At 37.8% G+C, this 123,004-nt stretch overlaps 8 protein-coding genes across 24 annotated transcripts; 4 read left to right on the plus strand and 4 right to left on the minus strand.

Moving 5' to 3' along the window:
- The first annotated feature begins 4,910 nt into the window (after window positions 1-4,910).
- Window positions 4,911-19,076, plus strand: LOC105320102 (uncharacterized). Of its 2 annotated transcripts, none has more exons than XM_066080849.1 (7): window positions 4,911-4,959; window positions 9,084-9,191; window positions 10,269-10,412; window positions 11,278-11,376; window positions 11,540-11,618; window positions 11,887-15,980; window positions 17,484-19,076. In XM_066080849.1, exons 1-6 carry the CDS (start codon window positions 4,930-4,932, stop codon window positions 14,058-14,060), a joined length of 2,634 nt encoding a protein of 877 aa, XP_065936921.1. In that variant the 5' UTR covers window positions 4,911-4,929; the 3' UTR covers window positions 14,061-15,980; window positions 17,484-19,076. The 2 variants fall into 2 exon arrangements, with proteins under 2 accessions (XP_065936921.1, XP_065936922.1); XM_066080850.1 differs by lacking the exon at window positions 4,911-4,959 and adding an exon at window positions 6,446-6,728.
- A 1,241-nt stretch (window positions 19,077-20,317) lies between these two features.
- Window positions 20,318-64,024, minus strand: LOC105320055 (SLIT-ROBO Rho GTPase-activating protein 1). 9 transcript variants are annotated; one of them, XM_011417863.4, is made up of 20 exons: window positions 63,837-64,024; window positions 44,613-44,796; window positions 44,173-44,338; window positions 39,395-39,457; window positions 36,545-36,703; window positions 35,832-35,960; window positions 34,091-34,312; window positions 33,577-33,609; window positions 33,121-33,390; window positions 32,699-32,799; window positions 31,996-32,101; window positions 31,765-31,825; window positions 31,566-31,643; window positions 31,184-31,315; window positions 30,290-30,392; window positions 29,050-29,262; window positions 28,676-28,755; window positions 27,666-27,677; window positions 25,252-25,432; window positions 20,318-22,984 (listed from the first exon to the last, which is right to left on the minus strand). In XM_011417863.4, the coding sequence occupies exons 1-20, from the start codon at window positions 63,901-63,903 to the stop codon at window positions 21,970-21,972; spliced, it is 3,375 nt and encodes a 1,124-aa protein (XP_011416165.3). In that variant the 5' UTR covers window positions 63,904-64,024; the 3' UTR covers window positions 20,318-21,969. The 9 variants fall into 9 exon arrangements, with proteins under 9 accessions (XP_011416165.3, XP_011416126.3, XP_011416131.3 ...); XM_011417824.3 differs by lacking the exon at window positions 63,837-64,024 and adding an exon at window positions 55,494-55,910; XM_011417829.3 differs by lacking the exon at window positions 63,837-64,024 and adding an exon at window positions 55,494-55,909 and having other exon boundaries at window positions 31,996-32,098.
- An 83-nt stretch (window positions 64,025-64,107) lies between these two features.
- On the plus strand, window positions 64,108-66,433 carry LOC105320047 (protein FAM72A). The gene is made up of 4 exons (XM_011417815.4): window positions 64,108-64,414; window positions 64,643-64,720; window positions 65,169-65,293; window positions 65,753-66,433. Exons 1-4 carry the CDS (start codon window positions 64,254-64,256, stop codon window positions 65,836-65,838), a joined length of 450 nt encoding a protein of 149 aa, XP_011416117.2. The 5' UTR covers window positions 64,108-64,253; the 3' UTR covers window positions 65,839-66,433.
- Window positions 66,434-66,656: 223 nt separating this feature from the next.
- On the minus strand, window positions 66,657-105,919 carry LOC105320377 (cilia- and flagella-associated protein 54). 6 transcript variants are annotated; one of them, XM_066080854.1, is made up of 67 exons: window positions 105,608-105,919; window positions 105,047-105,152; window positions 104,599-104,742; window positions 104,112-104,283; window positions 103,889-103,947; window positions 103,527-103,670; window positions 103,074-103,187; window positions 102,495-102,596; window positions 102,168-102,369; window positions 101,878-101,985; window positions 101,414-101,526; window positions 100,690-100,864; window positions 100,368-100,453; window positions 99,917-100,054; window positions 99,549-99,681; window positions 96,622-96,863; window positions 96,168-96,260; window positions 95,251-95,532; window positions 94,778-94,939; window positions 94,270-94,452; window positions 93,224-93,316; window positions 92,838-93,020; window positions 89,625-89,767; window positions 89,297-89,444; window positions 89,014-89,169; window positions 88,702-88,824; window positions 88,102-88,426; window positions 87,700-87,792; window positions 87,404-87,530; window positions 86,953-87,073; window positions 86,541-86,627; window positions 85,933-86,103; window positions 85,565-85,656; window positions 85,093-85,334; window positions 84,527-84,649; window positions 83,457-83,647; window positions 82,888-83,112; window positions 82,238-82,467; window positions 81,693-81,943; window positions 81,156-81,308; window positions 80,590-80,775; window positions 80,342-80,429; window positions 79,862-80,035; window positions 79,555-79,621; window positions 79,196-79,396; window positions 78,808-79,071; window positions 78,283-78,434; window positions 77,890-78,044; window positions 77,301-77,471; window positions 76,852-77,032; window positions 76,302-76,328; window positions 75,247-75,443; window positions 74,841-75,016; window positions 74,297-74,476; window positions 73,448-73,623; window positions 72,813-72,937; window positions 72,542-72,650; window positions 71,873-72,035; window positions 71,411-71,431; window positions 70,308-70,575; window positions 69,870-69,995; window positions 69,361-69,679; window positions 68,924-69,116; window positions 68,522-68,679; window positions 68,116-68,275; window positions 67,794-67,880; window positions 66,657-67,388 (listed from the first exon to the last, which is right to left on the minus strand). In XM_066080854.1, the coding sequence occupies exons 1-67, from the start codon at window positions 105,796-105,798 to the stop codon at window positions 67,263-67,265; spliced, it is 10,476 nt and encodes a 3,491-aa protein (XP_065936926.1). In that variant the 5' UTR covers window positions 105,799-105,919; the 3' UTR covers window positions 66,657-67,262. The 6 variants fall into 6 exon arrangements, with proteins under 6 accessions (XP_065936926.1, XP_065936929.1, XP_065936930.1 ...); XM_066080857.1 differs by lacking the exon at window positions 96,168-96,260; XM_066080858.1 differs by lacking the exon at window positions 84,527-84,649.
- LOC105320037 (uncharacterized) lies at window positions 90,379-92,407 on the plus strand. Its single transcript, XM_011417802.4, has 2 exons — window positions 90,379-90,680; window positions 90,901-92,407. The coding sequence occupies exons 1-2, from the start codon at window positions 90,670-90,672 to the stop codon at window positions 92,318-92,320; spliced, it is 1,431 nt and encodes a 476-aa protein (XP_011416104.3). The 5' UTR covers window positions 90,379-90,669; the 3' UTR covers window positions 92,321-92,407.
- A 197-nt stretch (window positions 105,920-106,116) lies between the features above and the next one.
- On the plus strand, window positions 106,117-111,880 carry LOC105320032 (ATP-binding cassette sub-family F member 1). Of its 2 annotated transcripts, none has more exons than XM_034450502.2 (4): window positions 106,117-106,236; window positions 107,613-107,822; window positions 108,787-109,424; window positions 109,792-111,880. In XM_034450502.2, the coding sequence occupies exons 2-4, from the start codon at window positions 107,618-107,620 to the stop codon at window positions 111,106-111,108; spliced, it is 2,160 nt and encodes a 719-aa protein (XP_034306393.2). In that variant the 5' UTR covers window positions 106,117-106,236; window positions 107,613-107,617; the 3' UTR covers window positions 111,109-111,880. The 2 variants fall into 2 exon arrangements, with proteins under 2 accessions (XP_034306393.2, XP_065936932.1); XM_066080860.1 differs by having other exon boundaries at window positions 106,205-106,351.
- A 1,164-nt stretch (window positions 111,881-113,044) lies between these two features.
- Window positions 113,045-115,268, minus strand: LOC105320015 (piercer of microtubule wall 1 protein). Of its 2 annotated transcripts, none has more exons than XM_011417778.4 (4): window positions 115,136-115,268; window positions 114,680-114,767; window positions 114,036-114,169; window positions 113,045-113,539 (listed from the first exon to the last, which is right to left on the minus strand). In XM_011417778.4, the coding sequence occupies exons 1-4, from the start codon at window positions 115,151-115,153 to the stop codon at window positions 113,471-113,473; spliced, it is 309 nt and encodes a 102-aa protein (XP_011416080.3). In that variant the 5' UTR covers window positions 115,154-115,268; the 3' UTR covers window positions 113,045-113,470. The 2 variants fall into 2 exon arrangements, with proteins under 2 accessions (XP_011416080.3, XP_011416074.3); XM_011417772.4 differs by having other exon boundaries at window positions 114,680-114,770; window positions 115,136-115,242.
- A 3,378-nt stretch (window positions 115,269-118,646) lies between these two features.
- LOC105320367 (E3 SUMO-protein ligase ZBED1) lies at window positions 118,647-120,644 on the minus strand. Its single transcript, XM_066082182.1, has one exon. It carries the CDS (start codon window positions 120,642-120,644, stop codon window positions 118,647-118,649), a length of 1,998 nt encoding a protein of 665 aa, XP_065938254.1.
- Window positions 120,645-123,004: the final 2,360 nt, after the last annotated feature.

Here is a 123,004-nt window from a genome sequence, read left to right on the forward strand (position 1 = left end):
ATAAAAATTTTGAGATATGGTGTACCAAAAATATTTCGGTGAAAAACAAAATCTGAAAATTTTAGTCCGAATTTCCTTTGTCTTGCTAAAAGTCCAACTTTGTTTGAGCCTTATTCCATAATATAGTAAAAATATCGAATGGTTTATCAATAATAATTCATTTCATAAATAATTTTAGTGTTTAGAACAAATATTACTCATGACATTGAACTTTATAACAATCCGAATTTGAGTCCTGAAGGATGACGTTTACTCAGAATGAAAAAAAATTCCACTTATGATAATAAAAAGACATTTATTGTATGTTATAGATCTTTGATTGTAGTGTTATTTTTCTCTTTCAAAAAAGTAGGTCAATCAAAAATGAAATACAGTTTATGAATGGTATTGGCACTAAATGAATACAAAGCATTAAAATTTCAGCTACAATTTTTCAAAATATTCCAGTCCGAATTTCCTCTAGCAGTTTTCAAATCCCTACCTATTTTTTATCCAATTTTACAAAAAATTGAATGACGATTATACGAAAACATTTATAGTATTAAACTGCTTATATTGGCCTTAATCTGTTGGCATAAAATTAAATTTATGAGATCAATGATCAAAATTTTGAGATAAGGTGTCTTTTATCGTTTTTAAACATTTTTCAATAGGCCTATTTTTGCAATTCGTGCCATACGATTATTTTAATGAATAGGTGATGTAAAACCAACAGAAAATATGCAAAATTAAAAATGTTATAGCGGAAAACAACATTTGAAAAATTTAGTCCGAATTTCCTCTGTTTAGCTAAAAGTCTATTTTTGTTGCAGCCTAATTCCATAATATAGTCGAAATATCGAATTTTATGTCAATAATAATTCATTTCATAAATATTTTTTGTGTTAAGAACAAATTTTACTCATGACATTAAACTTTATAACAATCCGAATTTGAGAACTCAAACCCTGAGTAAACAACACCTTTAAGTAAACCACATCACCGTGTTTGTCATGATCATTATGTTTGTGATTGATGAAGGAGAAGTTACCAGCACAATACCAATAAGGCAACCGCAACCTCTAGGTCTTTCCGGCAGAGTTCGGAAAAACACCCGAGAATTTGTGATTGACCAATTCATGCATTTGGCACACCTTGCCGGCAGGTTCGGTCTTCACCGCCGTGAAATAAAGGTTACGGAATCGGTCGAGGTTTGCCGAATGGCACAATATATCTCACCTCGTCTTTTTCCGTCATTTGTTACGGTAATTGACCGAGCTAAATGTTACATTTCCCATCATTCCGCTCGTAATGGAATTGTGGGAAATTCAAACGGATCAAACCACCATTCTATGATTTATTCATGTACATCTATTTATGTACATAAGCACTCAGTTCAAAGATTTCACAGCTTTTGAGTTTATTTTAATAAAACCACCAGTGCGTTATAACTTACTAATATGCTTAAAAAATATTTTTAACCACAATGAAAAATACCATATTTATTTATTTTATTTTTTTGTGGAAACGCACCCTCTATATCGTCAGATTAATTGATGCGACCCCAAAAATTCGAATAAAAAAGTCCATTCTATTTCCAATGACGTGTAATAAAAGTACCCGGATGAAAACGTTGAAAAATTGTGTAAGGCATATTGGCCTTGGAACCGGGGGGGGGGGGGGTGGGGGGGTGGGGTGGGGGGGGCTTAGTCCATCCACTTTTTTGCAGAGCTATACCTAACCATAACCAAGGACCTTTGTTTGCTTGTCAAGAGTTTTTGATAAGTCTAGCGACCCCCCCCCCCCCCCCTCCACAATTTTCCTTGTATAGGCCTATTAATTTTTGTTAAAAACATATTATCATTTCTGTAAATATCTCCGTTCAAAAAGAAATGAGGTCTTTAAGAAGAAATGTGGGATTTTAACAGTAGGAAAAATCCGGTTATCGAAATGATGAAAATTTAGTTACTCCTATTGTATGGATAAGTTCTCCTACAGTTTTCAAGATAGGAAGTTGTTGCTTTACAGATCAATTGTACATATATATCAGAAATATGCATGATTACGTGGATTTTGATTGTTGCTTATTTATGCCAAAATATAAGATATACATTGAATTTTATTCATTTTTCTCACTTTCACGTGGATTCTCATTTTTGATAATTTATCTTTTATACTCTGTCCCGAGTTTTTGCTTTCACCACTTTTTGATTGATATTTCGAATTGACGATAATCATAAATACATTTGTGCTCGAATTACTTTCATCCACTAATATGAAAAATATCCAGATTATCTGCTTTGAAACGCCCCCTCTACCGCTTCAGGTTTCAATACGCATCCAAAAATAGAAAGTCTACGAGGATTTTGCATTGCATCAGCCATTAATAAGCCCGGATGATAACGTTGAAAAACTGCGCGAGGTATCCCGAGTACTTCCGAATGGCGAAAAGATCTAAACATTTCCCATTATACATCTCCGTCGTTTATAATTGTTCAAGGAAGATATCTTGGATATATTCCCCTTTATCGATTTCAACTGTATTTCTTTCACAGGTGTGTGTATTTTTCAAATCATCAAAAAGTGATGGAAGCAATAACTTGGGACAGACTATAAATTAAAAGTAAGGATGGTTAGACCTTGTCATTTTCTTGCAAAATATTGCAGATTTATACAGAGTATCCCATTTCTAGTGTTTGGTAGTGTTTAGCAATTTAGGGTCGACAAAATTGATCATGAATTCTGTTAAAACAGAACTCTGTTTGCTGTCACGTTGACATCTTTTCCCTTGTATAGATTTCAATTGTACTTCTTTGACAGGTAAGTATATTTTGTGAAAAACCGTAATGTCCGAGCACTTTGTTCCTCATATACTGTATAGATGGGATGAGGGACATCCCCAACCCGCATGGGATAATCCACATTACACAAATCTACACGATAAAGTTTCCGGAAAAAAAAGCTTATACCTCCCCGAAACAAAATCGTCTCACGGACCTACCCCCTCTCTCCGGAAATTACACGCCTATCTTATATATAAATCTTCCAAAGGACATGGGTCTGCTGAATATCTTGTGCGCACGCGCTGTTTCACATTACACACTGACAGTAGAAACGGTTTTCATCTTAAAACATGGACATCTGGTTTATCCTAGGTAGAATATATAGAGAGTGATTATCGTGCAAGGGCTTTCGATACGGGCCAGTGAAAACGTAATATGCTATAAATTTTGAATTTACATGGTGGGTGGAAATACGAACTTTAAAAAATAACAACTTGAATGTGGCATTTTTGCTTGTCTACCCATATATCGTGTTAGTAGTATACCTAAACTAATTTAATAACTGTTGATAATGGAATTCATCTGTAGCGTGTATAAACGACTTGTCTTCTTTTGACTAAGGGCAGATCTAGATCCGGTAAAGAGATAGCACTTGTCCGTATGGGTTGTTTTGGTCTGGTTGTTTTACAATACCTGTATACTCTTTGCCGTCTGTATGTAGCGTAAACTGTCAAACCCAGTTTATACTGAGCAGCTGGCACGTAGCATCGTGAAAAGTTTTTAACATTTCAACATTTCAATTTGTTCATTTTGACCTTCATGTAGGGGGAAGACTAAAACAGGCCTTGTCTGCTGCCTCATCATATTCAATGTATAATATATCAAATAACAAACAGAGCAAAACAAAACCCCATTCCCCAATCTTTAATTGAAATCCGTAGGTCCTAATTCGGATTGGGGGAGGGGGGTGTCAATTTTGATTAAAAGTCCTTAATATCATTTCAATTTTTTTATTGCCGCCCCAAAAAAGTTAATCTGTAGATGTTAAATGTATTCCTTATAATAAAAAAAAATACGAGAGAGAGAGAGAGAAAGAGAAAGAGAGAGAGAAAAAGAGAGAAAGAAAGAGAGACGTTATTACACAAAACATGACATAATGATTTATCAAGTCGTTTGTTAAATTGACAAGGTTATCGCAATTAAAGCCTTTTAGTACTTTGATTATTTATATTGACACGACGATTTATATTTTGAACACTACACCCCCCCCCCTTTTTTGGGGGGGGGGGGGGGGGTGAGCTCGAGGGGATACAAGATGTGCTATGAAATTGTGTATGTAGCCTCAGAGTTTGTGTTAAATATAAAACAAAAACCAGAATGGATTTATGCACAATATAATTCATGGCAAGCCAATTCATAGCTATCTTGACAACAATCCTAGAATATAACATGTAATCATTGTAGTCGTTTCTATATAAATATAAGGCCATATAAATAAATGAAGTTTTTGTCGCCAAAAAATATGTTTAACAGTTAAATTCACAGAACATCTTTTTTAGTTAGGTAGTAAAAATTAATAACAAGTTAACAATAAATAAATAGTAAAAAATTACTACAAACAATCGCCGAAAAAAAAAACCGCATTTTGAAAGAAAGATGCATGTTTTTATAAGAATTTTGATTTTTTAAATCTAAATTTATAATTCAAATTCAATTAGCAACTTAGTTTAAATTATGTTCTGACTATTTTATATCATATATTAGAACTTAACCTGCAGTGCGTATTTTTCATTATCATAGTACTATAATGTAAATTTTAGGAATATTTTTTTTTTTGTAAATCGCAGATCTAAAGTCAATTGCGTTACAATAATATTGTGTTCTTAATTATTTATTTCCGACCATGAAAGAAAAAACAACCGCTTAGACTACATGTATTCTAGTACCTTTAGCATGTGTATATAGTATTTGCGTGATAGCATGACGGTCCCTGTGGAAAATACTGTGTATTGTGTATGCTGATGCCACATTTTCTAACCTGGTCATAAATTTGATATTTTAATTATAGGACAGAATGCAATAAGCAATCGATTCACGGGCCACGTCGGGTTACCGGATATTTGACGTGAGAGCTGTGTAATGATGTCCAGCATCCGGGTCCTTGTGGATGTACGTCATGTCCAGCCACACGATCCAGGTAGGTCAGGGAGCAAACAGTAGCCGTCAGTGACGGGGGATATATAGAGTGATCAGAAGTTTATGTCATTTTAAATTAAAAAATAATTAAGAGCAGCCTGAATTGCAGCTATATACAGAGTATCTCAGTATCTCATCACAATGATCATTCTAGATTATTATATATAAAAAAAATTACAAATTCTTTTTTATGTCAGAATTTACAATACTATTTAAGCTGTTTATCTCTTTGGTCAAAGTAAAAAAATTAAATGATAAGATAAAAATGTCTACTGGCAACTAATACGTCGGTTCATATGTCGCTACTAACTCGTAGATACACTGGTATAGACCTCTGTACTTTGTTATATAAAACGAAATGAATGTTATTCAATTGATTTGAGAGAAAAGGTCCGTGTTGTGTTTTAAAAAATGAGTTCATGCAGGTTTCATTAGATATAAGTTTCAACGACCTAAATATTTTTTAAAACATCGATTGTGTTGATTGAGAGTTATTCTCTCATTGTCATATCGTGATCGAGCTGTTGTTTTACGAAAGGTCCTAGAATAACAATTCATGAAATTTGTTTACATGTACATGTATTGCATTTCGTTGACTAAAATAACAATAGCGAAAATAAAATGGAAACGACAATTTTTAACTCACTTTTTCTCAAAGTTGCATGCTTAAAATCACTATTTATGTTATTATTAAATATAAATTTGTTTATAAATATTAACATGCACTGCAAGTTTCAGTTCCATAGATACATGTACTATATATATACTTAATATTATATAATAATATATGTGAATAGAAGCAATTATATAATATATATTACATGGTGTATATAATTATGAAATTAATTAATAAAACATTAATTAACATCCTTATTCACAAACGTCAAATTCCGTTCCCATACTACAGCCGTAAAAGTTTTAGGGGGATACGATTATCTTTTTTCTCCCAGTGTCATACAAAACATAAGGAACGTGTGTTAAAAATCAAATTTATAGAAAAAAATGTATAAATGATTACATTGGCACAAACAAACTTTTATACAAAATCTGGCAAAGGTCTAATTGCATGACCATCATCTTAAATATTGTTTACATATAATGCAATTAGAAATGTTAACACAATAATGTAAATAAAGGCTATTATAGTTTTTCACTTTTTATGAGAAGAAATAATATTTAAATATCTCAATAGAATGTAAAATCTAAATACACTAAAGTCATATTTTGCACTACATTCACAATGACCCGGGTTTAGAAAATTAATATTAGATAAATAATTTTTATCAAGAATCAATAAAATTTTAATTATTTGGATTCAATAATTTTCTCGCAGAGATAAAAATTCGTTTTGTTTAAAAAAGACCGCGAATCACGTGAACAGCAAAACCCGCTCAAATTTTTGGCAAGGTAAATTGTATATTTATAAGATAATTTCTATTTTTGCATCAGATATCCGCATTCAGACATGGCCGCCATTGTTTTCTTCGTCACACGCACCCATTGATTTGGGTTAAAATGTTGTTGTTTTTGCATATTTTGCCGATTCGTACATTTGGTCTAAGTTCCAACCTTCTCATCCAGCAGAACACCGAGTCTCTTCGCAATAGTCATTGGACAGCGAAAAAAGCCCGGATGTACAGTAACAGCACATAATATTTAGACGCCATTTTGCCTGTACAAAAATAACGATAGCAATGCCTGATTGATTATTCGACAAGCGCTTGGATCGGGAAATATTTCTGCGAGCTGAATGTTTATAGGACAAAGATGGTAAGTTGATGTAAACACCAGCAGATGGTCGATCGATCGGAGTGGAAATTTAAAAATAATCGCGATTGTTTAAAGTAGGTCGCCGCTGTTTGCGAGGTCAGCAGCGGCAGCGCCGGGGATGTCGCGTTAAATTATCGAATTTCTTTACGGCGCGTTTTGACGCCAAAAGTAGACTCACATGATTTCGTTGCATGTTAGTGATTAACAGGGTGTATTGAGTTATAATTAATTGCTATTGATTAAAGTAATTAACTTTATAAACAACTTATATGTTTGCTTAATTAACGAACTTTCATCAACATTTAGGCCTATACGCATTTATAAGTTGTAAACTGTAGCAAAATGTTTTAGACGTTTTTACACAACTGACAAAGATCGTATGTGGTTCTGCAAATAAAAAACAATAATTGTAAAATGTTGGACTATTTATGTATACAGAATATCAGGAAATTTTAAGCAAAAGAAAAAAAAAGTAGATCTTAGTTTTTATATTACAGGTAACAGTTTGTCATTTATTTTATGTTAATAATATACTCTTGACCATTATAATAGACTATTGGTTTATAATCTGACACAGGTCAATATTATAGTAAAAAAAGAAAAAGGCAATGATAAGAAAAAACAGTTCCCTTCAATTTTAAATATTAAAATAAAGTATTGAAGGAGGATAACATTAACTCAATTGAAGATGTGTATTACAGAAGTAGGTAAAAGTTTGGGATAGGTTCCATATAGCATTTGGCAATTTATAATCACTGGCGTTACCTTGGACTCTATAGAGTAAATATTCTACCGAGAGAATTCCAAGATAAGTCCAGCTAGAAGACATGCTACATGCTTTATTATTTTAATAGCTTCTTAATAGGTTTATTTTGAATTTGACGTTGTTACACCAGTGAGCAGAATTTGTGGAATTTTTGTTTTAAAACTTGTTTGTTGACTCAGCAAAAGCAGCATAAGTTGATTTATATATCATATTAACTATTCTGGACAATATGAAAATTAGCTGTCATATTAAATCAGTAATATTGGTATCATAGTGGAAACAATCATGGCAAAATAATTCCAAAATACGCACCTATAATGATTGTCACTCAATATTTTTTTTTTTCAAGAGTTCATGTGTCATGATAAAGGAAATTAATAATTTAAATTTTAAGCAGCTTAGATATAGTTCATGTATGAAAATGAATTCATAAGATATAAAAAATAATGTAGGTTGAACTTGGTCACTTTTCCCCTATATGTGGAAGACTGTCAGGTTATGAGTAAAGGGGAGTTACTCCTACACATAAAAACAAATTAGACCAAAAAAATAGATAGTTTACCAAGCATAAATTTGTAGATTAATTTTGTTATAATAAATATGTGAAAAAATGTCCATGTCAATCAAAGCTGTCTTGTCCTTAAAATGGAGAGATAAATTTTTTTAAGGGGGGGGGGGGTTGGTGAAAAGACATGGTATTACTTGAAAAGGAACTAAAATATTTTCTTATAAAGCACATGCAACAAACACTTTTGTGGTGGGGATAAAGAGAAACTTTTGTTTGAGTGGACGGACGGGCCATAGAGACAGGGATGGTAAAGGTGTGTAAAGTCTACAGGAGTTGTAGACTATTAATGATTTAAGGTGTAACAAATCCCCAGGGTCGGTGGTGAGGTAATGGTCAGCCACAAAGCTGTTCTGTGTGATTTTAGGGGGCGTAAGAACATTGTGATTTTAGGGGGGGTGTAAGAACGACCATCTGGTCGAAATCAACAGGGGATCACTGCTCTCAGTAAATTGTTTCTCAGGCACACAGAGATAGTTTGGAGGGAAATGACACCTGAGTCATAAACACTAAATTAAGTAAGATAAGTGCATGAATCTCAGTGGATTGGTATACCACTAGTACTTATTGTTGGATATGTTAGAGGACAGAATTCTTTACATATGTCGCTGGTACTTCTTGTTTGACTTGAGAGATTTTTAAAGAGCACTGCTTGGCCATGAACTGATGGTGTACGTGGTATGTATGTCTTTGTGGAAGCAGGAAGGTGACTTGATTCAAATTGTAACTGCTCACTTCACAATTTCAGGAATTTCTGTCTGTTCTTCCCTGTTTCTTTAGATTTGACTGTAACTATAATTCACATTGTCCAGTATATTGCCTTTTCTACAGGTCTATAGTTATACTGGAACCCCTGTGATGAAATTACTTAACAGATCTCACAACATTTAACAAAGATGTAAATTTTATATTTCAGCAAATCTAGTATATTGCATAAGTTAGTGGTTAAGGTAATTATTTGTATATCATAAGATTATCAAGTTAGCATAATCTTAAGAGTAGTTCTTTTTTTGATATTTTTCAGAAGAAGGCCAAGATGCCAGAGGACACCAAACTACAGCATATCCCACAACCGTCCGAGGCGGCCAAATTACCCCAGTTACCTCCCCTGTCCATCGACACCATGACACAGGTCAGAAATCCCCCCCCCCCCCTCCCACACACACACACAAACACACACACCCCCACATCTCTCCCACACCTCCTCTCACATCCCCTCCCACACCCAAACCAATCCCCTCAAACATCTTCCCTAACCAAAGAGACCTTGACACAGGTCAGAAATCCCCCCCCCCCCTTCCCCCCAACACACACACACAAAATGCTTATTTGGCCATTTATCCTAATTGGTTAAATTCTCCAGGGAATTATTGGCATTTTTGGATTCCATGTGTCCTCAATTCTTCCCGTAACAGAGATAATAATTTGATTATATATGATAGGGCTATTTGTGGACAAAGGATTTCATTCTTTATCTTGATTTAAATCTTGTAATTATCATATCCTATTTTTGTATTGTAAACCATTGATCATGGATTAAGTCATCTGTAACATTTGGTTGGTTTAATAAAAAAAACAACAAAAACCCCCATAATACTACATGTACACATGTTGTTAGATTTCCTGATGATAACCCCATCTCTTCAGGTTTTGGGAAAAAAAACAAAATCATTTCATAACGTAATCACATTTTGATGGGGATTTTTTGCAACCAATTTAATTCTCCAAGTGTCTTCCTGCATGCATGTGTAAAAGAGTGATGAGATTGGAAGAGAGTTTCCTGCACATTCAAGAACTTCATAGATCTGACAAAAGATAAGATAGGACCAGGGATAATGGATTTTTCCCAGAGATATGTATGGTATATATAATAAATAGATGGTACTTGTCATTCTCTTTGTTCTACACACAAGGACCGTAGTACAACAGTTGGATCGCGGTAGTTGTAGGACCTGTATTCCACATAGGAAGTAGTTGGCTTTGAAATGCAGGTGCCCTGTTATAACTTTTATGGTTTTTTGGGGCTTTTGAACTAACAACTTTATTGTTGATATCATTGCAAACAGTTTAATGAAATATTGAAGAAAATGAGGAGGAGATAAATTTGTAAAATTTTGATCCTTTGTGTTTTTTGGTTTGTTTGATTTGGAGTTGGTCTGATTGACTAGTGTTTACCTGTGGACTGTGACGGTTCTCTCACCTGTTGTAGGTAGAGCTACAGGACTTTATCCCTCAGCTGGTCAGCATCATGATGTCCAATAAGGCCGGCCTCCACAGGAAGAACTCGCGGCCTGACTGGTGGCCACTACACCTTCCCTGGACGGGTACCAAGTCAGACCTACTGTATCAACAGGTATGAACTGATGGTACTTCATAATGTATCAACAGGTATGTACTGATGGTACTTTATAATGTATCAACAGGTATGTACTGATGGTACTTCATAATGTATCAACAGGTATGTACTAATGGTACTACATAATGTATCAACAGGTATGTACTGATGGTACTTCATAATGTATTAACAGGTATGCAGGGTTGTCTCTAAAAATTGAAGTAGAAGGGAGAAATAAATAAGTAGAAGGGGTTCTGGGGGTCTAGCTTATAGCTAGATTGTGTTTGAAATGCAATAATAGCACGGTAATTACGCCACTTTAGGCGGGGAAATTCCCCGCCTCCCGGGTCTTAGAGACAACCCTGGGTATGTACTGATGGTACTTCATAATGTATCAACAGGTATGTAATAATGGTACTTCATAATGTATTAACAGGTATGTACTGATGGTACTTTATAATGTATCAACAGGTATGTACTGATGGTACTACATAATGTATTAACAGGTATGTACTGATGGTACTTCATAATGTATCAACAGGTATGTACTGATGGTATTCATAATGTATTAACAGGTAAGTACTGATGGTACTTCATTAACAGGTAAGTACTAGACTATCTAGACATGATCTCTCCTGAACAGGCGCCAAGACAGGCCTATTGTATCAACAGGTATTATTTACTAATGCTACTATGTACTTTACTGTTTCAACAGGGAAGTACTTGCAGTATATACTTGCCGCTAAGTATGTGTCACTTATGAGTCAGACATACTTTCTGAGCTGACATTTCCAGGATTTTTTGAAGTCTGTAGAAATATAGCCATTTTGTCTAGTCTTGTGAGATTTGCTCCTCTATTTTTGTTGTTTTTGGTATTTTTCAGAGTAATTGGTCTGAACCATTGAGAGACGCAATAAAGAAGTGCTACCGCCACATGGGACAAGAAAAGTTGTTACAGGTCAACAGGTGTGACAGCAAACAGGTGAGAGAAAACGTTAGGATAACTATGTCACCCCAATAATTACAGCTGTATCTGTAAACAAAGGAAATACTCCAACACCTCCAAACTTTATGTGTGTAGACCTACTATGAAATGAATGCTTGTTAGCCATTGTCTTTACATTTCCCAAACTTTGTGTTTGTAGACATCCCTCCACGGTAAACCTGTGGACCGTTTGGACCCCTCCCCCAGCTACTACACTGGACCCTCCCCCCACAACCACAGTAAGATCTCTGTCTGCAGGCATTGGTCCTATACAATCAGTTCTCTTTCATATAGATGATAAGAATTTAGTTTTGATTTTTGTTCATAGCTAATTGACTATTTAAGAATCTAATGAAGTTCTCTAACTTTATGATAATATGATATTTTAGAGTGTAGCAAAAATATGCCAAGACATTGTGGATTTGCAATGTAATGTTTAAAGCTTCCCACACACCTTTCCTCTCTGTACTGATGAACTGATAATGTACCATTATGTCATTGTTTCAGATAAGAGGCCGTGTCAGTATGCAGAGATCTACATCTGTTACTTCTGTGAGCACGAGTTCTCGGACAGGACTCAAATGAGGGAGCACCAAGCCCTGTGTCAGGAGCGACCTCCCCAACTCCAGGAGGCCATGAAGATACCACCCCAGCCCTCTGACTCCACCCAGGGGCCCCCTCAAATGAGCCCCATCAAACTGTCCCTCAGTTATAAGACCCCCAGGGGCCCCAAAGACGGCTTCATCAAGATGTTTAATCTGGTGCCCAAACAGAAGGCGGACAAGATTCTAGCGCGACACAGGAACAGCCTGGACGTTGAGTGTGAGGAGTTGGATTACTCTGTACCGGACACGCCCATCTCCCCCACAACCCCACGGACACCCAAGTCCCTGATATCGCAGCTCAGTCGAGAGGAAGGCCCTGCCTCCCGAAAGAGGCTCAGTTACTCGCAGCCTGGGGATAACGAGGACCGGGAAAGCGTGATCAGTGGATGCAGTGAAGACGCAGAGGAGAAGGCAACCCAGAAAGGAAAGTCTCTGTTAGCCATCGATATCTCCTCCCTGCTCGGACAGAGGATTCAAAAACACGTCAAAGCAGACTCATTTATTCAGGTGATTGGGGACTCGGAATCATTTTGCAAAACGCCAGTCAAAAACTCTTTCTATGAAAAGCTACGCAACAGAACTATAACCTTCCCACTATCATATAAACCGCGGCGAAAACACGATGGGAAATTTGTGCATAAGTATGGTTTCAACAGCAAACAGAAAAAGGAGATAAAGAAGAGGCTGAAGTCAGGACTCAGCAAAGAGAGTAGAGAGCTTTTGAGAAGTTTACCCAAGTGTTCAGTGGATGTGGCCAGGCTTACAAACTGGGAACTCAGACGATACCTGTCTAAACACTCCTATAGAAAACTTATGAACATAAAACCCACAGCCAGTGTGTCTGATTCAGAATTCCCAAAGGAACCCCTTCTTATGTCTAAAAATGTGGATAAACTTCTTGGTCTGAAGAAAAGGTCTGAGTTGAATGAAACGAAGCTGAATCAGTTGGCTCCAGTGAATGTAGTGTCAGAGGACGCCAATGCAGAGATCACAAAGCATAAGTTGACCCTGTACCGCTGTCTGTTGTCTGATCTAGCTGCTGTGCAGTCCAATCTGAAGAAAAACAAGACAACCAAGGCAATCCAGCAGTCTCTGACACTCAAACTAAAGCAGACGCCAACAGATGGGCACATCTCAGTGAAGAAAGAGAAGATTGCGATTCCTCCAGTAAAATCCTCCACACCACTCATACAACCCTCATGGGCACCTCATGGAAACAAATTGAAGAAGAGACAATCAGGGAATCGGTCAGTCGACAACATCTCCATCATCTCAATTTCTTCTGATGAGGAATCGGTCAACTCCCGTTGCTGCGCGGCTTGTAGGAAGAAGAAGCTTGGCCTTTGTTCAGCGGACTTGTCTCTGATGCATTGCTCCTCCTCCACTACGCCGCCCTTGAGTGTGTCCCCCACAAGTTCGGTGTCCGTCACCCCTCAGGTCTCCCCCTGCAGTTGTATTTCTTCCCCAGAGTCTGAAAAATCTCTCGGTTTAAATCTGTCCCCCACACCTGACCTAGTCCAGTGGCACGTTAAGTCTCGTACATTTCAGACTTCCAAAGGCAAACCCAGCTCTAAACCCTTACTCAAAACGGCTATAGAAACGCCAGTGTCGGCCTCGGTCTTTCAGAAAACAAGACAAAGAGAGATGAACTCTCAAAGTAAGCAGAATGTTTCAGTCTCCCAGAAGACTCCAGTGAAGAAATCTCTCAGTGTGTCCAAACTAAGAACCTCTCCTAGAAAATCATCTCAACAGCAGCCATCAGAGGGGAGTGGGCAGAGTCAAACCAAAGAAAAGAACAGAAGTATTGAAAAAGAAGTAGCTCCACAGGAAAATAGGCTTGGTGCCAAAGCAACTGTTTCCACTAAAACTTCAGCTGAAAAGTCGACTCCAGTTACAAAACAAACCATGTCACAAAAAACCTCACCCAGAAAATCTCCCATGAAAAAGTTGGACACCGGGAATAATCTGATAATCAAGACGAGATCAAAGGCCGGACTTCCACTGAAGAGGTCAAAGAGAATCATGTCTTCAGCTGCTCAGAGCAGTCCCAAAAAGCCTAGAATGGATTCCAAGTAGATTTCAGGGTCGATCAAATGTACAGTGGTATAGGTCTGTGCAAAAACCGACAGGAACAAAATAAGCTTTGCATTACATTCCTTTTGAATGTGTTTGATGAAGTTTGATAAAGTAAATATGTGTTCATCATGAATGGAAGAAAAGGACTGCCACTTTCAGACTTGTGTATGTTACAGTTGGGTATACTGTATTAATGACAGATGCAATAAGAACCAATAATTCCTCTGCTTTGATCTCGGTGTGGAAATCTCAAAGGATGAAATAAGTGTGGATCTTAAACTGATCTTTATTCAAAGCCAAAGTCTGTTACATTTTACTGATTTTTAAACTGTATCTGAGATATAGGATGTCTGTTATTTTTTAACTGTGAGAGCTCTGTAAATGAGAATCAATTGTCATGATTGTTCCTTGCTAGATAGATAGAATGACTTTTTGTCAATGAGAGATAGAATTGACCTTTGTATTTGATAGCTTTTGGCAGCGAGATATTTGTTCAGAGAGCTACATGATCTGCTGCTGGAGAGTCTGTGTGTCTGTTAGAACTGTGTATGGAACTCAGTCACTGTTAACAAAAGTGTGTTCATTAGTTAGATGTAGTCATTGTACACCACCATTAGTGAAATAGCTCTTTTTTTGTGTGCAAGATCAAATTTGTTTCTCCACTTGTTGTATACCATATCCATTTTCTTTCCATGAAAGGTCCTTGTTTTGTGGATACATTTTTAAAATAGTGCTTTTATGATGGTGCTCCATTAAGAGAGAGAGAGAGAGAGAGAGATTGTCATGGAAACTGAGTCTGATTAGGAAAAACTGGGAAAGAAGACTAATTGTGTCTGTGAACAATTTTTTTCCTGCTGTTTTCAGTGTGTATATGTAAATGTAAACTGTGGAAGGATCTCTCTTCAGCAGATTGTTTTGTTTTTCTGCGTTCTCTTGACGTTGTTATACAGTACATTTGAACAAATTGAATTCTTCCACTAATTTCATAACGTTAAAGTGAATGAATAACAAAATGTTGCCAAAATCACTCAGAGAGTAGATATTTAGTTACCAATTTTAAATTGGGTCATTTGTTGCTTTTAAGAATCCTTTTTATGTTAGATTACTCTCTTTTTTCTGAATTTAAACTGCAATGCCAAAGTAGGGTCCTCAAAGGGGGAGTTTTTCCCTGGTTGGGTCTGGTATACTGTAAAGCAACATCTATTCTCTTGCGAGAAAGTTTCATGAGGTTCTTGAGAGCCTCGTTGTCATGAATATTTCTTGGCCCGAACCACTCTTTGTCGCATGGTTGTTACAACAACAAGACTGTGAATAAGGCTTGGTCGGGAAAATTAGTTGTCACAAACCACCTTATCCCGAGTAAATCATGAAATTTAGTCGCAGCGAATAATAGTTGGTTTACAGTATTGTGTCAAATCTGAAGAAAAATTGATTGATAAGCATTAATTGATCTGTTTTAATGAAGAATATACACTCATGCTTCCCCACCCTCAACAATCAAAGTTGATCGACTTCAGTGTGATAGACTGTGATGAATGTTTGTTGAAGTTATGTTCCATTGTGTGTTATTTTATTGAGATTATCCGTTGTAGAGGTTGTAAGATGATTGTACACATGTAGCTGGATATCTGTTCTTATGTTGGGCATTACTGGTACTAGTTGTCTGTTTCTGTAGTCACGAGTGATTCATGCGCTTGTTAGATTTTTTTTGTGTATTTCCCCTGTATTCCCCCCCCCCCCCCATTATCCCTTACAAAGCTCCACTTTTTCTGTGGACATAAAGCTGACATTTTGTTTCATTTATTGCACACAAAGTGTACCATTCCTCCATGATCCTCTCATGTACCATTAAATGTTACAGTCATATATCATCATGTACCATTAAATGTTACAGTCATATATCATCAAAAGTTCCATAAGGCCTAACAAAAAAAATTGTGTGTTTAGGGTAACATTGATGAAAAAATTAGGTTAGGTAGGTAGGGATTTTTTTTTATTTTATCATATATTTTTTTGTATGAATCCTAAGAATGTTTGTTTGTTTCATATTTAAAAACGTATTTTTTATTGGAAATAAGATAAAATCACAATCGGATAAAATCAGACATCTATTACACTGTAATAGACTGTAATACAGTGTTTTCCCCAGAAAATTTTTGAAGCATGGAGGGGGGAAGTTTGTCAGAGTAAGTGCGAGGTGCGGCATTAAAGCGCCTAAGCCGGCGAAATCACTGTGTGTAATAGTATAACCATTTGATAAAACGTACTACATGATATGTACTATAACTGATGCATTTTCATGAAATCTACATCAACAAGTATCATTTCAATTCATAATTATATTTTAATATCTGTGTATATTTAATATACAATTTCTCTGGTTTTTTTCTGGCAAAACTAATAACATTTTTTTTCAAAATCAGTTTTTTAAAAGGTTGGTCCTCACAAGTTTTCACAAAAAACAAGAAATATAGATTCACATGGCAGTTCAATATCAGCTTCTGTCCCACTCCTTAATTCTTCTACATATTAAGAGATTTTTTTAGGGGGTGTTGAACAAGAAATAGGCAGAACAAGTCCATACAATTACAGCAAACTTGATTCAACTTATTCTGGGCAGTTAATATTTCTTGTTTAAATTGGGGGTCCATATGAAAGTTTCTGTGATATCTTGACACCAGTCCCCTTCCCCGTTTATGTGTATGTACACAGTCAATCATTTTCATAGGCATACAATATACGATGTTTCTAGTCATGTGACATCGCTTCCGTGCATTTCTGCAAATAACTGTAGTTTTTTCTTTCTTTATTATGTACATTTTTTCAAGTTTCCAATATCCTTGCGGCAAATAAAGAGTTCAAGCATATCGAATCCAAGCTAACTCCATCGAGTGAACATTGTGCTATTTTTAGATTTTGGAAAATCCACAACATTCGATAATGGCGGAGATGTCGAAAAAAGCACATTATATTAAAACAAGAAGTAATCACGTCTCTATTTATGCATTAATCACCAATTAATAAACTCAGTTTTAATATATCTTAATCATAAGCTAAGTCCTTAAACCGTAAACAACGTGTGCCCCCTTGCTGAGATCGATGTCGAAATTAACTGCGCTCACTGCGGGTGCAAGTGTTTTTCCTGAAGTTTGAGCGGAGAAACGACAACTTTATATCTACTAATTACAGTTAAGATGTGTAATAATTGGAAAAAGAATTTTGCTTTGAAATAAACATGCATAGCGGGAAGCATGGCGGCATTGTGTGATGCATGGCGGGGGATCTTCAATGCATGGCGGTACCGCCATGCAAAATCGGCCTGGGGAAATTTTTAAAACACTGTCTAAAAATGGTAGGATCGGGCCATTTTTGTAGGTTAGGTCGGGTTACCCGAAACACAAAATTTTTTTTGTTAGGCCTAAGAGTAGACGAGGACTCTGAGGAGTGAATGGGTGTGTAAGTCCTTCCATTATCAACTCTGTACATCCTGTCGAGTGTACAACTCGCTATGTGATAACGCATCCTCTTGGTGCTCTGTATATACTAGGCAGAATCATGACAGCCAGGTCCATGAGATATGTCCACCCCTAGCCATTAGCTGCCGACATCTTATCTTCAAGAACTCTAACATTTCTGAGTGGTAGAAAATATTATTTTTTGCATAAGCTTGTCAATATGGTTATATATCATATGATTATATTGAGTAAGTATCTGCCATTAGAAGGTGGTTAAGATATAGAAAAGTTCCAGGGTGTTGTTTTTGTACAAGTTGTGTACAAGAAAACTAACTTGAATTGTAAGTTTATACTGCATCAGTAGTTGCCAGTAATTCTGTAATATTTTGTACACCCACCATCCATCATTTGTAAATACCATTGTTTGAACATTTGCATGCATTTTTTCATAGAACAAAGCCATGTGTTGATAGGTTTAAAATATTTGTGAAAAAAGCTTATTTTTCTATTTCCTGTATATAAGTGTACAGTGAATGTGTCTGAGTTTCTGAGAGGCTTCAAGTATAAATACTCCCGTGCCATAGGGTTGTAACCAAAACAGAGGACAGCTGTGCTTTCATAGAACATCAAATCATTTCTAATCATTCACTTCAGTATTTATATCTCCAATTTCCTTTCATGGACTTGTGTTTATCATTTTTACCAGAATAATGTTCCTCAAAATAGAAGGAGGTTTGTCACAAATTTCATGAATCGTGATTTGTGATTAGAAAAAGAGGTTTGGAGTGGGGGGTGGAGGGCTTATGGTATAGTTTTTGGACATGGGGAGGTGACCTAAAAGTCAACATCCAACCACGGGATAGAGGAGTCATTATTTGTTTCATTTGCCATTCAACAGAGTAGCCATAGTTTCATTTTGTTTGATGAACAACAGGGAAGATTGATGCATGGGTTTTGGTTTATAATTAATTTGGAGTACTTGGCAATTTGGAGAGAGTGTGGTTGTTATGTTCTGTAATTGCATGTACAATCTGTTTTTCATGTTTTAAAAAAAAGTTATATGATGCAGCATTTAATCTTGGGCCATAACAGACATAATATCGTAATCGTGATTAATCAACTTCCCGCATTCTTGTGTTGGTCATCATAGGTGTCTGGGTGCAATAAAATCTTCTTCCGAGATCTCCATGACTATGCTAGAAAACATTCAGTCCTGATGTATTCAACCATTGTTCACTGGTTTCTGCTCCATTTTAATTATTTTCTGTTTTACTGATTTTATATCTAAAGGAATTTTTAGTTTTGAATTAAACTTTTGTTTTACAAATGTATGAAACATTAACATGTTATATGAAATTTTAGTTTTGTCATCAAATACAGGTAGATTGTGTTTTTAACCATTGGAATATATTGACTTATCAACCTGATGTTATACTGTAGAAGAGTGATTGCTTCATCAAGAATATATTTTTAATTATGAACTCTCAACAAATTTGCCTGTTATCAATTTTAACTGCTTGACAATGTCTGCTCAGAATAAAGCAGCTGTCGTCCACTCTAACTGTCTGTGTTTGTCTTTATTCAACAGCTTCATATTTTGGGGTTTTTTTTAACATCTTTTACATTTTAAGCGAATCTTTAAAGAAACACCGCTTGTGGCTTAACTCTTGATACATGCTCGGAATATTTTGTGATTTAATTAATACATATATAACAGTAACTTGTTTCAAGGGGTCGGATCAGGTCGAGTTGCAAGGTGCAGATCATCAGATCAAACGAGACACTCTTTGGATCAAGTTACTGTCTTAATGATAAATTTATTATACACCCTTGTCTATTATTCGATCTTTTTAAAATGAACTGAATGACGTTTATTTATATAACAAAACTATTTTGAAACAAATTCTTTTAAAACATGCTAAAATACAGATGGTACTTAATGCTTACTACATCATCATTTTCAGAGAGAGGTGATACGGAATTGGAAAACCACAATGTGGTGATCCGAAAAATCAGATCACCCTGTAAAATTGACAGTATGAAGAAGGGAAAATTGATGGGTGTATAATAAATCTCTTTTATATGAGCATAGTCTCTAATCTATGGTTGAATCCCTGACCATGAATTTCAATACTTCGGTGGAGGGTTTCATGGAATTCATAAACACTTGTATCTGAGAGGAGGAAATTTTGCAATTTGAATTTCATAATTTACATTCTGCTTGAACCTTTACATCAAAATGATAATATATGTAATTGTACAGGTAGGTTTAGGAATTTAAAAAGTAATACAAGTATTGTTGATGCCCAGCCACAAACAAAAACTAACTCTAATACCGATCTTTCATAACTGGGGGAAACAAAGCTCTAAACTTTAGTTTTCAAGGTCAGCCGTCATGGTAAAACCCAGCACTGATAACTTAGTTGTGGTTTTAGTCTTGAAATGGAATCCTTGTGTTCGTCTGATTCAAATTGATGGCTTACATACAGAAATTTAAATGCATATATTAATGTAAGTCCTGGGGATATAAAAAGTTCTTTTTTATAAAAATTGAAAAGTTTTTAGTCACTTGAGTTGCCATATGAAAAATGGAAAATGAGATTTAACATCCTTTCAATGGAAAAGTCAATCTTACATAACCAGTTTTCATGTAGTACTTTTAAAGAACATTTCAAAAATTTCACATCAGGCATGAGGAAAATAAGGTTTTAAAACAAAACAATGCTGTGACCTTGAGGTTGAGTGACCTTGGTCTGTGATGGAACACTGAACCCCACTACAGAACAAACACAACACAGGGGGTTGCTGTTTAAAGTATTTAATGATTTTTTTTGTACTTACAATATGAAGCCTCATATAAATGGAAGTTTTTCGATTGTTTTGAAAATCAGATCTGCATAAATAATGAGTAAACAACTCCTGACCAGACAGATGAATCCCATGACTCATTCTGCTGGACCGGAGGGCAACACTCTCACTCTCTCTCTCTGATTAGTTGAACACATGGAAATGATACACCTCTTGCTGTTCAGAGAACACATACTAAAGAATAAGTACTTAGTACTAAGTACATCAACCCATAAAACAAAACTACTAACAAACATTGAGCCCTCTCTACCTGTTCCGGAGATGTGAGAACGGAGTTAGCACCTTAGTCAATAATGCACAATGTTAAGTCAATGTGTGGATGACTTAATCTACCAGTCAATGTGTGGATGAATTAATCTACCAGTCAATGTGTGTATGAATTAATCGTCCTCTCTCTCTCTCTCAATGTGATCAGCAATACTGTTTTATTGTTTCTACAGACATGTACAAAAATAATCTCTTGAAGGGTTTCCAGATACACTACTCCATCCTTGTGTTTTGGCAATATTTGCAAACGACCTTAGTTTTTGTCCAAGGTCATCTATCAAGAAATTGTTGAGTTCCTGTTTAAATACATAACCTTTATAGTACATAAGAATGTGTACATGAATTATTATATAGCGTTCAATCTATCATGAAAAAATTTTGGTTCACATTTATCCAAGTAAGAGGACTATCAGTAACCTTTTGAGGTTGAATGCAGAACTAAGAAATTCACATTTAGACAATTCCTAACTCAACTAACAATCATGGATATGTCATTGCACCTTCAAACTGATTTAGGAATGACAATATTGCGGAATAAGTGGTTGTTTTGTATCCAGCCGATCAACTTTTGTACAACCCTGTAGTTGTGTATGGGGGGAAGCGCGGAGACAGCTTATCACAGACATTTTCTGTATTATGCCAGAGTGCCTTAAATACGTAAAATCATCTTTATGTTAACATAGCGGAAAAAGCACATGAAATAATCATCAAAAGCTGAAAGTTTAAAGAATGAAGAGATCAAATGCATGAGAAAAATAAAAAGGGAGGAGGGGTCACTCAATAAAGAATAATTACTTGTAAATTGATGAGAAATGTCTGACGTGCCGTCAGATTATACAAAATTGTTCACTAGCATAATACTATGATTAACTTGGCTAAAATATCATATGACAAATGTTTATCAAGGAATGCTATAAAAATTGGATGAATTGAGATATCTTACAGTTTTGAGCATGAAGTTTTAAAACTATAACATTTCTCTTTGACATTAGAGGATACCGGTTCTGTCTAAGTTAGACAGACAATGATTCAGCTCAATAAAAACAGCAGCAACAGTTGCACAATAAAATAACATTAACTTTTCTATCAAGTTCTAACAAAGTTTTCCCAGACACATGAAGTATAATATTGCACTGAAGAATCACACGACCGTAATGTTAACTATTGTAAAACTTTTTGTACAATTGCACCTGTGTGTTTACATAAGGAAATAAAAATCCCTTCACTTCTGAATTCTGAATAAAAATATTCCTTAGTACACAAATAGACATACATTTTACACGTCTACTTTCAGTTTAACACTGTCTGACTTTCACTTATCACCGTTTGGAATCTAAAGTGGAAGCTGGTTGTGGGGCGTGTCGCCTCTGTACCTCTGGAGACCTCGAGGGTTTCTTCATGACCTGGGGTTTGACCTTGGGAGGAAGCTTTGGTTTTTCGGCTACTGGGGGTGGTTGTTTATATCCTGTCACACCACCAGGGGGAACCACAGGTGGGACAGAGATTGACGATGTCATTGATGATGTCATCGATGAGGTCATAGATGATGTCTTTTCTGATGAGGTCAGTGATGATGTCATAGATGATGACATAAGGGGGTACTCCTTGTTGGAGCCTTCTCTTGCACTCCCTCCCCTCTTCCTTCCAATGAACGACCCCACCATCCCCTGTCCTGTGTAGAAAGCTGAGCCACCTTGGTCTGCCTCCAAAAACTGACCCGAAATATTCCTTGGCATGGAGTTAGCCTTCTTCATTGTGCCCTGATTAGACTGAGCAAACGTGTCCGCTGTGGTGGTTGGACTGTCTGGCTCACTGAGTTCCTGTGGGGACACATTAGCACCTTCTGTGGGGAGATCCAGAACTAGGTCTGGGGTATGTTTGGGGGTGTGTTTGATGGTCGGTAGACTCATACGTTTGTCTGATCTCTGCTGCATCTCCAGAGAATGGAGATCAGAAGCTACTTTAGCCAGAGCAGTGTCAATGTCAGCACTGATCTCGTCGTGGTCCGTCGCTCGTAGCTTTACTTCCTCTTCCTCTACGATTTTTAATGGGTCCTTCTGTCTTTTCACCTCTAGTTTAGGAGAACTCATTTGTCTGGCTGCAGGAAGAATAGGGGTCTCTAGGGATCCCACTGAGGACCGGGGGGTTCCTGAGGGGGTCACGCGGGGGGAGGGTTTCTCGGGTAAACTGTCCTTGGAAGAAGACTCTGGGGGTGGTTGTTCGGGTTGGTCAGTCTCAGCAAGGATGGTGGGGAGCTGCGAGGCACTGACCTTGTTCAAGGTCGAGGAGCGGCTGACACTGTCCTCGTCTGTTACACTCCTCCGCTCCTCAGGACTATAAAGACCAGAAAAATATTTGTCATCCATATACTCTTAATCTTGTTATAAACGTAAATTATAGCAGTGTTTAATCAAATTATCACTTATTACATTAACTAACTTGAAAAGGAAATCAAAATTGTTTCTCAAACTTCTATCATGATAGTGTTTATCTTTATTAAATCTATCACTTGTTGCAGGGTGTAATTTATAGAAAAACTCAAATCTTCTCTTAAACTTTGGTATCATAATATCAATTTTATTATTAAATATAAGAAAAACAGAATATTTGTAACTTCATAAAGAATCTGAATTATCTGTCAAAACAGTGAATATGTATGAATTTGTTAACTGTGCTATAAAAAACCCTGCTACATTCCAAACCAAGTGATACCTCCAAATTAATGCAAACTTCATATTTCATATTAATATATACATATGTCCCAAAATCAAATCAACACGGTGTACTGGGTTAGACTCCAGAGTGCACTCAAATCAATTGCTGGGATGGAATGAAATCATTTAAGTTGGGCTCAAACAAAAGAGAGGTTTGGCTAGAGTGCTCTGAAATCATGGGGGATTTGAGCAGGGCGTCGAAGTAATTAAAAACAGCCAGACTCCACACAAGCACCTGTCGAGGAGTTTTTTACCTGTCCGTTCAGGGCTATAGGTAAGTCCTCCCACCTGGAGAGACACCACGACCCACTGTTATAACAGAAACTGAGCCGACATAACTTAGCAATCACAAATGCAATGAACACCAAAACTGAATCACCCTAACTTCTTAATTTTGTATTTGTGATAAAATTTACTGAATCATTTTAATTTAAAAAGAATAGCTTTTAATTGTATGACTTAAGTACATGTAACTCCACTAAAATATTAAAATGCATCAACTTAACTTAAAAAAGTGTTGCACTATTTCCTTCCCCAGATATCATATTATCTGATACATGAAACATTTACCTAAACATGCAGCATCCCCCTCAATTCCCCCTCTTTATTCAGTACATAGTTTTAGTGTACATTTTATTGCTCCATGCATACATTATAAATGCCCCTTCCTCCATCTCTACCTTAGCAATCAAGACAAGTAAGAGTTAACTCCCTTATCAACTTGTTCGGACGGAGGCACTTGTTTGGTTGTCACCTGTAATCAGTAAGCTTAATCCAGTTATCATTTGTTTTTATGATTCATTTTATAGGTCTTCATAAGATCCTTTTTCATTGATCTTTTAAAAAAAATGCAATCTTGCAATTTGTTCAATTTTTTCTTAACTTCCAAAAGAAAACAAAATTGAGAGACGAAAGATCTATTTTTAGTTGATATAAATAGTCAAAGAAACAACAGCTGGCTGTTTTTGACTAAATTAAATTTATTTCATTATTATCATTCACTGCATGTGTTTAATGAAAATGATAGTACTTGCAGGAATTCCTAAATTTTCCAATTTTTTTTATTTTCAAAAAATATCAATATTTCCTATTGAAAGATGTATTTCCTTTTGAGTTGAAAATTTTCATCACATAAAGGAACTTCCAGTAATCAATTAATTTTAGGGAAATCGTTTAAATTTTTCATCCTTATCATACCCAGAATCTGATTGCCAATAAAGAACTAACATTACAGAACATTATCTGTAGAACAACTATCGATTTAACTACATTTGTAACTTAAGGAAATTACCAAAATAAAGATGAGACATATACTCTACAGTTCAAATATCTCAAGCAACGGTATACGACCAGATATTTTTAGACAGCATAAAAATTTTCCTTTATCTCCAGAGACAGCATAAATGATATCTCAAAAGACAGCATACAAAATTTGTTCAGATATCTCCAGAGACAGCATATATACTTTATTCACATATCTCAAAAGACAGCATATAAAATTTGTTCAGATATCTCCAGAGACAGCATATAAAATTTGTTCAGATATCTCCAGAAACAGCATATATACACTTTGTTCAGATATCTCAAAAGACAGCATACAAAATTTGTTTAGATATCTCCAGGGACAGCATACAAAATTTGTTTAGATATCTCCAGAGACAGAATACAAAATTTGTTTAGATATCTCTAGAGACGGCATACAAAATTTGTTTAGATATCTCCAGAGACAGAGTACAAAATTTGTTCAGATATCTCAGGAGATAGCATAAAAACTTCGTAAAATTGAAATAATCATACACTGTGTACACCAGAAATGTTCCCAGACACACAACAAGATCAATTTGTATGGTCACAGTGAGTGACGTGAACCTGCTGCGCGATACTTACGGGTGTTTGAGGCAGATGTAGCGGTCGGGAATCAGCCCCTCCCTCCCCTGGTACAGCCCCTCCCACCAGTCCTGAGACACGCGGTGGTACACTAGCAGGGTGTCGTGTTTCTTGAAGGACAGCTCCCTCCCTGTCCGGCCCTCAAAGTCGTACAGCGCTACAGCCTCAAAGATTTGAGCATCTGTTCAAAACAAAATGCCAGGCACACACTGAATTGTAATGTACATTCTACAATAACTAAGAAGGCTTCTTTTGTGTACATAAGGCAAACATTCTTGTGAAGTTCTAACATTTTGATTTCATATAAATTTTATCAATGTATTATCATGATGGTAAAAAACAAATATTAGTAAGTTAAAATTTACATATCTTGGTTTCACCATTTTTTTGCTTTTAATTAGAGTAAATCTAATGTTTTTGAATTAATCAACATCCAGGATGCATCAGGAACTAAATTATATCAAAATAAAATGCATTTCAGGAAGAACTTCATGCTTCATCATCAGAACTACTTGTAATTTCTAATTACTCAACAGGTTTATCTGTCCAGCATGTACTTGTTAATTTGGATTCATGCTTTTTCTACTTGAAGTTTGCAGTTTTTTGTTTCAGCTGACAATTAAAAAACCAAATTCTCCAAGCCTCCTCATCTTGAGTGGAGAACCCTTTGATGAGGTAGTTCTAGGACCCAGTGTCACATTTACCGGTATACACACAGCTAAGATATGATCCCTGCCCAGCGTTAATTATACACAGTAGTAGTTGATCCCTGTTTTACAATACGCCGGCTATATTGGTGTGCAGTGTTATTGTATATATATTGTACGAAGGCGTGCGGAGTTAGCTGGTGTGTACACAATCTGATTAACAGGGGGTCATGCAGTATAATCTGGAGACCCTATCAGATCTATAAAACCTCACAGATTTAGATTTCTATACAACCTCTCTATAAGACAATCTGTCAGATTTAATCTCAACCCCTCAAATCCAAATCTACCTTTAACCTCAGATCCAGATATCAAACAATTCTCAAAGTCAGATCTCTATAGTAAGAAAATCTCTCAGATTCAAATCTATATACAATATCTATGCAATCTCTTCATTATCTCTTAAGATCCAAATCTGCACTAAACCTCTCAAACGCTGGTATCTTTACAACTTTATGATCCAGTTATCTATTATACATTTCAGATCTGGACCTGTACTCAACCTAACAAATCTGAATCTCTATACAACTGAACAGAACCAGATCCCTGAATCTCTATACAACTGAACAGATCCAGATGCCTGAATCTCTATACAACTGAACAGATCCAGATCCCAGAATCTCTATACAACTGAACACATCCAGATCCCTGAATCTCTATACAACTGAACAGATCCAGATCTCTGAATCTCTATACAACTGAACAGATCCAGATCCCTGAATCTCTATACAACTGAACAGACCCAGATCCCTGAATCTCTATACAACTGAACAGATCCAGATCCCTGAATCTCTATACAACTGAACAGATCCAGATCCCTGAATCTCTATACAACTGAACAGATCCAGATCTCTGAATCTCTATACACATGAACAGATCCAGATCCCTGAATCTCTATACAACTGAACAGATCCAGATCCCTGCATTTCCAGATAGATCTCTGGAATCCCTATCAGATTAGAATTTCTATATCAGGATATAACAAACTATAAAAATATCAACCACTAAAAATCAGATTTTCCCTAGAAATTATCATTAAACAGATAAAGAAATAATAAACATTCCATGAAATTTAAGAAAAATGTAAGGAAATCACCAATCATTTTACTAAAGTCTGGACAAACAGTAACCATGGACACCAGACTTTACAATCACAAAAATGAAACAAGACTCAAAGATTACTCAAATAAAGGCAAAGGGAAAACTGGACCATGGTAACCAACAACAGCCAAAACAAAAATGTCCAATGGAAGATTGTAACCATGGTAACTAACAACAAGACAAGACAACAATGCAGTACTCGTGACAGACAGAAGGTGTGTGACGAGAACTTGATCACAGAACCAACAGGGCCAGGGTTTGTTTAGAACTAAAGTGGGCAAGGTAGTTATGGAACCAAAATGGCTCAGATTAAGGTTAAAAACTGAAAGAGACGCAAATTAAAATTCCACTGAGCTTTTGATCAATGTCTAAATATGTGTTCTGCCAATGAATGAAAGTAAAAAGAATATTGGTCACATTTATCAAAAAGTTAATTAGGAAGACAACTTTTGTCTTTGTTAGGAATTAAGATTTTATGACCTATCTTTCATTCATTGATAGGAACACAGCAAACTGATACAGACAAGGCAAGCTCTGTATGATAAAATAAACAAAAATGTGACGTGAGAACTGAAATATAAAAAGAGGTAGCTCTTACATCCTTACCTAGGGAACAGCCTGGAAAATCACTCAACTGTGTCATTACCATGACAACAACATACATATCACATGGTTAGTGAATGTGAATATACATATAAAAGGAGATAACTCAGTGTGTGATTTCAGGCCATTGTTCAAGTATTCAATGTATGAATAATATCTTTTAAGGTCAGACGACACATTCCTCGAGAATCTTTTTTCTATCTCCTCGTAATAAAGAGTTCTAATAAAAAATATTAATTTTATAATTACTTTAAAAATGTTCAAAATTTACTTGAATTTAGTTACGTGTCTAGATGCTCGAGTGGTTAGAACCGCGGCCGCACACTGTCAGAAGTGTATAGGTTCTAGGGGTCGTGAGTTCAAAGCCTCGCCCTGGCAGAGATATATTTCTAATATAGTGAATTTCGCTGTGCTGAAGATGTATTTATATTTATATCAGCAATTCAAGTGTATTTTCAAGAAGATTATATAGGAAATTGCATACTCTAGTATTTTGCAGAAATGCCTGGTAAGGTACCCTAATTTTTTGCAAGAAAGCTTGTCAAAGTAGTAGTAAACCATTAACAAATTCCTGGAAAAAGTTAACTAAAATTGATGAACGTGTCGTCTGACCTTAATATGTTTCCAAGTAACAGAGTATCAAAGTGTCACTAATTCTTAATATATACAATATTGTAGGTTATATTTGTAACTGCACAGTGGGTGGATACACAGAGTAACAATCATTGTCATATAGCTAACTGGATCTTCTGGCTATAAGGTCTGTTTGATTTTTAGCTACAGTGTATATCTGTATCGATAATATGCTCCTGTCATAGTGTAATTCAGTGGAAAAGTGGATAACTCCATGATGGTTATACAAGTATACACTTCTTATAAATGACCATGATGCAAGAAAATGTGTGCTTCATGAAGTCTAGCTCTGAGGTGGTAACTTGTGTTCCTAGCATCAGGATAAGTTATGTGAAGAAGTTCAACCAAAGGAAGAGATAGACAGAAGGAGGAGTACGTACCATCCTCGTCTTCATCCTCGTCGCTGGCCACAGAGCTGGGGTCGGCCTCCGTGTCCGTGATATCGTTATAACTCTCTCCACTACAACAAAAAACAACCTTACAGCCCTCGTTAAAAAATCACAGACATTACGGGTAAACAAGTGACTGTGTGCTTTTGTGGTTTTATTCATAAACCTCCGAATCAGTTTTTCTGGATTTTGTAAAACGCACAGTTTTGAGAATTTGTAAATTCATGGAGGTTCCCCCTCAATACAATATATAAATTGCTGTCTTATTTCTTTGTTCCTTGGATATTTGGTTTTGTGGATCTGCTTAACATGGAAATCCACATTATGTAAAACAAAAACAAAGTCAGTCTGCGATTATAACTTACTCTGGATCGCCTATGATACATTTCTCATAGACCTCTCCCCCCTCAAACGTGAAGATCTCCTCGTGGTGCACGATGATGGTTTTGATGACCTCGTGGACATTTCCTTGGTACGAGACTTGGTCGCGGTCCGATGGAATCGGCAGAAGCGTTGGTCCAAAACAGATGGCGAGGTTGTATGGGTCCATCATGTTTTCGTCAGAGTACTCAGACAAACTGTCACAAAGACGGCAGGGGGTCAGTCATTTATCATATACTTACAGAGACTGTCACAAAGATGGCAGGGGGTCAGTGATTTATCATATACTTATAGAGACAGTCACAAAGACGGCAGGGGGTCAGTCATTTATCATATACTTATAGAGACTGTCACAAAGACGGCAGGGGGTCAGTCATTTATCATATACTTATAGAGACTGTCACAAAGATGGCAGGGGGTCAGTGATTTATCATATACTTACAGAGACTGTCACAAAGACATTAGGGGGTCAGTCATTTATCATATACATTGTACTTACAGAGACTGTCACAAAGATGGGAGAGGGTCAGTGATTTATCATATACTTATAGAGACCACAAAGACGACAGGGGGTCAGTCATTTATCATATACTGTGGTTTCATTAATATTCAAGGGTATCAATTTTCGTGGATAAAGTTAAAATCACAGTTTCAAGGATATGTAAAATTGTGGCCAATTACCCTATCAATACAAAATGTTAATAGAAATTGCACTTCAATGAACATTTAATTTCGTGGATCAACTTTACAACGAAATCCACGAAAATTGGTATTCAATGAATATTGATGAAACCACAGTACTTACAAAAGACATTACCTATTACAACTCAAGAACGTTGAACTATCATGCCATAATCTCCATAATGCCATGGCGATAAATAATATCTTAAAGTACCGGTATGTACATACCGGTATGTATATATGAGTACATGCATAAGTAAGTCTATGTATAGGCATTTTGATATTTATGAATTTGTGTAAATGTTAGTGTCTGTTTTCTTTTAAATCATTTAACTCTTTCTCACTTTTGTTTGTCTGTTGTATAACATGTGTATGGCATGATTTAAGTGTTAACATTTACAATGTACATGTGCCATCTTATTACCCCTTGAAGGCCATTAATTGATAAATTTATTTGAAATTGAGTTGAATTTTAAATTTTTCATCTTCATCTACTTTTGATCACAATTATTTCAATACTTACAAAGCCATATTGATACTTACTGATTCAGGAAGGCAAACAGGTACCGCATCGCCACCAGTACACATCGCGGCAGTGGCGCCAGTAGATCCTTTATCTTCTCCACTCGCTGTGTGTCATCTAATTCTGAAAGTTGAAGGCACCGCGCCTTGAACTCCAAAACCCACCATACGCGCCCAACACATTCGGATGGACAGACAGACTGACGGGGTCAGAATGTCCGCCAACGAACACATTGAACATGTATGGTGGGCTTTGGACAGCTAAAACAGGGCCAGGCACACTCGGGTTGGGGGTGGGGGAGGCAAGCACCGACAGGACAACCCTCTTTCCTTGAAGGTCAGAGGTCAAGGTCATCAAGGATAATCACACATTTATTCATGCTAATTTTTCAAACTATATTCATAATAAATCAATTAGCAATAAAATTTTGCATTGTTTTTTTGCCAGGTTGCATTTTAAGAAATAAAATGAATATTAACAAAAATAATGCTTTTGTGTTATATAGCTTAGATATCTATGCAGGTAATTCTAAGTTATTCTATGAATGCAATTTAAAAATCAACAAGTGTTAAAGTATAGGACTGTATAGAAAGGCAGTAACAGGTTAGTGAACTCGTATTTACATCAATATCTTGTACAGTAGTAGTAAACAAATGTTAATAAAGCAAGCCCCCAACATGCATGTTCAATTATGTTCTAGTCAGGCTCCAAGTGAAAAGGTTAACTCTATCGTCATATTAACTTATAGAAGAAAAATATTGGTTTATACATGTACTCTAAACTGACATGATACAGCTTTAAACAGTTCATCAAAACTATTAAAGTACATCAAGATACAGAAAGTTATTTTGGTGCTGTACAGAAGTTAGTAGCAGATAATTTAAAAGACTATTCCCTGAGAATCAAACACTTACTACTCCCTGATATAAGCTCATCAAAGAGAGGCAGAGGAAAGAGAGGCTCGCGGAGTTCCCTGAAGTAAAGCTTGAGGACGCCGGCTACTGAGTTGATGTCGCTCGGGTCCATGTCAACCAGCGGGTCGTCCCCTGTAATCAGTCAATGTGTTGTCAATGACATTATTAGAGACAATTCTAATTTCAGGCGTTCTAATTCTGAAGAACTTGTGTTAACAACTACACATTGAAATATATTCAAAGCCAACACTTTGGGCTGTAGTTTCAATATACAAATGTCACTGCTATAATTCATCGGCAATTGCATGATTCAAACTATGTCTACCGATATCTTGATATTGATATAGCTAGAGATTTCTATTATTAGTTACAACCGTCAAACCTTTCTCAAACTCTGCTTTGAACTCGTTAATTTCTACTTGAGCTCCAGGAATTCGGAAAATCCCCTGGTGATGCATTCCTGAAAACAAAGTTGAGATATATAATATATGTACTTACAAGATCAGTCATTAAATAAAACAGAGAACTCTATAAGGCTAGCTGATACATTGGCTGACCTTGAGCTTTACTGCCCTACTTACCATACAAGTTTATGGCACGTATACAACTTTTGACCACTAATGGAATTTCTTGTCCAGTCGCCTTAAGAGAAAAACAAGTTAAATCACTTATTTTATGTGAATGCTTTATTTTTAAATAATTTTGAATCAGACACAATAATTTCAATTCACAGGGAATTTCTTCTTTCCTCAGTCTTAGAAATTTCCCTATAACTATATGGAAGGATCTTCTTATCTATAAATAGAACTCACCTCACAGTACTCCTCCAGACTTCCCCCAAACAGTTTCGGCTGTCCCACAATCTGACTACGTCCGATCCGCCTCTTTTTGGGTTTGGGGGGAAGAGATGGGGGTCTGCTGAAAATCGGAAAGTCTTAGATTACGCAATAAGGTCGTGATGCATGCAACAGAGGATGGCAGACAGTGGCACATGCTCCAAACAAAGACACAGGTGTACAGGTAAAGGTCAAACAATTACACAGGTAAGTAGGTCAAGGGGAAACATTGATACAGGTGAAGGTCCAACACCATCAGATTGAGAGGTACCAGTAGAAGCTATAAATGGACAGAGCTTTACAGATACGGTATTTAGTTAAACACCAACTCAGGTAGAAAAGGTATACAGGTAGAGATCAGGAAACAGGAATTTCTTGCACCATTAAGCTTGTTAATATACAATAAGAAAACTATTTTATGGATAGTGGAATACAATTTTCATCTTTTGCAAACATGCTTTCAAGAACATGGTAAAATGAATGTTTTAATGTTCTCTTATTAAATCACTGTCTACAATGGTTTACAATTACAAATTTACAAATTTAATTAATTGAAAATATAGTCTTTGCAAACACACATGACAATGTATTATGGCATGTATTCAAAGGGACCAATAGTATTTCCTGTTAAATCAAGCTTTGGGGTAGAGTTGACAGTGTCCTTGACCCTTGACCTTACCCTGAGGTAGAGATGTTGTCCCCTAGTGCCCTCTGGATGGCTCCATACTTTCCCTGAAGTCTGGCTATTTGGTTACAGCTCTGAGTGTACCTTCTGAATTTCTACAAAACAAAAAAACACAAACTTCTTGTTTCATTTTATCTTATTTTTTTACCACCCCGTTCTTGTTATGATTTCAATAAACAACAACATAAAATATTCTAAACGAATCATCTTAACATTTTTGATGTGCAGGATCATTTGCTATTTCAGAGGGGGTCATTTTAAACTTATTGTGGAACTGATGTTTAAATCTATTTAGCAAACTGATTTGAATACACTGTAGTTCAATTGAACTCAGAAGTCCTCCATAATTTTGATTTTTATTCTACTACTCAGTATGCACATACAATTTCTGATCTATATAATGATGACAGACTTACAGCTAGATAGTAGGCTTCCATCTCCAGCCACTCGCCGCGTTGTTTCGCCGCCTCGTGCGGAGATTTGGGGGGCGGGTTCTCCTCCTGGAAGAACGTGGTCACGTCGTAGTTGCGGATGGTAATCATGTCGTTCAGGGCTTTCTCCGTCGCCTCCATCGTCTTCCACGTCTCGTCGTTCTCCAGTCGGAGTTCCACCAGTCGGTTCCCGATCGCCTTGTATCGCTGGAGAATGTCGTCCTGTACCGGCTTCTGGGCGGAGATTTGTTGTACCTAGGGATCGATATCAAACATTACCTAAGTCCTCGGATCAACACAATACACCCAAAGATGGCAGGTTAACAAAGAGGTCTTAATTAAGATGTAATATGCAATATGATGATCAGGACATGCTGACGTCATGCTCGAGACAAAGAACAAGACTGAGAGGAGATCGGAATTATGGAATCGTGAACTCACACTCGACTTCTCACAGAATATCACTGCCGTCGGCTGATAATGATAAAATACAGTCACGTTACTTGCTGCTATTCAAAAAGCTTAAAAAATTCAATTCCTATAATCAAAGCGAGTTATAATCACTGGTAACTAGAAACATGACAGTGCATCTGTATATACAAAAGTTTAGCTTCATACACGTATATACAGCTGTAGGCTTATATTTACAGCAGGAGTCTTATTTGTCTTTACAATCAGCCTATTCAACATAAGCCAAAGCTTTATCTTATTCATACATAATAAAATACTTCAACGGAATATCTCTATAATGAGCTCCCATCCTTTAGGTTTGTAATGTGATTATGGATGAATTGACATGTTATAGGAAGGTAATCAAGGGAACTTCATATTATTCCATATTAACCCATTGCTTGTTTAATGAGGTGTCATATTACAGTTTATACTTGTATGATTTGTTGCATAAAAGTCATTATAATTTCTAGATGACAGAAATTAGAGTCATTAAGATGCTTACCTCGTCCCCTTTAGAGGACTGGAAGTCAAACTTCTTGGGGAGCATGAAGGCTGAGTTGTAAAGCTCAATGAAGCGTTGTTTGTCTGACTGAGCATCAAGGTCGCCGACACACTTCTGTATGACCTCTATCGCATTCTGATGCGTCTTACTGATGTTCTTGTGACACGACTGGTACATCATCATTGTACAACGCACCGAGTTGTGGTAACCAAAGTCCATACACTGTAATACACAAACAAAATAAGGAAAAGTCCATTTACTATCAACCCTTACAAAATACACAACAAAATTAAATTCCATACATGGTAAATGGTCATGAAATAGGTATAAAACTAAAATAAGTGATATACATTGTCAATGGTAAAAATATAGGTACAACATGAAAATACATGTAGGTAATAACCAACATGAAAATAGGTAATAACCAACATTAAAATAGGTATAACCAAAGTCCATACATTGTCAAATAGGGATTGGACGATCCACCGATGCACCAGTGCATCACGCTATTTATTTTGACGATATTTGGATCGATACATTTACCATTAATACAACAATTTCAAAAATATCCGACCCTCATAAATCGGCTATTTTTAGTCCGCGCGCCTATTATGCGGGTACAAATATAGCCGAAAACCTTGTAAAGTTGTCAAAACTGTTTGGAAGCTAAATCTGCAGTGTTGAAAACTTTTGGATTACTTGTTTATGAAAAAGTATTGTATACGAGACTAAATTCATTTGTTAATTGTGCAACGCTTATTTTAAATATAATAAAATAACTTTGGACATGTGGTTATACATCGACAGATTGAATAGATTTTAAACCCTTATTCATGTTTTCATTTAGTTGCAATGTATCGTGATATGTATCGTATCGTGATATGTACCGAATCAGCTAAGTACAGTATCGTCCCAGCCCTATTGTCAAACAAACTACACAGCCTTTATATTTCACATGTACAGTACATGAGGGATAAAGTATCACACATATTCAACAAACAGAGAAAGTTACAAAACAAAGAGATGACTCAATGAGGGACTAATCTGTAAATACTGGCATGTATAACAGTGCTAACTCTATAAAGAAAATATCTCAATGACAATAGAATAAGGAATACTTACTGCAATCAGCTTAACACATTAATGTGTTTATACTGATCACTGACCAATCTCTTTTTGAGTTAAAAGTACTAAGGTATAACTTGTCTTGTCTTGATATTTACTATGCATATCATAACTAATATCATTATAATATCACAGCCTGGATGATCAAATTTTATATAAATATTTGGATGTAAGATATCAAAGGGTATATTGAGTTTACGTAATGTGGAAATGTGACTAAAAAAATGTTAAGTTTCTTAACAAAATTAACACCTGTTGAAAGACAGTGAAGATTTCCTTGAGGTCCTTCTCCTGATAAAGACAATACAGGTACACAACATGTGAAACAACACACAGGAACCAAACAGGTGTTAACAAATAGGTACACAACAGGTGTACACAATAAAAAAATCAGGAAGACAACAGGTGATAAATTACAGGTCAAAAATAAATTAGGTTAGTTGAATCAATGAGATATCTATTATAATTTCCTTATTAATAGAAAAAATTGTTGAGAGTGACGGGGTGTAATCCAGAAAGTAAAAGTAATCTAACAGACTTATCATCTCTCATGTCATTCTATTTTGCTATCAGTATACTAATGCCTCAGTTGTTTAACTAGAGTTATGGCCCTTACATCAATGAGATCGGAGATGTCGTCAGAGAAGTACTTCCCGACTGCAGCGTTGGCCGATTCCACACACAGCAGATAGTCATTTCTCGCCTTCAGTGCCTTCAGTTTGTTCTCAGAGTATTTGTTCTGCTTCTGTAAAACAATGAATCACAAACATACAGTCCCCAGTAGTTGTAATCATTAAACTAATACTTTGGTTCATCTGTGTTCAGTAGAACTTGTTTACCCATCCATAGTTCAATCTGTATTTAATTCAAAGAATGGTGAACATTTACATAGAGTTCTATATCTCCATCAATAAGAAAATGATTTGGGACCATTTAAAATTTAACAGGCCTAGTTCTGTTGTGAATATATAGGAGAATGAGATTTGTGACCATTGTGAGATTTATTATGATCTAAGAGTGATGAGTTCTTTGTTAGGAGGCCGAGCTCTACATGAAGTTGATCATGCATACGTATGTGTTGGTCAAGTCTGTTAGTCAGTCGAGTCTATATATGAGCTCTCAGTGAGTGAGACAGTCGAGTCTATATATGAGCTCTCAGTGAGTGAGACAGTCGAGTCTATATATGAGCTCTCAGTGAGTGAGACAGTCGAGTCTATATATGAGCTCTCAGTGAGTGAAACAGTCGAGTCTATATATGAGCTTTCAGTGAGTGAGACAGTCGAGTCTATATATGAGCTCTCAGTGAGTGAGACAGTCGAGTTTTCCTACCTTCTCTGTCTGCCTGGTAAAGGTTTTGAGTTTTCGGTTTGTGGCGATGTTTTTGCCGGCGAGTTGCTGCTCCAGCTTGTTTTTCTGACTCTCCATGGCGCGTAGCTTGCTCTCCGCCTGCATGCTCTCCGCCTGATACGTGTGGTACGTCTTCATCGCCTGAAAAAGTCAACCTTTACCATAGTAACTCTCTATCAAACTCTGACTAACATATACACTGTAAAAAATAATTATACTTCGTATTAATCTATTCAATTATTACAAGCTATTAACTAAGTAAGGAAAATAGTTATCACGTCTTTAATCTTTATAGTTTACTAAGCTCTCCCAAAAACAGGATCAGGCCAAGGGGCCATCAAACTTAGACGAGCTTACTTGTGATCTAAGTCTCACTTTTACAAAGGAAACATATAGTGGAAAAGTGAGACTGAGATCAAAAGTGAGCTCGTCTAAGTTTTATGGCCCTGGGCCTGATGTATCAGTTCTATGAAGCTGGAAATATCCAATATATAATTTTTGTGGTCAGCTTTTTATTTCTAGAACCATTCAGAGCTAATTTGGTTATATCTTATCTGCGATACCTTGATATATACATTATATATGTGTTCATAAGTACATGTATATATGTCTATTACTTCTACAAAACTTCTAATTGGGTCTGAGATTTTGAAACATCTTCCAGTAAACAAACATTTTTGTGTAGTATTCCTTGGAATAATTATTGCCGTTTTTATTACCCCACACAGAGTAATTTGCTCAGAATGGTAATGATCTTCATCACTATCATGTATACTGATAATTCAGTGCTGCATAACATTTTTTACTAAGAACCAGCTTAATGCTTTAAAATTTGGGAAGAAATGTTTTTTATAATGTCAAGTTCATGATTTAACTTTTGATGAGTTTGACCCATCAGAATATCCTGGTACCCCCCCCCCCCCTCTCAAAGGACTACGATCTGCTACAACAGAATTCCCCTGGGGTGCCTGACTCTCCCTATACCTCCTGCTTCCTTTACAAATTGCTCCCATTATCATCTATCTAGCAATGCCTTGTTACATAATGGCCACTGTAATGTGGCATTCACACAGATTAGGAACCCAAACTCATTATCAGGGGGGAGATTGAAGGAGATTGCATTTCCAGCACATCAGCTTTATTACAGCATGTTTTCAAATTGTCTTTGTAAGTTTAGTCTGTAGATACCATGTATTCTCATGAAATAGAACAGATGTCTGAGGAATAACAGCATCTGATGCAATGGAAGCTTCTCTTTCCTTTTCTTCCTTACTTTCTCTCTCTCCTCTCTTTTTTCTGCAGTCTGTAGCTAACTTTTCCTCTCGCTTTTTCCATTTTATGGTTGACCGATCACAATACCTGATCAATCAGATCCAGACATTGCACCCTCTTTTTCTGGGTCACTGACCCTAAACAAAGAACCCTACCTCCCCCAGGGGGACAAAACCTCTTTGTGTTAGTTGTCCCAGGATGTCCCAGATTGAACTTGTGGGGGAAGCATACCAAGCTGTTCATATTTTCATAAGGAAATGTTTATTTATGAATAGACCAAGCCTGGCATGTAAAATTAGTGTTGTGTGGATTTTTTATATGATTGTGAACATGAAACTGCAATATTTAGCCTCTATGATCAAAGTCAAGAAGCAGCTGTCTAATCGACAGCCTGAGAAAACGGAGGGAGCACTGAGCGAGCACCTGCTGCCTCCACAGCTCTCTCTACAGTGCCTGATCAGAATCACAAGCCATTACACAATTATCTCCATACACCAATAAAACGACATGTTTTACCAAATCAAATCTTTCATCTCCAAGGTTTTTTTCAATATTAATAAATGTTAAATAACTTGTCATTGATTCCGTGAATATCTTCTGATTTACTTGGATTGGTAAGTTCGTTCCTTGTAGTTTCTGGCAGACTCAGCATCATGGCTGCTCACACAGAGCCATGAATCACAATCCATGATACAACAAAGGAAAATCCTAACCATTATTCCTCATTATCTCAAATTTCTTCTCTCTTTTTTTTTTTTAACCCAGACTAAAAACATCTGGAAGAAAAATCTGAGATTTGTGGGTTGTAATGCATATGCTGGATTTCCCCCTTCATGCAGGTTATTAGGTTATTTATTTCTCTGTTCTATTTTGACATTTGACAGTTTCTCTGCAGGAGCTGATTGTAGCAGCCATTCTCTAAACAAAAGGCATGCCTACACATTGGTAAAATTCCCGGGAGATGGGTGTCATTTGAACCATGACAAGGATCTGGGAGGTACCCCCCACCCCCCTCAAGATGTCCGTTTACATTAGGGTCCCTCCATAGACCCTGACAAGAAGGTCTCCCCCAGACACAAATGTCTGCCCCCAGGTGTGGGGTAATCCATCTATTGTAGACATTTATTGTTCCTTGTACAACATTCTGTGGCTCTCATTGCAGCCTCATCTCTGAGTTTTTGTAAATAATGTGAGTAATTGAAATTCTTTGTATACACTGCTTCCTCATGTTATAACTCAAGAGAAATACAAATTTCAGGCATTTATTGAGGTTTTATACAGTAAAACACGGTTATAACGAACACGCTTATAATGAATTGACGCTTACAGCGAAGTGTTTTTCATTCCCCGTGACTTTATTACATGTTGTAAACTTGACGGATATAACGAAATACGCATATAACGAAGTAAAATTGAACGTCCCTGGGACTTCGTTATAAGCGTGTTTTACTGTATTGTACTATAGTGCATTGTGACTTAAAGACTAATTCATCAAACTTTTAAGTGTCTGAAGATTCCTTTTCCTTGTGTGGACTATGAATAGAATTGAAGCGTACTTACATTTTGTAATTCTGTTAATGTCTTCATAATGTCCTCATGGCACTCCATCCCAATCTCATGGCACTGTCAACATAAAGGAAAGCTTTATTACTTATAGATAATAGTTATACAGGAGAGCTTACTTTTAACTAATACATGTAGTTATACAGGAGGACTTACTTGTAAACATAAAGGAGGGCTTTATTACTTATAGATAATAGTTATACAGGAGAGCTTACTTTTAACTAATAGTTATACAGGAGGGCTTACTTTTAACTAATAGTTATACAGGAGGGCTTACTTGTAAACATAAAGGAGGGCTTTATTACTTATAGATAATAGTTATACAGGGGGGCTTACTTAAAACTAATAGTTATACAGGAGAGCTTACTTGTAAACATAAAGGAGGGCTTTATTACTTATAACTGATGGTAATACAGAGGAAACAGACTCATATACAGTCCAAACCTTATCCCAATCTCATGACACTGTCAACATAAAGGACAGCTTTATTACTTATAGATAATAGTTATACAGGAGGGCTTTATTACTCATAAGTAATATAAAATAGGAGAGCTTTATTACTTATAACTAATAGAACAATTATACAGGAGAAACATACACATATACAGTCAAACCTTATTATCTGAAAGGGACCAAGACAAATTTCAGTATCCAAGGATTAGACATACAGAGTATATAGAGTTTAAGTTCAGCAGGTAACAGGGTTTGGAACTTCAAACTCCATTCTTGATATTAGGCAATATTTGAGATATCAAAAATTAAGTGTATATATATATACATGTATGTAAAATCATGCCACTGATGCCAGACACATGCCCAAATACCTCTAGTCCAATGAGCTACCCTTGAGTAAAATATCTTCGGTTTAAAAACACCCAATATACCACATTTATAAAGTTCAGTGATAACGAATAATAAAGACTCCAAGAAAGGCCATACAAGAACCGTACTAGCAATAGATATATTGCAGGCATACCAAATGTTGTTAAGGTTGAGCGTGGTGTTTATATCAGGTTAACACATAAGCCAGATACAGCAATAAAAGCTCACTGCACTCGAACCCAATACTCAGAGACTGAGCGCATCAGAAAGTGATTATCATGAATTTAAACTGTCCCCTTTTTTGCCTATCAAATAAAGTAGAAGACATTTATTAGTTTACTGTCAACGAAGTCTTTATTTCATTTTGAATAAGAACTCTCCTTCCAGCTGATGAAGAGAATAAATCAATAAATCTAATATATTATTCCCCCACATCACAGCTGACATCTCCAGCTCCCAATGCTTATAAAGTCTTAAGTTGTTTATTTCTCATTTTTCATTATTTTTCACTTCTGACTTTCATATCAGCTGTTGATATGAATGAATCTAGTATCTTATTTTGTCTCAATCAGCTGTCATCTCCAGGCTCCAATACTACTAGCCTCCGATTGACAGATCTTAATCAAGGTCTTAGCCTGATGCCTGGCAGTGATGGCCGCTGGGTTTCCTCTGTTGGTCTCAAAGTCTTACCAAACTCTCACACCAAGGCCCTGTCACTAAGTCTTCACACAGTCTATGATTAGTATCTCATAAGTCCATTTGTTTTGTATCAAATTGATTTTCCCTTATATTCACCCTAATTCTCTGTCACCATCAACAGATTCCCTGAGGAATTCCACAGAGAAAATAAAGAGAGAGGAGGTTTAAGCAGGTGCCATTATAATACAGCATTAACAGGTTCTTCTAAAACTTCTCTCTCTCTCTCTCTCTCTCTCTCTCTCTCTCTCTCTCTCTCTCTCTCTCTCTCTCTCTCTCTCTCTCTCTCTCTCTCTCAGCTAACCTCAGCTTCTTGTTTTGTTTCACAGGAAGAACCCAGCTGAACCGAGGGAAGCTGGAGGTGTTAAGGAGATTATGCAGTGAATGACCAGTCAGCCTTGTTTTCTGTTTGCAAATGAAGCAAGTCTCTGACAGGAGGGTGATCATAAACAACCACAAATTGGTATTACAGGCAACACTTGGAGAGGCTGTCTTCTCCAGATCTAGCATTATGTGTGGGTCTCTCTCTCTCTCTCTCTCTCTCTCTCTCTCTCCTCCCTCTCTCTCTCTCTCTCTATCATTTCAAAAATGTAGTAGGTGTTTGATTAAGGTAGGCCAACTTTTTCAGTGACACCTTTCTACTGTCGGCCCTACAATATTAAGAAGACACCTGTGTCATAAAACTTCATGTTTCCATCGAGACACACAGAGCAATGAGACAGTTGAAGCAGACTTCCCCTTCTCTCTCACTGCACAACTTCATGTTAGCTAATGCACACTAATTAGTTCACACCGTTTCAAGTCTTTCCATTCAGAGACTCTCAGGAATCTGCCTCTGGATAGACAATAATGCCTTCTGAACCAATAGACTTCACACACACTCACTGACATGAGGGGCCCTGGGACTGACTTTTATACCCCTAGGGAGAGCAATTGTCAGGTTCCACAACATCTGTCTAATGTTTCTAAAACTGGAGGATGCTCTCCATACAATTTTTTTTTTGTGCAGTCTGAATACAAAGATAAGAACATGCGTAATCAGAATAAGATAAGAAACAGTTTTTGCTGTTTATATGTTTGTGAATTTTTTTTCATAACACAACACAGATCATGCCACATAACGGATTCAACTAACGTCAGAAAATGTTTGCCAGCCATGACTAACAAAAACGGTCTCTATATGAAAATTTTTTTCATATTGCTTACAAAATATTGAGTAAAAACTGATGTGAACTTGTAATATTAGAGATATAATTCATTAAGTTTAATTCCAGATTTCACTGGACCTGGGTATACAAACTATGGTGAGACAGGGCCAGTAAAGTTGTGGATGGACCACACATTGTGAGGGATTGGACAGATGTGTTCAGTCCTGATTTAATTTCAATGACCACCCCAGGGCTATCAGTAATAGGGTCAGAATGCCTTTCTCCATGGCCAATTATAAGTTCTCTTTATGACAGAAGGGCCAGAAAAACAGTTGTATTGGAGGGTTTGGTCAGCTCCACAGCCAAAAAACAAGATGACTCAGGCTCATTATTGCTCTAATTCCATTCCCCTATTTACCTACCCCAGACCCAGTTCTCATGATCAGTAAGCTGACTGCTACAGAGGTCTATGGTCAGGCCCACAGCCAGGAAACAAGATGACTCAGGTCATGTCCATTCCATCCCTTCACCCCCCCCCCCCCCCCAACCCCATACACACATGTACAGTACACATCTATGTCGTGTGGTCAGTGAGCAGACTATTACACATAGGGAACATGCTGGCACTGTCATCGGTTTATCACCCACTGATAGGAAATGATGAAGCAGATTCTCATCCCTCAGGATTTAGTCATGAGATATTCCACACAGCTGTGTACCAGGACACGAGTTTGGTGATTCAGAAAGTTTGACCCATCCAAACTAGGTGAGCTTAACCTCCTTTTCTGAGGGTCAAGTTTGGATCAACTTAATGTTATAAAATATCAGTCTCTAAAGCATACATATGTAGGCATCCATGTGAGAAATAGGTGAAGCTAACCAGAGGATTCATCAGAAGAACTAGTATTACCCACTTAATGAGATCAAGTACATGTAATTCTAAGATATCCATGAAATAGTGAAACAGCAAGGAAAACATTAAACAATTTTTATACTCTACTACATGTATACACCAGGAGCAACCACTGGCCACAGTGACCCCCATCAAGGGATTCCCAATGTACGAAGACTGTTCAGTTCTCTGTTTGAAAGCCTCCTAATTACTCAATCCCAATAAATTCAGGCAGGCTTCGAGTTCATTGAGTCTGAATGGAGGTTTGTTACTTCCCAGAAATTGGACTGATTTGAGGTGAACTTCCCCTGAACCCCCAGTTATTGATGCCCCTCCGTATCCACACATATCACTCTGATTTACGATGCCAAGATCGTGATATCAAATCTATGGCTTTTTTAAAGATAAAAAAAAACTTTGAATTAAGACTCTTTTTACTTCAAGAAAAAATAATGAACTGAGTTGGCATATCTTGTGGTTAAATGCAAGGGCGGCCATGTTTTCTGTCTGTACTGGCTGCACTAATTAGCAGTGGGCAGAGTGTCTCACGTTTTTGTGAATGCACTGCAAATTGACAATCAAACTAAAAGGCAGTGGGTACAGTCTTGAGTTTTGGTCAAATTGATGCAATGCGAATTGTCCAGTATTGAACTAGATGGCATTAAAGGCAGCGAGTCTTATGTTTTTGTGAATGCGCTGCGAGTTAAGTTAGAATTGGACAGCGAGTCTGATGTTTTTGTGAATGTGCTGCGAGTTAAGTTAGAACTGGACAGCGAGTCTTATGTTTTTGTGAATGTGCTGCTAGTTAAGTTAGAATTGGACAGCGAGTCTTATGTTTTTGTGAATGTGCTGCTAGTTAAGTTAGAATTGGACAGCGAGTCTTATGTTTTTGTGAATGTGCTGCGAGTTAGGTTAGAACTGGACAGCGAACTCTTATGTTTTTGTGAATGTGCTGCGAGTTAAGTTAGAATTGGACAGCGAGTCTTATGTTTTTGTGAATGCGCTGCGAGTTAAGTTAGAATTGGACAGCGAGTCTTATGTTTTTGTGAATGCGCTGCGAGTTAAGTTAGAATTGGACAGCGAGTCTTATGTTTTTGTGAATGTGTTGCTAGATGTCCATAATGAACTAGTTGGCTGTGGACATAGCAGCTTATGTTTTTGTGGACATTGAGTGTTGTCTATGATTGAAAAACTTAGAATTGGGCAGCGAGTCTTACGTTTTTGTGGATGCGCTGCGAGTTGTCCATGATAGAGTTGAAGCGCTGCACCATCTGGTTGCCATAGATCTCGCTGAGCGTCTGATGGTCCCGTGACTCTTTCTTTGTGATGTCCAGAACCTGCTGCCATGTGGTGAAGGTTGAAAATAGCGCCCAGTGTTCTCGTCTACAGAGGTAAAGGTTAAATAAGGTCAATTTATAACTTGAAATCGCATTGTAATATACCATGTCAGTACTGTACATGGTCTTTTATACTTTTCCTAAATATACACATCTCTAAAAAAACCTAGAGAGTGCAAGATCACCAAAAGTTGTCCAACAAAACAGTATTTAACCTTTTAGTTTTAACCTCAAAATGTAAAAAGATTCTGATTCTCCTATCAACCTAACACGTTTTACTTCAATGTCAGTTTTGAATCTGCTGACAACAGAGGACCTACTTTTGTTTTTCCTGTCGATGTTTTAACTTTGTGTTTTTGACTAATTTTTCTAGACTCCTGGAGTACTCCATTTCCACCTCGGATAACCGGCGGAAAAAGTCCTGTAGTTCTGTCACCATGGCAACCTGGACCTCCAGTCGGCTCTCCAGACATTTTAGTTGTTCGTTGAGCTGGCTCCTCACATCTGAAAAAGAAGAACCAATAATTTAATAGAAGAATAAAATGTAAACTGGGAAAGGTATTACTTCTCTTATATTTTATCATGTTGTGTTATAATCTGTAAAATATGCAATGTTGACAAACATTTTGATTTGATTTGTTTTTATTTGATTGAATCCATATCTATAAGCAAAGATATGGAAAAAAAATATCTTTTACAGTTAACTCTCCATTCATGCAGCTTCCTACGAAACCAGACTTTTGCAAACTTATTGAAAATATCTGATATTTATCAGGGAATGGTTCTGAGTTTGTAATGTACAGAAGTGTAGTCTGATTGACAAGTAGAAATCTGAGTGGATTCCCTGATAGGAGTAATGGCTCCAGGTGCCAGTTCCTTCTGAATCAATGGAGAGACAAGATTAGAACTGCACCATGGCCACAGCATTATAAGTCTCCTACAGAGTTCTTACTATGACAGCCTTGACAACAGAGGCCGCACCCTGATGACAGATACCACCGGTCAATGCTTCGGCCGATCAGTAGGAATCAGTCATCAAACTGTCACAGTACTATTATCTATATCCACTGAGAGCACTGTATTTATATAAGTACTGTACTTGTACTCACTTCATACACACAATCTAAGAGAGATCTTGAGACAGAAATATACCGGTAAATACTGATAGTCAAGTGCTTTATTTGTGGTTCGTACTGGCTTTGAAAGTAGTAAATATTGCAAAATATTTTTACATATAAACTGCAAAGCACCACAATCTGATAAGGTCTTTCTGCATTGCTCCCTTCCTTCATACCCCTATGAAATACCATGGAAAGCATTGTTAAAATATAACTGAGCATTACTGGATTTTTCATGTACCTTTAGTACACAAATCAACAAAGAAGTAAACATTTGAGGACAGTCAAACTTGTTGAAGGTTCTATATATATAGGTAAGTAAATACAGCATAGACAGATACTGTAAATCTTGTCATAATGATATAATGATACAGGGTTAGTGTCAACATTGCTACTCTTACACAGTCTAATGTAAATACTGGTAGTATTCCCTGTTTATTATTATGGTAACAGTTCAAGATTTGATGATAGTGCAATTTTAATATCTTGTACTATTAATATACCAAGTGAAAGACAATCTCCCCTCTCTCTCTATCTCTCATTCTCCCCATCTCTCTGTCAGTCTCCACATTTTCTCTCTCTCTCTGACTGACCCCCTTTAGGTGTGGCTGATACAGATGTTATTGTTTTCTGTTAAGTACTATAAAATACTCAATGGTCAGTTAACCGTGATTGACTTAGTCTCGAGTTACACAGTACACCAGTAAGATATCTATCCACACAGAAGCGGATCTTTGTAGTGGGGGTCTACCTACACTCAGTCACACACACACAGCTGTTGATGTGTTAGGTGTCCCAGACTCACCCCCTCACTGAGTCACATTCTACAAATACCTCCTCCATCTCCACCACTCACATACTACTCTAACATATTAACGATGCTGACCAACAATTACTAAGGGCACTTGGGATACACATAACAGCTGTTTTCCCCTTTCACCCATCCCCATATTTTTTTTTTCCTTTTCAGAAATATAGGACACAAACTGTTTCCTGAGGCAGGCCATTAATCTGCTACAATAAGGCAATTACAAAAGGGAAACATTTCTATATTACATTCATCCTAAATTCAGCTCAACAATGATAATCTTACCAATGATCTTAATTTTTCCAGGAACAAAATCAACGTCCATTGGCCGTGTGCACGCGAAAATAGAAGTCCTCTGTCGGGCAGGCATGTTTTGTGGTTACAGAGATCCCTTTTTTATTTAATATCAAAAAGTGAGCAGACAGATAAATCCTGCCCACTTTGCAAATACACGGGAATCAATAAGATAGGAGGCCCTTAATTCACACGTACATTGATGCAGTCATTCATACTGCTAACAATCCACTCATGAATGAGAGATACTCTGGCAATGTAAACACAGCGATGTGTACGTGAAGACTGACCCCCTAACTCTGTATCTACACACAGCAGCCAGACACTTCCTCAAGTCCTGACTCTAGGCAGCAAGTTCTGAATCCTCCTTCAATTTACAGGAAGAAAACACAAAATTGTATTTCCTTTACCAACGCACGCCCAATACACAAAGGGTGAATTCCAAATGTAATTTATCCTCAATATCGCACATCTCCCTGAAATCGATCATCACGGAAGCCCTCACTAGAAAATCCTTTTTGTGTATTGTATGAGGGCTTTGATATAAAATGTCACCTTTGAACATGGAGGACCAGGACTACAGTACAGGCTTTGGCACACTCACTCTACCCCTCTCTCTCCCTGAAAGTCAGACACACAGAGAGAATTCCCGCCTGATTGGAGATTTCAATATTTTCAGAACTGCATCACAGATGCAGCTGAAGTTCTTTATCAAGAATTTTGATCAGTATGACTTTTTACTTCCCCCCACAAATCGCGTGTTATCAGGGCTACGCTCCAAGCCAAGGCTTTCTATCACCTTTCTAGGAAACAGCTTGAGAATTTCTTCACCAAGTTTCAATACATCCAAGATGATGAAATATCACTCAAACCTCCACAACAACACAGTCAGCAAACTCAAAACCACAAGGAACTCTGATGAAAGGTGACTCTTCCCCCCTCATGTATGTTGAAATTCACAGCTACTGGGTTTCTCGTGGTGATTAATTCAGCGTAAGACATGATGCACAATATATCCAGGGCACTTAGTGAGGCTGCGAGATGTTAACCAGCACGAAGTCTGGACATGCACCAGTTTACACCTCAATCACACACTGAATCCTGGGGTACCTGTCTTTACTGAGGGGAGGCAGTTAGTCAGAACAACTACAAACGTCAGGGGTTGTAATCACAGGAACAACAGTTCAGTGACTGTTAACAACAGTGACTGACAACAAGAGGAATCTGACAACATGGAGACTCTGACAACACAGAGAATCTGACAATACACAACACTCTTCAGCCTCAGATTGAGAGAGTTGGCCTTATTTCACAACACTGTAACCATGTCACAGTTCTCCCCTCACAAAAACAATGAGTCTGTTTGACTTCCCAATGACTCCAGGATCACAATCAATACCCAGACAATCTACTGCCCATTGTACTCATCGACCCAAACACTTACAATAAATTCACTCCAATAAATATTTCCCTATAATCAGTTAAGCAGGGCCGGCCTTGTTACGGTTTTCCTGTTGTGTGTGTTTTGGTGGTAGACGGATGTAGCCCCTCTCTAGCCTGGGGTCATAGGTTTACGAGAAATTTCACCGCCCCTTGTAAGTGTAGTCTATGTTATCACACAAACATCAACCTGGGGACATGTATTATAAGTGGTCATTATCGGAGTGTGTGTACATGCATGATGTGTATTATTACACACAGTCACTTGTACATCAATCAAACACTCTCACACCAGTAAGACACAAGACCCCCACCCATCCTCCATTTAAATCCACAGTTATTGTCACTGAAGCTTATTGTCCACCCCCTACCTCACTCCTGTACTAATAATATTCTTTTATTGTCACTTACATGTAACTATTCTTCTACTATGACTATTCACTTAGTCAGTCAGTCATCATTCAGGGTTGATATAGCCATTGGTTTACAAAACAAAATGTAATTTCAAGTTCCAAAACATAGAAAGCAGAAGCATTTAGAATGTCAGTCATTGATAGCAAGTATTTCCAACATGCATGAATGTAAAAGGTTACATTTTAATGTATTGGTTTTGTAATATATTATCAATTAACAATATTTTGATGGGATGTGAAATGTCATCTAGCTTCAGAATCTATCCCAGTGACCAAATGCATTGTGCCTTGTTAGTCTAAACTGTCCAAGGACCCACATTTATATAATGACCCCACAGAATCCCCCCCCCCCCTCCAACTGACTGTTTTTTTCAGTGGCCCGCCCTCCCAATAGTAAGTTTCTGCCAAGTCATTATGAGTTAATAACAACGCAAGAGAGTTGGATTACCCAAATTCTGCTTTTTACAAACACTTTAACACATAATCAATATCTCGGTGATAAATCAGATATGTTATTGGCCTCAATAACTTAATTTTGAACGCAAGTTAGAACAACAATGGCATCCCAAACAGTCAAATCAATCTTTATAGCCTGGTTGTGCACTAACTCCATCATCTCATTGCTAACAGTGTGTAATGTGTGCTGCTGTAGTAGAGATATCCCTGTGGTATATATTGTGTGCACGGGCATATATACTTAAGTCATTATTAGACAAAGTTGAGCAACTCGTGTGGTTTATGAATGCAATGACCTAGATTTTCTGGTCCGTGTTACCCTGGGGGGCAACATACAATCCCAGCAGTACACTGTCTCCCCCAAAGACTTATACAGGAGATTGACAATCACAGGTAAATCTCATTAACAGGTAGTTGTAAACACATGTCAACACATAACCCCTGTGTGGGGTTACGGCTCTTAATTCACACCATCTACAGCCTGGGTAAACACTAAACAGACAGTCCAATCAGCAATCTGCACTCCTAAACCATTTATCAATGGAATGATGTACTACCTGGTATATTGTGGGTAAAAATATACCGGGTACATCCCAGGTAAGGTTAAAAAGAATACGAGATCATTGTTTACCAAGCTCAATGACTGAGGTTTGCAGAAGGTGTCCATTACCCGGGTTCATACCATTCAGTATAATCATTACTATTTTGACTCTGTTATAGTCTGGGTTTTGGTCAAATTCATTACTGAGGAGACACACATTCTTGCTCTGCCAGATTATTACACATCCATCAGTGTGGTTTATTGTATAATGATCTTAGGGCATCTAATACAGCTCCATCAACTAAAGCTGCAGAATTCTGAGTCTTCCAAATGAGTAGTTGGTCACTCACTGACAGATTATCAACGGTGATTGTTGTGTGTATTGCAGGATCGACCTGCAGACAGTGAGGTGAATACTCTAAGTCTCCCACCCTCTGTTCTCTATAGAATACATGTACTTTTGCCTTAGTATACCTATACTGGCTATAGCACAATCTTTCCTCAAGGTGACCTGCCTGTAAGGTCTTATACCTACCCCTTCTTAAATATCAATTCTGTAGCCAGGTTTGCTCTAGTACAGACACTGTGATGCCTATTCTCTCTACTGATACATACATTACACCAATTTTCCCTTGAGCTGAAGGAAGAAAAATCAGAGAGTCCCCAGTAATCAATTGCCTCCATCAGGGTCAAAGAAAGACCATTCTATAATTAATTCCTTAGGCAGTCATTCCTGTCATTAGCCTCCCTAAAGAACTGCCTGGCTGCTAAAGGGTCAAAAGGTCATCGGAACACTAGCTTCAATCCACATTCATTTTGGTGTCCCAATTATATTTTCAGTCTCAAATTGATTTAATGTGAATGCTGGTCAGTTACCAGTGATTTCTTTATAACTGCATGGTTATCCTTGTTACAAACACCTTTTCTCACATTTACATGCTACTGATAATTGGATGAAACCATTTTATAAACACAACATCTGAAGATTTTTGTTGTACACCACTTAACGGTAGAAGTTAAATAACAATAAAATTTTATGCCAATAAGGCTCTAAAACGTTGAATACCAGTCCCCATTTGACACCAACACATTTGATTTTCAAAGAGAGGAGGGATGTTTAGTGTGTAATGAGACATATGCATCTTAACAGCATGTAGTGTAATTAAAGCACCAGAGTTAACGAGTGACATCTGTCTTGACTTGTGTAGGATTATATCACTTCACTTTATTTAATAAACACAGAGTTTTATGTAACGCTGTACAGTCAGAGCTGTAAATCTGCTGGTTTAACACTATGTTTGTTTGGAGCACCTTCAACACAATTTATTTCCTGAAAATACTTCTAAATACCCATATACGAGACAATCAATTGATAATACTGTAAATGGTACATAAATGTAATGTTCCAGTCTTCCTTCAGTATGACAGATACTGATTGAACTGTCTGATAGACTTCCTTGATGTTAATTCCTCTCAGTAACAATAATCTGAATTCCCAGCCTACTTGATATGATCAAGAGTAGATAACCCTGATCACTAAACAATCCTTGCTGTGAGAGCTTTAATTTCAATAATTGTATATGAATGATGAACTTTGACCTCGATCACTGTATACTTTTTTATTATTCTCTACATTGTGTGAGGGCTACCTTACAGGTGTGTGTGTGGTTCACAACTAAATATTTTGACAGGTGTTAAGTGGGCCAAAGATGAAGCATTAAATGAGTGATATTCAGGCACTGCCTTTATGTTTATTTACTTATGATGTATGTATATCGTATATACAATAAATCAACGCTCAGCTGCCTGGTAACCATCAGAATGATCGGCAGAGATCTTGACAAGCAGAATCCATTCCTCCATTTTTGAGAGTGGAGGATTCTCACCAAAAGATTGTGGGAAAAAAGTGAGAGAGCATTCATTATTCCGGGTCAAAACCAGGAGTAAGTGTACAGATAACCAAATCAATGTAATTATCACACGGCGAGGGGGAGAATCCCATTGTAACAGCTCACTTAGGCAGTTTACAGTCCTACACAAAACTATTAAAACCTACTCAATCCAATCAACATTCCTTCCACCCAACCCTAGTCCCAGAACCGAACCTCAAAATATCGAAATATTTACCACAAAAAAAACTATTCCATCATATGAAAAATTTCTTTAACTTTGTGCAATATCAGTCAACACGTTGTAAACAAATTCCAAGTAACACTTGAAGTTATTCACTAATTTGTTAGATCGTCTATGACCTGTGTACTTTTATATGACAGATACAAACCTAGCTTAAAACACATCACATAGATTTTACACATCACACAAAGTTTTAACAGCTTTGTCAGAGATTCACTGTCTTTGTCTAATTTGTATAACAGGAAAAGATGTCAACTGAAATTAACATGAAGAAGTGTGACTTGGCCTAACTTTAGGCGAAATGTTTATAAAATTGGAACAGTCATCATGATCACTCATACATACATACAAATATAGAGTGGCCTCGGAGAGGGAATAAAAAATTCAGTAAATTCCTCGACCACTTCAGAGTTTCTACTAAGTTGTATAAGCTACTTGCGGCATTTCAAATCACATGTATATAGGGTAGTGCTATTAGTCACTTACATTTCTTAAACATGCTAAAAGCCCAATTAACATGATCAACACTGGTTAGTCCTAATTACCTTGATCAATGAAGGCTAACTCTGATTAGCACGACTAATGAGCAGAATACACTCCATTTCATCACCTAACAAATTCCCATTGCACCCTCACAAAATATTAGAACTAGCAATGATTACAAAAGGTTACCCCCACTCAAGATCAACATTGAATTACAAATTGTGAACCCACTCCAGAACTATCAGGGATTATGCAAAGTGATCCCACCCTTAGAAATACTAGCAATGATTTTATGTTGTTATTCCTCAGAGAACTAGCAGGGATTATACGATACAGATTCCCACTTAAGAACTAGTTTCTTAAGATTACAGAATGAGATCTCAAAATCATGACGTTTAAGGATCCTCGACACCCTGTGAATTCTACTTTTTATGACAGTACGTCACAACATGGCGATTTTAACCCATATATATTGTGAAACAGTTTGTATCCCCAAAATTTAGTGTCTATCCCTGTAGCAACTAATAAGTGTATCTTCGGTTTACTGGGTCGTAGGTCCCGGGTTCGAATACTGCAGGTACTTTTGTTTTCATGAACAGCAGTGAAATTTTGATAGTTGATTTTTTCTCCCAAAATTGATTTTTTTCTGTCATTTTCAAGTCAAACACATGCTAGAAATCAATATCTTTTAAGTTAAGAAGTTCGGGCTTGTAAGCAGAAAACAAGAATAACAAGAAATTTATGATTTCCATTACAAAGCTATATTCTTATCTCTACTTGTGTATCTACAAACAAATCTTTATTATTATCTAAATTTAGATAAACTACTTCAAAACAGATGTTCTTTTAAATATCACTTATAATGTGCTTTGTATGAACCAATACGAACCATCATGGGATACTTGGTCACAATGCTTCAGGCATTTACTCTGCCTGGTACAAACGACGTTAAGTCACATAGTATAGTGCAGATGTGCAATAATGAAATTAGTGCAGGAACCACAGCATTTTGTTCATTATATTCTGTCATTACAAGGACTGTTACTAAGTCAACCATGTCCATGACTCCATACTGTGGTGGACTAGTCCTTACAGTAACAATAGTTATATATAGTGCCCATTATGATTGTCTGAAACACACACTGTGGGTTATATAACGCAGCTGTGTGGATACTAACTGCTTAGCAATCATTAGACAAGCCCACTAGCTGTTATCAACATTTTCTCAGAATAATTCAAGGATTAATTACCAGTAAATTCCTTATTTATCATACATTGAAACATCAAAATCCAAACATAAACAAACAAAGGGTAGCTAACTGTATAGTGTATACAGATATTTCCTATGATGCTATCTGACTGAGGGTTTTTTATATTACAGCATGTATACACATTTGTAAAATAACAATCTTATAACAGTCCAGTCAGGTGAGGATCTAATGACCCTGCCTTCAATTAAAGCTCGGGTATCATGTGACCTTACCCACAAAACACCAGGAATTAACGCTTTAGTTCAAACACAATAAAATTAATCCTTAAAAAACCCTAGTCTATCTAAACAGACCTAACCTAGAACGGCAGATTTCGAATTTCAGTCTAACTACTTAATCATTGTCAATGTGCAAAAAACCCAAACAACCCAGCCTGTTTTATGAATGAAAAGACCTTTGAAGTTTTTCATGACTTGCATTCTCTCCGTCTTGTTACATGCATGCTTATAAAAAGTTATGATGATAGCCGTTAGGTATTTTCTACCTTGAGTTCACTGTTGGTTAAACGTGGGCTAGTGCTGTAGACATGTTGTAAATATTAAATATTGCTATGTGACTCAGTCTTCTCTTTTTTATTGTCTTTGTCGATGTGTTCCCTTCCTTTATCTGCACAAGTCTGTCATTTCTAAGCTTGGATGTGACAAACAGCAATGATTGCTTTACACATAGATATACTTAGATAGAAATAATTAGCACTAGGCACCCTTGCAGAAAGTAATAATCTAATATAGTTTCCCATTAAAGCATTAGAAAGGTGTTCAGATTGTGTTCAACACGGATACATGTACTTTAAAATAGTACATGCGTGTGTGAAGTGGTTGACATGAGGGTTTTTCTGTGTTTTATGACACAAGTTCACAAATTTAGGCTGTTTGTGACTCACCAAGACACAGGGAGAACTTGGTCTCATAAGAAATGACCCCCCCCCCTTCCCCTTCTTCCCACCTGTCCACTCAGATTCGGGCAAATTCCTTCCTGGCAACTTCCTTCAAGTTATTTCTCGGTAACTGCTGGAGCAATAATTAGCAAGCCAATATTAACAATTTCTAAGGAGACTTAGCCTTTAAAAAATGGGGTACAAAAGCACACATCCAAATGGTTTATCCCCGTCCCAAGTACAGCCCCACCCCCTCCTCACCACCACCACATGGTACACAACCCTGCAGGGGACCCCTTATCTCATTAAGTGCTCAATTTCCTGCTGATGGGAAGCTTGTATCTATATTTTCTCTAGTGGTTGGTTGTAATTTTAGATTAAAGCCTTGTGTTTTTTTGAAGTCCCAAACCCTATTGATGTTACATCATTCACCATTCTCCCAGTATCGGAACTTTTCTATATGTGGGATGGGGACGTGGGTTAGTATCAATGAATGAAGTCTGTGTTGCCAATAAGGGAATAAATACCTGCGTTACAAAAATATATTGTATAGAAGGCATTCAAGGAATTTCATCTTCATTAAAAAATTAGCCTTTTCTATGTAATAATTAAATTGTAGAAAGGTATTAGAGAGAATGGGGTGGGTTGTGGGGAGGTGTTCATGGAAAAGTTCACCAACATAAAGTCAACTAGCCCTCTGCTTACACTATGGAACGGTATTATAATTTATAGGAAGGGGTGGGGTGGGATGAGGTGGGGAGGAATGGGTGGGGAGGGGGAAGGTGTTTAAGGAGTTCCACAACATAATGCAGTTAGCCCTCTCCTTGCACCAGAACTACAGTATACATATCAAGTACAGGGAGCTTTTTCAATCGCCATGAATGAATTGAATTTGTTAAATCAATCGTGTGAATAAACATGTACCCTAGTTATTATGGGTGTTCATTCATTCTGTCTGACATAATTAACATGGAGGGATCCACTACATGGTTTCAGTATTCACTACTGATCACCTCTGGATTTAAATGTCTAATGTCGACCGGTTTTCCAGACCTCAAAGGTGTCTCAGGCTGTCACAGTGCCTGACCATTAATATACAGGAACTGGTCCATAAATACCGGTCCTGACTTACAATACACAGAGGGGCCGCGGAATTTGTGCCCAGAAATACAGGCCTCGTCTTCAGTCACAACTAACCCAGTACAGAGTCCCCATCAATTACCTGTATATGGTCAATCATTTACAACTTCTTCTCTGTGACAATTCATATTTCTTCTCCTTCAGAGGTTAAATATCATTATTTTTCCCAAGAACTTAAACCTGAAAAATGTACTCTTTGCCAGGGTTTAAAAACTAATCGTACTTACTACCAGCGAAGCCGCTAGGCTTGCGTTTAGATCTCCGTAGGGAAGTCTGCCTGCTGAGGTACAACTGCCGGTTGTCCAGCGTTCCTAGTGAGGCCATTTCACCGGTTCCTGAGACCTAGCTGACTAATTCCTGGGAACTGCTGATTCTACACAGAATATACCACTCAGAAAGGACTGTTGCATACTGGGGAGAATCCGCTTTGTAAATCTCTATCCACTGATCAATAAAGACTGTACTACTGCTGACTCGCGGGTCTCGCCAAGGAGGCAAGTGTGACACGACAATAAATTTCCTGTGTGTCTCCAATGGAAGGATCTCACTCTGTATTAGCCAGCAAATCCTCACTCAGTGACAATGTCAAACACACAACTTTGGTCAATCTTCTGTCTTCTCTCAATGTGATTGTTTTCTGGGTCACAATCAAACGACCTAGACTAATCCATTATTTCCCACTAGGGGTGTCAGGCCTCACCAAGCAGTGTTACACAGTGGAGTCATTGAGGCGTTCCACCTCATTAACACCCCTGGGAGAGCGGGAGAGCTTATCTCAGGAGATTCTGTAGTAAACAAAGGGAAGATTATCCCCCCTGTCTATCAATGCATTAAGTACCAATTATCAGGGCTGTCAATCCCATCTTGACTTTTTTAATAGAGCAATAACAGAGAGTGGAGAGAGGCAAGGTGTTCTCAGCTTGTGGCCAGATGTCTCCAAAGTAAAAGGTGTAAATACCTATTGTTGTCCAATAAATACTGGTGTGGATATTAGGATCACTAATAAAGATTTCAGCCATCATAGCATAGAACACTTTACTGTGTTATAAGTGGATAATTAAGATTGCCATATGACTGTGTATAAGCTTATGGTTCATAGTTCAGTCAACAATTTCACAAAAGCAACTTCAAACAGTCCCTCAAAGAACAGCTTGCTTTGAAGCCAAGCTTTGTACTCAGTGATTGGGAGAATAACAACCTGATTTCAGAGAAATAAGAGAAACACAAAGAACTTATTTTTCATATACAGAGAATTTTTAAGATGAAAGTTATATACAAGAGAATTAGATTTTTGCAGCACCCTTCATGTATGTGCAAATACTTTGCATAAAAGAATCAATCACATGTTAATTTCAATGAAATATTTACATGTCTGGTACCTCTACAAACAGACATAAAGTGGGTATACAGTGTATATTGATTGTGATCAGGAAGGAGCAAGAACAGCAGGTATAGCCGTGTCAGGCAGGTGCCAGTCAATACCTGGAACATCATGTTCAGTAGTACCAGGCCTCAAGTTCTCTGGCCCCCAAACAATGCTCTTACATGACTGGTCCTCACATCTAAAGAACAAGCTCAGTTATCTTAAATGTCTGTCCCTAATAGAAGTTTTCTTATATATCTGGCTCTTAGAAAAGAAGAAAAATTCATGTCTAGTCCCCATAATCTCCAAAACAGAAGGATACGCCCAGTTCTCTAACATGTCTGCTCCCTACAACATGATGACATCCTTCAATGCACTGTAATCTTCATAGAATGCTACTACATTTACGTTAGTACCTACTTCTAATCCTTAGACCCTTTACAAGAAGTTAAAAGAATTCATGGTCCACACTTGAGAGCTCTGTTTTATGATTACACTGAAACTTTCTAATGTGTGTTGCTAATGTAAAATCTTCATATTAATAAATATATGAAAATATGACATATAATACAAGTATCCAAATTTCTGTTATAAAAAAATGTCATAGAAAAAAACAAATCGTCTCTTCCTACTACAGTTTCCCTGGCTAGAGTGTTAAACCAGCTTCAGAAGTTGTTATGGGAAAGGGAGACAATTCATACAGGTATAAACTGTAGCTGGCAGTATCAGAAAATCATTATGATTTGTTGAAGTTTTTACTCCTTATCCCCACAACGAGAATCACATATCACAATGTTAATACTTTTTATACATTTACTCAATCTATGTGTTCTTTACCTCGATTCTTTCTACTGGCATTCTAAACTTAATCTTTTCTTAAATGCATGTTGTTTCATTTACCTTTTCTTTATATCTTTTATATAACACATCATATAAAATATTTCTCTGACATTTTTAAAAAATTATTTTTTTCATTATTACCATTATGCCTGCCTGCCTGGTCCCACTGTTAACAATGTTATAAAGGGGCTTACGGGTTGACTTCCTGGGTTTTTTTAGTCGTAGAATTAATGAATTTATCATGTACCGGTATTTGAGAGAGGCCTGGACAAGGCCAGCACTTGCTCTCAATAACACTGAGTTCATGATTTGTTCACAATTATACATTTATGCATTACTAATGGGATCACCTCCAAGTGTTTACTATGAGCACATCACCTTTCCTTAACAGTTGCCATGAACTCCTATCCTACACAATATCTTTCATTGCAAGAGAGATAACTCTGGTGTCTTTCAGTGACTGGCAGATGTATGAATTTCATCATCTTTAATTTGTTATTTACAGCTTTGCAACAATTTGAATATTAAAAACTTGAATTTCCTCTTCATCACTGATGAGGAAGAGAAAATTAGTTTAATAAACTTTGTCCTCAAAAATCTAATAGAGAGTCTATCTTATTTGATCATATACAACAGAAAATTAACAAGAAATTGTGATGAGTTTCAAGAGTCCACATAATTAAAGATGAACTTCTCCTTGGTTTAATTACACTATTATTGTGGTGGGGAGAGGGGGAGGGGGATTTTGCCTGTCATAATTATATACAAAATGCAATTCTAAAATTTAACGATTTTCGTTTTGTTTGTTTAATTTTTATAAAGAACAAAACCTGATTGTGTTTTACTATTTAATCGATCATCTTTTTCAATTGACTAGCTTCCTGTAATGGAGGAATGACTTCCATTCCCACACGCGACCAGTACCCCCTTAGAGTGGTTACAAGGAAATATCTACATAAATGATATACTAAAGTTTCCCTGTACACTAGTAAGTACAAAACTCACTTTATCTACAGACAGAGCTACTTAAGGTCACTGAAACTTATAACTACTTCTGTAGCTGATAGACTTATATATACATTGTACTAAGGTTAAAGTCCACACACTGTGCACAGTGTGTACTATATTTAGCAGAAATGAGTATCGTTAATAAAACATCTGTTTTACACAAGTTAAAAACAAACCCCGCTCTCCCACTTTGCAGCCCCTAATTACCAAGAAAAATCACATCTGCAACATATTGCAAGTGTTCAATAAAATACTGATGCCTGTGTGGTGTGAAATGGGAACTTGATTTCAGCATATATGCCTGGCAGATATTTTAATAGATTTTATAATGATTGAGATTTCACATTTCAACTGAGCAGGGATTATATAATTAGTTATTTCAATGAGTATTTTATGGTGAAACTGTTTAATAATGTTATTGGGGCAATGTCCCCATGAGCACTTGTAGACATTGTGTTTTATCATTATGTATTATAACTACAATTCACAAGGCACGTTCCCTCCCCAACAACCCGTTGTGATAGGAGAGACAGTCAGAGCGCAGACAATGTGCTTCATCTACATGTATTTTACACGGAATCACAAAAGCATGTGTTATGTATTTATTTCCACACCCTCCCTACAATACAGCAATGTTAATCTACTCTCGGAAGTAGAGACCCTAAAAACAACAAATTCTATGACTCAGTGCTAGACACTCCACACATACTCGACTAGTACTGCTGTTACTGGTACCACCATGGCGGTCTGGGACAAGTAATAGAGTTAGTATAGATCCCAATCACCTCAAACATGCCGTGTTCAAATATAACTGTTCCTTAATTACTGGGAGCATTCTCACAACTGAGACCAGTTCTGTTTCCTTCATTAAGTTCAGTAGATCTTGTTTCTTTCTTTTCAGTCGAAACCATGGCGACTAATGGACATGATGAACCTTGACACGCAACAAGATAAAAAACCATTCCATGTTTCTATTAAACAGACGGCAGCATTTTAATGAAACCAACTGCTGCAGAGGAAGAAGTATTGGGCAAAACCAGAATTACGTTAAATGAGGTCCTCTTACCTTAATAGTTATTTACAGCACATAAAGCCAAAGTCCTTATATCACAGGTCTGTACAGACCACCTCTCAACTCGGTGACCACTAGACACTGAGATAAAATCACCCCTCATCTCAATGACCACTAAAACTGATATAGTACCACCTCTGAACTCAATAACCACTAGACACTGAGGTAGTACCACCTCAACTCTATCACCACTATAAACTGATATAGTAGTTAGTACCACCTTAACTCAGTGACCACTAGAAACTGATATAGTACCACCTCAACTCTGTCACCACTAGACACTGAGATAATACCACCTCTGAACTCGGTAACCACTAGACACTGAGATAGTACCACCTCTGAACTCGATAACCACTAGACACTGAGATAGTACCACCTCTGAACTCGGTGACCACTATAAACTGATATAGTACCACCTCTGAACTCGGTGACCACTAGACACTGAGATAATACCACCTCTAAACTCGGTAACCACTAGAAACTGAAATAGTACCACCTCTAAACTCGGTAACCACTTGACACTGAGATAGTACCACCTCTAAACTCGGTAACCACTAGAAACTGAAATAGTACCACCTCTAAACTCGGTAACCACTAGACACTGAGATACATGTAGTAAAATAATCTTAATCGTTGACACAAATATGAGAAAAAGTCGAGGAATTCATACAGTCTCTGTCTTTTTAAGAGAGGGAGCAAAAAAAATAGAAATGGGGATTTTGGTGAATGTCTTATTATACAGTTAATTAAAAGCAAAAGATTTTATACAGTAAGGATAAAGCATATAAGAGGAAAAGGGATCTTATCCCAAAGGAGCTTTGCACAAAAAAGACTGGACAATCTGATTAAGGGTCCAATTTCACAGAAGTTTGAGGTCATCATGGAGAAAATTTGCACAAAAGATGTCTCAAACATTCCTCCTCATTACAAATGGCAGGTATCTCCAATTAATAATGCCCCCGATACAGATTTAATTGGTAAATTTAAATAACAGTGAAATAATTAAACTCTGAAATAGAGTATGAAAATCTGAAACAAGGCTTTTCTGAAGTAAATACTATCAATTTACATGAACGCATTCTTCCTGATGCCTTGTTTCATTAATAATGGAGTCAATATTACTGTCTGATACAACATTAGTGAAATGATGCATCCAGTGATTGCATGGATTATGCTGTATGTGCTACAGATTTTTCTCCCTCTTCAGATGATTAATACTGGTATTGATGACCGAGTGAGGGATTTTGCCGATACCACAGAGATTCAGCACTGTTATAGCAAATACATGGCTGAAATCATCCAACAGTGAAATCTGCACAGCGGGACCTAAAGAAGCTTATCTCTACATCTATTGAACCTTTGTCAGGAACCAGAAATCAGAGAATATCCCAGCTCTTTTTTAAAAGACTAACTGAAAGATTTCCAGATGCAGAGCTGGTTTTGCTCTGAAATATTCAAAAACTGGGGGTTAAAAAACCCTAATTAGATGTTGCTTTAATAGTAGATCAGCAAAAAGTCAAGACACCTGACAAAATTGTAAATTCTAATACATTGGTCTGGTACACACTATAATAATGTCTGGTAATACACTATCATTAACGCTAGAGAGCATTTCTGTGTATTCTACTAAAGCAGAAATTCAAACATTGGGGAGTATATGAATGGTCTCGGATAGATCTAGAAGTGTGTAGTAGATTAATATTTCACATGGAGATCCCAGCCTGGAGCTGTCTGCTGAGTATGGCAGGGAGATAGTGTAAGACAAAGGCTCTCTGAAAGAGGAGCTCAAAACTCACAAAGCTTGTGGAGCCCGGAGAGATTTGTATTTATTTTGTTCTGACAATATCTGTGAAGGAATGGTAAAAGCATCAAATAATGGCTGTTTCATGCCAATACATTGCATCACATAGACATTTGACATGTACCATAAGAAATTCATAGACAGTCATTGTGCTCCCTATATATGCACATGACCATTTATAAAACTGCTTTTGTATTGAGATAGTTTTGGGAGAAAGGCCTTTAAGAATGGCTGAATGTCTGCACCACTTGGTGAGTGTTCTGAAGCTTCTCAATCTGTTCTAAGGCTCCCCTTCCCCCTCCCCAACCCAAAATTTACCTTGGACTGAGAGGCAACAGGTTGGAAGCTCTGCTGTATGGCCCCTGCTCCCCCCCCCCCCCCCCCCCCCCCCCCCCCGTGTTTGCCTTTATGGTTTTTGTAGTGTCTGGTAACTGTTTCTAAGCTGTGCAAGCACTTAACCCCGGACCATTACAGGCACTGCTTAATATCAATACTACCATGCTCTCATCATAACCCCCAACCACACACCATTCACTGTACAAACATGTGTCTCTTGTGTCCCTGTTCAACATGTATAAACTGATGAGACCCCTCTTTTTTTCTTTTTCTCTTAGTACATATATCTCTCTCTCTCTCTATTTGTCTCTCTCTGTCCTTTTACTTTCTCTCCTATTCAATATTCTCTACAGTCTTCCTGTTACATCAAGGATATACATGATGTCTAAACAATGCCCACCCATTCAGACTCTTTAACGATTGGTTGACTTAAACACAGTTCAAATATCACAGAAACTTATTGTTTAATCTGTAAAGAACTGTATATCACATTAATAACTCTATATATGCCCCCTGTGGAGATAAGTAAGTATTAACTGTGTGCAATAAATATTTTATATCATCACATGAACAGTCACAGACACCAGGTTTCTGTCATGGGCAACCAGTGTATGTAAATATTGTCCATTTTCGGGGAATCTGATACAGTTTGTGTACATGCGAGAAGATCACGTTTTGTTACAAATACTGGGTATTTGTCATCATCAACTATAATTGTAGTAAATATTGTTGATTTTCAGAGAATCTGATACAGTTTGTTTAGGATTCCATCTATTATCTATCTTCATTAAATCTTCCTGCTTGGGGTCAGTAGAGCCTGTTCTTTATCTGGATTTCTTTGTGAACTGACAAGAAGGAGGGGTGCAAGTCACAGTAATATTTCCCCAAACTGAATGTTAAGTCAACAAACTAATGTTTTTATTACAGTCCCTATTCTTTTACGTAATCTTCTGTTGTCATACAATGCCTCTGTATTAATCATATCATGCTTAACACAATAAAACAGGATAATTATGCACTTCTATAACTGAATGTATTAATAGATTTTTTTGTGTATTCCTAATTATAATAATGTGACCTCTGGTTCTCCTTTAACTCTCAGGAAGTGTGAATCAAATTCTTTTTTTAATTCAGACCATTATATGTCATGAACACTGTGAAGGTACTTTGTGTGAATAAATCATCGATGAAAATTGATAAATGACAAATTAATTATAATGAAGATGAACAGGTGTATTTTGTTTTTATTTCCAATTAAAAATCACAAAAATTGTTTCGATCAGATTGAGTTCCTTCTCTTTTCTATCATTATAATTTGTGGCTGTTTTGACACACACAACTTTATGAAGTCTACACACTTCATACTTCTACACAGCTAGGAAGTGAACTTAACTCGGTGACAATGTCATCGTCATTATTTAACAGCGACTTATTAAACTACACTCACATGTATCAGTTGACACAAACAGCCTGTATTCAACTGATAAAGTGGTAATTCAAAAACGATGGTTAAAAATGTGTCCATTCTTTAAGTTAATGATAAATCACTACAAATTCTTTATATTTAAATGCAGGTTGCCTAAATTGTAAGTTAACCAACACAATACCACAGTAAAGCAGATAGTGATAAATTGTGGTATGAAACATCTGAATTTAACTTGGCTGTCATTATGAAAACTGTATCGGTAACATGTGGTTTCACACTCTGGTGTTAAGTTCAACTTCCTGGTACCGAGTGTCAAAAGATGTTGATTTGAATGAAAAGTTAAATCAACATGGGACATTACTTTACTCTTCAACTGAAATTTGCTAATTAAAACCAATATTAATTTGAACAGGCCTGTGGTGCATTGGAAAATCGTCAGACATATGAGGGATGGGGGTAGTTGACACTCAAGTCACGGTTGATTTCACACAGGTAAAATAAGGTCACTCAGCAATAAGTCAATAATTGCGGAAGTGACTATACCAGCTGCTGTTACAATCCCATCCGTGATAACTCCCGTCGGAAACGACCACTTCACGGCCCCTCACTGAAATATTTGCCCGAAAGCGGCGCGCCTGCCGGAGTATCGATTCTAAACAATGCTCAACACTGATCATCGTGTTTGTCAACATCGCGTAAAAAAAAACCGTTTATTAAATCTTACCTCTTGATTGATTTTCAAATTCTAGAAGGATTTCTTTCTCCTTTTTTGGTTTCTTTTCAGTAGACATATTTGTCCTTTGAAAACTAATTCCAAACTATAAAAAGTCAGAGTTCAACAACTTGTTCATTACTCGGGTTGCATCTTCGTTCTGCTGTGTATTGCATATCGGTTCTGCAAATCTCGTAATACGCGGCGAGAAATCGTGAGATTTCATCAGCGAGTACTTGCTTAACTACAAGTCCGACTAACCAATCAACGATTGGAACAAGAAATTGTTTTTAATCGAGAACCAATCCCCGTCATCGTGACAAGTGTAAATAGAGAAACCACACGTGTGGCCGAAGCTGTCAGACGCCATAGAGAAAGCTCAAGAAAACACTTTTTGTCTTTACTGCGATTTTTGTTTAGAAAAAGAAAATGTCTGACAAATTATCTATGCACCCCCAATTCCGTTCAAAAGAGGTTTTCTTTCTGGACTGCCGACATTGTGAGAGTAACGTTTGTCGCCGGGCCATGGAATCTGTGCTAGTGGCCGACTCACAAACCAAGTTGTTTTCAACAGATTGTCCGGAGAAAAGGTTTGATTTATGTTACAAGCCTAAAGACAGTTACCATGGTTACTGTGTTATTAACCCTGTGATTTTCAAATGTTTAAATTCAAAATTAATTGATTAGAACAATAGAGATCATGATTATACATACATTTTATAATGCAATACATATGCTGCTTAATTGCTATAATTTATGCTGACTTGGATATCTGTCTAAACACAACCTTGATCTCATCGTTTATTTCTTGTTCACAGCTCAGTTGAACTGACGGGAGAGAGATTTGAAACAGATTCCTGCAATTGTCAACTCGAAAATGTAGCCTGTGTCTTTTGGTAGGTTGCAATTGTGCCTTTTCACTGAGTTTTCATACAAAAACTATGAGTAATATGGTCTGTCTGACTTGATAATACAGATTTGTCTGGTTAACAGTCACAGAATGTGGTCCAAATTAACCAGTATAAAGTCCTTGTTCCTATTAACACCTTGAGGACTCTCTGATATGTCTTAAGTTTACAGGTATAGGAAATTTACAACATCTTTTACCATGTCTAGACTTTTATGTAACTATACATTGTAGACTTTATTACATTATAGATCTGCTGGTAAATAAAGGTTTAAAGAATTTGAAAATCATAGCAACATTTGATTAAAAAAAATAGAGATGGTATGGTAACAACAGTATTTTCAACATAATTGGCCTGATGAGCAGATCTTTATTAGAGAATGTGACAGACATTAGTAAAGATCCTTTTATTACTTTTTGTATCTGTGTCTTGACAGTGGCAGTGTGCTTGGATACAATGTGAGGCTGCCCTGTAAAACTTGTTTACAGTCCTGTAATAACGGCCATCTCTGGATGTTTTACACAGAGAAAATATCACCTTACCAGAGATTTAACAAGAAAGGTGAGAGTGTTTGAATTTTTTGATAAATGAATCCCTGCAGAGTATCGATTTCATCTTGTATTAAACATTGTCAAGGTAGAACCTCAACACAAAACATACTTTTGAACAGGGGAGGGAGGTGGCCATTAATAAATTAATTTTGCCTATTCTTCTTTTGTCTTCTCTAACCTCAGCTGAATGACCATTGAATTCAGCTCTGCAATGCTTGTTCTAAAATGTTCAGGTCATTGCCACTAGCTCTTCAGTTTAAACTTTATTATGAAAGATATTTGCTTTCTGTAATGTTATTCCACATAGGCGATGCATGTTTTCTGAAAGCAAAATAACATCACTCTTGTGTGAGTGATGATATTTTTACAGTTAAGGTGCCAGACTTAATAATTATATCTGTATCATGTTTTAAGCATATGACTAAGTCAGGAAAGGTAACTCTGCATGCTTTTTTTTTTTTTTTTTTAGGAGAGGAAGTGTTATTGTGGGGAAATATCCCCGAGATGTCACATGACCATGCCTTGGATTTTCTTATTGACGAATGTCTACGCTAAATCATCCAGCCGGCGTCTATTGTAATCAGCAACTGCACAGAAAATGCAGGAGATCTCAATGAACTAGTTGTGCTTATGTTTCAAATTTGTATGTTATATCTGCAGCATAAAATTCATTTTTGTATAAAACAGGAATTTCATGTACAGTAGCTTCATATGTTCCTGTCTTTTGATGTATCTCATAATTTCAGACTTGTTTGATTCCATTATGTTCAATGTTTTGTGCAATATTAGAGATTATTGGTCTGTTTTCCATGCAGTGTTCAATGTGTCTGGGACAGACTAAGGAGATGCAAGGTAGCCACGCGATGTGGTAGCCATGTTTTTGTTTTGTGTTTCAGATAAACATCCGCCTGTGATATTTGTATTCAAACTTGTACTTTCTACTGGTAGAGAAATTATTCCAGCATATCTTTGTGATGGATTTGATATGTATAGTGCTATAAAATGTTAAACATTTGGAATATTTAATGTATTTTATTGTATGAGTGCTGTACAGACCTTGTGTTTATTTTGTTTTTCTCTGGTAGACAATCTACATTTATTATTTGGCATTTGTGCTCACAGGTTTTGAGTAAATATGTTTGACAAAGAACTCTGTTTTTGTGGTGTATATAATTTCATATTATTTAGTTGGAAAATTTCTAGGGACTCGCTGATCATTGCACTGAAGGACAGTAAATTTAAAGGTGAAAACGTTTACATAAAGGAAACGGTGAAGAATTTTGGGTTTGCTAATGTAAAGTTCAACCTACATTTTGGTTACTGTAGAACGTTTCCAGACTAGACAGATCTTCTGTACATATGATAACACAATCTCGTGGAATATCATGCTTTATTTAGTGCTCTTACTTCCAGAATACTCAAACATACAAGAACAAGTCAGAGTTACTTGTACATAAAACATGCTTTATTTAGTGCTCTTACTTCCAGAATACTCAAACATACAAGAACAGGTCAGAGTTACTTGTACATAAAACATGTCAACATTTTAAAGAAAAACTTCAAACAAGATATATAAATCTAAAACACAAAAAATATTAATATCACAGATTAAATCAAAGTAGTTCTAAATAATTCCATGTTATAAACATTGGACGGAGTCTTATTTTCACAAAGCTAACAGTTATGGTATAGAAGTACAATGTATACTTCTTATGTAAAATTCAAATATCTACAATTTATCATGATAAATATGTCTATGTAGTTTTCAGTATTAGGTCAGAATTTATCATAAGATGCTTACAAAGAATGGGTACACTTTTACAGATATTTATGGAAATAAATCCAACTTTTTTCCTGGATTAAAGTCCCAAATTTGACAATAGTAATCCACTTTTTATTTAAGAGATGTGTTGGTACGGGTCTGTGTAATATGTTTATTAAATGTTAATTAATCTGGTCCTTGGTTCTTTGTCTGGTTCCTACTGCTGTGCTAACAGCTTTACCAGCCACGTCACCATGTCTGTTCCGCGGAGAATGAATCCAAATCCGGGGTCAAACAGGCCCTCCAGATTCCGAATGTTCTGTCTACTGACCTCAAAGGGAATCTGTAACATACAGCCAAAAATCATTAAGATATAAAATGGTATAAAAGCAGAGGTCCCTACAATGCATGGGGCGACACCAAGAAGCCGCTCTTGTCTTGTTGTTATCGGTACCATATATGGGCAAAGTGAGTATTGCCTTCTAATAGTTGTACATTCTGTCTGAAACTGTTTAAAAATGAACTTGATTCAGACATGGATTCTTGTATAAATGGTAAAACATGGTTACATCAAACAAGCTTATAATGAATTGACGCCTACAACTAAGCGATTTTTATGCCCTGAGACTTGTTTACATGTTGTAAACTTGACGGACATAACAAATTACGCTTATAACAAAGTAAAATCACCCATCCATGTCACTTCTGCTATAAGCGTGTTTTACTATATATATATATAATGACTTACGTCTCCGGCGGTGCTGGCGGTCTCCGCCTGGTCTGTAAGGACACCAAGTATGGTGGTCACGTCATCCACACACTGCTTCAGTAGACCCTGCAAGGAACCAGTTACACACCAGTAAAACTTGCAGTAGTTTTATACATGTTTCAAGACATAATTTCAAAAAGAAAATTCATACTATCAACTTCTTTCCTGTCAACTAACTATTCACAAGAGTCTACAGTAATTCTGTCTCTATTATTCAAAATTATCAATGTTGAAGAAATTGAACAAATCAAAGGGTATTAATTGTTTCTTCCATTGTTCTAGTGCAAACAGCAGACTTTACCTCAAGTTGTTCATCCCTCTGGACTTTCGGGGACAGTGCTTTGATCCTCTGGGTCTTCTTGGCTTTAGCAGTGGGGGTGGGGGAGGGGGTCACGGGGTCACGAGACTTCTTCTCTTTCTCCTGCAGTGAAATCTCTGCTCTCTGAGCCAGCAAGGCCAACCTGTCAATGAGAAATGTAATGTCTTTGAAATGTAATAGGTAATATAGTTAACAATATTTTTTTTTTAATCAGCCTTAAGCTTTCTTTGCCCTATTATCATTTTTACCCACTCACTATTAACCATCTAAGAAATCAAGATAAATTTATCATTTATCCTGTTCATAATGATATTATGAAATATGTGGCTGAAATTGACTTAAGTTTTTACAGGTGATAGTTTACCTGTCGTTACAGGTGATAGTTTACCTGTCATGAAGGTCGTTGAGCTGGGACATGGTCACCCACTGCAGACCTGGCTGATTGACCTTCTTATTGGACAAAGCATACAGAAGAAGGATTCGGGAGTCAGGGCCCACAGCTTCAGGTCTCTGGGGGTCATTTTCCTCAAGGGACGGCTGGTAAAACTATAAAAAGAAAGGTCAAGGACATTTATTCTGTCACTGGAGAGAGAGAGTGGAATGAGAGAGAAAAAAATAATGGGGCATAGAGTTAGGAGCAGAGAGAGAGAAAAAAAGGACAGAGAGAACAAAATAGGCCGAATTATTCCATTGATGTGATTTTTATCCCAATATTTTCATGTATGTGTATATGTCGACACACAAACATAAAATCCTTTAATCAGAATTTGATTTAATCACCAAATCATACCTGGATGGCGACCTCTGTTTCTGAGGGGGTGGTGATGCTTTTGTCAGGGGGTCGGTACTGCTCCAGGTTTGAGCCTGGAGGGGGCGGGGCTTTGCCGATGGCGCCCTGATCAGCTGTCTGTATTGCCTCCTCCTGATCCGCAGGTATGGTGAGGTTCTGGGTGTATGACTTGTACAAGACACTCCCATCAAACCTACAACATAAGGACGTAAGTTTAAGTAATGTGATGCTCTACGAGACAAAAAATAAAAATAGAGAACTGTTTAACTTACAGTGGATCAAACATTTTAGAATGGAAAATTTATTCATTTATACTGAAACATATTTCTAGTTTTTATAACTACGTTCTAATATATAGGTACATAAAATCATTTAAACTACCTAAAAAGCAAGGATTAAATCTTTAAAAGTCTACAGAAGACTGTGATTTGCCTTACTTGACAGTGGCTACAGTGGGCAGGCTGAGAGCTGCAGGGGGATACACAGCACAGCACCGGTCACTGTACACCTGTAGATGGGTCGCCAGGTAGGTGTGGAGCTTGGCTGTCCGTCGTGACCACACCCCACCAAACAGCATGGAGCGCACCACGTCGTGGTTCACTGTGGTGTCACACTGGGCATGACTGATGAACCCAAGGTCAAAATCTGGCCCAAGGTCACCAGGGTCAGCGTTGTCCTGGGGGTTGGGGTCAGATTTACTGCTGGAGGCAGAGATTGTGGAGGTACTACACAGTCGCTGTAAGACTGTTTGGTAACCTATAATATGGATAGAGGCTGTTTGTAGTCTACATGTATAGGGCTGGATATCACTATGATTTATCATGTATGCAATGAATCAAACACTATCATATTATCATTACACAGCAATATGATTGTATCACATCAAATATCATTGTTATCACTACTAGTATCCTACAGTAAAGAATAGACAGCATGATTTCATTACCTAGGAAGTGGATCCAGCCCAGGTCCTGCGCACCCTGCTTGGCACGGTTCACCTGTTCATCGTATGTCTCCACTTTCTTCACTTCCTGGGCTTCTATCAGGGGAGCTAACTCCTCCTCTATCTCATCTGTAAACATTAGATATATGAAATTTACGTTTTTTGTTCTTCCCAGTGACATTCTATGATTTTTTTAATCCATCTACAGGAAATCATTTTTTGTAAGTGAGAATTTTATTGGTATTACATGTAATTTCATTCTTCATTCTGACTTGTTAATGTAAACTTTCATTTTCATATTCTCACAAAAATAAGATCCTCTGAATCAACTCTGGTGTACAGAGTTAAATTCTCCCTCCAGTTTTGATAATCAACATGTATTTAGTATACCAATATCAGGTATTGAAAAAAGCCATTTGATCAAAGCTTTGTAACACCTACTTTTATAAACCTTCTTCTTTTCCCCTAACACATAAGCACTGACAAGATCAAGGGCCACAAAGTCAGGGATGTTTTCCTGTGCGGAGTCAGTGAGTTTTTGTGAGGTGACACTGACGTCTCCCGTCAGCAACATCCTGGCTCTCTGGGCCTCCGTCACCGCAGCAGCACTCCGTATGGCAAGCCACGCCGCGCGGCGCTCCTTCTCCTGGTCGCCCACCTCGTCACTCTTACTGGACTTGGTCCTACTGCTCAGGCGGTCCTTCTTACTCTGTACCAAAAATATATTTGTTTGATATTGTCTGAAGTCTAAACAAATGCCTTACTACTGTCTGACGTACTAGCTGCAATAATGGTATTCTCCTGATTTTGTAAATTTGAAGTTTTAGTAAGAAGTACAAATTCTTTGGATCTGGATCTCTATAGAATTACAATAAATATTTGTTATTATGTTGTAAAAATGGAAACTGGCTGCATTATGTCAGCTTGAATCAGACCATTACGCCCAACGTCAACCCCTTAACTGTTCCTGTACAGTCAGTCGAGTCCAACATATTACAATGGTCCATTTTTTTTCAAACATCTAACTAGTATGGTTAATCCTCTAATCTAAGGTTAAATCAGATAATCCATGCACCAGACACAGAGAATCTGTTACATCAGATACAGGCAGCAGATTGGTGGCATTACAAAGCCATAGGGCAAGATGAGACAGCACAGACAGACAGACAGCACAGACAAACAGACAAACAGACAGATGGACAGACAGACTGTAGAACTGTCACAAACTGATTATGTATGTAGAAACCATGCATAGTTTATTCCAAGCAGTTTGTTACAAGACACGAGCTTCATTATTTGATTAATGATAAGAATACCAGACGCAAGTTTCATTGTACCTAAATAACAACAAAAAATTCAAAGTCAAATTTTTTTCTTGAAAAAACCCCCCACAAGAACACTAACATGAAAATGAACTTAAACTAATGCCAGAAGTTGCTAAAGCAAAGGAGAAAAAGTCTTTGAAAATAAACAACAGAAAATGAAGATTCTCAACAAGTTGTTAATTAAAAGCTCCATATCTCTGATTGGTCAGTTGATTTTACCTTCTCTGGAGATGGAGAATCCTATAACATTTTTGAAAATGTAAGAAAAAGATTTAAAATGTATATATCTATCTACCGGTACCCATCCTCCCTAAATTATCTTCCCTGTCACTTTATGTATAGAGTAATATTGTACCATATGTCTCATTATACATTGAATTTCATTTTTATAGGGGCATCAAAAACTCAGAAATAAATTCAATCACAAAGTAGTGGGGTTTTTTTCAGATGAGGAATTCTAGCTATTATTTATAAAATCTTAACATTATCTTCTCATCAAATGTATTAAGTAGTGAGAACCAATACGTTTGTTATGAAAATAATCATTCTTATAACACAGAAAATAAAAAATTGGGCTGATAAAAGGTGGCCCTTTATCCCCACCTCTCTCTGCCCATTACATGTACTATTATCTACGGTATTAGGGATGACCTTTGAGTGAGACAGACTCCTGCCCCTTACCTTCCAGGACTTGGTTTTTCTGGAGCTGTCTGTTTTGGCACTAGCTGTCTCCGGATCTTGTGTTTCTGTCACCAACTCCAGGGCATTGTTCTCCTTCAGAGCAATCAGTCCAGAACTCTGTAGATACACCAGGGCAATCTCCAGATAGGCCTGTCTCATCAGTCTACAACAGGGCAAATCTCACATTAAACAGGGCAAATATCACATTAAACAGGGCAATATAGACTGAACATGAGGGCAATCTCCAGATAGGCCTGTCTCATCAGTCTACAACAGGGCAAAGATCATATCTAACAGGGAAATACAGACTGAATCTCAGGACAATATTCAGATAGGCCTGTCTCATCAGTCTACAACAGGCCAAAATATCACATCAAACACGGCAATACAGAAGGGCAAACTCCTTTTACATAGGCAACATAAAGGACAATACAGATCTATAGAGCACTAGAAAGGCCAAAATACTATATCCAATCTCTCAGAAGCCATCAGCCACATATAAAGAAAAATTTTATTTTCTTAAAATTCATTCCCCCCCCCCTGGCTTTTGCGGTGAATGTATTTATACAGCTATTGTAGGTTATACATATTAGTTCTAGTGGAATTTAAACAAACCTATGTATAGAGCTACATTGACTTGACTACCTCCTACTCCAGTAAAAGCCTTACCCCAGGTCATGGTCGTTGTTATAGCTGGTGGTGATGGCTTCTATCAGAGTCTCCACTGCTTTCCTGGGTGGGAACTTCCCATGGTATACCAACATACGCTGTACCTTTCCTGTCAACGATAAACCCCAAACTTTATTTTAGGGAAAATTTAATCTCTTTTTAATTAACTTTTAACTTTCATCTATATACTTTACAGAGTTTGTGACTCTTTTTATTTCAATGCTAATTATTTCTATACTTTATGAGTCCTGTTTTTATACATTGTTTATACCTAGGTTGAGCAGTATTTCAGCCTCGAGGTTGGCCTCTCGGGTGATGATGACCTGAGACAGTTCCTTGGCGGTCATCAGCACCCCCAGGGCTCCGGTCCACAGCTGGGCAGGATCCTTGTCACACCTGTAGGGGAACAACACATACACTGTACTTACCGGTACATATACTCCTCATCACAACCAGGTATATTTTGATCATGGAAAATTGTGTGGGAACTTTTGTTTGATAACCCTTCTGTAGTATACCTTAACAGTATTATTTAAGGAGAAGAACTAGTAAGTTGTTAGAACTTGTTCCTGATCCTTTTGAGTAATCAATAAAATATGTTAAAAAAACAACAGTATTATTTTCTAATTCAAAGAATAATTTGTTCTTTGTCTTGCTATGTTGGTTCTTGCAGACATTAATGGTGTAGTGATCTGTTCTTAAGACAGAGTGGATTGTGATGTAGCAATTTCATTAATATCTTGGAAAGTCAACTTGCTCTCAAATCAACTACCGATAATCATTGTCTTTTACAGCTGACAGCAAATTATAAATCACTAAAAATTCATGCTCTTGTAAATTAAAACCTGCCACTCTATCCAGTACTTTTTCACCTGCACAGGTGTGAAATCACTGTATGTCACCTACCCGCCGCGGATGTACTTGGCGGCGTTCCTACCGATGGCGTGCCCCACCCTCAGTTTGATCTGGACCAGCTGTGACAGCTGGGGGAGGTAGATGTTCTTCATGGGACTCACAGGGGCAGAGAACTGTGCCATCTGGTCAGGGTAGTAGTGCTCAATGGTCTCCCCTAGTCGCTCCAACTGAAAGATAGAACACAGCCTTGAATTGTTTGAGTTACAGACTTATTATTTGTCACCTTTGTATCTGGTCTGGTATTTGGTACTTCACTGTTTGTGTACTTATGTTCTGAGCCTCTATACTATATACAGACCTGTGTGAGTACTATGTACTGAGTCTCTATGTACTGACCTGAGTGAGTACTATGTTCTGAGCCTCTATGTACTGACTTCTATGAGCACTATGTTCTGAGCCTCTATGTACTGACCTGAGTGAGTACAATGTTCTGAGCCTCTATGTACTGACCTGAGTGAGAACAATGTTCTGAGCCTCTATGTAATGACCTGTGTGAGTACTATGTCCTGAGCCTCTATGTACTGACCTGAGTGAGTACTATGTTCTGAGCCTCTATGTACTGACCTGAGTGAGTACAATGTTCTGAGCCTCTATGTACTGACCTGAGTGAGTACATGTACTATGTTCTGAGCCTCTATGTACTGACCTGAGTGAGTACTATGTTCTGAGCCTCTATACTATTTACTGACCTGTGTAAGTACTATTTTCTGAGCCTCTATGTACTGACCTGAGTGAGTACTATGTTCTGAGCCTCTATGTACTGACTGAGTGAGTACTATGTTCTGAGCCTCTATGTACTGACCTGTGTGAGTACTATGTTCTGAGCCTCTATGTACTGACCTGTGTGAGTACTATGTTCTGAGCCTCTAAGTACTGGTCGAGTGTGCGTTCTGTGAACAGCACAGTGTCATCCTCCCTGGTGATGGCCTCAAGGTCAGTCCTCAGGACCAGGGCTCGGGTCAGAAGCTGCTCCCCAGGGATCGACAGCTTGGGGATCTTCTGTAGCAGCTGAATTGCATCCTACAAAACCACAAATAAAAGTATCTCTCTGTAATGATTTCAAAATGCATTATTTATACACTCAAAAAACCAACTTTTAATCACGACAACTTTATTACCCAATTTTTTACTTGGTGTTGACTAATTTTTACAATTAAAAGTGTGCCAATGATATTCAACAAGTACCAAAGACTTCATGGTTCGTGGCTAGACATATTTGCAAAAACAAGGTACTTTCTGGATAACTTTGTGAAAGTTCCTTGCACACAAATTAAAATTGGTTTACAGTAATTTAGATACATTTCCTTAGTGAGGTGTAGGTGGTTGGCTATTTAGATAGAAACATTTTGTGGGTAATATGTTGCTGTCTGTTATTTGTATGTACCTGCAGCAGGGATAGGGTGTGCTCCAGACTCTTTCCCTCTGTGATGTTCAGGACCGCCCCCTGGAGGAAGAACTCGGCCTGCATCTCTATGTCGCCGCAAGCCTCCGCCTCCCCCAGACCCTCGATACAGTACTGGCGGCAGTCGGCCAGCTCCTGGAGAACTTTGGTCTCAGGATCTGTAACAGCCAAGAAGATGTCTGATGTGTCATAATCTAACGCAAACTGTTTTAAACCCTTTATATCTGTAGTATCTAAAAGTGATATCTATGATATTCAAAATAAAAGTTAGACTGCACATTCAAAATTGAATTTTATTTTCTCATTATAAAGATGCTGTGGTAACATCAGCTATTAATTTAAGATATCAAATTTATCGATCAAATATCTCCATGACAACAGCCCTGACCCTTAATCTCTCCCAGACTTCGGATCTCCATCATCAAACACTTGACAAGTGCTTGGCGACAGTCCAACCATAGCCGAGCGTCCAAGCGTGACCGGCTCTGGAAGTTCTGGTACTGGAACTGGCTGTTCTGTGGGTGGACAATCTTTACATTGGTGTGGGAGTCCTTCTTGGGCCCCACTCCTTTCAGAGAGGACGGTCTGTAAGAGAAGCGGGATGGAAGTTAAGGACTGACTTTATAATAATCAGTGGAATTGTACTTCATTGTAGATTTATAATCTGTGGATAACAGAATTCTGGGTGTCAAAGTCTAAACTACATATACAGCTACATCAAATATTTGTTTGCAGAAAAAATCTTCTAGAAAAGTGCTTTCTTAATGTTGTGATGACTATAAGTTATAGTTTTCTGTGTGCGTGATCTAGTTCTCCATCTATTTCATTTGAAAAGAAATGTGATTAAAAGCTCCTCTCTCTGTGACATTAGAAAAAGAAAAGAAAAAAAGGCAACAATATCAAAACAACATATCTAAAGCAACAGAATATATAAAGTGATATTTCTCCTGATCCATTCAGATTGAAAGAGAAATAAAATCTTTAACACAGCATGTGTACAGCAATTACTAACGTCTGAAAAAAAAGAGTGTTCTACAATCTGAAATACAAGTCAGTGCTCATATACCAAATATGATAAAAGAACAATAGGAAGTTAGTTAATAGATTCCTTTTTTGGTTATATCTGTCCAGTATTCAGTATGTTTCTGAAATCCAATGATTGCCATAGTATCTGTGTGATTTCAATTAAAGTTGTTTAAATTTGTATTAAGAAAATACACAAATTAATTATCCTTTAACTATTTCAAATTTCCATCATGTTCTGGCAATACATTGCATAGGAACTTACAAAAATTTCTTTTATCAGAGATTTCAGAAGCATTTGATATTGATGAACTGATTATTTCTATGTTTGCCTCTTGTTCAACGTACAAGGCAAAAAGAGAACTTAAAAAGATACAAGAAGCTAAATGAGAGGCCGTGTGCTAGACTACATCCAGTTACCTGCCCTTGACATCGACCGTTTCATCTCTGTAATCAACACGTGTTAGTCAGCATTTGTACTCAGGCAGCAAAAATCATATTTATTCATGACATGAAGGACCAAATCCACTGATTACAGAATTAAGTGCAAATCTCTTAACTCCAATGTACCAGTAGGTGGAAATACCTTAACTTCTTATCCTTTCCATAAATTCAAATTAAACACAGCATCAAACTGTGCATCACTTAAAGAATTTACCCCGGAATACACAAACCATTTAATTACATCATTTAATTGTATAATTAAGGATATTGAAACTAATATCAGGTAGCTGAAGATTCTGGTGGTTATTGTATGATGCTAGAGTAAGGATCATGGTCAAGTGAAGAAGATTAATGGTTTGAACTGCTGAGGTGGTGACAGTAAAATGGAATTACTGGCAGTCCTGATATTGTTACAATACAACAATGAACATACATCTAAGGCAAAATGTGCCAATATATTTTTAAATGGGTATTTTGATGTCATTCCTTATAGGTATGCTAGTCCTAATGGACATCTAATATCTACCTCTTGGTTATAGGGGCTTCCTTGCGGGGTTTGAAGAGCTGCGATTTCTTGAGCAGTTTGAGGGCTGACAGGATGATTCGGGCAGCCATTGGAGCGTGCTGTTTCTGTAGAGAGATGGCAGCCTGCTGGTGTTTACAGAGAACGACCAACTCCAGTTCCGCCGCCGGGAGAGCATCCAGACCTAGAACATGTATACAGTATAGGACGTAATTATTGATGACAAACTTAGCATGAACACATTTAACTTTTATACCCTGGTACACATCTTTCATATCTTGGAAAGACAATAACAGCTTCCAACTTTGCAAAATTTTCATGCACACAAAAAACATTTGACAAATATTACAACCTAGTAAATGCTACCTGTTTGCTAAGTTCATTAATTTGATGGACCTAACAACTATGCTTCATTACCTGTAATTTCTAATCTAGCCACTTTAATCATTTACCTGCTTTGTCGTGCTCGGCGTTCTCCAGAATGACCTCCGCGATAGTGGTCACCATCTGGTCGGCCATGGTGAGTAGTGTCCCCTTGATCAGCTCCAACGTCAGCGGCTTCTTACTCTGGGTGAAGCGCTTGGTCACATGACCACTGTGATGTTCCTCTTCCTCCTCTTCTCCTGTACAAAAAAGGTCAAAGGTCAAATCGGGAGTATCAATAAAATAAAACGTTTGTGACTTTCACCTCATCTTTCTCTCTATACAAATACAGAAAACATGCATAGAGCAATTTGACAGGGACAAATGGTTCTGGTTTACTTTAAATGTACCAGGTAATTCATTATATCCAGTAGGTTTATTACATGTTTTAAGATTTAACGGGATAAGATACTGACTTTGCTGTAAGTGTGAAATTCTCATATGTGTATTCCCTGTAACCATGTTTTACTATACTTGGTCGCATAGAACAGACATAAATAAGTAAAACATAAGATGTTTGGAAATGGTAAATAAGGAAAAAATATGATTGTGGAGAGTCAAGCTATGGCCAGTCCTATACAGTTTTCTGTGAGTGGTACCAGCTCTCTGTTATCTCACCTCCCTCCTCCTTTCTGGTGTCTGTGGAGGATCGAGTGGACCGCCGCGCCCCGCTACTACCGGTCCCTGACAGCTTCACCCCCTTAGATCCCAGCCCCCCGCGGGAGATGGTACTGATGGTGAACGGCTTCAGGTCCTTCTGTCCATCCGCCAAACTGTCGAAAGATAAAAAGGTTTGGGTGAAAACTCAAAAACAATGATGGATTTTTTATGCATGTGACAGGTTTAAAATTGAATGTAATTATGTTTACAGAGAAGACTTCCTGTTGATAAAATTTGTCCAGATACCTAATATAATATTAACTGTAAGGTGATTTTCAAATTTGATACATCAACCATAGAACTTGAATCAATCCCTGATCTTACCAGGCAATACATATCAGTAAGACTTACATGACATCCTCCATTTTGGGGATGACAGGGATGGTGTCGGCCATGGACACAAACAGGTGGGCCTGTACCAGGGACAGGTGGCAGGTCATGTGGGGCCCATACAGGGTGGCCAGGCTGGAGGATAACCGCTTGTCCAGGACCATCTCTAGAACCTACAGAACAGCAGAACAGGGTCAGACAAAGGGCACAGTGTTCCAAAGACAGCTTCACAATGTACTTGTCTTATGGTACTTTAGAGTGCATAGAATTAACTGGAGCCATTGATTCCAAGACAATTTTACAAGTACCTATTAATATTATACAATGCTAGATGTTTTCACTACCATTGCCAATAAGACTAATATTTGTGACAGTACATTCTTCATACAATAGAGAAAATGTCTAAGGCTGGTCAAAAGCCTCAACCTGTTCATTCTGTGAGAGAAAGATCTTCTATCTGGCTGAACAGTCCTAAAGCAGATCTCCCTATCACAGAATGGACAGGTTTTTGGCTGTATCCTTGATGTGAGAAGAGGGGTCACTGACCCTGAGATTGACAGGCTCGGTGATCGGCTTGGAAGTGTTGAACTTGAGTGAGCTCATCTTGGACTCGGTCTGTCGGAAGTGACTGTCGCCAGTTTGTGGAAGCCTCTCTCCGTGGAGGAGTCGCTGGAGTGTGATGAAGGCCTCATTAAACAGTCGCAGGTCAGTGAGCACACGGACCTTCAGGACACGCCCATCCACTGACCTCTGGAGGTCACGACACACGAAGGTTGTTAAGTATTGGTTCAAGGTCAGCAATGGCAAAACCTTAACAAAAATTGTATATGTTTATAAAACAAATATAAGCATTCAAATCAGCTGCAACATTTTACTTAGACAAGTCATTGATCAGATCTATCATTAAGATAACTCTGTATCAGTTCAGACTTACAAACAGGTTGTGTTTGCCCCTGGCGAGTTCTTCAGTCACCCAGCGTATGGCAGCTATGAGTTGTCTCCCATCACAGCGGAACTTCTCTGAAAGCAAGTCCAGCCCGGGGACCAGATTAGTGACCTCACACCCCTCACCGACCTCATACAGGGCATAGTCTCTGTCCGCCCGGGGGTGGGGCAGAGAGGTACGGAACAGGGCCTGGGATAGAGAACATCATAACAGATTGGTTTTAGACAAAGAAGTTTAAACATGCAAGCTTGTTCAATCAAGCACAATAATGTAAAAATTAATTGTAATACATCTTTTAGGAGAAATGTACAATAACATAAAGTATTCAGTATATAAGACTTCCTTACCTTGAAGAAATATCCGGACAGGAAGCAGCACTCCATTCGGAGTCCCAGGTCAGAGGTCAATATGTACCTAAAACACAGTATACAGTGCATCACAATGACAAGAAAGCAGTCTGCTTATATCTGCCAAAATTTACTTTGCCCTTTAGTTGTTTGCTTCAAGTTCAATTTGCTGGGACTTATAACACAATGTGATTCTTAAATATACTACACAATTTGTTAATTTGTTGCATTATAATCTATGCAACTTACTATGTTAGTGCCAACATGTCCCTTAGCAGACATCCCCACAGACCAATGTGCTACTTACTGTGCTATGTTGGAGGCCAGCACGCCCCCAAGGAGACATCCCCACAGCCCACATTTCTTCAGGAGGTCGGAGCTGATGTCTGTGCTGTCCTTCATCATCTCTCTCCAGGTGTGCAGGGCGTCCGTCGTGCGGAGGGTGTGGTCCAGTGACTCCGCCCACCACTTGTACGCTCCCCTGTAAATGTAACAATACTCATCTCATCAGTCTCTCTTTATATATTCCTGCCTTAATTCAATTATGTTTCCCATTATTAATCATTTCTGTTTGAAAAGTTTATTCTAATACTTAAGATAAATAAACTGGTCCAAATGCTTTTTGCTGGAGGCTGATTTCAACAATAAAATTTTCATTTTATTTTCTTCTTTATTTAAAGAAGAAAGTTATTTTGTACGATGCAATTCACCATCATGATGTTAAAAATCAATAGATACAAGGAGTTTCCCAGGTCGATACCTATTCTAATGTTATACAAATATGTACCTGATGTTTGAGGCGTGGTACTGGAGATTCCCCAGTTCATGCATGGCTTGAGCTGCCTGACTTCTCTGGTTCTTGGCCAACAGCATGGCTACACAGAGAACAAGTTGATTCATATCAAAAGTGCAGTAACGATTGAAAGTACAGCTGAACATACACATGTACATGTATTTGAGCAAAATATAAATACTTTATATTTTGATTCTGCATTATCTCATCTACAAAACTGTCTATATTGTGTTTTTGCGTACCTATGGTTTTCTCATATGATGAGATCACCGTTCCTAACTGTGACCGGGGCATACAAGTCGTTAGGACATCGTTCATGTCCTGGAACTCGTCGCGGCTGATGTCGGGGGGCATAGTGGGCTGTGGTTTGGCGGTGGTCGGGATAAACTCCACCCTGGACACTTGGCGGCTCAGGAAGCCCTCTCCAGCTACAATAAATCCACAAATACCGTATATCTGGCAATTTTGCGATGATCTAATTTTCGCTTTCTTTGCAATATCTTACAAATTGCAAAATATTGAATATGTAGAAATCATATTCTGTATTATTTTCTATAAGACTCTTTTAAAATCACAAAAAAATAACTGACACAAATTAAAACTGCTACATATTTTTCCCCATTTTTGCAAATTTTGTGACATGCAAAAAACCCCTGTATATACCCTATATGAGAATCACTCTCAATAACGGTTATTGTACACACGAAGTAAAAGGTTAACATCACATTACAATTCCCCTTGCTGGGCTAAATTAATTTTTCCTGATTTTTCAGCTTTTTAGGCCTCCCCCTTGTAGAGCTAGACTCACTGTTCTGCTGTCCGGCCAGATAGAGGATCAGGAGTTTCCGGCTGTGGTGGAGGGCCCGACAGGTGTACTGGGACTTATCCAGGACTTCCCGCAGAGTCTGGAGACTGAGCGGGACATCCAGTGGGACGGACACCGACTTCTGACCGTCCTTCACTGAAATCAGAAACCATTACACTTTAAAAATTCATCAAATGAGAGAACAGTAGAACTTCAGACAAAAGCAATGTAAGTTTCCAACACTCTGCTGAAATACACCAGTACAAGGTCTGTATCTTTTTTCATATTTTTCATAAGTATTCATGAGTCACAATTTTTTGTGATGCAGTAAAAATCACAGTTTCAATGATTTACCAGTAGATTCATGGTCCTATCAATTCAGTATGCTATCAGATACCATACTTAAATGAACTTTGAATTTAATTTAATTTCTTGAATTTTGTAGATTGCCTAAACAATGAAATCCATGAAAAACAGTGCTTGACAAATACTGCTGAAACCACAGTAAAGTTTACAGAGTAGGCAGCTGTATTTAAATACCTGTATAAATTCCGTGCCCAATGGGATCAATGGCGGCCCCTGGGGGTATCTTGGGGAGGGAGTGGGGGTCGATGACCAGGGTGAGCTGGGTGTGGAGGTACTCCTTGGAGGTGACCACTCCCCCCAGTCTTTGCATCAGCTCACAGTAGTGCTTCTGTGGGGGCGCCTCTCCCCCCAGCTCTTCCAGCAGGGCCATTATCTGTCTCTGGGCCTGGATGAGGATTGGAAGCACCTGCTCTGCATAACGGTCACTGAAACGAAAAAGGTCAGACTGTCACATCTAGCTGAATTTGTAGAGCTAAATTTCATGAATTGACAATTCTTTACAAGTTCAAAGGGATGCAACTTCATAGAATCATTTGTATGATCAAAGAAATAATGTGTTAACTTTCATAATTCATTGAGACTGTATTTGAGGGTGAGAAAATTTAATATTCCAGTTTGTATCACCACACATTTTAATGATTCTAATGTATTTAAACATATTAAGAATAAGTTCAGAGATGTTTACACTTGATAGAACAGAATGAAGTCCGCTGACTTACTTGGTGAGTCCACTGAACCTCATGGCAATGTCCACCAGCTTCTCCCACTTCTGTTCGTAGAACAACAGCTCCAGGACCCGCAGCACAAAGCGAGACACAAACCGAATGTCACACACGCTGGAATCGTCCAATGGGGTCTCAAACCTGAGACTGGCCCCGCCCTTCTCCTCTGTGATGTCACCAGTCCACGTCTCAAACAAATCTCCCAGCTTACGGTTCTTGCTCTTTGCCTGCAAGATCATACGGAGAGTTAAAACATTCAACAAGATGTCAATCCCTTATTTCGGATTTTCAAAGAGATATGCTGACTATCAATGAAGAGTGAAACTAATCTAAACAGCACAAACTTGTTTAATAATATAATGATTGGACCGCTAACTTTTGTTTTATTTTACTGCACTATGAAAAGAAGGGATAATGGCAGTGTGTATAGCTTTAGGTACATTTTAGTCTTGGGTAAAAATATTTTAATTCAGCTAGTGTTAACATCTTATTCATAAAGATGCACATGTCCTTAAAATGATTTGACAAATAGTTAAACTATAATCCAAAAGACAATTAAAATACTCCTGAATACTGTGTAAAATTCATAATTCATGCTTATGTCAAAACCCCTCCCTCCCCTAACCACTGGACTATTTGTGAGGTACCTTTTCGGCGTGTTTCTCTAGGTCACTCTGTAGATGGACCAGCATGTCCAACAGACAATCGGAGGCGGTGTACATCGGGAACCAGACAATGGCTCGCAGGTTGTCTACGGAGAGTAGTCCGTCTTCTGGCCCGATCGCCCGCAGCAGGGCAGTGTGGGCACAGTTCCACATGGTGCGACATGAGTTCTGTAGCAAAGTCCAGTGCTGACCTCTGTGGGCCAAAATCTGAAAGCAGGGAAAGATCACTTTAAACAGATATTCAAACAAAAAGCATATGTAATCAACTGCACTTTGAGATAAGAAATACATAATCTTAATACAAAAATACTGTGTATAATTCTTTTATATGACATCATGCTTTTACTATCATCTTTTACATACTAATACTCAAGCTGATTTTTTAATGACTTTAGACAGCAAAGGATGACACACGTAGGACAGAGGACCACCCCTATACACTTACAATAGCTTCAGATAGCAAAGGATGACACACGTAGGACAGAGGACCAGCCATATACACTTACAAAGGATGACACACGTAAGACAGAAGACCACCCATATACACTTACAATGGCTTTCTTGTAATGGCTGAATGTCTTGGTCAGACACTCTGTGATTTCCCGGGAGGCTATGATGACGCTGTCCATCTCCCTCTGGGTTTGTTTGGGGGCCACAGGGACGTTACTGGCGTCCGAACGGTAGGTCCTAGGGGTATCCTCCTGCTCCGGGGGGTAGAAGTACATGGGAGGGGGAGCACTGCCTGTAGAGTACCAAAGAGTTAACCAATAAATTGTATCCACACAAATCAAACATTGACCTCATTCATCCTGTCTTAAATGGATCAAGAGGGAAATTTTTGTTTTTAAATAGTTCTTATCCAATTTGAATGCTTTGCTTTCTATTTTAATTTCTCTCAAGAAATGCATTTTTCTCTGATGCTTTACTTATACTGTGCAGATAAAGCATCGCATACACATTGAAGCTAACAGCTGTGGATTACACAGTTTGCTATATACTGTATATGGGAGGTGTTTATTTGGAATCATATACATGTATTTATAATTCAGAAGCTGTATGTGATATCTTTAACATTACAAGTCAAGATTTACATTTATAATTAAAAAGCATGAATAATACTGGTACATAGATATAGAGGCACCATGGGAAACTGCAAATAAATAAATAGGCACAAGAACAAAATAACACCAGGTAAAGGTATAGGCTCTCCTAATAATCTGCAGCATGCATACAATTACTACACAAATTGTGACAAAAAAGAAAGAAAAGTACAATCCATGGCTTAAATGCTTAAATATGATATCTGCTGAACCCTCATAGAAGAAAGCAAAATACTGTGTGACAATAAAAAAATTCAAGTGCTGTAAAACAAAAACATAAAAAAGGACAAACAACACACAGTGACTGATGTAAGGGGCCCGGTGCTCTGATAAGCTAGGCTACTGATCCCTCTACATACCCCTAATACACCAAATTTATAGAGAATGGCCCGGGTAGGGGCTGCTTAATTAAAGGTCTACATGAAGCTACAAGGACAGAGGAAAGCCGCCAGACAAAGAGAGGTGTCTACAGAGAGCCGCGCTAGGCTCGGATAGACCACCACCAGCTATAAGTATTGTACCCTCTTGGCTGGTACCCTCTGTACTGGTACCCTGGGTACTGGTACCCTCTGTCCTCTCAGTCTGGGACTGAGAACCAGGCAAATGGGGGGAATCTCCTTCAATCAGCTGTTCTGGAATCTCTCCTAGAAGTGTAGTTCATCAGAATGGATGCAATAAATTCATTAGTCAATACAGCATCACAGCATAGGGTCATGATTTACATGGGGTATAAGTTGTTTCCCTTTCTTTTTAAATCCCATAAATTACCGGTAATTGTGATTACATGCAATTTATAAAAATTTCTTCATTCACACAAGCATGTGTCATAAAACTTAAATCTGCAAAATAAATGACTACAAAGTAAAACAAAAAAGATTATTGGTTAATGATCAAGTATTTTAAGAGTGATACAACATCCCATTCTTTCTGTGGAATCACTTGTAACAACATGGAGTAGCAAGCAAATTTTTCACTGATGCAGTGTACATGTACAGAATAAGAAATTTCTGTGTAATATCAAAGAACATTTCTTGGTTACAAATACAAATCAATCTCCTCCAAGAGTTGACCAATGAGCACTCAGTACCTGTAGCTAAGGCGGCGGCGATCTCTATCCCGGTGGCCGTGGTTTTCGGGCGGCTCTCGTGCTCCGCTAGGTCCAGGGGGTCCAGTCTGGAGGTGTGGAGGCGGGCTAACTCTGCCTCCTCCTCATCCTCTAGTCTCTTCCCACCTCGAGGCTCCACGGGCTTAGCTGGTCCTCCTTCCCAACCAACAACGAGGGTACCAGCTGTCTCATACCCAAACCATTCCTCATCAAGGAAGTTTGTCCTTAAAAGAATCAACAAATGTACATGTATCATTATAGTTATCTAGGCAATTGGAGAAATCTCCTCCATATACCTCAATACTAATTGACTTGTGATGGCTTGCATTTACAAACAAATCTCAAATAGCATCATCATTTTTTATTGACAGTATTTTGAATCAATAGATCTGTACTACAAACACTGTCAATAGATTAGTACACTGTTCATACAAGTTGGACTAGACTAGACTACCTGTACATGTTGGAGGTGCCCAGAACTTTGTCCCGAGTTTCCAGTCTTTGTAGGAATGCCGAAAAATGACTCATTCCTTGGAGCAGCACCAGCTAAAACACAACAATCAGAGTTATAGGACCAGCAAACATGTGGAAAATCATGCAAAACTTAATCTTAAAATACATCCAGTCTTCTTTAAAAAAAAAAAAATTTCCTAGGCGCTTTAAAAAGGTGAATGTACCAGTACTTTGTATTTTAAAATCTTAAAATCAAAAAATTATATCTATGCTTATGCATCATTTATCTCTAATTGTGAAATGTATACACCAAAGTAACACAGAAATATTTAATAAGTCCTAGTAAATTGATCCGATTTGCTGCAATACCTGGCATCGCCATGGCAACTCATCGACGGTCATCTTCCTGAGCTTCCTCTTTTTGTGCCACTGCCGAAACATGTCCGGGAAGTAGGTGGAAAACGTCTCGATGGCCTTGAGTTCGGCCTCCTCCTGGGCGTGGCGCTGAGCGTCCGTCATTGTGGTATTCACCATCACAGGCTGCGGATATAAATAAAGTACTCTAAATGGCTGACATTCACAATCACATGTTGCAGATAAATAGGATTCACTTTCAAATTGATGGCTAATAGTAACTACAGATTATTTATAGGTTTCCAATCATTGGAGTAAGATGTAGTCTTATGTCTTAACACCTTATATACAGTAGAATCATTATTTTTGTGGGCCAATTTTCATAGATTTTTAACTTTTCACAGATTAATTTTGTGACATGATTTTGTGGATTTAATGAATGATTAATGAATTGATACTCACTTACACAATTTGTTCAGGATGTAAATTTATGGGTGAGGGGGACCCATGAAATCCAAGAAAATTGATCCATCACCAACTCTTATGATTTCACAATATGTAACAGTCTTGATTTCTATACTTCATTGTATCACAACTTGTTCCATATAGAACACCTGTCTTACCCTGTACTGTCGGCGGCGCCTTGGTTTGGTGGTGCTAGATTTGGCAGCAGCTATTTTGGATCCTGGAACCCGTGGGGTTGTCATTTCCTGTGATTAAAGTGAGCATTACTTTCTGGGATGAAAATCAGTTTTAAGGCATGTCCTACATTACCTATTAACATTAATAGCCTGATTATTTAGTATTTTCTCTATGTTTTGAAATAATTCTTTGCAACCAATTAAATGTTATATCTGTATAGCAAATCAATATCCCTCAAGACTTTCATCTTAACTTCTTGGCTAATCATTTAGGTTGAAGTGTATTACACCTTATCAACTCTCAACTTCAAATTCACAGAAGAACCCGGCCCTCCCCAAACATGGGACCTCCCCAGGTCAACAGAATAACCCTACACAATAAGACCCTGCCCACCTTTTCTTTCGTGTACTCCACCATGGCAGCAGCGAATCTCTTGGGGTCGTCCCCGGATACGGTGACCACCCCCGGCTGTTTCCCCAGGTACTGTCGCATCCCAATGATCTGCTCGTTCCTCCTACAACCCAAGTAAAGGGGGACATTAGTATTGTAACACATTATACTCAGGACAGTTGCAGTCAGTAAGTATACACAGTGTCATATTGTATATCCATTTTTTTCATGTGTCACAAAATTTGCGAAAATGGGTAAAATCTGTAACATTTTTAATTTGTGCCAGTCATTTTTTTTGCGATTTTATAAGTTTCTAACAGAAATTAATACAGACTATAATTTTTACGCATTCAATATTTTGAAATTTAAAAGAGATCCCCAAAAAAGTGAAAATTAGATAATTGCGAAAATTACCGGATATACGGTATAATAATTAAAAAGTGAGTATACGTACTTGGTGAGCCACGATGAGGTGTCCTCACACCAGTCCATCACCTGGGTCGCCATCCCCTCCGTCAGGGCTTTCTGGGCCACCTGCACAAAGAACTCCAGGTACCGCTGACGACGCTTGAACTTGACCACTGTAAATAAATAAAAAAATCCTCAACATATACATTTCTATACATCGTTGTAACTTGATGTTACTGAAACACTATTGTTGCCAGATTGAACTTGATTGAACTTGACCACTTTGAGGAAAAAAGTACTGGGATATGAAAGTTGTAACTGGCAGTGTGACTGTTGACTCACCTTCTCTATATGCCAGTTTACTGGGCAGGTACGCGATGTAGGCGTGCAGGATGCTGGGATCCTCGTACCCAGACAACTCATGTTCATACTGGGCTGTAACAACACAAATATCAGATCAGTCAGGATTCATTCTAAAACACTGTTAGCATGAACTAAATCGTGTCTAATGCAAATTGTGAATACATTAACATGGTTTTAATTTTGCTATGCCTGCATGTTCAAGCTTTTAATTAATTATTTCATTAATACATGTATCTAAACTACAGTGAATTCTAAATCAATGCGCCTGACCATATCAACCAATCAATTCATGACAATCTGAAATTGTGGAATTTATCCAATCCAAAGGCAATTTACATTGTCTACTTGAGAAAATCAGTAGAGGTGACGACATAAACTGACCTTGCTTGGACAGACTCAGCATGTGAGCCTCCAGAGCCTTCAGCTCCTCATTGGCCGGACCCTCTGGCTCCTCCTTTCCTGCCCCTACCCCCGCTCGCTTGGCCCTCTTTCGTTTGAGCGCGTGCAGTGGCAGTGAGTCTGAGGCATCGGTTTTTTCGTCGGCCGAGGTTTCTCCCCCGGACAGGGCCCCTTTCTCTGTGAGGTCGGTCGCCTCTTTCTCTTTGTGTTTCTTGTCCTTGGGGTCCTCCCCCTCCAGAGCCAGTAGGCGTCGCCCCGCCTCGTTGATGTTGTTGGCCAGCTGTTTGTGGCCCCATGACCTCAGTACCTACAAACACACATGCATGTTTAACATATACCCACAGCTCTTGCACCTCAGGCATACAAATATTCATAAATTGATATTATTTATATATTATTTATTTATTAAATTTTGTATTACATGTATTTTTGAAAGATAGATTTTATTGGTTCCAGAAAAATCAATTTTATGGGTTTTTTTTTAGATTACTCAGGACAAACCTGATTTTAAATGTTATACACTATGATTAAAGTGAACAGACCAGACACCCCAATGACAATTTACTTCCTATCTGGTCTAACCTTGGCCATGCTGTATGTGATACAGGCCGTCATATGGTGGAGACTGTCCGCGATACTCTGCTGTCTCTTCTGTCTGAGGCCGGCCGGGATCTCCTGCAGCACCACATGGCACCGTTGTAACACCTGAGAAAGGTTAAAAGTTAAAATCATCAGTAAGGATGCTAAATATCTGCCTTTATCTTTTAAAAGTAAAATTAATAATTGTGAACTCCCTTTGCAATCAAAATGAATACACTTTTTCTTAAATGACCTTTGCATATGACCTTTTGACCTGTAATTTGACCAATGAAATGAATGAATTAAGTTGAGTACCTGGACCACTGCCACTGAGGGGATCTTGTAGAAGATGAGTGGTGCCAGCAGTCCGTAACACTGCACCACCGCCTGCAGGGCCAGGTTAGCCTCATTCAGCCACCCAGCCAACTCCAGGGCCACCAGCATCCGCTCACATTCACGGAGCCGCCTCATCTGTAAACAAAAACAAAACATTGTAAACAAAGGGAGAACAAACCCCTTATCTGTAAACAATAACAAAACATTGTCAACAAAGGCAAAACAACTTCCTACTGTAAGAAATAAAGAGCTGTAACTTTACCTGTCCAGACAGGAGGGGTCCTTTGTCACAGACCACGTCACAGAACAGTTCGCCCTCCTTCACACTCATGTCCACGCTGATGAAGATACTGGTCAGGAACTGTCTCAACAGGACTGGGGACGATACACACACGATCTTCTGGTTCAACCTGACACACAAACACAGGCACGCAATATTAACAAACATTTATTTTTACAGAGGTTTAAATATTTTCTGTGCTATGATAATTACTAATATATTCAATTTACTTTTGAGTTCCATTTTACTTCACAGATAAAATTATCCTGTGAAACAGCTATATCCTGTGTTTCTAGGAGTTAAGACTTACTTCATAAGAGTGACCTTGAATGCTCCCTCTGACTTAGAGGTGAAGGTCGCAGTCTGTGGGGCCGGGGGTTTGGCAATGAAGTGTCCCCACAAGACCTCACAGGCCTGACGGGCGATGTCATAGCAACCAACCTGGTACGCTATCTGTATAACAGAAAAAGGAATGGCTTCAATATCTCATTACTTTTTTAATTATCTCATATACATGTTCTAAAAGTTGAAGAATTTTTTCTTAATTAATATAAAAGTAACTGTTTTGAGCTTGGCAAATTAAGATAAGAAAATGAATGGGGGTCAAAAATTGTGCCGCATATTTACAATGTCAAATTTTATAAAACATTGAATATTTGAGAATGCTATATAAAGTATCCTATCCAGTCAACAATGAAAGTAAGTTGACCTTGTACTTAATTAATGACCTTGAACTTAAACAGGTTCTAATGCTGACCTTGACCTCGAATGTCAGTGCTATTAGAACCTTCCTTTTTTAAAAATAGGTCAATCAAGTTTGGAGGAATGTTGTATAAAGGAGAACACAGGGAGAAAGAAATAGAAAAACTTAAACTATAACATGTTGTTAAGGGCATAAATGCTTGAAATTCATTGACTGAATGACAAATATCACATGTACTTCAATGTTTAATAAATCCCATTACTTGAATTCTACATAAAAACGAATCTGTGGATTTCAGTAGCCTTTAATCTGTTACTTACAGGAATTCAGTGTAAGCAGGGATTAATTTTACAAAGTCTCACTGCTATAACTAACAGAGCATTAGCGAGAACCAGTCAGTGAACTAGTTCTCCGGGGTCAACCAACTGGTCCAAAAGAGATTGCACCAATAAGTGGGTACTCAATCACTAGTGCCCTAGAAACTGCTAATCCTAATTAATACCAGTAAGTATAATGGATTATCTGGGGTTAAGTCTGTGTTCACAAGGTGTAAGTGCTGTCCTAAATCTCAGGTCATTGTTAACCAAGACTCCGGGAGCTAGCAGCGGGGGAACTAGAAGCAATAAGGGACGGTGGGGGACACAGATACAATATGATTGACAGGTGAGATTACAGTCTATAATGTTTGAACATCATTAATTACGATCATGATTCAATTTTCATTTAAAAATTACTATTAAAATGAAGCTGAACTTGAGGAGGCAGTATTATCAAATCATCTGATTTCATGTGCCAAGTCTCTGATCAAATATTGTATTCATAATGAAAAATTAAACACATTCAAGTTTAGGTGATAAATATCATTTAATGATTATTCCTCCAGTGAGCAGTTCTACCAATCAGATGTGGGTCAGCCCACCGAGCCCCTCCCCAGCTTCTCTCCGGCCGACCTGGTGGTCAGCGAGAAGGACCCCCGACACAAGATTCTGGAGGACACAGACGAGATCGAGCTGTTCGTGATTCCCCGCTACATGGAGGAGGAACAGGAAGTTCAGGAACTGATCGCGACAACCACCAAAACCTACGACGAGCTGGTCAACGAGAACGAGGCTTCGCGCCGAGACTGGCACCAAGAGGTGGACGAAATCTTTAACAGGTTTAACATGGACATCAATGCGACCCGAGAGGAACACCTAACCACCTTACGAACCCATCAGTATCTGCTTAGGAGTCTGATACGCAGCATGCTGAAGACGATAAAAAAGAACCGACAAATCCTAAACAGCAATCGCCTCACAGACATTACCAGGTACAGATCCAAGGTCAAGGAATATAATGACATGCCAAATAAATGCCAGATCAAAATCCCACCCCTGGTCACCAAGACTGTCAAGGGGAAAGAACTGAGAGCCGAGTACGGTCAGCTCAGGTCTTCCTTGACACAGACCTACGTTGAGCAGAAGACAGTGGCCAAGGCTTCCTTGCTGGACCAGCATGCAGTGATATCGGCCAGCATTCCCACGGGCCTCAAGAATCTGTGTAAGGTGGCCTGTGTGGGGACCCACGAAGCCTGGGTCAACGGGACGGACCAGGTCCTGACCTGTGTGGACATATTTGGGGCCGTCCAGGGAACTGTCAGAACCACCTGTACCCTCCACCCCAACGACATTAGCATGACCAGGAAAGGGGAACTAGTCTACACCAATTCCTACAACAGGACGGTGAATGTTGTGAGGCACGGGAAGTCACAGACGTTTGTGACTACCCCTGAGGGCTGGCATCCCCAGGGGATCTGTGACACCGCCAGTGGAGACTTCCTGGTCAGCATGGTTATGTCAGGTTTCTCCAGCTACAAAGTGGTCTGCTACGATGGTCAGACGACTGAAGTGAAGCGGGAAATTGACACTGAGGACAGCGGGGACAACATCTTCACCGGGGGGAAGTACCAAGTCTTTCTGGCCGAGAACATCAATGGAGATATTTGTGCATCGGACCGGAACTCAAAGTCTGTCATCGCCATCGACAAAATCGGAAAAGTTCGCTTCCGCTATGATGGAAAGGCATCTGGGGTGAAGAAGACATTCACTCCCAAACAGATCGTGACTGACTCGGCCGGCCAAGTGATTGTGGCTGACTACAAGAACAACTGTCTACACGTGCTGGATGAAGGGGGCAAGTTTCTGAGACTGGTGGACAACAAGGGGCTGGACCGCCCCACGGGGCTCAGTCTGGACAAGGAGGGGAGGCTGTGGGTGACCTTATACTACACAGGGGAGGTCAAGGTCATTCAGTACAGGAAATGAACAAGATGTGGTGCTAAGAGAGACATGTGCGAGATGACTGCATTGTTAATTGTGTGATATGTTCTTTGTGGGTAATAAATTATGTAGAAAACCTATCTTAGTTGATATTTTGTGTGAAGGAGTAATCACGTTGATTTATCAGTATGCTTTGGATTACAAAAATATATAGACTAGACATCAAAAGATGTAATTACTGAGGGCTAAAATTACAGGCTTTGCTTATTTCTTCTCTTTCATATACACTACCAAAGATCAACTGGATCCTCTAATAATCTGATGATACCTGTACAGGGTAAATCTACGGTACCACAACATACTGTAGGCATTCTACATTTGGAAGTGTATAACAAGAAGGCCTTGACAGTCACCTGAGTACCCATAGATGTACCTATCAGGGATTTTTATGTACTTGTAGAAAAAATCATTTTTGCTATATATCTTGCATAGTATTCTGTATTTTGTTTACAGCATTGCCGAATACATGTATCAATAAACAAACTGACATTGAATGGCATACCTGACTGAGGAATCCCCAGGTCATGAGTACGGGGAGGGGGTGGGAGGCTAGAACAGGTTTAGAGCTCTCCCCCACCCCACCCCCGATCAGCTGACCGTCCGAGTTGTACGCAGCCACAGCAAACACATAACGCTCGTTTGGCTGAAGTCCCGAAACACGAAGTTCACATCTGTAGCTGGGAACCTACAATTATGGTGTCGGCATTATTCAGTAAATTGAATGGTGTAAAAATAAATTGTTGCCAAACCAATTGGTACTTTATAAACAAACAAAACATGAGGTAAAACATTCTTGTTTCTAAAACACTTAAAACAAAATTCAGACTTTTTAACCAGAATAATAAAGTATGAGGTATCTTTCTAGGAGGCTTTATTTATCACACTGACCTCCTCTCCGGTCCCGGGGAAGTAATAGTCGTTCAGCCTGACCTTGACATTACTGCCAGAGGACGACCTTGCAAAGATCCGATACCAGGCAACCTGTAAAGTACACAATCATCCTGTAAAGTACACAATCATCCTGTAAAGTACACAATCAACCTGTAAAGTACACAATCATCCTGTAAAGTACACAATCATCCTGTAAAGTACACAATCATCCTGTAAAGTACACAATCAACCTGTAAAGTACACAATCAACCTGTAAAGTACACAATCATCCTGTAAAGTACACAATCATCCTGTAAAGTACACAATCATCCTGTAAAGTACACAATCATCCTGTAAAGTACACAATCAACCTGTAAAGTACACAATCATCCTGTAAAGTACACAATCATCCTGTAAAGTAGTACACAATCATCATGTAAAGTACACAATCAACCTGTAAAGTACACAATCATCCTGTAAAGTACACAATCATCCTGTAAAGTACACAATCATCCTGCTATTTACTATGTATTAACATAAAAACTATTTAAAAAGAAAACCAAAACTATCAATGTCACAAACTGCATACAAAACTTGTACATGTTTGTGCCTAATTTATTGAGATACAATCAAAACAAATATATCACCAAGCACTCAAGAACAAATCTCATCAACACTTTATATACAGAGGAAATTTAAACCCCTGCTAAGAATGGGAAAAGAGACTGGACTTCCCCTAATTGAATTTTTCTAACTACAACTGTGATAGGGTTATTTTAAAATTGGGTAAAATTTTCAACAACCATGCTTGAATGAAAATATTACAGTGAAAGAATGACATTAGAGAATATATGTAAAAGACTCATACATCCAAACACTAAGGAGACATAGACAAAAGGGATTAATCCTTTCATATTTGGGACTATTTACTTATTTTTAAAAAAAATTGTTTACATAAATCCCTTTATGCATGAATTATTGAAACCTAAACATTTATGAATTATATGTGAATATGTTTGCAAGATGGTAAAAATGTGAAAGATTTAAAAGCTGGGGGTACTGACCTCCTGTCCGTCCTCCGAGCAGAAGGGAGCGGGCTTGAAGACCATCATAGTGTCGGTGCGACACAGCAGTATGGGGGGAGGGGGCACCTTGCGGGGGCCGTCAGCAACCTCCGGGACGTTCGTGTTCTCCATGTAGATCCTCTTTTCCTCTGTTTGACCTTTCTGGATCATGTTGACCGCCTCCTGAAAACACCACAACATTCTTATGAATAGACTGAAAATTATTGGACTGAAAAAGGTACCTCAAATATATCACTGGATTGAAGAGACATCTAAATACGGAAAAACTTCATACTGAATTTTAAGCAAAACTCTTTTCTTGATTTTTAAGACTTCTGAACAAAACCAATGAAATGAGATTATTTACCACAAGACATGGAGACATGTCATTGCGAATGATTCTTTTGACAGTCTGAACACCTCTGTTATGTCACTGCATATGTACTGTGTTTGATAATGGATATTCTGTGTACTACTGGGCTTGATGGGGGCGTGGTCTTCCACATACCTGTAGCAGGCCTTTCTGCTCGGTGGTGGTGATCCCGGGGGTACTGAGGAGGAGAGATTTCTGCATGTAGAGAAGGGCCTTGGACAGGTAGTTCTTCTTACAGCCCCCCAGTAACTCCTTGTAGTCCTCAATGTAGGCCGGGCTCGACTCCGTCACACTCTCCTGCAAACATCGTGTACACAATTAATATTCTCTGATGTGAATATCTACATTTTTTCCATATTGGATTGTACAAAACCCATATAATGTTTTAGCTATAATTTCTACATTCAACTTTTATGAGTCAGACTCGAACAGTTTAGTCCTGCTTCTATACTCACCTGTTAGGAGAGACTTTACACTCACAATGTATGAGAATATGTTCTATGACTTTACACCAACCCATTACAAGAACTCTCTATTATCATTACACCCACTTGATTGGAATGGTCTCCTTGCTTGAGCTATTTGACCCCTGCTGTTTCTACACTCACCTGTCTAGAGAGGTCCTTCCTCTTGAACGGTTTGGGTACATTATCCGCGGGGTCCGGACCCATGGAGGCCAGCTTGAGACAGACGCGGTGGTACATCAGGATCAGCTCCAGGTGGAGGTCCTTGATTGTGTTCCACACCGCAGTGGCTGACCCCTTGCCCCCCTCCTCTGGGGGTGGGGCCTCTTGCTTTCCCTCCCCTTCCTCGGCTGACTTGACTCCCTCAGTCCTGTTTGTGTCCCTCTGGGATTGGGGCTCGGGACTGAATACCTCATCCTGTATATCCTAGTTACAACAAAAAAATGTTAAATGCTGAACAGAGGTAAAACACTCAGAAACTACAAAAAATAGTTCATAGAGTAAACAGAGAAACTCAAGGGGATAGTATGCAGATAATCTGAACAAAAATGCATGTTTACAGCTGAAAGAATCCAACCCAGGTTGTCTCTTAAATCTTGCACTGTTTGACAAATATGTTAATGATTCAGCACACAAAATATTATATTTTTTGATGAAGTTAACTCAAAACTCATCCAAATCAATCCAAACAATCTGATTATAAGTGTCCAAATGTTTGCTGCTGGGAAGGGAATTCAATGTCCTGGGGGAATATAAAGGTGCCCCATGCAGACAAATTCTAGGCACCAGATGAAGATGTAAAATGTAGCATGCTTATTGGGTTAGAAATAGAAAAATGTGTGTTGTTTGTGAATTAAACACAGGCTATGAACTGACAAATTTTAATGTCTGTATGATGCTGGGGGAATGAATCTCACATACAGTGTCATGATGGCAGAATGTCAGATGTCAGTTATAGTGTGCTCTGGAATTAGTGAGGCATGTCTGCCTTCCACCAGTGAGTTGGCATGGCAACACAGGTAGTTAGACTGACCTTGGGCAACAAGGTTAAGGACACTTACCAGACTTAACAAGTCACTTGTAATGCTCTTAGCATCAGCGAGATCCAGGTTTGTAGGAGCTCTCTTGGGAGGCATCGATTGATGCTCCTCTAACTGCATTACCGGTATTATCAGTGTTTACAATGTTTTATTAAAACAATCCAATTTTATAATACATTTAACACACTACCGCTTATTATTTTGAGATTCATCCTTTGCTAGATCTTTTTTTCTTAAACAATAATTTGTTTAATTCATAATTAGATAATTTAAATGTTTACAATTCATTTAAAAAATCTGCACAAAAATATTAATAATGGCAACATGAGTTTAATCAAATACTAATTACTTTCACATTTTTCCAAGATTTTGTTTAATCATGCAAATTACTTCAGAGTATTTTACCATTTACTAAAAAACTTAATTAAAAATAACAGTTTTGACATGAGGGGTAGATAAAATATGTCTGACATACCTTGGCCCAGCTGACATCAGCGATGGACTTGCCGTCACTAAGAGCGACAGCCTGGCGAGCATACGACACGTTCTTGAGACCGAGTTCCAGGATCTCACGAGCCTGCAGCAGCTGTAAGCGAGGGTTGACATTCAACATGGAGGAGGATAACATGGATGTGCGTGACACCAGGTGGTGCTGGCTTCCTTCCTGTGCGGCCTCATCAAGGGACATCTTGGAACCACGCAGGGCGAACGTTCCCTCTATAACACAGAGCAAAGCAAACACGCTTTATACAGTGATCATAGCATTGTGATCATAGCATTGTGATCATAACATAGTGATCATAGCATTGTGATCATTGCATTGTACTCATAGCATTGTGATCATAGCATTGTGATCACAGCATTGTACTCATAGACTCAATTTGTTGATTTTAAAAACAACTTTAATGAGAAAATCACATGGTTTTAAAAGTTGAAATGGAGTTAAATTTTATTTTTGTTCTAAATGTCAGAGGGTATAATATTTTAACAACTTTCAGGCAAAATAATGCTAACTTTTATACAAAGATTATATTAACAGCAAGTTTTCATCTGAATAGAACTCCATAGTTCGTTCTTACCTATAGTTTTAAGAAAAAGACACCTTGAAGGAATCTATCATTGCTAACTAGAACTATACCAAGACCCTGGGAAAGACTTCATACAATAGAAAGCTGCCTTTTACTATGAAGTCATCACCTTCCCTTCACAGAGACCTCTCTGCTGCTACAGTTAATTTCGACTTTAGCCCAACCCAACTATTACCCAACTTACTTCCCACTAATAACCAGTAAAACAAGCTCATGAAATGCTCAGTCTGTGTCAATCTAATCGAAGATTAGGAGATGGACAGAATAGAGAGTTCTACTGATATGGTACCACCTGAAAGAAATGTCGCTTTAGATCTACAGCAATTCATTTGTCACTTCAAATTACAACAAAAATCACTACAAGTACTTGTACATACATTAAATCAAGTTTATTTAATGGAAAATAAATATATAAAGTCAAACAAGTCAGAAATAAATCATGCAGATCAACTCATGACTGTGTGTCCAATTCATTTTGTAATAATTTTACAACATTGTTAAACATATCTAAATATTCCATGTTAAATACATGCATGGTCATGCATGTTTCCTGAAAAAAAAAAAGTCAGATGACAAAAGTGTAAGTAGACAGCTAAAATTCAACGAAGCGTGAAGGCAGCAGATGCCTGGATTCGCTCAAGCAGAAAGCCAGATCTGTGTCACTCAAACTCTTACCACGCGTGCTGGACAAACGGAAAGACGTCATTGTGCTCTCCTCGTCTGGAGAAAACTTGGAACTCTGGGTAACTAACTTAGATCGCAAAAATCCTGGAGGGATTATAGCAATACAAGGAAACAGAAAATATGTTAAATAAAGAAAAATAATCAGAAGCGGGGAAAGGCACGGATGTTAAAATCAAGCTAATGAGGTACAATAGCTGCAATATAATATGAAAGCTGCAGGTATATTCTTTTAATGAAAAAAGACATTAGTCATCTCAAAGTCCAATTTCATAACTTAAATTCATATGTGAATTACACAGAACTGCATGTGTTGGATGATGCCATCTCTATCTCGCATATACAAACCTGAGGCTTAATTACATCATTTCTCCCTTTGTAGGGTCTTTTTTAACAAGAGTGTCTTAAAGGCCGAACATTTTACAAACGCCCCCTTTTTTACCTGTACAAACTTCAAAATGAAGCCGCTTGTCAATCAAGTTTGAAACAATAGCATCCAGTTTGATTGACGTGATCGTCCGAGCGTGATCTGGCCCGGTCCGCTGATTTCTGTTTACTAGCAATTAACAACGTTATCTTTGATAGCTTCCGTAATGTATTAAAAAGGGGGAATTGAAAATTGAATTTTTAACATTACCAGTATCAAAACTGATTATGAAAAATAATTATTCAGTGATTGAAAATACGCACAATTTTTATTTGAATTATGTTGAATGTGTGTGACCCAATAAATTCCACGAGAATGCATGGACAGCTCCAAAACATATGAAATTTTCTTTTTACAACAAACGTACAATGTGCTACTAAAGCTATATTTACTGGTAATTCACCCAGTTGGAAGTTGGTGCATGTAAACGTCACTCCATGGAAAACGAACTCCATTAATTGTCGACCTATAATGACTGTCTTTTTCATTCCACATTCTTACTGATCGTATGGTTTTCTTATACTATTATAATTGTTAAAATTAACTTTTTGAACAATGTTAAGAGCTAAACACAATGTACTGAGTTATACTTTTATAGCAGAATTAATTAACTGCATTTTTTCAATTGTGCTTTACACACGTGTGCTTAGAGAAAATTCGGACGACACATTACATTTCCGTATAAAATCACTTCGTACGGTCATTAGAACAATAAGATATTTAAAATAAGACGAATTCTGACTACTTCTTTATTTCCTGTGTATTAATTTGCCTCCTGTGTATAGCGATTAGCAGCGTTCACGACCACAGGTAGACTGCAAGCCCCGGAGGCTTTCACACCTTTAATAATTAAGCCCCGCCCTCACCTGAGATTTACCACCCGGTAAAAATGTTCGGCCTTTAATTTCAAGAATGTTGAATCTATTAAAAGTTGTTTCTCAAGCATGTTCAGTTCTATGTTTGAACATAATTCTTCTCATGTGATGCAGAAACATAGATAAACCTCTCCCTCATAAATACAATGCAAAATCTGAAATCACCTCTTCCTGTTAACTATGCCAGAAGTTTACATAACTACATGTATATTGTTAATCTGATACCCTTTCTCCCTTAACATACTCAGAAGTTAGTTTGGTGCTATCCCATTCCATTGTGACAAGGTTGTAATATAAGAGTGATACAGTATGATATAGACCGAGGGTTTACCTTCGTCCATGTGGGCGCTGCTCTCAAACACTAGGGCGAGCCTGAGGACGACCTCGGCGGTGAGGGCGGGGTCCACGCTGCTGATCCCACACCAACACAGGACCTTGTGTACCACGTCCAGGATGTAGACCCACTGTAAACACAAACAGAAAGGCATACAGGGGGAGGGGCACCCAAATATACAAACGTGTCAGAAAAACAGTTCAAACATAGCTATACAATCAAAGACGAGAATGACAAGATACAGACAAAACAGAAACACACTAATATACATGTATACTGGTAACAAGTTTGGAAATATCAATGAAATAACTAAAAACATACATGTAAACTAACTGATATGATCACAAAATGAAAGAAGAATTGACCTTGTTTGGGTTCTCCATCTTCTGGAGGTACTTGGGGTTTTCGGATGAACCGGACTGGTGTTTCTGGAACATGGATTTGGCTTTGCTCCACAGAAATAGTGCGGCATCTACAACCATGTCTACCTCAATCTTAGAGGGCTGTCAAAGTTAATATCAAATAGGTGAATGGGTAATAAATATCTGAAACATTTCATTGATTTTCTACATCTACTATCAAAGTTAAACCATAGGTAAAATATAAGCAAAATTAACCCAAAATAATTTACTGAAAGACAGTTCTATTTAATTCTTTTTAAACTATCAGAATAAAAACTTTTAACCACAAAATGTGCAAAAAAAAAATAAGTAATCAATTGGAAACTCAAGCTTACATAGCTATTGCATGCTTTATGATTATGGTTTCATGTAAATTCTCTATCTAATACAAAAGACAGCGAGCGAATTGACCTACCACAAATGGTCCATTAACAATGGTCATCATAACCTCCGCGACTTGGGTTAGATCATCGCTCACATTGAACGACCTAGCAGAAGTGGCTAAAACAGAAAAATATTAAAAACACATGCAAAACTTTAAAAACATAAATCAAAACAGAAAAACTTATATAAACTAGCAGTAATTTTCAGATACTGACAGGAAAAATATTTTCTGCGAAAACTTAGTGAGAAATCTTTAAAGAGCAAAATCTGAAACATAGACCCTTTCACAGAAACTGCAGCTCTGCTCTTGTGCAAGGCATATTGAAAGTTTGGCAAAGTTTTAGTAGACATACCTGCTTGTGACTCCGGCGCTGTTTTGGTTTCCGCAGTCTGTGCTCCGTCTTTCTCTACATCGTCGACGACAGACGTCATGTTCCGCTTGTGACGCCTGCTGGGGTTGACTTTCTCCATGGCCAACAGAAGTTCTAATGCTTTCTCATCCCAGCTGAATTTGTTGTCATTCAAGATCTTCATGAAATCAAAACCATACACATTAACCATGTGACATTTTCCAAGCAAATTAGATAAAAATGATGGACTTTTTTTTAATGTGGTTTTATTGTCCTCTGAGTCTTAGAACCATGCACCAATGGCTCATAAAACTAACTGGAAATATTGATAATGTTTTTTATTAAAAGGAATTGTGATTGCAATCTTTTTCGTGAATAGTTCCAACAGATTGACCTTTAGGTTTGGACTTACCCTGATGTAAGATTTACCTTTAGGTTTGGACTTACCCTGATGTAAGATTTACCTTTAGGTTTGGACTTACCCTGATGTAAGATTTACCTTTAGGTTTGGACTTACCCTGATGTAAGATTTACCTTTAGGTTTGGACTTACCCTGATGTAAGATTTACCTTTAGGTTTGGACTTACCCTGATGTAAGAATTACCTTTAGGTTTGGACTTACCCTGATGTAAGATTTACCTTTAGGTTTGGACTTACCCTGATGTAAGATTTACCTTTAGGTTTGGACTTACCCTGATGTAAGATTTACCTTTAAGTTTGGACTTACCCTGATGTAGGTGAGTACGTTCTCGATCAGAGAGTCAAACACTTCCCACTGCTCAAAGCTGTAGGCCAGCTTCACCAGACGGATGGCTCCCTCAATGGAACAGCCATCTTCACCTGTTGATAAATAACCACACATTAGTCCACACTCCAAATGTTGTGTCACTTGGACTTCATCATTGGAGAGAAACAACCAGATTTATTTTGTCACTGGTTCCTTTATCTATATTCATACGATATTTATTTGCAGTCCTTTGATCATACCCCCAAAATGACACTACATTTGAGAGATAGATAATAAAAAGGTTTACTTAAAATTCTCAATGTAGCAAGCATAAATGAAGGAGAATAAACTTTTTCTCATTCAAAGCTTGAGTTGATCCCACAAAGTGAATTCATCTAAACAATTAATGTACACTTTAGTCTCTAAACATGGAAGCAGATAAATACTGTGAACAGTGGCGTTACCTTTGGAGGCCATGTCCATGATGCTGGCGTCCTTCATTATTCCAGCCAGGGCCGGGATGTGGACACTACTGGTTGGCTTGATGGATGACCCCCGGTGACCTCCGCCCCCTGTAAAACACAAACAGACCATGACAGACTGTAACCAAACAAACAAACAGTCAATGACCCACAAAGACCCCAATCTCCTGTAATAGATCTGGAAAAAAAGATTCTTAAAAAGTGTTTGATATATGTAGAATGGTACTCAAATAATGGTATATTAGATAAGAAATCTGTATGTGAGGACAGACCTGCTAGAATCTCCTGTCCCGCCATGAACAGCTCGGCGTACACATCCAGTATCTCTACCTCGGAGTCGGAGGCGGGGGGTGCGGTCAGGAGGATCCGGCGGTTGGTGTCCGTCAGACTCTCCAGAATGCACAGGAACTGGGCCGCACTCCCCTCAAACATGTCAGCCATCAACTTTTCTGAGGGTGTGCGGGGCCAGGTCAGCTAAAAAAATTCAAACCATTGCTTAAAATCACTATCTAAACTATGATCACTAAAGTAAAGAGTATGATGATTCACATGGACATGTCTAGTTCTCACAGAAAACTAGAACCAGATTCTTGACTCACATGGGAGGCTTCCTTCAGGTTGGCTCGAGTTTTGGGTCTCAGTAAAGCCTTCGGTTTCCGCCTGGTCTCGTACACAGATCTCTTGAACACCATGACAGCCATCTGTAATAAATACATGTATGATTGTGTTACAAACAATTACAACAACATAGATGAAAGACAAGTACATGTATTACAAAAATAACACAACAATATTGTAGATTCCTTATTGTATGCGAGTACCGTACTTATAAACTGTTTGGAGTCAAATTACAACAGTATAAAATCACAAACACCAAACTTTCATCATAATTTCATACATGTAGTTCACAACTGTCAAAAAAATAATAGGGTTTTAGAACCTGCGAGAGGTGTGTCTCGCAATTGTATTCGTATTTAAATTATCTGCATTGAAATAGGAATCTACGATAATATGAATTGAACTAACAAAATACATTCGTAATAAATGGTACAAACTCAACTCATGATGTATGTACAATGTAACAACAATGTAATAGAAATCTATCATAATTGTAATGAATTAACAGAATTGGTCTCTGTAATGAGCAGGAGATAACATGGAGATGAGACAAGGCTCACCTTGACTGTGGCCGTCCTGAACGTGATCTCAGAGAGAGGCGTTTCCACGGAGCTACTCAGGTTCTCTAGGTTACTGAGCTCATTGATCTTGGCGAGCCCTCTTCTTGCAAAGGCCTACAAAATCATTGACCTGATTAACATTCAAACACAAAAACAATGACAGTCATGGTAATTTAAAAAAAAAATATCAGTCATTTTCCCATTATCAAATATACTGTATACAGGGAAATATTTGCCCCCATTTAATTTTTGACCCTTTTGCCTTTGTTGTCAGTGGGCGAATTATGACTGGGCGAATTCTAATGTCTCATTTTATCTCTCTTTAAATACAACTGTGTCTGGTCAATTTCAATATGGTGCGTAACTGCTATAGCTATTTTCCCATTATGAAAGGATTTATTTTTGTATCATCAGTGACAGAGCATTGAATTTGAATGTGCTTCTTCCTCTTACCTCCGCATGCTGGGACTGCTTGCAGTCGAAGTAGCACTGACAGACAGCGGTGTAAAGGGTTGACCTCCAGGGGAGGTACTTAACGGCCAGGAGAGGGACAGAGGTCTCCATGCACATACTGGCCCACAGCAGGTACTCCAGGGTCTACAAAAACAGTGAGATTTATATGTGTATAACAGATACAACATCAGTCAATATAACAGTCAGATATTGCAATGTTGATATTCTGTCAAAACAACTAGTACTGTAAGAGATAGAGTAAAGACAACAGTCAGTTGTCCTATGTCTGTGTCACACATTACAGTAGATTCATGTAAAATAATATGATGTGTGATATGAGGGTTGTTTCTTTGGAAACCTACCCTTGCTGAGTGTCCGAGTGACATCAGATGGCGGGAAATACTGTAGATGTGGACCGTACCTAAAAAAGATTGCCATGTATCATAGACTTATCTACAAATACATTGACTAGAACAAATTAAAATCTAACCAACTATACAATTGACAACAGACAATGTCTGTTAGAAATTAACTCATTACTTATTCATATACTGTGACCAGTTAAATTGATGTTGAATTCCCTACCATTATAGACGAGCCAGCACAGGGTCTCCTTGGGGAGCACCACCTGCATGACGAGACGGAGGAAATTCAGGATGAGGACACACCTCTCCACCGACTGTTTGTTTTGTAGCTTGGGGTCGGCTGCCTTCACCATCTGGTACATACTAATGCTCTTACCCATGAGGGCCCGGAACTACAAGAGATCAAATTCAAACATAGTTAAGAATATACAGTTGAACTTCGATATCTCGAACACTAATGATATGTAGAATACAATGGATATGTTGAAGGGATTTGTTAGTCCCATCCACTTATATTTTAAGTATTTAATTTTTGATATCTCAAATACTTGGATATCTCAAAGATTTTAAACAGTTCCATCTAGTTTGAGATATCCAAATTCAGACTGTAAATCAAACACTCCCAAATAACCTTTCAATAACATATGTATAATGATTACTTAGGCATACTCCCTCTGAGTCTTATGCATAAAACTGGACTGACTTACAGTGAGGCCTGCATTATCGGATTCAAATCCTCCCGGAAAGAAGATCTTCTTGAAGGCCTCAACATCAGTGATTTCCTCAACATTCAGGTTACCAAAGTGCATCAGGTATCTGTCATAGCACTGCCACAGGGCAATACTGTACTCCTACAGAAACAAGAGAAGTCTATAATACATCATATAGCACTGCCACAGGGCAGTACTGTACTCCTCCGGAAACAAGGGAGGTCCAGAATTCATCATAATTATAAAGCACTTAATAAGTAATTTGTTCTTTAAAATTTAGTGAACAGTCCAACAATTTTGATAATACCAAGGAGAATATGTTGTTTATAAATTTATTGATATGGTGATGGTGAAGCGCACATACACTTTTTATGAAGATAAACTCTAGCTATCAGAGTTTTATTTCATGTAATGATGTTCAGAGATAGTTGAAAGGGATACTGACCTTCACTAACACAAGGAAGTCTCCCACTTCTATCAGCTTGCTCTGGTAGTACTCTTTGGGAAGCTTGGGTTCATATTTGTTCCACAGCTCAAACAAGGTGTCAGATCTGTAAAGAAAATGAGCATTATACTATAGCTACAAATTAGGAGCATGCAAGTATGTGTAAAATGATGACGTGTGAGAGAAATAAAGACAGACCAGATTGGGATTCAAATCAGGGCCCCTGAATCTTTAGTCAGTTGCTTAACCACCCTAGCAATCCCGCATTTAAACTGGTGACATGTCTGCGCCCCCCCCCCCTTAATAAATGATCTTGATCACCCTCGAGGATCAACATCTGTGGTGCTTTACCCTGACATTTCCTGGGGTTGGTCACAGTACCAAATGTTGTGGGTTGGGAGAATTCATGATGGACTATTCTGGGTTTAAAATGTCAGTCTGGTCCTTCATAATTATTCCCCCCTGCTACAGGTGAATAATGGCATTACGATACATTTGCACTAAGGGTTCTTTTTTTTACGTTCAATAATATCAGGAACAAATATGTCTTTAACAACTTACGCTCTTGATGAAGGTTCTTCGTCTGGCTTTTTGTATCCGGGTGCATTTCTTTTCCTCATATAGCCCATAAACTTTTTGATCTCTTGATCCAGGGATTGGAACACGGGGTTGTTCTTGTCCTTGTTGTAAAAGGTACTCGGCTGGCCGCGGTTAGCGACATTTGCCGCAGCACTCCGCAGAATGGCTGCCATTTCCCTTCAACTTTCTCCTCAGTCACTTCTATGAAATTCTATTATCAATCATATATCATTAATATATCTTTCACATTTCGGTCTAATCGACGCTTTGCGTTTCTATGGAAGAACGATAACTCGTGCGGGCACTTGCTTATTTTTAGAAACTTGTGGATAAGAGAATAATTTTCCGGTAAATTGTATTTATAAGGAATAACGTATTTTTATAAATCTTATTCGGCCATATATTTGATTGTAATTATTACATTCTCTTTAAACATAGTTCATTTATTATGGGTAATAATTATTGTCCTTTTTTAAATTTAAATATGAAATCCGAGATGAACAAGATCCCAGATGATTTTTACATTTAAAAGTAGTCTCCACATGCTTCCGGTGTAATTTCACCATCGGGAGAAAAACCGGCGAAGTGGTGGCATATTGTTGAGTATATAGGTATTTTGATTAAAGAGCGGGATGAAAAATTAACAATGATTTGTCTAGTATAGTGATTTGTCTTGATAATCAACTTTTGATAAATTTTCTTCGTTCAACAATACACATCTTACTGGTAAACATGAATTCTTTCACATTATAACGCAATTTACAGCTGAGAAGATTTAATTTGTTGATAAAATTTTATTTGTTTGAAGACTGTTTTATAGTTTGTTTATAAAATAGAATTTGTATTCGCTTTTTACGACTTCACACAGGGTTGGAAATTCACCAAAAATAGCAGCCATCCACAGGGCTGGCTACTTTCTAAAGTTACCAGCCCTGCCCAAAATCTGCCAGTCCGGATAAAAATATTCATTATTATGAATGAACTATATGTAAAGCTTAATATTTACATCTGTAGCACAGGCCCCTCGAAATCTAACTTTTACAAGTATTTAAAACCATATCTAAACATAACCCAAAGAATGCTTATTATTAAGTTTAAAAAAAAATTAAACTATTTATCTACGTGTATATAATTATAAACCCTCTTTTAGAAGCCAGCTAACTATGTCATAATCATGAACTTTCTAAACAATTTTAAAGATTGAAAAGTGACAATAATGATATCAAATGTTGAAAGGGATTAAAATAAAACAACAGTGATTAAATGTGATAAAGATTTATTTATTCGGTCAGATGCACTCCTTTTAACTGCTAATTGTCTTTTGGTCTCACAACACTATTTTTCTGTAGCTTCAAAATATGGTTGAGGCAAAATAATTCCAGATTTCTCCTTTTGGTTTTCAAGCACATGAGTAACTTGGATGTAAACAAACTCTCATGTCTTTGTGTTTATTTGCTACTAAATTGTTTAAGAATAATTGTTTTAAAAGTTGTAAAGGGAGATTTCCCCAGAAGTTTGTTTAAAATTAACTACCCATATCTAAATATGCGTACTGTTGGGCTGTCTTTTGAAGTTTCGCCCCCGTTCACCTAAGAAACAGACCCTCTCTGCGTTCGGACCGGCTCTTATTTCCAACCCTGCTTCATCACACACACCGGATTTATATGTCAAACATGAATTTATATCACTGTAGACCCTGTATCTGTATATATACTGTAGAAGCAAAAATATTTGTTGAGGATTCAATTTCGTTATTGTCGTTGGCAGTACTATCAACGAAATTAAATCCATGTCAAATTTTACACCCAAATAAGTACAGAGTTGATGCAATATTCATTTTAGAGATTATGATATATGACAAAATTTAATCCCATTGATATTTTTTTTTCGATTATAAAAAGAAATTTCAACCCAATGAATATATGTGCTCCTACTGTATATGCTGTTCATACGTGCAATGTTTAGATTTCATATTCATCTTTTAAAGAAAAAATGCCGAAAAAAGGAAAGAAATCCAAAGAGGAAGAACTCTGGAATGACGAGGAAGAGGACAAGGCCTTGGAAGAGAAGATGAAGAAACTGTCGACAGAAGATGGTGCTGGGGGGAAGGAGAAGAAAAAGAAGAACAAGAAATCTAAACTAGCTCAATTAGCAGAGCTAATGGCGGCAGAGGATAACGAAGAAGATGAAGAAGATGGTAAGGGTTTTAAAAAAGATTATTAATATTAAAATAGTATAGAGAAAGAGCATTGTTAAATTGTTAAGATTAACTTACTGAACTAACTAATTTTACATTTATTAATTTCATGACTAGAACTTTGATTACCGAATAGAATGTTTGCGAATTCTTTAGTCATTTTTTCCTGGATTCATAGTTATACATGAGAAAATTTACAACTGGTTCCTCTGTTATCACTTTCTTAAACCTTTTTTATAGCATTTGATATAACATGAATTAATGACCATCAGAATAGATTTAAGGTAACTCCGTACCTATAAAATCATGGGTTCAAAGTTAAAAACTTAACTTTTTTTTTAACTTATTGGACTTGAATTTCATAAAAAAATAAATAAAATATATATGTATCCATACTATTTAAGATGTAAGGTAATAAAAACCAAAGGCTGAAATTATCATCTGAAAATCACACTTTTTTGTTTAAAAATTAAATATAAGTGGATGGATACTTGTTTGTCTATTTAAATTTTTTGCTTACTATGCCAGAAAACTAAAAATAATTTAAAAAAAAAAAAATTTTTACATTAAAAAAATTATAGCATTTAGATATATCACTTAGAGAAAAGTAGAAAAGAGTTATTTCCCTTTGTCATTAATGAATTATGTAGAATATAATGATGAAAAACGCTTATTAAATATCTCCAAGTAAACAATGATTTGAGTTTTTGATGTACACCTATGATAACATAGAAATTACAAATTTACTTGCAAGAATTTAATGAATTCATGGTTTATGTAAAATGTATGACATCACAGGAGGGTAGATTTACTTTAAATAAAGAAATTCCATTACTGAATATTAGATTCTTTAAATTTATTAACATTGACCTTGCTAAACATGTAATAGTATTTTTACATACACGTAAAATGAATTCTTTCCAGTATGTATTACTAGTTATTAACCATACAAATGTAAATTTAGAAAAAATGGAACCAGTAAAACCAAAAGATAAAGAGAAAGGTAAAGCCAAAGCTGAGAAGAAGGAGGAAGTCAAGTTTGATTATTATCAATCGGAGGAGGAAGCAGAGGAGAATAAGGAGGAGGAATCCGAGGAACCTGCAGTCCAAGAAAACAAACCAAAACTCAGTAAAAAGGAGCTCAAGAAACTAAAAAAACAGGCGGAGTATCAGAAACAACTGGAAAGCATGGAGGCTGGCGGCGTGGAAAACTTCACTGTGTCTCAGGCGGAAAAGTCCGCCAAAGCTACCGTTCTGGATAGCCAGGACATCAAAGTAGAGAACTTCTCAATTGCTGCCAAGGGCAAGGATCTGTTTGTGAACGCCAGCTTGTACATCACGGCGGGCAGGCGTTACGGACTTGTGGGGCCAAACGGGCACGGCAAGACCACCCTGCTAAACCACATGGCCAAGAAAATTCTGAACATTCCACAGGGCATTGACATCCTTCTTTGTGAACAAGAAATAGTGGCTGACGAGACAAAGTCTATTGATTCCGTGCTGAAGGCGGACAAGGTCCGTACAGCTCTGCTGGAGGAAGAGAAGAAACTACTGGTGGAAGTCGAGAAGGGAAACACCAAGATTAATGATCGACTCAAAGAGGTGAGTTCAGTCTCAGTCAGTTTACCCCTGTTGTATGCCTCCTTCACACCTTCCACCTTTAAGGTTGAATTCTAATTACTTCTACTGTAAGTATTTGGTTAGATCTAATGATGATTTATATCCGTCTTCTGTTTTCATATTTTTCTATTTTTGTGTAATTTGTTATATAAGTTATTATTTCATTATTCCATTATACATTATTGTGGAGAAAAAAATGATTAAAGATAGAAAAGTGTGTACTCTCATTTGCACTGTTTTGTAAGTAATTCTCTCATTCTTTTAACACACAGTCATTTATTGCCCTAAAGTTTTGAAAGCACCGTAATTGATTCATTAATAATTTTGGAAGCTTTTTGTTTTTTCACAGGTCTATGATGAATTGCGAGCAATTGGAGCCGACGCAGCTGAACCCAAGGCGAGGAGAATCCTGGCTGGTCTGGGGTTTACGCTGGAGATGATGGAGCGCCCTACAAAGAACCTGTCTGGTGGGTGGAGGATGAGGGTGTCTCTGGCCCGGGCCCTGTTCCTGGAGCCCACCCTCCTGATGCTGGATGAACCCACCAACCATCTTGATCTGAATGCTGTCATCTGGCTGGATAACTACCTCCAGTTGTGGAAGAAGACCTTGCTGGTGGTCTCTCACGACCAGAGTTTCTTGGATAATGTTTGTACAGATATTATTCATCTGGATCAGCATAAGTTGTTCTACTATCGTGGAAATTATGCCACATTTAAGAAGATGTTGAAGCAAAAAAGAAAAGAACAGGCCAAAGCGTACGAGAAACAGGAGAAGATGTTGAGGGAAATGAAAATGTCTGGAAAGTCAACAAAAGTGGCTGAGGCAAAACAGAAAGAGGCTTTGACAAGAAAGCAGGAGAAGAATAGGAACAAGAAAATGCAGGCTGCTGTGGAGGAGGAGAGTAAGCCAACAGAATTGCTGCAGAAACCAAGAGACTACATTGTCAAATTCCACTTCCCAAACCCAACCCCACTAAATCCCCCTATTCTAGGTCTTAATAACGTGAATTTTGCTTATGGCAATAACCCCCCTCTGTTTGTGAATTTGGATTTTGGTATAGACATGAGTTCTAGAGTGGCTATTGTGGGCCCAAATGGTGTTGGTAAGTCAACATTCTTAAAACTTCTCGTAGGGGACTTGGAGCCCCAGACAGGAGAAATGATAAAAAATCACAGATTGAGAATTGGAAAGTATGATCAGCATTCTGCTGACCAGCTAAACATGGACGAAACACCGTGTGAATATCTACAAAGACTATTCAATATGCCTTATCAAGATTCAAGAAAAATGCTTGGAAAATTCGGACTTGCTAGTCACGCCCATACAATAAAAATTCGAGATCTATCAGGAGGACAAAAGTCTCGCGTTGCACTTGCAGATCTGTCGTGTCGGGCAGCTGACGTGTTAATTCTGGATGAACCAACCAACAATTTAGATATTGAGTCAATTGACGCGCTGGCGGAGGCAATAAATGAGTTTGAGGGAGGAGTGATCATCGTCTCTCACGACGAACGTCTGATCCGAGAGACAGACTGTCAGCTGTGGGTGGTGGAGAATCGTTCCATCAACGAGGTGGACGGAGACTTTGACGATTACAGGCGAGAACTCTTGGAGTCTCTGGGAGAGGAAGTGGTGATAGCGCAGCCCAACGAAATAGACCAGTAATACAGATAGAGGGCGCTGTTATTTATGTCACGGGGAGCTAAACACCATCGATGGTTGTGTTTGCATTTGAAACATCTCTGATCATATCTTTAGATATCAAAGAGTAAAACTATCTCCTGAGCTCAGTATTAAGATATTTTGAAAAATCATGCGTCGTTTGGTTTAGCTATGACAAAATGTTTACAAAATTTCGGTTGTCAATTATGAAAATTAAAGAATACTGAACATATTTTCTGACTAGTTGACTGTATGAAGCTTGTGGTTCTTACACAGACAAGTATAAAGTTAGTAAGATTTTCTCTTCTCTTTGAAATACACAAAAGATTTACTCATTTTCGAACAGCATGCATTGTAGAGGAGACCATTTTCATAGCAGTTAAAATTTATCTTTGTACGGTATTATATTTTTCTTTAAAAAAGTTATTCCACCCTTTCTAAATGTTTTACTTAATAATAATTTTTTTTCTATGTAATTTGATTGTACATGTATTTAATGTATGTATACGGTTTCTTAATATCTAAAAAAAAATCATTATGATGGGAAATTAACTTCTTGTTTGAGCGTCTACACAAATGAATAATAGAAGTTTGATTACTCCTTTTAGTATACTTTCTGTATGTATTATTGATTAACATTCTTAAATCATTTGAATGAGAAGTTTTTTGTCAAAATTATATTTTCTTCTTTTAATGGAACATACTGTAAAAATACCCCCCAAAACATGCATATGTTGAGCAAACCTTTAATAAAATTCACTTTGTTCATATTAAATGCTTTGTTTTTTGAGTGAATATTTCTTTTTTGAACAAACACTGTAAAAAAAAAAAATGAAGACCTTGCAAGTTGTCAGAACTTGCATGTCTTAACCTTTTGTATTTTCTGACAAGTGAAAAGCTGTCAGTGTGACAGCAAACCTGGTTTTCTTTTATGTGAATTGTATCCATAATCCGTGTCAACCCGTATCCAGTGAAATGGAGTACCCTATATGCAATATTTTGCCAAAAAATGACTAAGTTCAAAAGCTGGAATTTTTTTTTGATTACCAGAAATCAAAATCCTAGCAATATGCACACTTCTGATATATGTACAATTGATCTTTAAAAGAACAACTTCCTATCTTGAAAACTGTAGGAGGAGTTATCCATACAATGAGGGTACCCTATATGCAATATTTTGCCAAAAGATGACTTAAGTTTAAAAGCTGGTATTTTTTTCATAAATTATCGGAAATCAAAATCCTAGAAATATATACACCTCTGATATATGAACAATTGATCTGCAAAAGAACAACTTCCTACCTAAAAACTGTAGGAGGAGTTATCCGTACAATGAGGGTACCCTTTTGGCAGCCGCCCACCTGCCATTTTCACCATTTTAATGACTGGATTTTTCCGTTGGAAAACCCGGTTAAAACTCAATAAAATTTGTTCAAATCAAAGGTCTGTAAATAATGACTTAAGTTTACATATGTGCCAGAAATGATAGAACCCAAATTGTAGATATTCTTTCAGAGATGCTCCTTGTGTGATACTTTAAAAGATATCAATCTGCTTTCACAGCTTTTAAAAATTTGATAATTAAGACCCATGATCAGATCAATGTACTCCCCCTGCAGTCTCAACTTGGCACCAGTGAAATGCTCATCGTCTGCACGCTTATTGAAAGAAAGTGATAATGGCTGCAGAGAGGTATCTTTATTATATGGATAACTGCAATGTCTTACAATCTGTTACAACTAACTGTTACTTGCAATTTAGGGTATTATTTGAAATACAGTACCCATTGTTAAAAAAAATTAGTACATGTACTTCTACATGTAGTTCATGTATTATAAGTGCTAATAGACTGGTAGATATTAATTCTTAATTCAATATTCTACAAACCTAAGGTTTAAAGATGTTTAAAAAAGCATGTGAAAGAAAATAACATTATAAGGAATATTAAAAATATGTTTATTTTTAACAAATACATGAACTAAATTCACTCTTGAATTCTCAATTTTACACAAGAATCACTCATAGATACTGGTAACAAAAATGAGAGAATAAAAAATGCAAATCAGTAAATTCACTTACCTATGAAATAAAACAAAAATATTGAAATACTTTTAATGGCAGAAAGCATGGGTAAAATTACTGAAGGGAATTCACCAAATAAACTTATCTACTAAAAGTGATGATAAAATACAGGGAATAAAATTCCTGCATTGTTGCACACACATAGAAACACAGGATGATTTAACAAAAGTGACATTATTTTAAGGCAGAGTCCAATATTTCTTTGAAATATTAAAAAGAAACGGCTTCAAGATAACAGTGGTTGACTGCCGGTGATTGGTTGGAGGTTAGAGTACAATAATCATCAGACGCGACTCTGGTCCAGGCCGGTGTTCAGTGAGTGGTTACGGTACATACCGCACTGGCCCAGGTGCTGCAGAGAGAACAAACAACAACAATAAACAACAAACTTAATATGGCCTTCATCTACACACATTTTTATATGCCTGTTGATAGCAGAGATATGAATAATTTATGTCTTTGCTGCTAGCAACCCAAATCAGTGTACATGTATATTTGGTGAAATAAATACAAACATATGTGCTAGTCAAATTTATAATCAGAGAAACATTTAGAAAATGATATTAATGTGGAAATTCATCATGAAACAATGAATTACATTTGTTGACACTGTTAAAATCTTGAGTGCTTGACTATTACATGTGTATTATAAATAATTCTCCAATTTATGATATGGTTGCATGATATTATCTTGTGCATTATAGAGAAGTAGATTGGTACAAGTAAAAAGAAAGGTTATAATGCCAAATAAGTGTAGATGCATAACAAAGAAATTAGTTTAACGAACCATTGAGAGCTTAATTTGTTAGTGGCTTAATAACATTCTAAGATTTTTAGGATTTACTGACCATTGAGAACTTTTGTGAGCGGGCGTGGAATGTGGTGGGCATAGTGTGGACGGATGGAGCCTTTGCGCCGTAGTCAGAGGCGCTGGTCCTGTACATGGGGTGCTGGGTCTTACCCCCATATCCCTGGAACCACTCTGTAATCAAAACAGGCATCATTCAGTCACAGGAATTGTCATTCCTTGGAGGAGTGCAAAGAGAAGTTACAGAGATGTTTTATATCATTTTTATTGTATTGTAAGTTTTTTGGAATTTGGTAAAAGATTTAAGGGTCAATCTGTTTTAATGAGTCCACTTATATAGATTTCTACTTATATAAATGCCTGCCAATTAAATCAAGGGGTCTGATTTTAATCAATCAGACTGTTGAAATACATGATTCAGATCGTAATAATATCAATTTATCATACTTCAGAGATGAGGATATATCATTTGGTAATGTACACCAAGTTACAAATCTAAAAATTACACATAGCTACATAAATTGAAAATCAATCATCCAAACTGAATCTAAGTATTAATTTCGTTGAAATTTTATGTATCCAATTTATTTTAACATAATTTTTAAAGGTATAGAGACTATCAATGTGTTGCCAACATTTTGAATGACATGAATATACAATATATACAATTTTGGGACCACAAACCTGGGTTCTCAAATCTGTTTGGAACATTTTCTGTTCTGTAAAATTCTGAGGTTTTTGCACCAACAGGGACACCACCTGGTCCCATCTGCTGCTGAAAGAAACAAAACAAGATGAATATTTCAAGAATATATTATCAACAGAAGCACTGTAATACAGTTGGTAACTATATAGGTCATAACGGTGAGCAATTCCACTATGATAACATTTTTGCATCAGCAGAAACTCTTATAGGCAAAAATATTATTAACATTTCTCTCCTTCAAATTCCTCAAGACTGAAACTTCATTGTTGTTATTATCCACAATATCAAAATCAATATTGTGTGTGCAATATGTCTGAATGATTGATTAATTAGTCAAACGAATCTGAAAGGGACGATGTTAATAAAATTCTTGTGGCATGGGAATGAAAAGAATTTGGTTTCTGTCTATCATATACTTATTTTTCCAAACTTACTTGAGCTTGCTCTGCCATCTTAAATAGTTCTCAATCCAAACAGCTGAATGCAAGTATCGAGGTTGCTATGACGCTACGTCACTTCCCAAAATGAAAAGTGAGACCTCGATCCCGATTAGAATAATAAACCGATAAATACGTAAGGAAAGGGGCTGTTAATTAACACCAGATAATTGTCAAAGATTACAAAGGTTTTAATTTTATTTGATAAGAAAGAACTTTTCCTTAAAGTCGTGTTTTACCAAAAAAAAAAAAAAATAAGTAAAAAAAAACAAAAAAAAACAAAAAAAAACCCACCCCAACAACTTATTAGTTTCACCGGGTCTTAATTTTTCGAATCGTTTTATAAACAAAGTAAATATTGTTCACTTTCTACCAACACATGTATATCCTATATTAAATTCTCAGCCAATGGCTAACTATATTTGTATACTGTACATGTATGTATGACTTGCGCCACATGTGTTTTTTGTCAATAAACTGAATTAAAATATTGAACTGAAATTATGAAATAGTTGATTTAGTTGTAAAACACAGCCATTTCTGATTGTGTTACTGTTGGTTATACACAAACAATATTTAATTTAATTATCATTTCACCGTGAATAGGATCCACGCAAGGAGGTGGGGTAAGTTGTGTGTATTGTTGCGGGGGGGGGGGGGGGGGGGGGCTGGAAAATTAAGCTAAGCTTAATAAAATCCATGTAGTAAAATCCTTTTAAACAGGCTTTGGACACCCCATCATTACAAACACAATTAAAATATATATTTTCATTTTCACTGATTCAGCGAACTTTAAAAAAAAAAGCTATTTTAGTTATTTTTTAAATTTTTTTTTTTGGGGGGGGGGGTGTCAATTACATTGCAGATTGCACATTGTGTTTAAGAAAATCGTATATTTGTACAAAATCCTCTACACGAGGTTAATTACAGGATGCACGAACATTCCGAAATATTGATTACAAATGAAACACTTTAAAATCTGCATCTGACGCATTCACTATATGACACTCTCAGGTGTGCATAAAAAATTCAAATAACGCTGAAAATTGCAGCAACGCATTTTTTCAAATATAAATGATACAATCACCATATTCGCCAAAATAATAGAGTCCACGTAAAACAATTAGACACATAGCGTTCTAACAGTAATTAAGGAATCACTCTGATTTAGGCTGAGTGGGATGAGCCTTGACAACAGTTCTAGTACTAACAGTGACGACTTTGAGTTTGGCTGTATGGCACTCCGTCACCCAAGCTCGATCCTCGCCGTCCACTGCAATCCCGACACACCCAGTCACCCCATGGGAGCGGTCAATGACCCCTAGCAACCGCGTGTCCCGGTCCAGAACGTGTATGACGTCATTACCCGTGTCCGTCAGCAGGATCCGACACAGAGAGTCCGTGGCCAGACAGCCGGGATTAAAATCACCTCCCACGTGACCGCCCGAGTACTTAAATCGAACACACCCAGCTTTGTTTAGAATCAGCAACACTTTAGCCTGGCAGTCTACAACACAAATATCCCTGTTCTTATTTTCTTTCACAAATATGGCTAGATCCCCCGGGGTAAAGAGTGCCCTCCCCCTCTGGTCGAACTGGATCACGTGACGGATTTTCTTGCCGTCGTATCGTCGAATTTTCTTCTCTGAATAATCCGCGTTTGACATCCCCACCAATAGTTCGCCGGAAGATGTATAACATATTCCCGAGGGGCGCCATTTCCGGAAGAATAGAACTGTTTTCACCTGCCTGTTCTTATATTTCAGTATTCTCCTCTGGAAGTGGTCAGAGTACACTATCCGCCCCTCCGGACTGAGGGCAAGATCCGTCGGACGCCTACCGGATAGCGTTTGAAAAATATCCTGGACATTGCTTTTGTCTTTCATGCTCCAAGCTTCTATGACGTCATCAATGCCACTGACCCAGGCCCCTGACGACCCCAGACAAACCACCCTCCGGGGAATGTCACATCCAGTCTGTATGGTATCAACGAGCAAGGGTTTGCAGACTCCGTCAACATGGCCTCCTGACTCTCTGTTTGGTCCGAGTCCGTCTGTCACTGAACTAAGAATCGTCCTGTTGTCGACTCCATACAATCCAACCTGTTTATCCATTATCTATTTTTCTCTACAAACACATCACAACGTCGACCAGAGACTTGTGGTGTCAAATGATAGCTTTCTATACCAAAAGCTCAAAGCCCTGTCCACGTGCGAGTAATGGAAACATATATGCTTAAATGCATTATTATATTATATAAAACAACTGACAATTATACAGTAATAATGTTATACTTTATATCCTAACTTGTCTGCATGCTGCTTTACGATTTTATCGTCACAGGGTTTCGGAATTTTGAGGGAAATCTTAACCTCAAGTGATATTGTCGGTGTAGCAAACAAGGAAACATGTGTACTATGTGTGTACTCTGTGTACGTACTTTGTGAACGCGCATCAGTATTTTTAATCAAAACGATTAAAGGGCCATTTTCCGTAACATGGTTACAAACAGGAAGAAAATGCAAGCACAAAATGTAAATAATCCGAGGCGATCATTTGGTAAAACTGTGCTCTTATCTGTACATAAAACTTAATATTTCAACACGCCAATTCTTTATCATATCAATTATGTATTTACTATACCAAGTAAGTCAATATTTAAGAAATCAATTTATTTCACTTGCGGTATGACGTGTATTTTATGTCGCTCTTTAACAATATCTGCTGCAATATTTATGACATATTATTTTTTTAATTAACTAAATTGTATTTTACAACTTATTACGGACTGTTATTCACATTTTGTGAAAGCAATTTAGAGACGTTGCATGTTGAAGCAAAATTGTATTACTTTTAAACAATATACATATCAACCTTAATTTGAGGGGAGAATCAAGATTAAGCGAGGCAAATGTGGAGAAAGTGAATATTAGTCCCTTCTCTGGTCCATCAATGACAGTTCTGAAGAAGTATGAACTGATACATCAATTTGTTTGTTTGTTGTTTTTTTATTGTGCCTTATCCTTGTATGAATGGGAGTACTTTGTAGCTGAATCAATATTGAAGCTTAGTCGCCTCGCCAAAATTCCTATTGAATAAAATAATCATCATTATCATCATCATCATCATCATCATCAATAAATTAGTAGTGAGGCATGCAGTGGCAACACGGGACGACGGCTTCTCTTCTTTGAAAAATATGTTTTATGTCTACACCGCGTTTAAAAATAGAAAAAAATAAATGTGCCAATTGGCTCCTCTGTCACCATGCTACGTGCCTTAAGTACCCGATCGTTTGCGTACCTAGCATCACAAAAAATATTCTTAAACTGCATGCAAGAGGGAGAAACGGAGAGTTTAGGCACTTCTATTATAACTCAGTACCTGTACAAATTGTGTCAAACCAAAAAGCAAACCGTATGTTTGTAGAAATTTAATGGCAGATACACATGCTCGTATGCATTAAACAATTGTACATCTCATACACATGGTGAAAGGAGTTAATTCGTTAGTTCTTTAATTTGAAGTAGTTGTTGTGTAGGAACACGAGTCTGTCCACGTGATCACTCGACAGCAGCCTCCGCTGGGATCCATCCCTGTCAGCTTCCGCCACAAACATCTGGTCAGGTGATCGAGAAGTGGCGGGAACACAGAGGTAGGTCTTCGCGACACGTGACAATGTGGTGAAGATTGATTGGCGGTGGTTCCACCACACAAACGGAGATGTGGTTCTCTGCTCCATGGTGTGGTACTGATCAATTTCAGCCAACACCCCCTCCTCCTTGGCCGTGTTCATTGTTGATTTCTTGCTACCTATGACGTCAGCAAGCCAGTCGTCTGATTTAGAAGAAGTTGTTGCATTCTCTTCCTTGTCATCATTTTTTAGCTTCTTTGCGCTTGGTTCGTAGTCTCTCTCGTTGTTGATCACAATGACAGAACACGGAGACCCGCCCTTTTCACTCTGTATCACGATCTCCTCCTCGCCGGAAGTGTCCGACCCACGGCGGTACAGCTCTGTCGCTACCTCCGACAACACATCACGTGCGAGAACGCGCTCTTCTTTCTCCACGAAGAGGAGGTCTTTATATCTTGGATCTAGAAAACTGGCAACTAGAAGGAACTTTCGAACATTCGCATCGGAGTAAGCTGAATATAAAGTCCTCCATATTGTTTCCTTAAAGTCCTTGACGACGGATGAATCGCTAGTTTTCGGTGAGAGAGAAACTTGAAGTTTCTTTATGATGGGTAGAATCATCGAGGCAATGATGGGTCTCTGCGAGCACAATAAATCTACAGCAGTCTTCAAGGGTCCCAGTACAGCGCACACGTCATCAAGTCGCTTACAGAAGACGTCACAGTCAATATCGTCGACCTTCTTCATTATTGTGATTAATTCTTTCTGCTCCATCAGTTTTGTCAAGACGTCGTAAGTAAATAACCATCCATGGCGGTTCTGTTTATCTTGTGCAGCAATAAATGTGGACGAATCAGACCTATCGTCACTGAAGCTTTGCACCAATTGTTTCTGTATTCGCTCAACGCCGGATATGACCTCTCTGACGGATTCCAGATCGAGGCCAGCAAGTGCTGCTGTGTTTATAGCTTCGGCTAAACAATGGACGACCTGTATATTGGAATGATTCGACTGTCTTACATCCCCAATAGATAAAACCGTCATGGATTCCTGAAAGTCCCATTTGTTCCTAATTTTTTCCAGATCCTCCGTTACGCTGCCACAATCGGAGTTGGTTGCTAGGGTGTAAGTTTCCACTTCCCACAATGTGTTGACCACGTGAACGTTGTAAGTGACGTAATTTTCCCGCGATGCTGAGGTCCATTTATCGTACGTTAGGGCCACTGCCTCACAATTTTTCAGAATGTCAGATAAAGAATGGTTTAGGATATCGTGGTGCTGCGACATAAATGATTCACAAAATCGTCGACATTTCTCGTGGTCAAATGATGGATCCGCCGCTAACATCATATTGACGAAAGCAGAGTTGTCCACAGCTTCCGGCGCCTCAAAGCGGTCAATCAGATATTCGGCGATCATCGTATTCAGCGCCAAAGGGGACCTCAGGGTGTTTCCGTACACTTCAGATATCAGCGGATGGAATGTATCTTTCTGGGCGCTGGTTACTATATTCTCTCCATCCGTTGGACTCGGCAAGATTCTTGGTTTAGCGATAGGTGAGGTAAGCCCGGAGACATCCGCCAGAGGGTGTGGCTGTTTCTTGCCGCCGTACCCGTGCCGAGCGAGGTGTGTGTGTAGATTAGTGGTATTCCCGGAGTATCGTACCGCCGTGTAGCAGTGACGACAGATAGCGTGCGATTTATCGAGATGTCCATCCTCTCCCATGTAAAATCCAAAGTGTCCCCAGACCGTGCTCTTAGTTTTCCCGGGAAACCCATACAGGGTTGGCCGTGCCCCCGACGCCTGTATGTTCTGATACACGGCCATCGCGTCCTCCTTTTTTATCCGACTCTCGTCCATCGTGTCCGCCATGAACTGTCGATAACGCACGTCTGTTTCCTCTATTCGCGCCTGCGCACATCTGGTCTCCGATAAATCGCGATAACAAAGGAGGCCAGCGATCGATCAGAGCTGAGAGATTACCGCACTACGGGAAGTTACACTCGATGGAGCGCGCAATCGATTGACCTGGTTTATACCGAGATAAGCTGCACACGTATATATAGTCTAAAAATAGCGACGATCTCTTGTTGACAAGTTTTTATGTGTATACGTTACAAATCTACAGGCACGTATACATGTGTATTTATCGTATTAAACACACATCGCCGATTTGACAATGTTTGTAAATATACAGATGTGTTTTAAGCTCATTGCAGGGACCGGGTTATGTCACATGTGTATATACATATAGTAAGCCGAATTATATATAGCGTGTTCAGTGCATGGTACGGGAAGGCCATCGATATCCCATGCATTCGGTGTAGCGTCAAATATTTTTAAATTTTTTTCACACAAAAAAATTGGTAATGTAATATGCGACAGGGAGCGGGTCAAAGTATCAGCACAATTTGCAATAATCTGTTTTATAAAACAATTTAGATGAGAGCGGTTGATGTTTTTACAATTAAAGTAAAAAAAAAAATAAAAATCTAGCGTACTATAAAATGTTCAGTTCATGTTTTTGTAAATGTTTACTTTCTGGTATACTGACTTTTAGTTTACTTATTCTTTTCAGTTCCTACAATAATCTTTTTGACGTTGCACACATTTTGTGATAGATAGATAGATAGATAGATAGATAGATAGATAGATAGATAGATAAATTATCAAAGTGAATTAAATCTGATTAAAATCAGATCATTGATCCACTCCTTTATTTTTTCATTCATTGCGGCTACAAGAGGACCTCCTTGCATCAACTATTATTGTGGCACTTATGCGGCGCGTTTCCTTTGATGACCGGTGTACAATAACTTCCAATACCTGTCCTTCACCCGAGTAGGCGTGGCATATCACCGTACAATAACTTTAGAATTTACAAGTTATTGTACTGTATGAATCGAAAGAAGGCATGGTGAAAGTACCGTACAATAATTTTTGAATTATTGTACAGTGAAAAAAAAGCAAACTTCCACAAAACTTATGCTTTAATCACTTTCATAACAACTCTAAACTCAAATTCTTCTCCATAACCACCTGAACAGCTGCTGAACGTCCTTGTGTAATTTTTAACACAGACAACATAAAATTCAACAAAAAATTGAAAAATATACGTTTCGTGTAGTTAAACAACCTATCTGGCTACTAATTATACTTTAAAACTGAAACGTAATGTTGCAATTTTTAAATTCTCCAAACGGGAATCTAGGCTTCTTGCTCATGGGCTCCTCTTCACTATGGACAGTTGCAGATGTTTCCGGAAAAACGGAACACTCGGAAATAGGCTATAAGGAGCAGGAATATTCAGCGCAATCGAGTTATCGGTACACTCGTTGGGCGATCTGGTCGGCATTTTTGAAACGTTTTCGTCTTCACCCAAAAAGTTCCAATCCAGTTTAAATTCACCATGATCCAATCCTGTTTCGTATTCTGCAAGCGTCTCATGTTCAGTAATCCGTCGAAAGCTTCCATTTCGTCACAAACTGGAGATGATGTCAAGTCGTCGATCACTTCAATTTTGAATTCATCAACAAGAAAATCTACGTCCATCTTTCAAAGCGGTCTAAACTGAAATACCGCGCGAAAAATGCAGCTCGTGAAAGTAGGCGTGCCACAAATCATTTGCTGGACCAATCGTCATACAATAATTGCTGTATCTTGAAATGAAACGGGGTCGTGACCTCGTGCCCTTGCGGGCACTCGTCACGCCTCCGTTTCATTTCTAGATACAGCAATTATTGTATGACTATTAGTCCAACAAATATAACTTATTTATTGTAATTAAAATATCGACCTTTAAACAAGGAAATATTTTATTATTAATTTAATAATATTTTATTTCTTTTTATTATATTTAATCTTCTATAACGTTTCATATTTGAAATAAAACGTTGACTTTTGTAAATACGTTTGTAAATTTGTAAAATTGGGCATTTAGATTTTGCAATTCAAAAGATACATACATTGTATGTGTGTGATCTTTTCCTGATATAAAGTTTGCAGTTTCCGTATAACTTTCCATAAAATTTTATGTAGACCCCCCCCCCCCCCCCCCCCAGCGCAAGCATTTTGGAAATTAGACCGAAGATCGGAGCTTCATCAATATTATCGTAATTTCAAAATTATGCTCCTGTTATTCTCGAACACAGAATTTTACCAAGTAGATATCTTAAAACCGATCTTAATTTTGATGCTTACAAAATAATTTTTCGCGCTAATAAACCTTACGG

This window comes from Magallana gigas, chromosome 4 (genome assembly GCF_963853765.1).
Source record: "Magallana gigas chromosome 4, xbMagGiga1.1, whole genome shotgun sequence".
NCBI lineage: Eukaryota > Metazoa > Mollusca > Bivalvia > Ostreida > Ostreidae > Magallana > Magallana gigas.

Bases quoted from the DNA above. Each gene is read 5' to 3' on its own strand.
- LOC105320102 (XM_066080849.1), top strand. From the start codon at position 4,930: ATGTACGTCATGTCCAGCCACACGATCCAG. The intron at 9,192-10,268 runs GTCAGAAATCCC...CACCTGTTGTAG, and splicing joins CCATCGACACCATGACACAG to GTAGAGCTACAGGACTTTAT. The intron at 11,619-11,886 runs GTAAGATCTCTG...TCATTGTTTCAG, and splicing joins ACCCTCCCCCCACAACCACA to ATAAGAGGCCGTGTCAGTAT.
- LOC105320055 (XM_011417824.3), bottom strand. From the start codon at position 55,590: ATGGCCTCACTAGGAACGCTGGACAACCGGCAGTTGTACCTCAGCAGG. The intron at 36,704-39,394 runs GTAAGTACGCTT...TGACTTTTTCAG, and splicing joins CATTAACAGAATTACAAAAT to GCGATGAAGACGTACCACAC. The intron at 32,800-33,120 runs GTAAGTCTGTCA...TTTGTTTTGTAG, and splicing joins TGGAAGCCTACTATCTAGCT to AAATTCAGAAGGTACACTCA.
- LOC105320047 (XM_011417815.4), top strand. From the start codon at position 64,254: ATGTCTGACAAATTATCTATGCACCCCCAATTCCGTTCAAAAGAGGTT. The intron at 64,415-64,642 runs GTTTGATTTATG...TCTTGTTCACAG, and splicing joins ACAGATTGTCCGGAGAAAAG to CTCAGTTGAACTGACGGGAG. The intron at 65,294-65,752 runs GTGAGAGTGTTT...TTTTTTTTTTAG, and splicing joins CCAGAGATTTAACAAGAAAG to GAGAGGAAGTGTTATTGTGG.
- LOC105320377 (XM_066080854.1), bottom strand. From the start codon at position 105,798: ATGGCAGCCATTCTGCGGAGTGCTGCGGCAAATGTCGCTAACCGCGGC. The intron at 85,335-85,564 runs GTAGTCTAGTCT...GATTCTTTTAAG, and splicing joins GGCACCTCCAACATGTACAG to GACAAACTTCCTTGATGAGG. The intron at 80,776-81,155 runs GTGAGTCTAGCT...GATTTATTGTAG, and splicing joins TCTGGCCGGACAGCAGAACA to CTGGAGAGGGCTTCCTGAGC.
- LOC105320032 (XM_034450502.2), top strand. From the start codon at position 107,618: ATGCCGAAAAAAGGAAAGAAATCCAAAGAGGAAGAACTCTGGAATGAC. The intron at 107,823-108,786 runs GTAAGGGTTTTA...ATGTAAATTTAG, and splicing joins CGAAGAAGATGAAGAAGATG to AAAAAATGGAACCAGTAAAA. The intron at 109,425-109,791 runs GTGAGTTCAGTC...GTTTTTTCACAG, and splicing joins TTAATGATCGACTCAAAGAG to GTCTATGATGAATTGCGAGC.
- LOC105320015 (XM_011417772.4), bottom strand. The intron at 114,170-114,679 runs GTTTGTGGTCCC...TTTTGATTACAG, and splicing joins AAACAGATTTGAGAACCCAG to AGTGGTTCCAGGGATATGGG. The intron at 113,540-114,035 runs GTCAGTAAATCC...TTCTCTCTGCAG, and splicing joins GCTCACAAAAGTTCTCAATG to CACCTGGGCCAGTGCGGTAT.
- LOC105320367 (XM_066082182.1), bottom strand. From the start codon at position 120,644: ATGGCGGACACGATGGACGAGAGTCGGATAAAAAAGGAGGACGCGATG.